The sequence below is a fragment of the Malaclemys terrapin genome, chromosome 4 (assembly GCF_027887155.1).
Source record: "Malaclemys terrapin pileata isolate rMalTer1 chromosome 4, rMalTer1.hap1, whole genome shotgun sequence".
Classification (NCBI taxonomy): Eukaryota; Metazoa; Chordata; order Testudines; family Emydidae; genus Malaclemys; species Malaclemys terrapin.
The window spans coordinates 65,756,239-65,900,417 of record NC_071508.1 but is presented as its reverse complement, the minus strand read 5'-3'; the positions used below and the strand labels follow the sequence as shown (position 1 = coordinate 65,900,417).

General features: G+C 43.3%; 2 protein-coding genes and 1 long non-coding RNA gene across 4 annotated transcripts; all 3 read left to right on the top strand.

Moving 5' to 3' along the window:
• Positions 1–19,521: 19,521 nt before the first annotated feature.
• FIBIN (fin bud initiation factor homolog) lies at positions 19,522–22,716 on the top strand. Its single transcript, XM_054026668.1, has one exon. The coding sequence runs from the start codon at positions 20,167–20,169 to the stop codon at positions 20,803–20,805; it is 639 nt and encodes a 212-aa protein (XP_053882643.1). The 5' UTR covers positions 19,522–20,166; the 3' UTR covers positions 20,806–22,716.
• A 7,760-nt stretch (positions 22,717–30,476) lies between these two features.
• LOC128835964 (uncharacterized) lies at positions 30,477–34,131 on the top strand. The gene is made up of 3 exons (XR_008444719.1): positions 30,477–30,749; positions 33,549–33,662; positions 33,899–34,131. It is a non-coding gene; the product is annotated as an uncharacterized LOC128835964 (long non-coding RNA).
• Positions 34,132–37,952: 3,821 nt separating this feature from the next.
• Positions 37,953–122,899, top strand: BBOX1 (gamma-butyrobetaine hydroxylase 1). 2 transcript variants are annotated; one of them, XM_054025919.1, is made up of 8 exons: positions 37,953–38,059; positions 45,840–46,286; positions 48,434–48,548; positions 85,769–85,967; positions 106,506–106,611; positions 110,432–110,628; positions 111,725–111,891; positions 116,823–122,899. In XM_054025919.1, exons 2-8 carry the CDS (start codon positions 45,906–45,908, stop codon positions 116,981–116,983), a joined length of 1,326 nt encoding a protein of 441 aa, XP_053881894.1. In that variant the 5' UTR covers positions 37,953–38,059; positions 45,840–45,905; the 3' UTR covers positions 116,984–122,899. The 2 variants fall into 2 exon arrangements, with proteins under 2 accessions (XP_053881894.1, XP_053881893.1); XM_054025918.1 differs by lacking the exon at positions 37,953–38,059 and adding an exon at positions 38,642–38,664.
• Positions 122,900–144,179: the final 21,280 nt, after the last annotated feature.

The window sequence follows — 144,179 nt, the reverse complement described above, 5'->3', positions numbered from 1 at the left end:
GGAATGGAAAGTGCAGTATGGGGCCTGTTTCCTACACACAACTATCATCTACCAAGCCCACTTTTGTTGGTTACAGAGCTAAGAGCACTTCTTTCAGTGTAGCTGGTGCTGCTCTCACATAGCAAATGTGAGGGTGAGATTGGCACATCTGAAAAAGTGCCTGGGCATGACCCCCATCAGAGATGCACAGACCCTTTTGCTGTTAATCTCTCTACCTCACATGATCCAGTGCATTGTCTCTTGCCATAGAACAGTAGATTCCATTGTGAACTATTTCATGTTATGTCTATGAGTTAATGGAATGAAAGGATGCATATCAAGTAGTGTCGGAACATTTGCTTAACCCCAGATGTGTTAGCCAGATAAAAGGATTGCATTCAAACACAAACAGAAAGCGCTGTTAAAGTGGAGGAAACATGAGTGGCTTCCTTGTTTGGTGATGTCATGCCAGTGAGGGAGTCCTTTTCTTCTTCTTTTAAACTTAACAAAGAAATGGAAATAGCTACAGCCAGAAAGAATGCAGTTACAGCAAGGCTCCTGAACTGTACACACGTCACACACAGCATCAACATTCCTAACATAATACATTGCATTTATAAAAACCAAATGCAGCCCTGGCAAAACAGTCACAGATTGAAATCAATGGGAATTATGCCCACTTACACCAGGGCCAAATTTGGCCCATTAAATTCAAAGTGCATTTAAAAAAAACCCTAATTAATCCTCAATAGCTAATAAGTACATAATAATTATTAAATTATCCTCATCCTACAAACGGGACTGAGGGGATTTGTCCAAAAGTCACACTGAACCCATATTGCCCAAGAATCTATGCATTTCTGTTTGCAGTGCTGTGCTCAGACTGGCACTCGCCTGATAACACTGGGGTTCTTAGAGGGGTTCACTCAGACTAACTCAAGAGCAAATAGTTTTATAGTGGTAAATGCACTGGTTATAGAGCAGTAACCAGGTTAGATACTGACCATAAAATGAATAATGATTCTGGTGTATAAAATGTTTTCAGACTTGCACTTGGCCTGATCAAATAAGCTAATTTAAAAACTGGATTTTTTTAAAATGACCATGAAGTATCCAGGTACGTTTCACACCTGCACTCTCTGAATGGCTTGCCAACCTTCTCCATCCTTCTCTTAAGTGCACTGAATGGAGGCCGTTTGTTACTAAATATACTGCCTGTAGCTAAGTGTGAGCACCACCACAATATCAGTCAAGGGGAGCATTTTTATGTCATATTTCGTGCATTTGACAGTGTACATTTGTACAGACCTTAAAGCATTTTATTGCTGGCCCAAGTAAAGTACAGCAAATCCACTGACAAGTTACACAAGGCCCTGGTATTTCTGAACTATCCCAGTGCTGGAGCATCCAAGTGTGCCTTGGGATCCAATAAAACTTTCAGGAGAGGATTAGAGACGTTTTCTGTAACAGCACAGAAGGTATAACTGACAGCAATTTTTCAAAATTGGTAATTCCCAAAGGGGAATGTGGAATAATTCTTTGCCAGTAAATTAATACAATGAGATTTCTCCACCAAATGTATTGCACTTGATCTGTGCTAATTTGCAGGTGCCACTAGCTTACCTGTCTTCTCCCATTCAGACTTACGGGGCTATATTTTATATTTTTCTTCTTTGAGCAAGTTGGGAGCAGGTGCTTTGTCTGGCTGACACATAGGGTTATATTTAGCCTGGATTCTGCCAGCTTCTTCAGGTATAACCCAGGGCCATGAGCTTTTGGCATAGATAGAGGTGATGCAGTGCTAGCACAAGGTTCCCACAGTCCCCTTTATATTGTGAGACCTGGAGTTCATCCAGGCAGCCCCATCAGTGTGCAGTGCTAGCTGGAGAGAGGGGGAAGGACTAAGATGACTGGAGGAGACACTGGTTCAACACAGGCAGCCTCTGGTGGTGAGGTTCTGTGGATCCCCAGCTGTATTTTAAACTTGCTGTCTCACCTGGTGAAGCCCCTGGTGAGGGATGATGGTGTAAATGACACCTGCCCTCTCGTAGGACCTAATCCTGCTTCATTTCACTTTATACATGTGACTAGCTACACAGTTCAATGGGACTACTCATGTGGCTAAAGTTAAGCAGGTATATAAATCTTTACAGGAATAGGGCCTTCAGCCTTAACTCCCCTAATGTACAGATGAGGAATGGGAACAAAATGAAGATTCCCTTGGACTTGCACTGTTTCCTGCATCCCACCAGATGAAATTAGTGATAAACCGTTTTTGATACTAAGGTATTTGTTATGATAGTTAAAATAGGATCCTCCAATAATACAAAATGTTAAGCAGTTTCTGGTGTCTATCCACTAGTGACTAGCCAGGGGCCATCAATTTCATTTTACTTTTGACATGGCTAGTTTGAGTTCTAACTCCAGTAGTGAAAGACTTTTTGCATTAACCACATATTCCCTTTCCACCTGGAGTCTACTGCTTTTGTTTTGCATGATATTTGTTGGCTTGGGAAACTATGACTTAGTTTTCAAAGCACATTCAATGACAGCTGATCCTGGTTTTCTGTTTTAACTTTTCATGCTCAATCTCTTTGATTTTTTTTTAATTGTCATGCCAGATTTTTGTGTCCTGAGAAAAAATAAAACTATTCCTTTTATGCACTTATAAACATAAAAACACTTTACTGGGATTTCCGTTTGTTCCCAGCTGAGAAGGTGAACATTTGTATCTAGATTTCTAAAATGTTCTTAGAAAAACAAGGAGATGGTCAGGTGTAAAAATGTAGCTAGTACAGACAGACTGCAAAATTGGACTGGGAAGTCCAAAGCACATTGTTTTGGGGAAATTAATGTGGTTTTGAAATAACTTTAATTTTGCTATTCCACAAAACAGGTTTTACTTTAAAAAAAAATACTCTGTAAGCATTTTTAACAGAGCTGTTTCATGTGGAAATGAGTAAGAGTGATTACACCACAGACAGGCAGCAGGAATACAGCCAATCCAATGGCAGACTGGCAGAGACATCCCTGTATTGGGAAACATGCTCAGCTCCTGCGGCAGATTCCTAGCAGAATCTGAACCCCCATGAAAAATGAAAACGCCTCTCAGGTAAATACTAACCTTTCTCTTAGCACTTGGAATGTCTACTGACTGAATTTGAAATTGGAAACACAGGTACATGCTGTTGAATGCAAACAGCAAAAGTACTTGGATAGGAGCTATTGGCTACATACATGGGGAAAAATACAGGCAACATGATCTAGTGACTAGATGTGTTAATATAATACTCAGTAGCTTACAACAGTAAATATAAGAGAGAAGCCTGAAACAAAACTCTTCATTCAAACACTTCTGAATGATGCGTTTCAAATCCAGATCCAAATATTGCAGCCAGAGCTGGCCTTCAGTAAAAATGCACATAAGGCAAAGTCCCTGCCATGAATTGCTTAGAATTTTTAAAAGGACCTTGTAGAATCTCGTTATAGCTGGGAACTCTGAGTCAGGACTACTGTGTTTCATTCCAGGCCTTGCTACTGGTTTGTTGTGTGGTCCTGGGCAAGTTACTATATGTCTCTGGTTAGAAATCTGTATAATGGGTATGAAACTACCTAGTTACATCACAGAGGTGTGGAGAGGTATACTTTTCACGTTTATAAACTGCTTTAACATATGTATATCAAAGGTGCGGTATACATTCAGAATGACATTAGTACATTTTGTATACTATAAAGTACATATATTTTTTTTCTATCCTAACAACTGACGTCTGACTCTCTCCTTCATCCTAGCCTCTTTGTACTGCTCTGGCAGCTCCAAAGGGACCAGAAATATCCATCATATTTCTCCACATGAAGCTTTTCCCAATGTGTGGGAATCCCCAGCTGGCGCACTTTAGAGCAGTTCCTAAAGAGTCTTCCACAAGCGACAGTCTTATGCTACAAACCCACTTGTCTCCAACAAACACGGCACTTATCTTCAAAGAGGAAAGTACTTCACCCAATTGGAACAGAATTCCAAGTTGTGGAAGGAGATGCCCAGGCAGTCTGCTGCTTTTATTCACTAATACATTACATTCCCAACTTATTTACGGCTGTGACATCAGGCCACAAAAAAGGTGTTGTTTGATAACTAGTAAAACAAGCTGATAAAATTATGTATCCAGCTGTAGGGTTTCACCTGCAATAAGTTATAGATCCAGATGTTTTACATTTGAAGAAGGATAAAGATTAAATTTTGAGTCAGTAGGAAAACATCAGGACACAAGCATAAAGGGAGACTTATATCCAGTAGTTTAGTTCCCAAATTAGATTTCATTTAACATTATTATCATTAGAGTGGGTTAAATAACACAAAAAGTGATTCATGCATATTTCCCAAGTAAATGTGCTGCATTCACTGTTTTTAATGGGATTGTATTGCTAATTGTTTGAGAGTGTTTGGATGATTGAACATGTTCATGAATCCCAGGGCTTTGCAGCAGAACTAATTATTCATCAGAAAATGTTTAGCAAAAGTACTATTTATTTCTATGATCCTTTCATCCAACAGCCTGTAACCCAGCTGACCAATCATACATCATTAATCATGAGTGCTGAATAGCAAATAGTCAGAGAGAACAGTTTGTGAGCATCACATAGACTGGCATTTGTTCACATGAACTCTTTGGCTAACATTCATGAATAACAAATACATTTCCAGAAATTGGTATTGATTCCCAGCTTATTCACAGGGTTAGTTCCAAGATGAGTCACAAAACATGACAGCATTCATCAAATGTATTTGCAATGAATTATTAGACCAGCTCTAGTTAGAATCCAGTGGAAAATGTTCTCTGGATTCTAAGGACTTTCAAAAGTGCTCAGAATTGACCTAACTTTGCTCCTGTTGAAGTCAGTGTCCATTGAGTAAACTGCCACTGATTTCAATGGGATCAGAGTTAGGCCAACATGGAGTGCTTTGGAAAATGCAGCCCCTAAAATCTATTTATTTTAATCCACTAGTTTTTCACTAAGAAACTTATTAGTCTCTGTTTATGTAGAACCTTTGCAAAGGGAGTGTTTTGAGCTTGTGTTCACTTCTCTAGAACTGCAGCAGCAAACACACAAACACTGTTCCCAGATGTGTGCTCACATTCTTGCCATTTCAAAAAACAAGAAAGTAAAGAAAAAGGCTGATTCCATTTAGAATACAGTGAAGGAAAAACATAGTGTTTGCCAAATGGAAACAGAGACAAATAGGGAGATTTTTCAAAGGCACAAATAACATTGAGATACTTGATTACCAAAGAGAAACTGCTGAGCTCCAGTTCATTTGCAAATTTGACACCATCAGATCAGGATTAAACAAAGACTGTGAATGGCTATCCAGCTACAAGTTTCAGAGTAACAGCCGTGTTAGTCTGTATCCGCAAAAAGAAGAACAGGAGTACTTGTGGCACCTTAGAGACTAACAAATTTATTAGAGCATAAGCTTTCGTGGACTACAGCCCACTTCTTCGGATGCATATAGAATGGAACATATAATGAGGAGCCTCATTATATGTTCCATTCTATATGCATCCGAAGAAGTGGGCTGTAGTCCACGAAAGCTTATGCTCTAATAAATTTGTTAGTCTCTAAGGTGCCACAAGTACTCCTGTTCTTCTTTTTATCCAGCTACAGAAGCAGTTTCTCCTCCCTTGGTGTTCACACCTCAACTGCTAGCAGAGCACCTCACCCTCCCTGATTGAACTAACCTTGTTATCTCCATACTGATTTATACCTGCCTCTGGAGATTTCCATTACTTGCATCTGAAGAAGTGAGGTTCTTACCCACGAAAACTTATACTCCCAATACTTCTGTTAGTCTTAAAGGTGCCACAGGACCCTCTGTTAGATTCAGACTAACACAGCTACCCCTCTGATACTTGATTACCACTGAGTCAATGAGCATTAGACACTTAACTGCTGTTTATGCATCTAGAAATCTCCCCCAAAGCCACTAGGGACAATAAATGGGACTTGTGCTCCAAAGTCAGTAATGGTATGTCAACACTGCAGTGTAAGCCCAGGCTCAGGCTCAAGCCCAACCCCCCTCCCCCTTTCCATCTACACACAGAGCTATCTGATTCAGGCCAGCAAACCCTCGGGACCCAGACCCTAGGACCTGGCAAGTGGGGGTGGGTCTAAGCCCAAGTTCCACTGGGACTTGGGTCCACAGTGCACTCCCATTTTGCAGTGTGGACACAGTTTGGGCCCAGGTCCCTCTGACTCAAGTGCTGATGCTCCACCAACACTATCCTCAGTCCAATGGGCCAATGTTCCTATCATTTCTATCCCAACACTAGCCAATCAATTCACAGGAAATGGAAACAACCTCTTGGTTCTCGTACAGCTATGTGATGTTTAACCTTCCATTCTATTCTGACTGCTGAGCTGCAAACAGAGTGAACCATCTCCTGCGTTAGCTATGGCCATCAATGGGAAGAAGTCCTTTGCCAAACATGTTGCTACCTGGTCATGGCACCATAGTCAGATTCTGGTAAATCTCTGGTGGGAGGTGAGCAAGATGTTTGACTTCAGTAAAAGTACCAGAAATGAACATGTGTACTAAGAAATAACAGATATGCTGACAGTGTTGGGGATTCACAGGCTGGTGAGCAGTGCAAGGAGCAGATGAAGTGGCTCAAGAGCAACCACTGGAAAGCCAGGGATGAGAACTGCATTTCTGGGAAACCCCACCCCCACCCATCATCTTGCCTCTTTTACAAGAACTTTGATTGGGTGGTGGGTACTGTGCCAAGCACTGAGCCCCCAACTGTTCACAATAGCCTGGTCAGCCGGGATGGTCACCTTCTGACAGCCAAATCTAGTGTAGGACTAGAGGGGAACCAACACGCACCAGATCAGGCTAGCAAAGTCCTCAAGGAGGATTTGCTGCTGGACCAGCTGCAGCACATTGTGGGTCCATAGTCAGAGGAATTGTGTGATGACCCCCCAGAGGAGCAGCCAGCCATAGAGCTTGCAGAAGAGGCAGAAGTAGCCCCAGTGCCTGGTAAGTGCTTGGCTCCATGTTTTTTGTTGTTGTTAATATATGGGAAGGATTTCTGGTTTATGATCCGATACAATTTTTTTATAAGGCATGGGTAGCAGGATGTATCTGCTAATGGCAGAATGCATGCCAACACCTTGGCATCACCCCACCACCACCATTACCAAAATAGATAACAGGAAGCACAAACAATGGTTAAGCAAGCATTTAATATTAAACTTTTACTAGACACTTGCACATTCATCCAAAGATGTGATGGGGGTGTTGAAAGTAAGAACTGTATATTGCCTTCCCTTTTAGTTCACCACATTGCACAAATTGGCTATGTCACAGCATAAAGAGCTGCTTGTAAACAGTAAACTGTAGAGGGAAGGGGAAATGTAGTGCATGGGTGACTAAATCAATGTCTGAAATGAGACAGGGGGATTGTATGCAGTCCAGACATATGCCGGAGAAGGGGGTCTTAATGTGCAGTTCTTTGAGAGTCTATTTATTGTGTGTGTGTGTGTTTTCATACAGTCCATAAGTAGATGTAGTCAGAGCAGGCTGTACTGTAAGCCATAGGGAGTCAGTAATCTATGTGGATGCTAATGCAGCATCCTGCTGATTTCCCTCATGAATTTTGACCCAGTCACAGGTGCTGATACCTGCAAACATTTGCTGAAGTAGGAACACCAGACAGGTAGTCACATTTCACGGACGGGACACCAGCCTACTCCACTTGTTGCTCCGACGCCATAAGCGTGAATACCTCTGTGATATGCATGGCTTTAGCTTGGAATAGAATGTCCCTTTGCCATTCAGGAACCTCATAGATTATGTCCTCCACAATGTGGAATGCCTGAAAGGACTGAGAAACCTTAGGTAGTAAACCATGGCAACCTTCCATTCCAACGGTCTCCAACTTTTAAACATTTGTAAATTTCATCTTATCATTGTGGGTGCACTTTTTCACTCTTCTCAACCCAGTTGTGTCTTCTAGGAACTGAAGTGTTCCTAAGACTACTGAAGTGGAGTTTTACAAAGTATCATTTTTGGTCTTGAGATTCCACAGGCTCTTTTCTATGAGGATATACCAAACCTTTGTTGAAGCAGAGACAATAATGTACTGTTTGTCTGTTTTCAGGCCCTTTCACCTCTGCAGCCCAGTTACACTGCAGCAGAAGTTTGATTTCAAACTGTCATGGAGTGGTCAAAGAGGAAGTGTTTCCCTGATGAACTTACGGTGGACATCCTGGACAGGGCCAACAAGCAGGTACAATACCAAAGTGAAAAGGATTCACAGCAAGTGGAAATAACCTAATCCTAAATTTTCCTATAAACCTTGTTCATTCCCATTGCTTTTCATAACATCCAATCACCTTTCTTTCAATTTCATTTCTAGTTTGTGTGTATCGATTGGAGCAGGGACCTTGTCTTCATCTGTACCTTTAAAACACCTAGCACACGGTTGGTGCTATACAAATAATAACCAGTAACTGTGAGCTTAGCCTGCAGGCTGTGTACAGTTGAATGTTTTTGAGGGTGCAAAGGGTTCATATGCAGTTTTACCAATCTGCCCATTGCACCCAATTTGGAAAAGTCCACAAAGACTTAAGCAAATCATGTTAAATACCAGTACCTAAGTCATGCTGTTATAGGTAAAAGCAGTAAATTGTAGCAGAGGGCATGAATTCCCAATCAATATTCTACACAAACCTCTGGGGTAGCAGAATAACTTAGTGTTAGGACCGTTGAATGAAAGCACTGTATGTGCAGTCATTAAACTGTGAAATGGTCAAACATGTGCATGAAAATAAATATAGAACTGGCTGTAAATACTATTTCTTCACCTGCTTCTAAACCACGCATCGTATAGAATTTTATGAGAATGTTTGTTAAAGCGAGAGATTTATTTACAAGGAAATATTGGTATATTTCAGTTGTAACCATATGTTTGGTTTTATACTATTCAGTTACATAATGTATCTAGTTTTAAACGTAATTCACTCTAAAAACACCAAGAAATAAAATCCCAGAATGAATGTCCTTGGCTACAAAATGGACAGTTTCTAATCTTTTAAAGACAGAACTGGAAATTTAAGTAAATTTTACTCTGGAAGCTTTTTAATTTTCTTTATTTGCTGTATTGGGGAGTGGTCTGGAAGACAGGAGGTTCAAATAGCAAAGTCAATAAGGTCCTAGGATATTTGTCACTGTCTATCTTCTCACCGTTATAATGCAATTGATTTCATTTGCCACGGCATTGTGGCATTATGGAGTCTATAAATCCATTCAGATGATGGGAACACATCCTAGGCTGACCTGGGGAAGTACATATGAAAAGGAAAATACTGTGGACACTGTCAGGTTATAGCAAACATGACAAAGAAAATTCAATGTACCTGATTAGAGTAAATGCTTAGGTACTCATTCTAGGTTCAAAACCAGGGACACTTAAGTGATTAGTGAAAAAACTGTAGGGTGACTGGCTAATCAATTAAAATTGTGTTATAACCTAATTTTTCCAGATATTTTCAGCTCAGGGCCCTTCCACCTACCACATCCACATAGGGGAGCAGGTGGCTTACTCAACAGGAAAGGCAACAACAAATTTGAGGATTATATTGAATGAAAGCTGTCAGGGCTGCAGAGGGACAAATGGACCTAAAAAAAATGCTCATGTGGGCTGCAGGCTTCAGAGAGTTGGCATTTATGTGGTGGTGTCAAGACATTTCAGTTACATCAAATCAAGGCACTTGGCAATTTATAAGGAGTAAAAGTGTACCAAAGAATTTTTTTATTTCTTCAGTATTCTTCAGTACCTCCTGCATGAAATGAAAAAAAGGCAGAGATGTTAAAAGCAGTTTCTTTTTAAATTCTCTTAGCATCAGTTTCTTAAATATGCTGGGCCAAATTTGTGTAATCACTGAAGTCAGTGGTATTACTCTGATTTCTCTCAGTGTAAATAAGAGCACAATTTGGCCATCAGACTTCTTAGATCTTTCACAGTGTTTCTGTTCAAATTTCTTTCCAGCCTCTTCTCGGGCAGAACATGTCAAATTTTAAAATGTGTTGTTTCCTCCCAACCCCGGCCAAAAAAAAAACCCTCTTGTTTTGCTCCTGTAAGGGGACTGTTGCCCCCTTACTAACATTCAGTGGGGGTGTTTTGGTTGCTAGCTCCCAGCACTAAAAGGGGAAGGGTCGATGGGAAATCAGGACCCTGAGACTGACAGTCCGCAGGAACAATGGCGAGAGGCCAATGCTCCAGGTAAGCCTGATTGACAGGGCGGGCAGGCTAATCAGCATGACAGGAGGCCAGGGTGGGTCCCGTCCTCCGTGTGAGTTGGAATTGCCTGGGTCAGACAGAGTGGGGCCGAGCTAAGGAGAGAGCAGGGGCCCAAGCTGAGCTGGAGAGCAGAACCGGGCCAGAGCCAGAGACGCAGCCCAGGGGGAGCAGATCCTGTGCTGGGAGCAGAGCTGCAGCCACAGAGCCAGAGACGCAGCCCAGGGGGAGCAGATCCTGTGCTGGGAGCAGAGCTGCAGCCACAGAGCCAGAGACGCAGCCCAGGGGGAGCAGATCCTGTGCTGGGAGCAGAGCTGCAGCCACAGAGCCAGAGACGCAGCCCAGGGGGAGCAGATCCTGTGCTGGGAGCAGAGCTGCAGCCACAGAGCCAGGTGTGGTGAGCAAGTGGGGCCAGCCAAGGGGGGGCCTGGGCAAAGGGCCCAGCACAGAAAGACACCCCCAGACAAGGGCCCTTGCAGGCCAGACCGGGAGGGGGACCTTAACCCTACGGAGGGCTGACGCAGGGAAGAAGGGTCCCACCACTCAAAGCCCGGAGGTGTGTGGCCACCACCATTGCAAGTGTCCAACCCGCAGCGTCTCTGCAGCACGGCCAGGGCCTGAGAAGGAGCCTGGGACCTACAAGGAGCAGACTGTGACCTGCCCTGACGTTCCAGAGACACTGTTTGTGATGTTCCCTGCCACAGAGCGGGGTGATGTGTTTTCCTTTAACCTTTCACATTTTTCCTTGTTCTTTTCTTTAGATTAATTGTTAATTAAATAACTTGTGTTTGCTTTAAATTGTACGGAATAATCAGTGGGTTAGGGAGGTGCCCAGTGCAGAGAGAGTACCCCGGAGTGGGGACACCCTAGCCCCTGCCCTAGGTGACCACAGCAGGGTTGGGGGTCGAGCCCCCCCAGGAATCCTGGGCCCAGCCTTGTTGGGGTTACGAGGACTCAGACAGACGGGAGAGTGGAAGGGCAGGGAGGCCTCTGGGTAAAGGAAGTGGGAGCGGGGACTCAGATCCTTTCGCTAGCCCACCTCACCGGGGTAGTGCAGAAGTCAGGAAAGTTCCCCACAATAGCGGGACCATACCCCCGCTTACACTCCTATCAGTTTCCAGGCAAGGAGACAATGATATTACATGCAGCCAGTGAAATGTATTTCTGCAGCACTTGCAAACTTGGTGCACAGTTTGCTAGTGGGGGAAAAAAAACCAAGATGAGCATTATAACTTCAATTTGTTTCCTTGGGGAGGTAAATAGGACTAATTGCAAGAATCATGTGCCCCCAGTATATATTATTATCCCTTAAGAAGGAACATTCTATAGACAGTTCACTGACAAACTGTGGGTAATCATTGGCATACTGGTTTTGACTGGAAAACACTTATTTTACATAAATTAAATATGGATATAAAATAATATGAAATCTATTCAAAACTATGGCACATATAAAAAATCATCCATTTATGGGCTAGCTCCATTGGGGCGTCATAGGCTATGCTGGCAAAGTTTCTGCTGCAGTATCACATAGGAGTAGGAATCAGTGAATATGGACATGGCCAGACCTAGTGAAATATTATGTATAATGTGCTAAGTACTGCTCTACCCTTCGCTATTCGGGACAGTCAAGCATGTAACCCTATAATTAGATTAATTTCTACATAATACTTGCAGGTTATCTTTAACTTGTCAGATGTTTCCAATCCATGGTATGAATCCCAGAGCAGAATTTGCAGCCTAATGGCTTCATAAAATCCTGAGGCCAAATTCCACTAGACTCAGTGGAGTTACACCAGGGTTAATTTGGCAGATAGTAGAGAATTTGCCTATCAGAAATGTTTGGTATTCAAAAATTCAAAAAACAACTTCAGGTAATAAAATGACCCCCCTACAAAAGTCACCTTTGTACAGCAGAATGACTTCTGCAAAGAATGTTTCCAAAATGTTTCAACATTCTAATGAAAAGGTGCAAGAAAATGTCTATCTCATTAAGATTAAGGATGGGATTTTCAAAAGTGCCTAAGTGAGATGGATACCTAAATCCCACTGAAAGTCAAAGGACATTGGGTGCCTAACTCACCTAGTGCTTTTAAAAATCTCACCTGAGTGTTTACATTCTCTGCAAAGCTGCGGATGGCATATCACTACTGGTGGTGTACATGAATGTGCCTGTGCAAATACTGCTAAATTGATCTTGCTGACCATTAAATAATTAAAGTTCAGAATGAAACTGTCTCTAGCTCTAGTAACTGAATTGTACATTGCAGCCCATAATATTATTATTGTGTATTACTTTGGTATGCAATATGTGCTAAGGGCTGTGCAGACAAATAGGAGGACACGGTCTCTGCCTCAAAGAATTTAGTCTGAAACTAAAAACAGTACTTAACTGGCTGGGAGTTCATTAGATCTGGCAATACTTTCTCCATCCTATTTTATAAGGTAGCTGATAACAATCTCCTATGTGGAGCAAAGCAAATAGTGGATTTTACAGTTTGGGGGTCAAAGGAGAAATCAGTTCAATTTGAACTGAAACTATTTTTTGTTGTTGTTGGTTTTTCTCACCAAAATAAAAAACAACTAAAATAATTTCAAGTCAAACAAAATGTTTTGTTCAATCCGAAACACTTTTTTCTTGTTTTGTTTTGTTTGTTTCATTTTAGGTTGTTTTTCAGGTGTTTTCACCCTTTTTTAATTAGCTAAATTTCAAAATGAAACACTGTTTCAAAATGAAAAGTTAAAATGTTTGCTTTCAGAAATGTCTAAATGAAAGGTTTTCATGTTTGCAGAAAAAAAAAATCAGGTTGATGGGTTTGGTGGGTTTGTTTTTTTGCCGAAACTATTAGCTAAATTCAGTTTGAATCCGCAAATAATTTTGGTGCCCCCAAATATGCATTTACTATTTGCCAAAAAAAAAAAAATCCTGCTCTAATCCTATAGCCATTTATGAGACACCAGCCAGTCATGTGTAATTGTCAGTAACAGGATCCTTTAGTTCTTATTTGCTCTGGCACCCTCTGCATGCAGAAAGCAGTTCTGAGTATTTTAAGTATAGTAGGGATACAACTCTGTTCACATTGGAAAAGAAGTATTATCATGTAGTATAGTATCATGTAACAGTGGCAGACTGCTGGCACAGGTTATAAATAGCTTGTCAAAATAATGCTAGACCTGTACTGTTAATGTGACAGTGAAATATTTAGGTAAGGAGATTCAGAATGATTTAGATGTAGCTTGTGAATTGCTCTAATTTATATTGACTTTGACACAATATTGTGCTTGTATAAAATGATCTTTAGAAATATGATCTTCTCCTTACTCGTGTTAGTATTTTGTCAATAGGTCTGATGCATGTACCATTTTGTAAAATATTGACAACGCTCTTATTTAATGTAATCCAGTGCTCTTTATGACAGATAAGTTTTAGCTTCATGGAAGAGAAGGTAAAATAATAGCACTTTCTTCCAGGTTCTTTGCTGTTAGCACCGGAAAGACTTAATATTAAAGAGAGAAGATAAATGCAGAAACTCAGGCCAGAAATTGTTGGAAACCAAAACTGGTGGGGAATAAAAACTAATGTTGCGAATGCCCCTCTAACCTGCTGCTATTTGGGGCATTCAGCATGGAACCCTACAATAAGAAAACATACACACCTACTCGCTGGTTCCTTTAAAACAAGTTGTCTTTATATATAGCTGTATAACAGTTCATGGCAGAATAGCAGCCAGTAGTCAGAAAAAAAACGTCAAGCTTTCCCCATTTTTCTCTTATTTAAAATTCCTAAGTTCACTAAAGGTTTTAGGTCCCTAAAGCCTGTAGGGCCTTTAGGACCTTACAGCATGCATCTGTTCTCAAAAGACTGATTGTTTACACCCAAGACCTTTTGATGCTGCAAGGGCGTCTCTGTCAGGTTGCCATGACCTTGGGAGAACTCAGCCATTGCAAATAGCAACATTCTTTTTTCTCATTGGAGCCAAATACTGAAATGAATCTCTGCTTTAAATAAAAGTAACAGGAGCCCAATTCCATCCTCAGACAAGTATAACTCCCATCAACTTCAGTGGCAGTTGTACCACTGTCTTAATGCAAAACTGGGCATCGATTTCGATGGTATTACAGTAAACTCCTCACTTAAGGTTGTAGTTATGTTCCTGAAAAATGCAACTTTAAGTGAAACAATGTTAAACGAATCCAATTTTCCCATAAGATTTAATGTAAATGCGGGGGGTTAGGTTCCAAGGAAATTTTTTTGGGGCAGACAAAAGGCATTATATACTGTACAGTACTGTACTGTGGTGGGGAGGTGCCCCTGGCTTACCCCTGGGGCTCAGGGCTGGGGGTGCAGGGTCTGGGAGGGAGTTAGGGTGCGGGAGGAGGCTCAGGGCTGGGGCAGGCAGGAGGTGCAGAGCACTTACCTGGGGTAGCTCCTATTTGGTGCAGGGGGTGTGCAGGTGGCTCTGCGCGGCATGGCACCGTCCCCATGGCCATGATTCTGGGAGCTGCCCCCCCCCCCCGACCCCCGGTAGGCAGGACCACCCGGAACGCAGGGGTCTTAGGGGCTGCAGGGCCCAGGGCTAAGGGGGCCCCGGGGTCCTGGCCTGCAGCTCTAAAGCCCCTTTCAGAATGCGGCCCTGCGAGCACGGGCCAGAGGACTCAGGAGGAGCAGGGGCAGCTGCGCAGCCAGCGGCTGGAGGGAAGCGGCTCTTTCCCCTTCAAAGTGCCACTTCTCTCCGGCTGGCTTTGAAGGGGAAAGCGCTGCTTCTTTCCGGCCACTGGCTGCGCAGCTGCCCCTGAGTCCTCCGGCCCGTGCTCGCAGGGTCGCATTCTGAAAGGGGCTTTAGAGCTGCAGGCCAGGGCCCCAAGGCCCCCTTAGCCCAGGGCCCTGCAGCTCCTAAGGCCCCTGCGTTCCAGGTGGCCCTGCTTGCCGGGGGGGGGGGGGGGAGCTTCCCCGCTCGCTCGCTCCCTTCCTCCCTCCGTCCCAGAAAGTCCTAAGGGGGAAGTGCTGGGAGGCAGGGAGGGGAAGGAGGCGGAGAAGAGGAACTTGTGCAATGCTCCCTTGTGTTATAAGGGAGCATTGCACAACTTTAAATGAGTATGTTCCCTAATGGAGCAGTGATGTAACTTCAAAACAATATTAAGCGGGAGGACGTTAAGTGAGGAATTACTGTACATGGGGAGTCAGGGCAGAATTTGCCCAGTAGATCAGATTCTGCTCTCATTTACGCAGTTGTAAACCCAGTGTGACAGGACAGTGGACAATGAGTGTTCCCATTGACTTCAATGTAGCCAGGATTTCACCCACAATCTTCATGGGAGCATACCACAGCGAAGACCTGCTCCTTGGATGCACTCAGAAATTGCACAGAGCCCTGATCTCACAGAGCTCACACACACTGACTTTTGTGAGGTCCCTGGAGGGAAGGAAACATATGCAAAGACACTGCTCCCACATTTGGTGCTTTTGAGGTATTATTATTTCGCTTTACTGCCCTCTGAGCCCCACAGCAGAGGAGAGTATCTGGGCCTTTGCCTTTAGGATTTTGGTTTGTGCCCTAGAATTTCATGTCCATGTTCTGTCCGTGCTTTGGTGTTGCTGCTACCCTGAACTGTGACAGGAAAACACGGAAACTGGAACTCAGGTCTTGGTAGATAAGTAAAGCAGGGGCAGGATATTATTTTCAACTATCTTGTTTTAAAATCTTATTTGTCATTTTTAATGTTTTCAGTTTAAACATGTATAGTGCTGGTGGTTTGGGATTTTTATGTCGTTTTAAAATGTATGTATTTTAGAAAAACTCTTCAGTTCATCTTTAAGGCATTTGCCTTCTTTACCGTGGAACGCTGGAAGTGACAATATCCATCCCTGCAAAGTATTATTCTTCCCGACGGCATGGGCATAGGTATTTTATAGTTTGATAACTACTTTAATTGCATTCTCGATCAAAAGTTAGGCTACTGGGGTGTCCCAGTTCAGAAACATGTAGATGTTGCCTCTAATAAGGTAGCTGCCTGTCTGATTACAGCAAGCTTTAGCTTTTATTCAGGCTTCAGATATTGAGTCATCGAAGTAATAAAGCCTGTATCATCATCTTCCTACAGAAGCAGGCATTCCAAAAGTATACCATAGGGAGCAGAGTTGTATTTTGATTCAGTATTTAATTAAGAGTTTGGACAATACATATAAGATTGAAAACAGCCAGGGACTGAGGAACCAGCAATTGCAACACTGGCAACAGAACTGAAAAGGAAGCACTTAATCTTCTATAAACAAAGAAGGCAAAAATGCTGCTAAAATTCCGGGATATTTTCAAGGTCTTAATATTTACAGAGAGTGGAGCAACAACAATACTAAGAGTGAGTCTTTTGCCTGCTTCTGTAATAGTGAAACCAACTGCATGCTGTCCAAGCTATAGCTAAGTGATTTACAGCACTGTGTTTCCAGAAAGCTAGAAAGCAGGGACCACCTCAACCCAAATATCAGCCAAAGCCATAGACTGGCAATGACACTTGCCTGGAAGGAGACCTATGCAGATAAAGTACTATGTGTGGCAGAAAGAATTGGGAACCAATGAGAATTTGAGGTGAAACAAGAGCATCCCAGGAAGGAGGCTCTTTGAGGCAGCTCCTGCTAGCAAGCACCAACCAAAGGAAGGCTGCCAAGAAAGCTTAGATGAATAAGCTTTAAAACTTTTACAAACACCCAAAGCACAAAAGCTTAGACAAGCCCACCCTGTGTTATATGACAGTTTTCTAAACTTAACCACAAATTTAAGCATTAAAATGTTTCCAAGTGTGTAGGTATTTTGGTTGGTTGGTTGTTTTGGATAGGGCTTTTAGCAATGCAAAATACATGGATTAAAATTAAGGGCCTGATTCTGAACCCCTTACTCATTTTGAAGTACATATGCAAGTTGTCCTAATTGAGTGTACTGGGATGGCTGGTGTGAGTAAGTACTACTCAAGGTGCATCGGGGGTTGCAAATATTATCCGAGTCATATTGGTTGTCTGGTTTTGTTTGTTTGTTTGCCTTGGGTCCAGCTCTACAAATCACTTAAAAGCATGTGCTTAAATCCCATTAAAGTCAATGAGATTTAAGTAATAAGGGTGAGATTCCCTGAAGAGACTTAGGCATTGCAATGATGAGCATCATAATGACTGTTCCACTATGGTTAAATATTGAAATAGTGAATGGGCCAGAGAGGAAATGGGAGAATGGGTGAGAATGACTCTGTAGTGAGTGTGCTAGCCCCTGAGCTAAAAGTTATAGCGTGGAGATCACCACCTCCTGGATACAGAGAGAGACCCAATCTGATAGGCAGCCTCTGACACACCTACCAGATCAGGCCCTGCATGTGAGTTAGGGGGCTGAATGCCTGTCTTCCCCTGGTTTGTGAGTTGCTCTGAGGTTTAGGCACAAGATAGGTATCCAGGAGCCCAGAGGGAGGCACCAGTGCACGTGCCTAGAGGCAGAAACACAGGTGCCTAGGGAACTTTTATGGCAAAAAATTATACCGAGTGAGTTTGGGCACCTACAGGTTTCAGTGGAAGTTTTGCGGATCACAGTGGAGCCTAAACTGGGATGTAGGTCCCTAAGCTCGAGACTTAGGTGACTAAGTATCATTGTGGATCTGGGCCTAAATGACCAAAATAGTTATGAGAAATGCAGAGGGCCCAATACAACTCCCAGTTCAGCCAATGGGAGCTGGATCAGGTCCCATGTGCCTGAGAACCTTATAACATGCAAAAAGATTCAACACTGGTCTATAGCTGAAATATTTATGTCAAAGGGACCACCTTAACAGAGGTGGGGCAATTCCAGAGCGTATATATGCTGAATTTCTTCTTACCTTATTCTTAGCTTGAGACTTCCACTGACAATTAAAAACTGGTTACATACTAGCCACCATCCCCAGTAACCTAACTGCTGAAACCAGCCAGAATAGTGATTGATTAAAAAAATTCAAAATGTGTATTTTTGCCCCAGAAGAGAAATATAACTATTTTTCAAAACTTTTCCCAAAAATGCACCCAGCTTTTCATACAAAAACAGGTTATCTTGAATACTGTGTGCAGATGTTGTTGCCCCATCTCAAAAAAGATATATTGGAATTGGAAAAGATTCAGAAAAGGGCAACAAAAATGATAAGGAACAGCTTCCATATGACGAGAGATTAATAAGACTGGGACTTTTCAGCTTGAAAAAGAGAAGATTAAGGGGGGATATGTTAGAAGTCTATAAAATCATGACTAGGGTGGAGAGAGTAAATAAGCAAGTATTATTTACCCCTTCTCATAACACAAGAACTAGGGGTCATTTGATGAAATTAATAGGCATCAGGTTTAAAACAAAGAAAGGGAAGTATTTCTTTACACAATGCACAGTCAACTTATGGAACTCTTTGCCAGAGAATGTTGTGAAGGCCAAAACTATAACAGGATTCGAAAAAGAACTAGATACATTCATGGAAAATTAGATAGGTCCGTCAGTGGCTACTAGCCAGGATGGGCAGGGATGGTGTTCCTCACCTCTGTTTGCCAGATGCCAGGAATGGGAGACGAGGAATGGTTCACTTGATAATTACCTGTTCTGTTCATTCCCTCTGAAGCACCTGGCATTGGCCACTGTCAGTAGACAGGATACTGAGCTAGATGGACCTTTGGTCTGACTCAGTATGGCCATCCTTATAGTCTTATGTTACCTGATAAGATGAAATTTCATTTTTCAGCTTTAACCTAGAAAGTTTCATCATATTAAAGCTTTATTCTATATTCTTTATTTTCTCTTTCCTGTTATCAGTGATTAACTGTGTGCTTTGAAAGAATAGATATCTTCTTTTAATCTCTCCAGACCTCTCATCCTGTATTTATTTTTCCACACTTTGAAGCCTATATGGAACTATAGTGAAACACTTTAAAAAAATACTATGATTGCTCAATTTTTAAAGGGTGGAGAGGGTATAGCCTGTTTTCTACCTTCAATAATCAAGCCTTTTAACTTCTTACTTAAAAGGAAGCACATAAAACACTGCTGTTTCTGCAAATGATTGTGTTCAAGAAATGTTAATTACAGGGATTGTAAGGGAGAAGATGCTAGTTAAGTAGGGAATCTTTTTGGTATTTCTGGCTAATCTTTTCAAACTAATATATTCACTGTTGCCAAAACTTTGACTTGTTTAATGACTAGTGACACTTTCCCCTTTGAACACCGTATTTACTTTTTCAACATGAATTGGTAGTAGTGGCAGATCTTTATGGACCCACACGTATGCATGGTACTGTGGCTTTAATAAGGGAGTCCTACTGTAAGGACTCTTTCCAAACTCGCTTCTTGGCTTTTTAAGTGACGGAACCCTGGTGTAATTTGAGAGCAGAGAGATCCTAGGGATAGCATTAGCCAAAAGCAAAGCTCCACATTACCAGTCCAGATGTGAAAGAAATAGTAGCAAAGAGCTCAGTCTGGGGCTCCGGAGACATCTGATCTCAGCCTTCCTCTGCACCCCCTCGGCTTTGCTACATTTCATCGGCAAGAGAGAGGAGGGGGAAGGGGAAAAAAAGAAGAAAGTCACAAAGTTTTGCTTGAGCCCTGGAAAAGGGGCGGGGGGGGGATCCCCGACGTAAATCAGGGCAGTAGGGGATCTTCCAGGGGATCTCCTCTGGCTAGGGAGCCTTGGATACAATTTGGAGCCAAGTCAGTGCCTTTAATGAAGCATGCTGAGTCTGTGAGGAGTGGCTGGAGGAAGCGGACTGCCTTCGCTGCTGCGGCTCCCTAAGCTGCCCTGATCAGGGGGGTAGCCGGGCAGGGTCGTGTGCGCGTGTTTGCTCTCTCGGACCAGCCGATCTCTCTGCGCCCCTTCCGAGCCCCTCTGGCTCACTCCCGCTCCCGGGATGCTGGGGCTGCGCTTGCTGTGGGTCAGCTGCCTGGGCAGCCTGTGCCGAGGCTATTTCGATGGTCCCCTGCACCCGGAGATGTCCAACGGGACTCTGCACCACTACTTCGTGCCGGACGGCGACTACGAGGAGAACGATGACCCAGAGAAGTGCCAGCTGCTCTTCAGGGTAAGCGAGCACCGGCGCTGCAGCCTGGGCGGGGAGCAGGGGCCAGTGGGCGGCGGGCCCAGCCTCTCCCTGCGGGAGGAGTTCACCATCCTGGGCCGGCAGGTGGAGGATGCGGGCCGGGTGCTGGAGGGCATCAGCAGGAGCATCTCGTACGACCTGGACGGGGAGGAGAGCTATGGCAAGTACCTGCGCAGGGAGTCCCACCAGATCGGCGACGCCTACTCCAACTCCGACAAGTCCCTGGCCGAGCTGGAGAGCAAGTTCCGGCAGGGCCAGGAGCATGAGAGCAAGGAGGAGAGCCGCCTCAATGATGACTTCCAGGCCATGCTCGTCCACACCCGGGCCCTGCTCACGGAGACCCTGGACATCTCCGCAGGGCTCCGGGATAAGTATGAGCTGCTCTCCTTAACTGTCAGGAGCCACGATGCCAGGCTAAACAGGCTCAGGAACGAGTATCTCAAAGGGTGACGCCCGTGGGGCAGCAGAGACCTGGCCATTGGGTTGGGAAAAAGTTTCTTATGGTGGCTACTAGCAGTAAGCACAGGCGTCCCAGCTGGGGGCTTCTCCTTGGAGGGGAAGTGGCATTGACAAAACCAAGCCAAACTTACAAGCCTGGAGTCACCTCAGTACCCATCATGGCGAGGGGGACTCTGCTTTTCACCATGCTCTTTGCATTCACCCTTGGGCCTCTCCCTGCCACAAATTATAGGACCCAGGTACAAGACAGTGGAGAATCAGGCAGGTTGGTGAGCATTTGCTGGGAGGACTTGTCCCAGTGAAGTCCTGCAGGTAACTGCTTAACACCAACAAGAAGGTTGCAGTCTGGCCCTGCATGGTGCCGAACATTCCGATCAGCACAAAATGAGGGACTCCCCCCATAAAATCTTGTTTAGATTAAATATAGAAAAAAAATTAAAAGCAAATATCAGTTAATGGGGAGATTTAGCACATTGCTGTGACAGTGTTATTAAAGGGTAAATATCATGGGCTTGCTACTCTACTTGCCTTGCACTTCTGTCCTCACTCTACACCTATGCAAAGTAAGTATAAAATACTGCCACAGAGTCTGCCACCTTTACTGATGGTGAGTAGCAGCACCTTGTTCCAGAAGACACTCTGTTGATTTCAAAATAATAAGCTTACTTACAGAGTAAGGTGCTACTCAGTAGAAGTAAAGGTGCTGTAACCTGCCCTTTGCTAGCATTTTACAAGGACTTTGCATAGGTATAAAACGGCTGCACAAGATACCAAACAGCAGAGGATCAGGCCTTCTTTTTTTCAAAGTAGGTCCTAATTGCAGTTTAATAACACGTGGAGTGGGTTCTGAAGTTCTGTAGATTTTATTATGTACCTCCCACTAACACACAACTTTCTTTCTGGGACTGTATTTATAAGATTTGATTTCTGGTTTATTTTTTTTTAAAGTTATGGGTTGTAAATTGTAAACAAATAGCACATGTATAGGAAGCTGAAGTTTAGAGGTATGTTTAAATTAAGTGTCCCAATATTTAAAAAAAATACCCTGTATTATATTGTGCATCTCTGATTACAATAAAGTAACCTTATCATTTTAGATTTTCTACCATTAGTTAATGTCATCTTTTTCAGCTAGATTCTTGATTCAACTACCATAAATATGGACAAAACAAGGTACTTTTTTGTGTCCATATTCAAATGCATATGTACTGGACTATGGATCTCTTGAATCACTTTTGTTTTCTTGTTTTGATATTTTTTTTACTCATTCAAATATAGGCCCTCTGGCCTGCTAATAAATCCTTAGCTTTCTTGGTTTGTTAAGAGCACATATATTCTGCTTATGTAAAATATTGTTCTGCTAAATAATTTAAAGCTGTGATTTTCATTTGTGTTTTGATAGAAGAAAACCATTCTGGCAGACCTTGTACTCTTTAAGGCTTGCTAATATGTGACTCTAAGTTACCAAACCCCAAGAGCCAGCTGAAAAGGCATTTGAGATTCAGACCCTACAAAAACTTACACACGTGAGTAACTTTAAATAAGAAATGGAAAGCAGAAATAAGCACTACTCCCAGTAGTGTTTGTAGTATCAGACCCTAGACTTTTAGAGTCTTATTTTTCTAAACCCGATAAAAGGTTTTGTCTGTTCCAAGACAGTGATTTTTATTTGTGGTTACCTCTGTACTTTTGCTAGCTAATCTATTATTAAAAATTATTTGTGTTCCTAGACAATAGCAAAAGTGCATAGCAGGTCTTTGCATTATGGTTTAATCTTTACTACCATCAGTGTTTAATCAACTGGGTGGAATATTAGCTACTGCATTATTGGTACTGCCGGCAGGATCACTGTTTGGGTGAAAATAATAATTGTTCATGTGTTGTTTTAATAAATATTTTAACACAAAATTGAAGCACACATTTTCTTTTATGGTTCTATATGAGTCTATATCTGATTTTAATCACAAGGTTGTCAAACATATCTTTTCAGGAAAACTGCTGGAATATGAAGTGCCTACCTAGTGAGAATTTGCTTTTTACTAAAAAATATAAAATTCTTCAGCACACAACTGCTCAATGCAAGTAATGCTAAAAAGAAAGTGGCTACGGCAGATTCTTTGGCGCTCACACCCGATAAAAAATCAACATATAGAATTTGCAACTTTATGGAGTTGCAACAAAAGTTGTTTTGTAAACATGTAGGGCCCAATTCTGCCAACCATACTCATATTTAGCAGTACCTTACTCTACAACTAGTGTCATTTGGTAAATTTTTCAAAAGTGCTCAGTCAGGGACAGATTTTCAAAGGTATTTGACATCTAAAAATGCAGATAGGTGCCTAATGGGATTTTCAAAAGCACATAGGCACCTAATTCTCATTAGATCAATGAGAGGTAGGCATCTAGGCACTTTTAAAAATCCTACTAAGTGCCTATCTGTATCTTCAGGTGCCTAAATACCTTTGGAAATCCGGCATTAAGGCCTCTTTGAAAATGCTGCTCATTCATTTCAATAGGACTGTTCACAGAGTAAGATATTACTTAATGTGAGAAAAGGTGGTAGAAGCTGTCCCTAAAGGCAATATACTTACTACTTGTGGTGTTTTGCTTTTGAGTCCACACTACTCTTTCTCACCAACATTTTTGAGCTAGGCTAGTAACCATACCTCAAAGAACTGCGGGGATTAATTCATACTTCACTGTCTTTCCTATCTTTCTTTATCTCATCCGCTTAGAATTTTGTGCCAAATACATCTGTACTATAACTCCATTTGTGCTAAGATTATTTAAGAATAACTTTGTAGCTCCGCTGAGCCAATAGTCACCCCAGAGATGAATTTAGCCTTTTGCTTTTAAATTTAATGTAAAGGCTCACTCCATGGCCTCCCCCCTCTCAGCTTTTTGGAAAACAGTATTAAAGCTTGAGTTTTAGAGTCTCAGTTTAATAAGTCACTGGCCACAATATCATCTATAAACCTTATTAAGGGAAGTGAGGTGCCAAACATGGCTTGAATCCACACTACGGGTTATTAAAACCATTTTATACCTCTATTCAGACCCTACAAGAAAGATCGTCTCAGACACAGTTCTCTTGAACATAGCTTACGTTAAATTGGTTTAGCTGTACTATGAGAGGATTTGTTGTAGCACAATGTTATTTGGGCCTTCCAAGCAATCAAGCAACGCACAGCACAATGTCAAGAAGGTAAAGGCTTGCAGAGTAGCTACTTCCAAAGCAGGAATTATCCAGGGATGTTTGGTATAACTGCATATTCAGATCAATGTCCCTGTGTATGTATATACACCTAAACTTATTTGAAATTCATGCTAGTGTGATCAAGTTTCTGTGACAAATCTCTCCACTGGATATTTATATCTCAGCAAAAATGTTTTTAAATATACTCCAGATTGGAATGGCAAATCAGGCCTTAGCACAATGTTAAGTCATTAACACAATGTTGCTTATCTAAAGTTTGAAAAAATTCTACTCTGCCATTTTTAAGATGAGTACCAAATAAAATGGGGGGTTGATTCTGCCAACACTTAGGTCTGGATTATAAAAAGTTCACCTGTTTATCTAAAGGTGTGATTTTGAACCAATTTAGTTAACCCAATGCAAAACCGTGGATGAACACTTAAATGTATTTAAACTGGGTGTGTATCTGTTCAGTTTGTGTCAATAAATGTGTAGGCACAAACTAGGCTGATACAACCATTTTAAAACCATTATAAATGCATCAGTACAGGGGTTTGGACTGGTTAAAAAGCCTTAGCAATGGGTATAGAATTTACTACAGCAAGTAATTCCACTGAAGTCAGTGGTAAACTGTACTGGTAAAAAGTGTTTGCAGGACTGGATCATCAGTGATTTTGTCTGGCTTTTTAAGGCCCTTAAAATTACAATTAAGGCCTTTTAAAAATGACAGAGGATTGCAGTTCACTTTGTAGCCTACTTGCTTTTCTTTTTTTTTGATCTAGGGCCAGTTCTTCAGCTGGTGTACCAAGTTACAGCAACTGTGTGTCTTGTCCTTTGTTTTTAAACTCCTGGGTATGTATGTTGAAGGGGTTAACATACACTTTCAAGCTTCTCGTTGAACATTTCTTGAGGATTTTAAATAAGGGACCTTACTGAATGATTGCAGCAATTACTTCTACTTAGTAACTCATATCGTTATGTCAAAATATTGCAGCCCATATGGCGCTCAATCATTTAAAAAAAAAAGTAATAGGCTGAATTAAGAGCAAGCTGCCTTTTTCTGTTATGACTCTATCCCATCCACTACAGCTCATTTCAAAGCTGGTGTTTTATCAGTTTGTTGACGAGCAGATGGAATCAGGTGATGGAGTTATTTTTTTAAGCAAATCATTTATCTGGAACTATCATAAAGAAGCTTGTTACTGTAGTTTTGAAGGAGGCTTTAACTTACTCAGCCCCAAAACTTTACAGATGATGCTCTAAGTCAGTAAATAGACTGTTTTTATCCCCCTCGCGTAGCTTACATCTGGAGTCAGTTCTATGTCCTAAACATTCTTGTACCTTAGGTATTTTCTTCTCAGAGATACAACATTCAGAGGGGAGGAGAACTATTTTAAAGATATGGGGTGGCTCTGAAAGACTTGGTGTGTGGAAATTGCTTAAACTGGGCTCATATCCATAGCAGTGCACAGCAATTCATCAAGATTTGCACCTGAAAAGAGAAAAAGACACTCTACGATCATTGCACTGTGTACAGTAAGGTAGTAGTCAACAGGGTGAGCTAAGGACAGAGCATAATCTGATTCTTAGCCTTAGCTCAGAAAATCCTTGTTTTTGTGGGTTGCATATGGCACCCTCAGTGAAAGAAATTTGACAGCTATGAATAATGAAATAAACACTATGCTTAGAATTTGTCTAACTGCAAAAACATAGTTTGCCTAAAGATTGTTAAGGAAATTTGTTTCCTGAATCTTTGCCCAACTATTAGCCATAAAACAAGCAAAGTATGGGTCTATGTTCAGTTCCTGAAATGTATGCCTCACTGACACAAATAGAGAACCTGCCACATAAACCATCCACACACTTTTTCCATGTTTTACCAGTGTAGTTATTAGAAAAGAAAATAACATTGGGATTTTTTTCATTTTCTTCATAGTCTTCTTGCTTACAACATCAGTTAACAACTGGAGAATTCCAAGTTTAAGGAACAAAGCTGTAAAGGAGAGAACATCTATCTTCCATAACTATTATAGCCAGTGGTGAGCTGGAGCCGGTTCTCACCAGTTCGCAGGAACCGGTTGTTAAATTTAGAAGCCCTTTTAGAACCACCGTTTCTAAAAGGGCTTCTAAATTTAACAACCGGTAAAGCTCCAGCAGCTCGCCTCGCCGCCCCCGGCCCCAGCTCACCTCTGCTCCACCTCCTCCCCTGAATGCTCCGCCCCACTTCTCCTCCCCCCCGCTTCCCGCGAATCAGCTGTTCGTGTGGGAAGCGTGGGAGGGCTAAGAAGCAAGCATGGCCTGGCTTCAGGCGCTGCACGGCCCGGGTCCAGCTGCCCGGCCCGGCTCCGGCCCCAGCCACGCAGCCCATCCGGGCTCAGGCTCCGGCCATGCAGCCCAGCCCCGGCTCCAGCTGCACGGTTCAGCCCTGGCCCCAGCTCCAGCCGCCCGGCCTGGCCCGACGCAGCACGGCTGTAGCACCGCCAGCCACCTCCAGGGAGCTCGGTAAAGGGGCAGGGAGCAGGAAGGGGTGTTGGATAGAGGGCAGGGGAATTCGGGGGGGTGGATAGGGGTTGGGGCGGTCAGAGGGTAGGGAACAGGGGGATTGAATGGGGGCAAGAGTCCCGGGGGGGGCAGTCAGGAAGGAGCAGGAGTTGGATGGGGCAGTCAGGGGTCCCGGGGGGGAAGCAGTGGGAGGCAGTCAGGGGCAGGGGTTCCAGGGGAAGTCAGGAGACAGAGAGAAGGGGTGGTTGGATGGGGCAGCGGTCCCGGGGGGGGCCATCAGGAATGAGAGGAGGGGTTGGATTGGGCGGCGGGGGGCAGTCAGGGGACAGGGAAGGGGGGTGGATGGGGCAGAGGTCCCGGGGGGGGGGCGTCAAGGAATGTGGGGGGGTGGATGGGGCAAGTGTCCCAGGGGGCTGGCCACGACCCCCTCGTGGGGTGAGGAGGGAACCGGTTGTTAAGTTTTTGGCAGCTCATCACTGATTATAGCTCCTAACAATGTGTCTTGGAAATTCTTGTACATTGCAGTTGTACTTGAGTTCTGCTGAACCTTGAAGAGGTACCATGGTTGTTTGCAACATGTCATTAGCATTCTCTCATTAGAAAATGCAATGCCAAGTGCACCTTTTCTTCTTAAAAGGCAACTGTGTTCAGTACGTACATCCCTTTTCATTACTTCATTACTTTCATTAGTTAAGTCTAAAGCAGACTGAACAATTAAAAGGGATCTCACAAAACTGGAAGACTGGACAACAAAATGGCAGATGAAATTCAATGTTAATAAATGAAAAGTAAAGCACATTGAAAAACATAATCCCAACAATGCATATAAAATGATGGGGTCTACATAGCTATTACCACTCAAGAAAGAGACCTTGGAGTCATTGTGGATAGTTCTCTGAAAATATCTGTTGAATGTGCAGTGGTAATCAAAAAAGCTAACAATGTTAGGAACCCTTAGGAAAGGGACAGATAAGAAGACAGTAAATATCATAATGCCACTATATAAATCCATGGTGCGCCCACATCTTGAATACTTCATGCAGTTCTGGTTGCCCCATCTCAAAAAAGATATATTAGAATTGGAAAAGATACAAAAGGGCAACAAATTGATTCCATATGAGAAGAGATTTAAAAGACTGGGACTGTTCAGCTTGGAAAAGAGATGACTGAGGGAGGGGGATATGATAGAGGTCTATAAAGTCATGAACGATTTGAAGAAAGTGAATAAGGAAGTGTTATTTACTCTTTTACATAACACAAAAACTAGGGGTCATTCGATGAAATTAATAGGAAGCAGTTTTAAAACAAACAAAAAGAAGTACTTCACACAACACAGTCAACCTATGGAACTCATTGCGGGGGAGGTTGTAAGGACCAGAACTATAACTGGGCTAAAAAAAGAATTAGATAAGTTCATGGAGGATGGGTCCACCAAAGGCTATTAAGCACGATGGTCAGAGATGCAACCTAATGCTTTGGGTGTCGCTAAACCTCTGACTGTCAGAAACTGGGACTGAATGATGGGATGGATCATTCGTTAATTGCCCTGTTCTGGTCATTCCCTTTGAAGTACCTGGCATTGGCCACTGTCAGAAGGCAGGATCGTGGGCTAGATGGACCATTGGTCTGACCCAGTATGGCCATTCTTATGTTCTTACTTAGAAACACATGCCAAACCTTTTTTCCATGTGAGAGCAGTTGGTCATGTTTGAACTTATTTTGGAGAGAAAACAATCTGTAGGGAAGGTTGGCTTAGAGAGAAAGTCATAATTCGGAGTTAAGATTGGCAAGTGTAGGATGACAGAAGAATTCCCATACTTAAATCATATTTTCCATACACTTTCCATATTTCATATTACACATTCCACATTTTACTGCAGCAGCAGTTGCCACCATAAATTTTGTTTCACTGGTAACACATTTTACAATAAACAGACTGTCAATGTTTCAAGAGGTTTTTCAGTCTCCTTAATAAATCATCTCTTCCTACAAATATATGACCACCATAATTTACACAATTTAGTCCACTGAAGTCAATAGAAAAACCTCAAAGGGCTGTGGATCAGGCCCTTAGTTTTTAATCATCCCTTATTTTCCTTATAATGGTTATTTGGGAGCTTAATAGCCACATATCTGGACAGTGACAAAAAAGATCCTTCATGTAAATTGTTTTGATATTACTGGATAGTTCTTTGATAACATCTAGGCTTAGAAGGACATGATAAACTTCTTGAGACACCAGAACCTGACCTTCCTTAAGAATTAGAATCTGTCCTAGTTTAATATAAATTTAGTTTATGATATGTGATGCATTAACATTTAAACTCAGTTTAATTTCTTCCCAGTTATTTTCATATTTTGATATTTTCACACTGAAATACGATCCTTATGCCCATTGTAATCCAACATACTTTGCACTAAACATATATATGCAAATAAATGCATCACTGAAGCTACATAAAATAAAATGATTAATATAAGATTCTTTTTGTAATATTTACTCACTCATATTGCACATAATGTGTATATTCAGTTCAGATTAACTGTGTTAGGCTCTAATCCTACAAACATATAATTGCATTAGTAGACACCAATCTGACCAGCAGTCCTATGGTCTTCAATGAGACTACTCATGTAAGTCAGGACTACTTGTGGGAGTAAAAATGTGTAGACTCTTCTTTTGTATAGGGCAAATACTTGTCTGAATTGAAGTCCAGGTTAAAAGACTTGATACAGCCTTAAACCTCATTCCTGCAAACACATACATACACACTTTTATGCATAATCTCAATACATACCCACAACCCATATATGAAACTCCCACAAAACTCAATAGGGTTTGTGCATGACCATTATAACCCTTTGACTGTGGAAGAGGACCCATTCCAAAGGAGGTTGAGGTTGCTCATCATCTGGTAAGAACAAAGCTCTATGGATGTCTTGAGGGATGTGCTAGTAGGAGAAGGAAGTAACTGAAGTATGGGCAGCAGAATTTATCTTTACTTTGAGTGTGTAGTACCCATTTGGGAGGGACTGCTAAGGAAAAACTAAGCCCTAAGCATGAACATTATGCACATTTTTTTCTTCTGCTTAAATTTTGATTTTGTTCTTAACAGATGTAGTATGCACAAATGTTTCCGTCTATCTGTCTGTTCAGACTGCTTTTAATATCAGTACCTAATGGCCCATTTCTAGCCTCTTCAAAGTTTACATCGTCACTTCTGCTACCACTAATTTTGAATGTCAGTTATTTAATCAGAATATACAAATCTATTATTAATACACTCTATACCATGTTATACATTTTTCATTTGATTTTTTTTAGACTAACCTTAAAACAAGCTATAGTAGGAAACTGATGTTAAAAACCAGGAACACTGAGTCTTTAGGAAAAGAATTAAATCCAGGAAACCATTGTACTATCAACAGATCTTGTAACAATACAGTCATTTATCTGGAGAATTTATCCACTGTTCAGTCAACTATGAATTTCATATCCTGGATTCACTAACATCAGCTAGAAAGATGTCACTAACTACTTACATATCACATTAATGTGTACACTTTGTCTGGCAAGCCATCTATAACACCATAACATCCATAAAGGTTCTGCAGTAGCTCTTAACGTGTTGTTGTATCCTAAAATTGCTCGTTGTGCTTTTGGGTGACATATCATAATAAGGTGACTTATTTCTAAATGCTATGTGATGTCAAGCCTCAGTTTAATCTTGGATTGTGTATTAAATAATACATAGCACGGTAGAGTAATAAATTCTAAGGCCATCTTGAATCCTCAAAAGGACAATAAGGCGTCTATTTTTGTTGACCTTCTTGTCCCTCCCCTTGGTCTAGTTTGGTGCCTATTTCTGTTTAGGAAGGAAAGACAGCGGCTGTCAATCATTTAATCTGCCTAGTAACCTAGTGTCTATATAAGGCAGTGCACAGATCAGATCGGGGCCGACCGTCTGAGTGGTAGAGTACAGAACTGGCAATTAAGGGTAGGCCATTCACCCCACACAGGTTACTTGAGGAGGGGACTGACTTACTACACACATCTGATCCATCTACCATAGGATTCGCTCACTGCACACACGATGACACAGATATAAGAAACGGGAGGGATTTAACAGCTTACCTGAAAGAACAATCATCTGATCCTGCTGCAAGATCCTGCTTCCTGTTGTGCGGTACCACCCTGAGGAGAAAAGAACATCAGTGAATCAAGCTGCAAGAGATGGTATTGTAATCATCCCTTATCTGTGGGCAAAGTCTCCTTATTGTACAGCCTGCCTTGTTTTTATTATCTATTGGTTATTAACTGGTTATCGCTTTGGGAGTCCTTGCTTCCTTTTAAATAAACCTTCACTGCATCTTTATTTGTTAAGTTTTATGTAAATTACAAACCCCCGGTGATAGATACGGGTAGGAGATGAACTTGAGACCAAGACATTCCCCTGTTTCGGTCAACAGCACCAGCTGCCATTTGTTAGTCTATTGAATCACATAAATGATTAATATTTTAAGAAGACTTTTATCTTTAAGAACATGCAAGTGATCTAGCAAATCTGATAACCAGATTTCTACTTCTTCAGAGCAGCAGTAGACTGCTTGGCTTGGGTATTCGGAATTCTGGGTAAACCTAACAAAAATTTTCCTAGGCCAGCAAAAAGGAGTTGGCTCTTTTACTCATCTACTGTAAAACTCATCTACTTCCCAGGGGAAGGCCTCATTCTAATCAGTTCTATATATTGAAACAAATACAAATGTTTGATACAAGATCATTGCCATATTCAGCTTGAAACAGACCTAAAAAGACCGGCCTTATGCCAGTGTAAAACTGCAGTAACACTGAAGTGACTCAGGCCCAGTTTTAGTGCACAAGGCTACCTTTTGCTCTAAATTAAAAATAGAATTGAGTCACTTTTCCTTACAAATATACTGCTGATCCTGCAAATCCAAACACTCATGTATTGAAGTCAATGGGCTATTTGCATGAATGAGGATTCTTAGGATCACAGCAGGGCAGCTCCATCCTTATACCCTTGAAGGTGTTAGGTACCTCATAGTGGGTAGAGTCATGCTAGAGTGGGAACAGAGCACACAGGTGAGCAGGTTGCACTGCAGAAAGGAGCATAGGTGCTGACTCCATGGGTGCTCTGGAGCTGGAGCACCCATGGGGAAAAAGTGGTATGTACTGAGCATCCACCAGCAATCTCCTTATCGGCTCCCCTCTTTCCCCCCAGTGTTGCCCGCCCGCCAACGGGCCCTGCCGACCAGCACTTCCCCCTTTCTCCCAGGGCCTCCCGCCTGCCGCAATCAGCTGTTTTGCGGTGTGCAGGAGGCTCTGGGGAAGAAGGTGGGAGGAGCGAGGGCACGGCCTGCTCGGAGGAGGGGGTGGAACGGGGCAGGAAGAGGCAAGGTTGGGGATGGGGCGGGGCCTTGGGGGAAGGGTTGGGACAGGGCCTGGGGTCGAGCAACCCCAGCACATTGGAAAGTCAGTGCCTGTGGAAAGGAGAGTAGTAGCAGGCACACTCCTTCTCAGAAAGCCTGTCACCTAGGGTAATATGGCTCGGCACTGCCTCTTGTGCTGGGCTGTCCCTGACAGGCGTGTTCTGACCCTTTACCTCTAGAATTTTTGTCTATCGTTATTCAATCTGATCTAATCTAATATCAAAGACTTTTGTGTAGGTGATTTGGAGACTGAGGTCCCAAGTCTGGTCTGAAGCTGGCCAAGGCTGCTTTCACCCTGTGCCCATGGCCCAAAGGATCCATTCCACTGTTGGGAATAATTGGAGTGCAACTGCATTCCTTTCTCCCCAACAACCATCTATAAGGAGGGCAGTAAGTGGGGCTGGTATGGAACTGCTTATCCCAGGGGAATCCTCAGGTAGCCAGCTACACCAGCTTTATAGCCCTTTCGTGCTGTTCTGTTGCTCTAGCTCAGAGAATTAGTCCCATTATTGTTTTTATATTTATATTTATATTGCATTAGCAATTAGAGACCTCAGCCAGGATCTCATTGTGCTAGGCACTGTACATACATATAGCAATGACAGTCCCTGCACCAAAGGGCTTTCCATTGGGTCTCATTTTGCAATCCTTACACAGGTTGAGTAGTATGTATTTACTTAAATATTCTCATTGACTTCAATAGGAATACTTGCATAAGTGCTACTAAATGTGAGTGAGAGTTGCAAGATCAGGCCCAAAGCAAATGCAATGGGCTAAATTCTGCCTGGGTCTTAAGTGGGTGCATAATGTAAGGATCCCTCCTTGTACCTCTTGCATGGCCGGTGTAGCTGCAAGATAGAATTGCCTCTCTGCATGTGAGGGAGCACTGGGAGGCATTCTGCAAAGTTGGAACAGAGCACTATGGGCTGTGTCTAAATGGCATGATCAAGCCCATACGCTTTTTCTAACAAGGTAACTGGATAAAAATTAGACGTTGCTACCTAGTAAGTTCTGTTTCCCTTTTGGTTTTGCATGCTATCCCCTGACTTAAGAGTTCACAATGTAGTTTGCCTACTAATTACAAAGGATCTGAGTTTGCCACCATTGCTCATACTGAGTAGTCACTTACACCACAAGTAGCCCAGATGAAATCAAAGGGACAACCCATACAGTATGGTACTTCTCCATGTGAATAAGGGTGGCAGAATCAGGTCTAGGGGAAATAAATAAATAAATAAACTAATCCTACAGTACAGGATTCTGTAAAATGATATTGTGAAAGTAACAAAGACATGTGAATGTACTGTAAAATAAATGAGTTCCAGATTTCCATTACACAGTACTTCTGACATTTCTATTTTAAAATTCCTTGTTTTATAGACGTTCAAAAAATAGAAGGGTAACAGTAATGAGTCATATTTTTGCTGAATGATTATGTAATCTAAAAGGGTGTGTGCCTTTTTCCCATTTGGATATGATACTTTTCCACTTGGCTATTATATCACAAATTATGTTATAAATTTAAAGGGCTCAATCCTGGAAATATTGAGTGTAGTACTTACTACTTGGAGTAATCTCATTGCAGAATTGGACCTACAGCTGCAAAATCATTTCAGTTCTGTCTGCTGTCCATGCTCATTATTTGCCAAAACATCCACCTTTCGGGTTGAAATTGTCCAAGCTTGATTTCTGTACAAAGGTAATTATTTTTCTTAATGTTTGATCAAAATCTCTTCAGTTGTTTTTGAGTTTGTTGAGGTTGTGTCTATGTGTGTGGAATAAAATATACATTTCTCATTTACAAAAATTCTGAACAAACATTTTTAGACAGGGCTTACTTTGAACCTCTTCTGCCCCATTTGTTAATTAGTAAAAATGATCATTTAAAAGCTGCATACTGAGCATGTGCAATAGAAAATGTTCTTAAATCTACAGGTGTACATTTAACAATGGATGCATTGCACATAGAAGAAAAGAAAAGAACTCAAAACTCCAGTGTTAATGTAACATTAAGACTACAAGGTCAAGAGCTCTGGAAATTAAAAATGTTTTTTTCCAGCAACATCAGCATAGCCACACTACACGATGTTCTTATCACCCTTTCCCTCGATAAAATGTAAAAAATTAACATATTGGTTATTAATGTATATAATAACCTATAAATATTTTTTCAATATATCTGTGAAATATCTACAGTTATGTGATTTGGGGACTTTTCTGTAAGTAAATTGCATGAAAGTTCTGGAATAATATATATAATTAAACCAGCAATACTTTCATCCAAATTAAGGCATTATTTGTAACTTGTTGTATATGTAAAAAGAGCCAAATTATCTGTCTGTAATAAACTTCCAACCTATCTAATTACATTCACCCTGTCACAATTTGTTTATACTTTGCAAACTCCTGCCTTCAGCAGAATCATTTCAATAGGAAAAAAGGCTCGTTGGGAAATTACAAACAAAAACAGAAATGGAAGACAGCTTGAGCATGTTTAAGCCTTAAAGAAAGAGAGGGAAAGCAAGGAGTGAACATGAGAAGAAATACGGAGAAAGGATTTGGGTCATAATTTGAAAGCAATGATGTCTTGCTACTCTTGCTGTACAAAATAAAATTAGGAATGCATTACAACACTCTTTTGGCACATGAAGATTACTATTTAATAATACTACCAACAAAAACATTTAATTTCCTATATGTCAAAAAATTCAATCTGAGTCCATTCTAATTGCTAAAACACTTACAAGAACTCATTCTCCAATCAGCCGTTTAACTCTTTCACTGCTTTTGCTCATGCTTGCTTCCAGCAAACTATCCAATTTTTAATCTCTGTGAATGTTTGGTGTTTGTCAAACATGCTGGCTTGAGTGTGCTTACAACTGAGTTGTCTGTTTGCTATTTACATAGAAACACCACCAGTTTGTCAGGTGCTTTATAGACAACAGCATGGACCTTATTTACCAACAGAACAGATACATCTCAAGCAACTGGTAGTGCAAGCTTCCCTGTTCCCTTCAGGAGTGTTTGATAAAAGAATTTTCTTGGCTTCTTCCAGGGAAGCCCAGTTGCAATGCCAATGAATCAATGCATGCTTTGGTGTTTTATTACAAGTTGGACACCTTTTCAGCATCCACTGAAAACTGCAATGAGTACCAAATTCATTTCACACAGGCCACTGAGCAGCCAATGGTAAGAGCTTTACACCATCACTACCTTCAGCTGGATTTAAGCCAGTGACCTAGAGGTAAAAGGTTTTCTCTCTCCTGTTAGAAATCTCAACTAGCAAATCCCCACAACAAACATTCCATTGAAATAAATGGAGCATTAACATATTTGTCAGCACCAGAGGTACTTAGCACAGCAGATAAATGAAGGCATTTAAACAATGCATTTAGATTTTTGTATTGAAAGCTCAGCTTTCTGAGGGTTGGTGCTCACAGCAGAGTTGTTTGACAGTAATATCATCTGCAACATTAAGTCCCAGAATAAGGGACAGATCATTCAGTGCAGTGCAGCCACTTTGTACCACACCACAGGCAGAATCTAGCAGTAGAACCAGCATATTTGCCCCAGGATTATCCTAATTCCAGGGGATCCTCTAGTGGCATAGAGATGTCATAAATGTTCCTATACTATTGCCCTCCTTGCTGCTGTAATGAGTGTAACTAGAGGAAATTGCATGCCTGAAGAGGAATGGCCAGGGTGTCCATATGTTGTGCAGTTTCGGCCTGTCGTGCAGAGTAACCCACTACAAAGTATCTCCACATCATCTCAGTCTGCTGATCAAATTGGGTGCTTTTGAAAAGATAAGACCCTACCATAAAAGGAATAAAAGGTCTTCATCAAGGAAAATGGTGGATTCACCATGTCTTGATAGCTTCAAATGAAGAATGGTTGCCATTCTGGAAGATATGCTTTAGTCAAACACAAGTCATTGGGCTCCATATATATGTATCTGGGTGAAATTCTATTACTTGCATTATATGGAAGGTCAGAATGAATCGGTGAACTAGTATTTTATGGTATCTTGTCTAACGCATGGTCTAATGACCTGAACATAGGCTTGCCATCCAGGAACTCATGAGTTCTAACCCCAGCTTTGCTACTGATTCTCTGTGACTTTGACCAAGTCCCTTTAGTTCTCTGTGCCTCAGTTTCCTTATCTGAATTGAGAGTAATACAACTTATCTGTCTTACACTTTGTGAAAATTAATTAGTTGTTGTTTCTAAGATGCCATGTAGTATCATGATGATTCAGGTCTCTCACCTATAAACATGTTCGGTCAAATTCTCTGTTGATAGAAATCCATTGGAGTCAATGGAGTTATGCCAGTCAAAATTCACATTGATTTTAATGGGGCCAGGATTTTCACCCATATGTTATAAAATGTGGTTTGTCTGAAACATGTTAAGATTCTGTGTCTGAAGTATCGGAATATAAAAAGTGGAATATATCTGTTTGAGGAGATTCTACTATGAAACTATAACAAAGGAGGTGCGGAACTCAGCTCTTATTTACATAGACATACATCTTTTCTAACTCTATGGAGAACTTAGGCTTTATATTAATCAATGGAGAGAATTTGGCCCATTTAATAGCTAAGTAATCATTTATTTTACTTACTAAGCTTTATATATTTCCAACAGTATTGGTACATAACATAAGAATGGCCATACTGGGTGAGACCAAAGATCCATCCAGCCCAGTATCCTGTCTGCTGGCAGTGGCCAATGCCAGGTGCCCCAGAGGGCGTGAACCTAACAGGTAATGATCAAGTGATTTCTCTCCTGCCATCCATCTCCACCCTTTGACAAACAGAGGCTAGGGACACCATTCCTTACCCATCCTGGCTAATAGCCCTTAATGGACTTAACCTCCATGAATAACCTCCCTGTTATAGTCTTAGCCTTCACAACCTCCTCAGGCAAGGAGTTCCATAGGTTGACTGTGCAGTGTGTGAAGAAGAACTTCCTTTTATTTGTTTTAAACCTGCTGCCCATTAATTTCATTTGGTGGCCCCAAGTTCTTATATTATGGGAACAAGTAAATAACTTTTCCTTATTCACTTTCTCCCACCACTCATGATTTTATATGCGTCTATCATACCCCCCCCCTTAGTTTCCTCTTTTCCAGGTATCTGCCTTTACTAACATGTCTCCCTAATAACTGTGGTTCTTGTCTTTTTAAGACAAAGCAGAATGTTAAACTACCACTCCTCCAATGAACTACCTAATTATAACTGCACATTTCTTTTCATTATTCTTATTTAAAACATCTTTATTTCACTTTTTAAAACAGGTTTATTTTTGTTTTGCTCTGAGATTTTGGCACCTTTTTCACAAATCTGTAAATTATGTTTTCAACCAGCTCCACCTAAGCACATCTGCTTTATGTCCAGCCACAGCTGCACAAAGATACCACAAATGGAGCCACAGGCTCCCATTAGTTTCTAAGCCAAAGCACCAGTTGTAATTGACGAAAATTCTTCCTCATCGGTTGTTAGAATTGGATTTGCCTGCAGGGCAAAAGAACTTCTAGTTTCAATATTTATGCCGACAAGGCCATGTATAGAGCTCAGGTTTAAGGATTTTAGCTTAAAAAAGAACATTAGGAATTGAATTTCAGGTGGGTGACAGTCGCATATGCAGTGCTCTAGGGAGATACATGCTGGGGGGAGGCAGTATTGGCATAGTTTGGGAGAAGCAGGGGTGCTGAGAGCCATTGAACTAAACTGTAAACGCTTGGCTGAATATAATGGAAACCACTAAACGCCAGGGGGGTGCGGTAGCACCCCTAGTTCCAGCACCTACGGTCAGAAGCGCTACGCCCCCACAGCTCCCATGGGGTTGGGGTGCTGAGCCCGCCAGGGTACGGATTATCAACTGATTCGCGGACTGAAGCTGCCCCCGGCCCACACACCGCAGCTGGCCCTCCCCGCGCTGGCAGGTGGCGCCTCCCCTCCGGCGGCGGCCGTGGCGGCCTTTTCCCCACTTGGCCCGGCTCCCCGGTCCGCAGGTCCTGTCCTCCCCGCCATCTGTTGCAGGGCGCGGCGACGCGGAAGGAACAGGCCCCTTTGCCGGCACAGGGGGGTGCAGGTAAGCGCCGCCCGCTCCCCGCGCTCCGATCGCAGCCCCGGCGCCTCGGGAGCAGCTGGCTCTGGCCGCCGGGCGTGGGACGCGCTGGGGGCGAAGGGGGAGGAACAACTTCGCAGCGTCTCCTGCCCCCCCCCCCGGCCCTGCCAGGGGAGCGAGCGCAGGGGGCGGGGCACCAGAACACTGGGGCTTACAGGGCGTCAGGGGGGCACCCCAGCCTGGGGGCCGCTGCAGGGGAAGGGGGGGGTCAGCTGTGAGAACAAAACGTGGGGGGTGCTTCAGAGTGGGACACCCTGTGTTTAGGGCAGGGGTTGCAGATGGGGGCAGGACTAGGGTTACCATCCGTCTGTATTTCCCCGGACAGGTCCGGCTTTTGCGTCTCTAAATAGCCGTCCGGGAGGAATTGGTAACAAGGTTAAAATGTCCGGGGTTTTTTTCTCCCTCGCCTCCCTCCCTCCCTTCCATGCAGAGCGTGGCTGCTGATTGGGCGGCTAGGCCGATTGACCCACTCCTACTGGCCTCCAGCAGCCAGAGCCCTCCCCTGCTCCCCCCTCCCTCTCTCTGTAGTCCTGTGTAACACACAAACCGACCCACGTGGAGCCAGAATGGTAAGGGGAGTGGGGGTGGGCAGTTAGGGAGCAGGGGAGTGTTGGATGGGTCCCCAGCCTCCACCTGCCACCCCCCCTCCGTGCATCCCCCCCTTCGTGGGTCCCCCCGTCCCTGTCTGCCTCTCCCTTGTCTGCATGTGCTGGCTCTGAGAGTACACGCAGACAACTGCTGTCTGCTGCCCCCGGGTCCTAGTGCCCCCATCCACTAATGGGAAGACAGGCTGCCCTTACCCTGCCCTTCCACCCTAGCCCTGAGCCTCTCCAACACCCCAAACCCCCCAGCCTTCATCCCCACACACCCTAATCCTCTGCTCCATCCCTGAGCCCCCTCCTGCATCATGAACCCCTCATCCCCAGACCCACAGCCCTCACCCCTGCATCCCCTCCTATCCCCAAACTCCCTCCCAATCCCCCTCCCCCCTTCCCACACACCCCCTCCTGCCCTCAAACTTCCTCCTAAAGCCTGCACCCCCTCCCTTTGCACCGCCTCTCACCCCCAAACTCCATCCCAGAGCCTGCACCCCTCACCCCCTAGTGCACACCCACCCCCTGCCCCAGCCCAGAGCCTGCACCCAGCACCCAAACTCTATCCCAGAACCTGCACCCCTCCTGCACCCTAATCCCCAGCCCAGGACCTGCACCCCAGACCTCCTCCCCCCACCCAACCCCCCTCCCAGAGCCTTAGGCAGGTGGGGTGGGGGGTTCTGGGCACCACCAAAATTTCTACAACCCTGCCACCCATGCGAGTGGATAAAGGTCAGGGCAGTCAGGGGACAGGTAGGGTCCTGGGGGGGGGGCAGTTAGGGTAGGGGGTTCTCAGCAGGGGACAGTCAGGGGACAAGAAGCAGGGGGGGTTGGGGTTCTGAGGGGAGCAGTCAGGGGGTGGGAAGTGGGAGGGAGTGGATGGGGCGGGGCGGGGCTAGGGCGGGGATTCCCCCCCCCCCCCCAGTGTCCTCTTTTTTGTTTGTGGAAATATGGTAACCCTAGGCAGGACACGACAGAGGGGGCAGAAAGGGGACACTGGCTTTGGAGAAGGATTGGGGGGAGGTTGTCATAGTTTTGGATGGTGCTTCTTTAGCACAGGTCATGGATGTGCTCATCAGCTCCCCTGTTAGGACTTTGAGGGGTGTTTTCTTAGGCGGGGGTAGTTACAAATACCCCCCTGGTCTGTGGCCCTTAAAGCAGATAACAACCACCAAGAAATGCAGCTACCTCTGGGGTGGAGAGCAGCAGCTCCCTAGCATCCAGTGGTGATGGGAGAGCAGGGATATGGTTCTGGCCAAGGGCACCAGGGCAATGTGCTATCCGTAGGAAGTGTGCCATGCGCTCCTTAATGGTCAAGTAAACACTCAGGAGCTGCTTGATTTTTCAGGTCTCACCTTCTCCGTGGTATATTTAGGATTAAGTACTAAATAAACTGTGGACATCCAGTGAGTCTCCATGTTTCAAATCTGAGGTTCAGACTACTAAATCATTCCTCCAGATTGTTAATTTATGACATGTTTAAATTAGCTCTCGGGTTTTAGAGATGGATTTCTTGTGGACTTTGGGTTTTATTTGGGGTCAAGAGGATGCATGGTCTCTACAAACTGGCCCTGGAAAAAAGTACACTTCTCATATTATTAAAAACATAATATTTGCCTTACACTTCAACTAGCAGTTTATTAAATCTGGTAGCTTGCCTTTGGCAGTGAGCAATGGCTGATGCCTCAAAGAATATGGAGAGAAGAATACTTAATGCATCTGGCCAATTGTACACTGCTCTATACTTGGGACATTTTTCTTTCCTGACCCCGGGAGTAATCAGTTTATGCTGTGAAATGTGAAATTCAATGAGCCCATTTTTACATGTGTAACTAAAAATATTGCTCATAAAATCATCCAGCCCCTTTAAAAAAAATCCAGTTACAGTAATTGACTTTCTGCCCTCCTGTGGGAGGGAGTTCTACAGTGTCTTAGTCCAGGGCATGTTAGGGCTGATGTTTGTAGTGTTTCTACATATGCCAGTTATAGGTGGTCCTGTTGGCCCCTGTGGTCTCAGTGTGGTTTTACGCAGAGCTGGAGTATGAAATATACCTTGCCAAGTATCACTTTGTAAAGGACCTCAATCCTAAAACAATTTGTAACTAGTGCAAAAAGGAATATTTGCAGCATGTTTCAATAAGATACAAAATCTTACCTCATCTATTTGTAACTCTCACTTTCTGAAATGGTCAAACCTTTGCAGCCTAGCAGTGGATGCATGAAAAATCTGAGCACTTAGCAGCCCTCATTTGCTTCACTTATGCATGTAACAGTAGTGATTTTTAATTCTTATTTTACTTTTCAGTTAAGTGACTTATGGTAGATTTGCTAGCATACTGTTTTACTTCCAGGCTGTAAATTACATGTATAGATTAGGAAAGGTAATTGTTTATTGTTTACTGTATTGATTATATTGATTTGGAAGGTTATGCAAAGTTGGAATAGAACAGAATCCAGACACTGGACTGGCAATTAACCCTGTAGTGAACACATGTTTATATGGTGTTGCATATATATGTACTCAAATAAAATAACATAAACACTACAGACTTTAGATAATACAGTGAAATATAATCATACCTAAAATATCTTTCCTTGCCTCCTTTATTGTAAATGCTTTTCCTCTGCCTTTTGTCATAGTTTTGGAGGTACATTCACCTATATTATACAAATGTTGCTTTGCAGGGTCTTTCTGCTATTATGATATGCTTTGAAAATAGGTGGAATTCCCACTCTGCACCAAAGAGAGTGCACACCCTTTGGGGTAGATCCTCAATGAGATGCTCTAACCACGTGGATATAGAGTCATTCTCTGTCTCACGCTCACCCAATGACTATAATCATTTCCATAGTCAGTTGCTCTCATGTCAGGAATAAGGAACAGGAACACAGACTCTTAAGAAACAAAGACCCTTGGCCCGATTCTGCTCTTATACCAATGTAAATCAACAGTAACTCCATTGAAATCATTGGACTTATGCTGGTGTAGACCCAGTATATAAGTGAGAGCAGAATCAGGCAGGCTCCTTCCTGCTTTTATGAAAATATCTTTTTAGTTATAAAATAGGGGCCGGGTCTGTTTGGGGACTCAGGAAGATTAAGGCAGATCAACTAAAGGTGTGAAATCAACGTGCAGAAACCCCCATGTGGATTTCTTCATTCAGGAATAAAGTGGCCTTAGTTTGCTGTGACTAAAAGCTCATTTTAATTTAAATGTTCAATACATTGTTGTAACATAAAATGACAACTTTGTTGTTGATCATTTTCTTTACAGATAATGAGCCAAATCCTCGGTGTAAATTGCTGTAGCTCCATTTAAATCCAGTAAAATGTTGCCAATTCAGCTAAGGATTTGGCCCAGAGCTTCTGATTTTCCTCCCCCATATACTGTTGAAAATTGAAAAATTCTGCTGAGGTCAGTGGTGTTACACTGGTGTAAATAAGAGGAGAATCCTAGAGGTTTTTGTAAATGTATCTAGGGAAGAATAATATCAAAGGGACTTACTTTGCCAGTTGTTTCTAAGCTGAACTCCTCATTGGCTTCAATTGGGACTTGTTTTAAAAATGGACAACATGATACGACTTGAAAACAATAAACAGCCTTTTTATTCATTACACAATAGCTCTAGCCCACGCAATCGCTCCACATTGAATCGATAAGCAGAGGGATTTGGCAACAGGAACTTTTGTACATTTAAAGAAGGAAGTGGGTAACTTCACCACAAAGGAAATATCTTTGCCACTCTCAGCTGTTCCAGAGATTCTTCACAAATTGTTAGCAAATTGAATCATACTAGAATTGAAGGCAGTTGTTTTAAGCTGGTGTAACTCCATTGACTTCAGTAGTTACTCCAGATATAAACCAGTGAGGGATCAGAATCAGGCCCAAATATTGGGAAAATTAGCAATGACACACAGTGTTTGTACATCTTTAAAAAAGCATGCTGGAATATTTTCATCACTGAAGAAAATTAGTATGATAGTTTCAACAGAATTGTTTTTCACCCAAAACATGCTCCAAGGCAGAAGTGCAATATGTTGATGTTTGATTTTGCTGCAATTTATGAGACCGTCCTTCCATTTTGAGAGAGTACTAAGCCTGTTTTAATTGCACCCACAGTAAGAAACTAAAGTGAATGTAGAAGTCTCAGTATTAGCTGGTTTCAAAATTGAATAGGCTTTTGCTGCCTCCTTCAAAGGACACTGGACTGCTCTCAGACTTCCTGATTAGGGAAAGACCTGTGTATCACTTTCTGAAAGTGTCTAGATTATGGATATGAAGACTAAACATATTTTTAAATTAATATTTAGTGTTTGAGAAAGGGTCAGATTGATGGTACTAGAAACCAAAGTCCTCTGTGCATAGAACAAATGCAAAACCTCCAGTAGTGCAATCTTTCCCACTTGTAATGGAGCTCATAGCTACTTCCCCTTCAAGATTTTCCAAGCAATAGGTTATGTAGGGAAGAGTGTAGTACTATGGATCTGATATAGCAACATTTCTGTGTGAACAAAAGTATCAGCTATTTTTAAACAACAAATTCCCTTAGCATGAAAGAAAAAAAAAAAAAAAACAACCACTACTACAGCTGTCTATCTGAACTCGCACCCAAGAGAGTGCTTCTCAAATCCAATGAAAATTATATTTTTAAATTTGTGTTTGAGTTGCAGATGTCCTCTTTCCAACATAAATTACGCCAATGGATAGTTTCCAGAGTCTTTATTATCCCTTTTTCCAGAGCCCATTCATGACATGGTTGGTGGCTTCTCTTATTTTGCATGTTGGCCTTGCTTTCCAAACCACTTGAGAGGTTTACGGCCATCTATTTTAGAACAGATTTTGCTTGCCATGCATTTTGAATGACTCCGTTATCCATCACTGCAAACAGACACCAGTTAAGCAATACACATCAAAGGAGAACATGAAGCTGGTCATAGGCTCTTGCTGGACAAATTCCTGCTGTAATTTTCCCTGTGGTCAATTAGTCAGTTGTGAAACTCACATCGTTTCAGCATACACACTTGTGTTTCCATACAGTGGAGCATAATATGCAAAGCAGAAGTCTTGACTCGAGTCTGATAAGCCTCAAATAAATATTTTTAATATATCTATAAACCTTAAAGATGAAAATACAGGACAATTGTTTCCTTATTAATGTACCACATTTATAGTCCTCTTTTCTAAAAGGACAGTGTTTATTTCTATACATTATTCACACAATTATAACTTCTGCACCTAATAACTAAAGTGTAAGGGCAAGAAGCTTGCTCATGAGTGGAACAGAGACTGAAGGCTTTTTGAGAGCCAAATTCTGATCATGCTGCTCTCTGAAGCACTAGAGCCGGAGTCAGCAACCGTTCAGACGTGGTGTGCCGAGTTTTCATTTATTCACTCTAATTTAAGGTTTCGCATGCCAGTAATACATTTTAACATTTTTAGAAGGTCTCTTTCTACAAGTCTGTAATATATAACTAAACTATTATTGTATGTAAAGTAAATAAGGTTTTTAAAATGTTTAAGAAGCTTCATTTAAATTTAAATTAAAATGCAGAGCCCCCCAAACCGGTGGCCAGGACCCGGGCAGTGTGAGTGCCACTAAAAATCAGCTTGCATGTCGCCTTTGGCACGCATGCCATAAGTTGCCTACCCCTGCACTAGAGGCAAATGTGGAGCTGAATTGCCTGCAAGATATTCTGCCTACAGAAGCTATGGGGAGATTAAGCTGGGAAAGGCAGGAACAAGACCAGCTGGCAGAAAGTAAAGGGATTTAGGCTGTTTGCCCTGAAAGGAAGTTGGATTCAAGTCTCTCTTAGGTTGTCTGAATGGGGAAGCAGCTAACCCCATCTGCTTCTCCTGGTGCTCACAGTTGTGTTTGGAGGAAGGATGTTGTGAGGCCAGCTAAAAAGTCCTACTCATCTTCCAAAACACTTTAAAACTTTGGTGATGAAAGTGATTTGGTGGGTGAGTAGGTTAAAAATTAAATACGTGGATGGTGTTTAGGGTGCCCAGACAGCAAATGTGAAAAATCGGGACGGGGGTTGGGGGTAATAGGAGCCTATATAAGAAAAAGACCCAAAAATCGGAACTGTCCCTATAAAATCGGGACATCTGGTCACCTGTGTGTGTAGCTTAACAACTCATAGCTGTAATTGTGCATTGCTTGTATGTACTGTTACTAGAAATGGAGCAAGGTTGATAGACAATAAATGCATCATTGGGATCCTTGGATTAATATGCCCAGAGGAGGAAAAAAGTAGAAATATTTTACTTTTATTTTTTCATTCAGTTAAACTAAATAAAAACCAGAAGAAGCGTGAGGATCCCATACCACACAATTCTCACTCATAACCAGTGGGGAAACGTGTAAAACTCAGGCAGAACACCTATTGAACCCATGGGAACGTCTCCTGCGTAAAGACTGAGGGTGAAGCCTTAGCCCCATTGAAATCAATGCCAGTTTGCCATTAACTTTAATGGGGCCAGGATTCTGAGTGAGGATATCAAGATTTGCCCGCTGGCATAAAAAAAACACACAAAAAAAACCTGGACAAACCAGAAACAAACACAAAAGCTTTGAAGTGGTGCGAAGTTCTATTAAAAAAGACCTGGGATTCATTTATTAATCCAGGGAGAGGAGCAACCATTTTTATGAATAAGGTAAATATTCAGTCACAAGTTCTGTTCTTAGTTTAATATCTGATGCATCCTGTGTCCACAGACTATATCCTTCCCTTGCAGGGGGATAGTTCAATCTTCTAACTGATACCATCATTAACTATATGAGTTGAGATAGGATACCGTACATTAAAGCCTACATTTTCTCAAGCAACTAGTGATTTTTGAGTATCTCAAGTTTTGGGTGCCCAACTTGAGAGCCTGATTTTCAGAAAGTTTTCAGCTCACTGAAAATCAGGCCCCTATAAGGTATATCAAGTTGAGAAGTTGAGGCACCACCCAAATTCACTAGTCACAGTAGAAAATTTAGGTTTAAATATACATTTGTCTTTGGGCAAAACTTCTAAACTACGGATAACATGTATTACCAGGAGTTCAGGGGAAAGGAAGAAAGAGAAGGGGAAATTAGCATTTTTTTTGTACATTATCTTTTTATCTCTATTCTTTCTATAATTAATTTTGTTCTTATTTATAGTACTCGGAGGAACTTGCACTGGTAAAAAGCTATTCTTGCTCTGAAGATTTTGTAACAGTCGTCAAAATGTGGAATGCTGTGGCTAAAATCCTATTAAGGACTAAAGTCCACCAAGACTATTCACGCACTCTACTGCTAGTGCAAAAGGGCAGGAGTATTCTTACAAGACCGCCTTCCTCTAGGAATTGTTGGCAGCATATAGCTGGAGCAGTTCAGCCTTTCAACGTGAGTACAAGTATCCAGAAAGTGGAAGCTTTGGATGTGAATAATTTTGTCCGTATTCACTGGGAAGATGGGAGTAAGAGCCTTTACCCTGCTGTATGGCTAAGAGACAACTGCCAGTGCCCTGACTGCTTCCTGCATTCTGCTAAAGCACGCAAACTGCTTTTGGAAGACCTGGATGTTAACATTGGAGTGAAGGAGGTCATTTTGACAGATAGACAAAAGGTATTTTTTAAAAGAAATTTTGCTTTCATGTGACATTTGTGTAGTTCTTGCTAATCTGTTCATTAGCAACACGAATAGAGAGAATAGTACTGCAGCTTGAATATCAGGATATGCTGTAATCATGGATCATATTGTGTATATGCAGGATTTCTAGTCATAACTGTCAGTTGAGAAATCCAAATCCTTTCATTTTATGTCATTCTTACGGTAAAATTAAGTATAGGAACCCCCAAAATGTTCTTTTTTTTCTTAATTAACTTTAGATAGATAAAACATTTTTACCGTAGCCTTCACTTCTTAATCTCTAGGAGCTGGTGTGAAGATAAAATTGCAGACTCTTAATACCTCAGTCTTTCACTCCCTCAAACTTCTCTCCCCCTGTGTGTCTATCTCCATACCCTAGAGCCCCCCTTTTCCACCGTGGCTACTTTATGGAGGAAGGATAGTGTGATTTCCCCACAAAGAAAGTGTCTGTCTCGTAGCTGGTACACTGTCTTTCTTCCTGCAGGAGACTTCTGCTTGTGTTGTCACAGTAAAGCATGGAGTCCTTAAAGGCCAGGGCAGGGAAAGGCCAGGTGGAGGAATCTCCTTCCTTAAAGATTTTTAAGGTCAGGCTTAACGAAGCCTTGGCTGGGATGATTTAGTTAGGGATTGGTCCTGCTTTGAGCAGGGGGTTGGACTAGATGACCTCCTGAGGTCCCTTCCAACCCTGATATTCTATGATTCTATGAAATTATTTACTTGATCTAATAAATAGTTTCTAATTCATTTTTTAAAAGAGTATTTTAAAAATTTATTTGACCTAACATTTACAAATGTATAAAGCAGGGGTCGGCAACCTTTCAGAAGTGGTGTGCCGAGTCTTCATTTATTCCCTCTAATTTAAGGTTTCGCATGCCAGTAATACATTTAAACGTTTTTAGAAGGTCTCTTTCTATAAGTCTATAATATATAACTAACTAATGTTGTATGTAAAGTAAATACGGTTTTTAAAATGTTTAAGTAGCTTCATTTAAAATTAAATTCAAATGCAGAGCCGACCCGGGCAGTGTGAGTGCCACTGAAACCTGCATGCTGCAGGTTGCCTACCCCTGGTATAATGTAAAATTTGGGGAGAGAACCCTCCTTTGGATCCGATCTGCCCTCAGTCTCCACTGTGGAATCCCAGTGAAATCAACGAGGTTGCATGGGTGTAACTAAGGGCAGGACTTGACCCTTTATCCTCTTGCCTGGCAAATTGTAAAGGTTATAAAACAGATATGCAAACTCCATTCCCTTTATTTAGTTTATCATTAATAATACTCCTTAGCACTGGTATCTTCAACATGCTTTACAAACGTTGGAGGGAAATAAGGATTGTTATCCCCATTTTGCAGTTGATGGGAAGCTCCGATGCAGAGTTGATGTGATTTGCTCAAGACCACACAGTGAGTGGGTGGCAGAGCCAGGATTAATACTCAGGAGTTCCTGGCTTCCAGTCCCATACTCTGTCCATTAGCATACATTGTCTCTCTGAATTGTCTGAATACAAGATAAACGCCTAATTGTAAACTCTTTAGAGAAGAGCTTGTGTCTACCTATGTACAGCACCTAGCACAGGGGGACACTAATTCATAACTAACAGAAATAGATTTTAAAGCTTTTCCTTTCCCCTCTTTTCTTGTCTTTCTCCTTCAGTCCTTCCAAGTTGTCATCCCCTTCACTCCCAAACTATTGTCACTTCCTCCACCCTTTTCCTCCTTGTCACTCCCTGCAATGAAGTGCTGCCCTCCATGATCTATTCATGTCCTGCTTTCCCTTACTGGGACCCATACAGAACATACCACTAACTGCAGCAGGGATAAAGAATGAAAGCATCCAGCACCAGTCAGCAAGTCCTCTCACTTCTTCATTGTGAAACTGACCTCTTGTAAAAGGAGGGAATGTAGGTAATGCTTAAATGGACTTTTGAAAGTGTTTGCAGTTATATTAAGAAGGCGAGGTTGCTCACAAGAGACATTTAATTGCAAAGTAGCAAGTAATATATTTCAATTACATTTCTAGTAAGGAGATTGAATTTTGCTGGTCCCTTGGGTAGTTGTTTCAGGCGGGCAGATTTCATTGAATCTCTCATCGTTAATTATCTTTTTTTTATTTTATGATATAAGGTGTATATTACATGGCCAGACAAACACACCAGTGAATTTGAGGCTGAATGGCTGAAGAAAAGGTGCTTTTCTGAACAAGCCAGAGCAGAAATGCAAGAAGAATTATTTTTACCAGGTAGGGACTAAAACCTAATGTGTTTATACATTTCTTAAAACTATATAGACTATCAAATGTCTAAAGGTCCATAGGACAGCATATATATAAAGCCCTTGTTTTATTTTATGAAGTTTTGGACAGAATTTTAAAGGCATTGTAGCTGAAATGAAAAGGGCTCTTTTATTTTTCTTGTCTCTATGTTAATAAGTAGCTGAGTGACGCACCAAAGATCCTGTGCTAAAGTTTAAGTTTCCTTTGACAATAAAAAACTCTAGATATCATGATGTATTCTCCAATAATGCGGTGGTTATGTTCTCTAGAAAATGAATTAACTTGTACATGATGCTACATAGTGCTATTCACATTTCTGTTGACAAAACATGATATTGGTGCACAAACAGGGAGCACTGTTAAAAATCTGGCTTTTACTGTCTTGAGTGACCCACCATCACCAACCTCAGACCACTAGGTTTGCTGCAGTGCGTGGATGGATACAGCTTTAGCCTCTCTCTCCTTGCTTGCTCTAATATTGTGAGCAGGTAAAGTACTGAAGCTGACAAGATTTCTGCTCTCATCCTTGATGGGGTCTCTTTACGTCAGTTCTGCTCTGCAAGAAAAGTGATTCATTCTGGATTAAGGGTTAAGATTTTATCTGTTAAAACAGGAATTTAATTTTTATGAAAAGTGACTAGAGATGGGCTGCAAAAATCCCATCTGAAATATGAATTTTCCAAAAGTTCAGAAGTCTGCAGGTCTGGAGTTTGGGTCAGGCTCATTTTTAAGCACAACAAAAGGACAGATGCTGGAAGTTGGTAAATAATCATGGGGGAGGCACAGTAGGAGGTAGTTACTTTTGTTATATTTTTAACTTTATTTTAGGGAGCTACAGGTGAAAAAAGAAAACTCCAAGACATATGGGGCTTGAAGCTCTCCTGTGTCTGTGCTATGCGCAGTACAGAAGGGGGATGAGTATTAGAGAACCAGTTACAGCTTCCTGATTCGTAGCTGGCATGAGTTAGAGCATCCTAACGGAGTTCTGCTCCCTCTCTTCAACCTTCCCTGTCCCTGCCATGGCTCCTATAATGGGATCAGTTGGAACATCTGATGCAGGAGCCAGCTCTGCCAGCTGTACACCAGCTGACTCCCCCTTTACTCCCCCTCCCCAACAATGGGACTCTCTGCTGGCCAGGTATGGCCAGAATCCAGCTCATTGCACCTCCTGAATGGCACAACAAGGCATCTGGTTTAGAATTGAGATCCTAGCACCTGGTACAAAGTTACACAGAAACAACCAGTCAACACAGGTAAGGTATTGTTTGCAATCATGTAACAACAAAAATTGTTGCAAGCAGGTGGCAGAGTCTGGGAAGACAGAATACTTCATTTGGTTCAGTGGTTCTCAACCCACAGCCCATGGGCCACTTGTGGCCCAATCAGCACACAGCTGCAGCCCATGTGACATCCTTAAGCCATACAGTAGTATATAGTGTGGCTGCAACCCACATAACACAATGTGAGCTGCATATGCTGCCCACAATGATAAATAGATTGAGAACCACTGATTTGATTAGTAAGTTTTGTCAAGTGGCAGGATATTCTGTGGTTGTTTGCCTGTTTGTCTGCCCAATAGTATGGGTTTTATTCATAATAAAATTATGTAAAAACATACATTCTGGGCCAGATTCACCCCCAGTAGCTCCAGGGGAGTTTGCAAATGATAATTTCTTGCTCCAAATCTCAGGCATACTGTAATATTGCATCTTGGCCTGGTCTGAGTTTTTGTTGGCTTTATTTTTAATTATCAGTTCAAAGGTATACTGCTGATCTTGGAGCATTTTGTGAAGTATTCAAATGATATCGGCCCCAAACTCTCACAATGCAGTGTTTAAATCAATTTATACCCGTACGTTAACTACTCAGGAGAAATTGAATATAATTTATGCTCATGCTTAGCAGTTTCTTATCTCTTTCTCAATACCCCTTGTTCTTTTTTCAGTATCTGACACTAGCTCAAATACCCTTGAAACATTTGTTCCCTTAAGAGATCGAGTCTTCCCTGGGTTCCCCTCTTACTGCCTGATCCAAAGCCTATTGAAGTTAATGGGACTCTTTCCATTCACTTAAGGGAACTTTGGATCAGGCCATTGAAACTTTCAAAATGAGAACATTTATTGTCTAGAGGCAGAAAGTTAGGGTATGTCTTCACTACCCACCGTATCGGCGGGTAGCAATCTATTTATCCGGGATCGATATATCACGTCTCGTTAAGACGCGATATATCGATCCCCGAACGCGCTCACCGTCCACCAGAGCAAGCGGCAGTAGCGCAGTCGACGGGGGAGCCACAGCCATCGATCCTGCGCCGTCTGGACCCTAGGTAATTCAATCCAAGATACTTCAACTTCAACTACGCTATTCGTGTATCTTGGATCGATTTCCCCCCCCCCCTTTTTCCCCCCCCAATGTAGACCAGCCCCAAGTCTCCTGTCTTTCCATAGAAAACAACTTTAGTTTCTCTTCTCTTTTTTCTGAGGGGTCGAGGGGAGATGGCTTGAGTGTCTCCTTGGGATCCACATGTAGAAAGGACCCATATTTGTTGGGTGTACCCATCCGATGAGGAAGTGTTGGCAGCCATCTCTGTGGCACTTTTTCCCCTGCAAAGGGAAGGTGCTGAGCTGGTTGGGTTGTGGGTAAGGACTGGGCAATCAGACTTTAATAACTAAGGAAGGGGATACTTTGTTATTTGGTCAATAATTTTCAGAAACTTGGTTTTCCATGATACAGATGAGGCAATACGTTTATATATGTTATACTAAATAATATAAATTGCCTGTTGTAATACAGCAATGAGATTGATAATTGATAAGTATCAGGGGGTAGCCGTGTTAGTCTGGATCTACAAAAACAACAAAGAGTCTGGTGGCACCTTAAAGACTAACAGATTTATTTGGGCATAAGCTTTCGTGAGTATAAACCTCACTTCTTTGGATGCATCTTTGTTGTTTTTATTGATAATTGATGTGGCTTTATGTTCTTGTGAGTCTTTCTGCTCTTCACCATGTTCCAGGAAAATAAATGGTTGGATACAGTGAACAGCTTCTTTTAATTTTCCTCAGATTTCATTTGCAAATGGAAGCTTTCATTATGTAAATTGAGTGTTTTTCTAGACTCACATGGCCTGATTCTCCTCTTACACTGGTATAAATCAGGAGTAACTCTCTTGAAGTCATTTACTCTGGTGCAAAACACATGTAAATTAAGATGAGAATCAGATTCCAGTTACCAGCTTCTCATACCAAGCCAATAATCTTTCAGAACAATTGTAATAGCTAATCTAATCCCTAACCATCATGCCTTAGGTTAGAGGTTAACCTCTACTGTTGATATTGTCACAGTTGTGGCATTTCTTTTACAAGTAGTTATTTGCTTTTGGTATTGGGTAATTTCTCTTTTTTATAATAGCTGTTGGTAAAGAACAACATTTCTGGTTTCAAAAGCTAGGTGTCAAAAGTATGTCAAAATCATAGAGAGGAGGAACAAACATATCTGATTTATTGAATGCCTCCTGTGCTGTCCCCATGTGTGCGCCAGTATCTGAGGGTCCTGGCCCCATGTGAGCCAGGTACTGGAGGGATCCTGCCTTTCTGGGAGTTCCTGAGCACCACTTCTGGGGAAGCCTTGCCCCTTTGGGTGGGAAGCTTGGAACAGACATGGTGAAAACAGGCACAGAGAACACTCTGCTGAGACTGGGTGAGAAGCTGAGAACAGGTAGGATTGACATGTAAGAAACTCTTCAACACTGGGGATGGGGAGAGAACACCCACTGGCATGAATGGAGCAGTTCACAGGTCTTGGAGCTATTGTTTCAGGATGTATTCATCTCCATGGGGTGTTCTCTTTCAGCTGAGAACATTTCATTGGAATGAATGGGCCACTTAACACCTCTCTGAGCTTGCAACTTTGAAGTCTGAAATCCACCCTGGGCAAAAATCTAAAAATGAACTGTAAACATGTGGGAAAAATCTGGTTCTGTCCAGGGGTGTGTGTGGGGTGTGTTTGTGAAATGTAATCCGAGTACAGCAGAATATTCACAAAGTGCTGAAACTGTTTTTGAAAAGTATCAGAGGGGTAGCTGTGTAAGTTTGTAGCCTAAAAACAACGAGGAGTTCAGTGCGGTTTTTTATCCACGAAAGCTTATGCCCGAATAAATGTGTTAGTCTTTTAAGGTGCCACCGGACTCCTCATTGTTTTTGAAAAGGAAATAAATTACACTAGGAAAGGAGAGGTATTAGGGATGCAAGAGTAGGTGGTATTGGGGAAGAGGACTTTGGGTCTGCAGCAATAGAAAGGAGTATTATGGGGAGGGGGATAAATGGGAATGGTTGGTAGGGGATGGAAGAGGAGTTTGGGAGGCTCAGGCAGGGGGAAGAGGGTAGGGCTTAGAAGAAGTGGAGGGAAGAGGATAGGCAGGGTTGGAATATGAGGGATAGCAGAGGAATTTGAGGGTTAAGGGGTGGTGGGGCCTGTTAGCCCTGAATTCACCCCTTGTGTGTGAGAGCTGGGATCTGGGGGGAGAACCCTACCCCTTTGCAGGGATCTGAGCCACTCTCCCTGCCCACTGTGTGTTCTGGGATCTGAAGTGGGGGGACTGAAGTAACACAAATTTAAGCAGCTGAAATCCAGAGAATAAATAGTTAAGATACACAATGCCCCTCTGTGGGGTGGCCAGAGTGTATGGGGGAGAGGCCCAGTTTGAGGAGGGGTGGATTGGATTGGATAGCAGGGTTGCCAACTTTCTGATTGCAGAAAACTGAACACCCTTGCCCTGCCCCCTTCCCCACCCCTTTCCGGAGGCCCCGGCCCTGATCTGCCCCTTCTCTGAGGCCTCGCCCCCCACTCACTCCATCCCCCCTCCCTCTGGGATGAGAGGTTTGGGATGTGGGAGGGGACTCCGGCCTGGGGCAGAGGATTGAGGTGCGGGGGGGAGCGAGTGCTCCAGCTGGGGTGGTGGGCTCTGGGATGGGGCTGGGAATGAGGGCTGTGGGGGTGCAGGAGGGGGCTCTGGCTGGGGCCAAGGGGTTCAGAGTGCAGGAGAGGCTCAGGGCTGGGGTTGGGATGTAGGAGGGGGTATGGGCTCTGGGCTGGGGGTGCGGGCTTTGGGGTGGGGCCAGAAATGAGGGGTTCAGGGTGTGGAAGGGGGCTCCAGGCTGGGGCAGGAGGGTTCACAGTGTGGGAGAGGGCTCAGGGCTGGGGCAGGGTTTTGGGGTGCGGGAGGGAGTGTGGGGTGCAAGCTCCGGGAGGGAGTTCGGGTGAGAGAGGGGGCTCACAGCTGGGGTAAAGGGTCAGGGTGCGGGCTCTGGGTGGCACTTACCTCAAGCGGCTCCTAGGCAGCCAGCAGTTCCCTATGGCTCCCAGGCATCTCTGTGTGCTGCCCTCGCCAACAGGCACTGACCCTGCAGTGGCGGGTCCCAGCCAATTGGAGCTGCAGAGCCTAGGAGCCAGAGGGACATGCCACCGCTTCCGGGAACTGAGGAGAGCCAGGGCAGGGAGCCTGCCTTAGCCCTTGGCTCCCACTGCTCCGTGCCGCCAACCGGACTTTCGACTGGGCGTTCTGGTCGAAAACCTGATGCCTGGCAACCCCATTGGGTAGGCCTGAGGCAAAGCTGGAAAAGCCTGGCTCAAGCAGGGACAGGAGTCCCAGCTTGGGCATGGGTAGTGAAAGTGAGGGCCCTGCTTAATGTGCAGCTCAAACTATATAATCAAGGTTGCATGCAGCCCTATAGTAAATTGCTGCCTGTGAAATGTGTACACAGCAGCAAGGTGCAACTTCTTAAATGTTAATGGCTTCTACAGTGGCTTAATGGGCTGGGAAGGGGAAGGAGAGCTGGAAATGTTGAGGCCGAGGAGGCTACATAGTGCGGTGAACAGTGGGACATGGTGGAGAAGGAGAGAGATATACCAGTCTTCTCTCACCCCTTAAAGTTATTGTAACAACCATTTAGTAAAACTGTCAGTTTTGGAACATAGACCATGGATGAAATTTCTCTCACCAGCCCTGTTATTCACAACAAACATTTCAAAGCATGGCCATTATCAGAAAATGTGGAAATGGCAGAGGTGCTTAATGACTTCTTTGTTTCGGTTTTCACCAAGAAGGTTGGTGGCGATTGGACGTCTAACATTGTGAATGCCAGTGAAAATGAGGTAGGATCAGAGTCTAAAATAGGGAAAGAACAAGTCAAAAATTACTTAGACAAGTTAGATGTCCTCAAATCACCAGGGCCTGATGAAATGCATCCTAGAATACTCAAGGAGCTGACTGAGGAGATATCTGAGCCATTAGCAATTATCCTCGAAAAGTCATGGAAGACGGGAGACATTCCAAAAGACTGGAAAAGGGCAAATATAGTGCCCATCTATAAAGGGAAATAAGGACAACCCTGGGAATTACACACCAGTCAGCTTAACTTCTGTACCCAGAAAGATAATGGAGCAAATAATTAAGTAATCAATTTGCAAACACATAGAAGATAATAAGGTGATAAATAACAGTCAGCATGGATTTGTCAAGAATAAATCATGTCAAACCAACCTGATAGCTTTCTTTGATAGGGTAACAAGCCTTGTGGATTGGGGGGGAAGCAGTAGATGTGGTATATCTTGATTTTAGTAAGGCTTTTGATACTATCTCGCATGACCTTCTCATAAACAAACTAGGGAAATGCAACCTAGATGGAGCTACTAAAGGTGGGTGCATAAACTGGTTGGAAAATTGTTCCCAGAGAGTACTTATCAGTGGTTCACAGTCATGCTGGAAGGGTATAACGAGTGGGGTCCCTCAGGAATCAGTTCTGGGTCTGGTTCTGTTCAATATCTTCATCAGTTATTTAGATAATGGCATAGAGAGTACACTTATAAAGTTTGTGGACGATACCAAGCTGGAAGGGGTTGCAAGTGCTTTGGAGAATAGGATTAAAATTCAAAATGATCTGGACAAACTGGAGAAATGGTCTGAAGTAAATAGGATGAAATTTAATAAGGACAAATGCAAAGTACTCCACTTAGGAAGGAACAATCAATTGCACACATACAAAATAGGAAATGACTGTCTAGGAAAGGGATCTGGGGGTCATAGTGGATCACAAGCTAAATATGAGTCAACAGTGTAACGCTGTTGCAAAAAAAGAAAACATCATTCCTGGGATGTATTAGCAGGAGTATTGTAAGCAAGACACGAGAAGTAATTCTTCTGCTCTATTCCACGCTGATTAGGCCTCAACTGGAGTATTCTGTTCAGTTCTGGGTGCCACATTTCAGGAAAAATGTGGACAAACTGGAGAAAGTCCAGAGAAGAGCAACAAAAATGATTAAAGGTCTAGAAAACATGACCTATGAGGGAAGATTAAACAAACCCAATTTTTTCAATCTGGAGAAGAGAAGACCGAGAGGGGACATAACAGTTTTCAAGTACGTAAAAGGTTGTTACAAGGAGGAGGGAGAAAAATTGTTGTTCTTAACCTCTGAGGATAGGACAAGAAGCAATGGATTTAAATTGCAGTAAGGGCGGTTTAGGCTGGACATTAGGAAAAACTTCCTAATGGTCAGAGTGGTTAAGCACTGGAATAAATTGCCTAGGGAGGTTGTGGAACCTCTATCATTGGGGATTTTTAAGAGCAGATTGAACAAACACCTGTCAGGGATGGTTTAGATGATACTTAGTCCTGCCTTGAGTGCAGGGGACTGGACTAGATGACCTCTCGAGGTCTCTTCCAGTTCTATGAGTCTATGATCTCCATTCACTATAGCAAAGTGTACAAGAGGGAGAGGAAAACCTGAGGCATTACATAGTGACTGTGGTCTAGAGGTAAGACAACTGCACTGGGACTATTCCTAGCTCTGCCACCAGCCTGGTCGGTTACCTTGGGCAAGTCACTTCTTTCTGTGTCCCATTATCCCCCTTATACAGATGGAAAAGTTTGAGTTTTGTTGAACTTGACATGCTGGAAGGGCACAAGCGGCAACCTTAACTCTCCATTAACTATGTTTTTTGTCGTTTAAAATGTCAGTATGTCCGAGTCTCTCTCAAATCAAGGTTAAAAAGTTATTGTCTATTGGGGAAGAATTTTGTGTCCACTTCACATAATGTCCTGGTTTTCTGTCTTTACCATGTTTTCACAAGGATTTCTCCTTTTGAAATTGCTATGTCACACTTGTCAGACTCACTATCCCCTCTTTTTTATTTATTATTTAGTAGCAATTACTGCATGTGACTAAAACAGAAAGAAAGCCTGACTGACTACCATCCAGTTGTTCAAACCTAAAAGGCCCTAATTTTCCCATCTGTGCCTTGTGGGGGATGGGGAGGTAAAAAAGGTGTCTGTAAGTTTTTTATTTTTTTCGCACAGTAAGTTCATTTAATTTTTATTCCAAAAACAAGCCACGTGAAGCAGGGGAGAGCACAGTCTCCCTTGCCTTGAAAAGATGGGTCTCTTTAAGGTTGCCAGTTAGAGCTCTCTGTAAAGCACCATGTACAGCTCTAGTGCTACATTACATTCAAATGTTAAATAATATTAAATGATATTTGTGATGGTGGACACCTGTTCACGGAAACAGGCCTGAGACCACCTGTACGTTTCCCGCCAAACTGCCATCAGCTGGTAACTTCCTGTTACTACTGCTGTACACTGAATTTGGGTCTCTTGTACCTGCAGCTGAAACAGCTGGTTCCTGTCAGAGACAGGATAATGGACTAGAAGACAACTGATCAGTTCAGTTTGGCAATTCCTATATTCCAGTGAACTGACAACCTAGCAAAGGCTGGCTCTCTAGTTCCTTAATAAGCCCATAGCCCATGCAGTACTCCAGGTTTTTTTAAGCACATAAGTCTGTTTTGTATCAGCCATACCATGATTGGGTTTGAAAGTCATGAATGAGCTCCATTGGACTTGCATTTCATTCCTTGTGAAATGCTCAGCTATTAAGTTTTCATGTAAAGGTTTTGAAAAATAAACAGTTTTCAATGGAGCGATTTCAGCCATGAAAGTGAGGATGAAGACTGTCAAAGTGCTGATGGTTCATCTTTATTTCTTAACTGCTCAGCTTTTTATAACTTGTATCCTTGAATCCTATCCTATGGTAGCAAAATGGAAATTATATTGACTATACTTAAATAGTGGAAAGAATGTGCAATGCTGACATGATAGAATAATGAATAATGTGAGTGGGACTGGGTACCACCAGGAAACATTGGCAAAGAACACAATCCCTGTTTAGAACAGCTTTTTAATAGATTCTCAAGCTGTAGATTTTCTTGGATAAAAGAAGAATAATGGTCCCTCTTGTTCCGCATATGGGAAAATAATGTTTTGTGTGACGTAGAATTTTACAATACGTTTTATTATGCAGTCATTAAAAAAATTAGATGGAAGAATTTAAGTATTTTAAAATCACCCCTTCTTTTCGATTTTATAACTTGGAAAATGTACTTAAATCTAGATACCCCCACAATCCCTTCCAAAATGATAAGAGTTTGTAGAGTAACTAATTGGACTAAGTGTGAAGATATGGGCCTGTATTGTCCCCAGATGTGGGAGCTGAGGCGGAAATCTCTGCAAAGATACCCTTGCATTTCTTCCTCTGTTTTTTGTCTCCCCCCGCCTCTGCCCCCCTTAGAACCACTCTACTTGCAATTCCTCTGGCTGTACTGGTTCCTGGGACTTCAGAAGTAGCTGCAAGGGGCAGGAAAAGGGAGTTCTGCTGAAAAACCAGGTTGTACTTTCAGCTCCATGGGGCAAAAGAGGTGGAATGATGTGTGTGTGTGTGCGCGTGTGTTCATCCCAGTTCACTCACTACTCCCCTCAGCCCGCCTATTCTCTGTCCCTCGCTCTGCATTGACTCAGACCATGGTCAAGGCTCAGGGTTGGGGGGATCAATGCCTTCCAAGAGTGAGTGGGAAGAATCATATGCTGAAGGTCCACTCTGCTCAGGCATTAGGGTACACAGTCTAAGCCATAGCAGTGAATCAGTAGAGAAACCTTTCACTTCTGTTAATGCAAATGTACTTAAACTAAAAGTGATGCACACTCATATCAGAAATATATACTGGAAACTATGGGTCTGATCCAAAGCACGTTGGAGTCAATGGAAAGACTCTTTTGATACCAGCAGAGTTGGATCAAGTCCTAAAAGATCTTTGTTAGAAAACAAAAACTAGCAAATCAAGCATAACAGTTTTAAAAGCTGTAGGATATTCTATGTTAATATTGTGAACGACTATCAGTCCAATTTAATCTATGGTATTTGTAACGTGTTTATCATTACTTCTGTTATAACTAGTAGTCCAACTATAGAAAACGTATAGGATTGTCAGCCAGTTTCTTCTTTTTTAATGGTAAAAACAGCCTTCAACCAGTACTTAACTACACTGAGTTACTCCCAATTTTTGGATGTTTATTACTGCGGATATTGTTTGCACTGTTGTTGTTGCCACCAAGTTGGTCCCAGGATATTAGAGACAAGGTAGGTGAGGTTAATATCTTTTATTGGACCTACTTCTGTTGGTGAAAGACAAGCTTTCAAGCATTGTAAGATTGTCACATTCTGGGGTGCAATTCAGACCAGTGAGAGGTTGTGTCACTGGTTGTCTGGTAACACTGAGTGACTTAAAAATGCTCTGCTGCTGTAGCTCCTTGTGGGTATGTCTACACAGCAAAGAAAAACCTGTGACTGGCCCATGCCGGCCGACTTGGGCTCGGGCTGTGAGGCTGTTGAATTGCTGTTCAGGCTTCCGGGCTTGGGCTAGCATCTGAGCTTTAGAACCCTGATGGGTGGGAAGTTCCCAGAGCTTGGGCTCCAGCCCAAGTCCAGAAGTTTACACAGCAATGAAACAGCTCCACAGCCCAAGCCTTGCGAGCCCGAGCCAGCAGGCATGGACCAGGTGTGGGTTTTTCTTTGCTTTGTAGACATACATATACACTGTGTGGATGCTCCTAGCCAGCATACAAGCATGCACTTGTGTCTGTATGTTGAGCAGCCCTGGTTCAGCAACTCTGACTTTAGAAGCCTGCTTCTTTCACCACGATCACACTCTGGTCTACACCAGCCTTGGTTACTACCAGCCAAGTGACCGCAACACACCCCCAGTCCCAAATTTCCCCCAAACTGCCTGCCCTGAAATGTCCAACTCTCTCCTGGAACATTCAGAGGAGCAATAAGGTCTGTTGTTCCTTTAAAGAGACAAAAGCACAGCAGCTTGTTGCTTTAACTGGAGTTAATAATCACTTCAAGTCAAACACAGCCCTGGGTTAATTTAAAATAAAAGTAAACAAGTTTATTTAATCAAAAAAAGATTTTAAGTCAGTTCAAGTAAGGGATAAAGACAGAAATGGTTACAGCAAATAAAAGTGAAAAATGCTTTCTTAACAAAACTACACCCTTGGTTCAAGGTAAGATTATTCCCACACTTCTTTCCAGCAAGATGGTCAGGATATCCCACAAAGTGCTCAGTTCCTTTGTCTTCTTAGGTTAAAAACCTGAAGAACTCTGTGTAAGCTCAAAAGCTTGTCTCTTTCACCAACAGAAGTTGGAACAATAAAAGATATTACTTCACTCACCTTGTCTAACTGCAGATGTCATTTTATGGTGGTAGTTGTTTTAAAGAACATTTTCCCCTTCTTTCTGTCCATGGAGATGATGCCTTTTTGATATTCAGAAAGCTTTATGCGGTATTATACAGACCATGATCTTCTCTTTAGAATCAATATGAGAGTTTGTGACTCTTTTTTGATTTTCATAGCTTTACTTTGTCAGCATAGGTGTTGGAACTAGTTGGGAGGGGTGCTACCACACCCCCTGACTTGAAGTGGTTTCCATTATATGCAGGCTTAACAGTTTGGTTCAATGGCTCTCAGCACCCCCACTATAAAAATTGTTCCAGCACTTCTGTTTGGCAGATTTAAATATTAAATGCAAACAGCTATATTAATACAATGCTAAAGTTTCAAATTTAGGGCCTTACCCCTCAATGTCCCTCTCATTGATTAGCAGGATCCGGCTCCTAAATGTAAAGATCCCAATTCAGCAGAACATTTAAACACTTAAATGCATGCATTAAGGATGTGACTAGTTCCAAAGTTAAGCATATGCACAAGTACTTTGCTAAATACAGATGAGATTTGTCATGTTTTTAAAACTAAGCACACATTTAGGTGCTTTGCTGAGTTGGGACCAAAGTCAGCACAGAAATCCTTTCCAGTGTTGCACACTCTCATTATTTTATCATAAGTTCCATGATATATGCTGTGGTTTTTTTTTCTTAAAGCCTAGCTCCTTGTTCAAGTGATTATGTGAGAATTCCAATTTTAATTTTAAAAAAATGTTTTTGCCCTTGTGGTTGTGCAAAAGAGTTTGCAAACATGACCCTAGTGTATTCTAAAGACTCAGAAACCAGACAGCAAAAAAAGAAAACACCACATTTATTAATAAGCCATAAATTTTTGAGAGCTGATGGTTTTTGAATGCTTTGGGTTGACAATACAAGCATATATGAGATGCACAGCCACTCCTGTGCGTCTTAACTTCCATGGTTTCCTCTCACCTCTTCCCGAAGCACCTATTTGGGGGTTAGGTGGCATAGACCCCCACACTAGGGGAGAGTTTTACCGATGGGAACAAAAATGTGAGCCTGGTTATTGTGGACCCACAATTACAGGGTAAAAACAAAGGCTCTCTCAAAATCAGGCCATTTAACGTTCAGCTTGGATTATCAGTTTGGATTATTTCTGCACAAAAATCTGATTAATTTTCGAATGCAAATATATATACATATGTATGATATGCACACACACAGAGAGAAATTATAGGTTTTCCTAAAATTGTTTGAAAAGTTAAATCTTTGATCTTAGACAAAGCATACAAGTGTTTCTACTGAAGACGAGAGAATATTTGAAAAAGTCATAAACAAGTGATGCTAGGTGTATATCAGCAGTGAGTTTGCAGTCTACACATGACTAGACTTTAAGGCCAGAAGGAACCATCATGATTATCTAGTCAGACCTCCTGCACAATGTAGGCCACATAACCTAATTGACCCGCTCCTGCAATAATCTAACAACCTCTGGCTGAGTTACTGAAGTCCTCAAATCTTGAATTAAAGACTTCAGGTTACATAAAATCCACCATTTACTCTAGTTCAAACCAGCAAGTGACTCGCACACCACGCTTCAGAGGAAGGCAAAAACAGAAAACAAAAAAACAAGGTCTCTGCCAAATATGGCAATCAGTTAGACCCCTGAGTATGAGGGCAAAACCCACCAGCAAGACACCAGGGAAAGAATTATCCGTAGTAACTCGGAGCACTCCCCATCTAATGACCCATCTCCAGCCATTGGAGATATTTGCTAATAGCGGTCACAAATTGGCCGTATGCCATTGTAGGCAATCTCATCAGACTATCCCCTTATCAATCTCTGTCATTAACTTATCAAGCTCTTCCTTAAAACAAGTTAGGTTGTTTGCCCCAACTACTCCCTTTGAAAGGTTGCTTCAGAACTTCACTCCTCTGATGGTTAGAAATCTTTGTCTAATCTTTCAAGCCTAAACTTTTTGACGGCCAGTTCATATCCATTTATTCTTGGGCCAGCATTGACTTGTAACTTAAATAACTCCTCTCCTTCCCTGCTGTTCATCCCTCTGATGTATTCATAGAGAGCAATCGTATCTTCCCTCATCCTTTGTTTTGTTAGGCTAAACAAGCCAAGCTCATTAAGTCTCCTCTCGTAAGGTAGGTAGGTTCTCCATTCCTCTGATCATCCTTATAACGCTTTCCTATTTCTGCTGGAAATATCTTGCCTGATGCTTACGAGGATTGCATTAACCTTTTTCATGGCTGCATCACATTGGCAGCAATCGACCAATACACCCAGGTCTTTCTCCTCCTCTGTCACTTTCAAGGGCTTCTAGCAAAAATTCTTATTAGTCCCTAAGTGCATGACCTTGTACTTTGCACTGTTACATTTCGTCCCATTTCTGTTACTCCAATTTTCAAGGTCATCCAAATCTTGTACGATTCTCCTCTGTATTGGTAATACCTCCCAACTTAGTATCATCCACAGATTTTATTAGCCCACTCCCACTTTTTGTGCAAGCTCATTAATGAAAATGTTAAATAAGATTGGTCCCAAGACCAGTCTTTTGAGGAATTCCACTAGTAACCTCATTCCAAAATCTGGCAGTTCACCTCTCAGCATGACCGGTTATAATCTCCCCTTTAACCAGTTCCTTATCCACCTTTCAATTCTTGGGCCTGGTCCCCACTAAGTCCCTACTTCGGACTAAGGTACGCAAATTCAGCTATGTTAATAACGTAGCTGAATTCGAAGTACCTTAGTCCAAAATTACCGCGGTCCAGACGCGGCAGGAAGGCTCCCCCCGTCGATGCCGTGTACTCCTCTCGGCGAGCTGGAGTACCGGCGCCGACTGCGAGCACTTCCGGGATCGATCCGGGATCGATTTATTGCGTCTTAACCAGACGCGATAAATCGATCCCAGAACATCGATTGCGTGCCGCCGGACCCTCTGGTAAGTGAAGACAAGGCCTTGGAGTAATCCTCCTCATCTCCAATTTAATAATTTCACATGTGAAATTATTAATCAGACACTTTACTGAAATCCAGGTAGATTAGATCTCCTGCATTTCTTTGTCTAGAAAATCAATTATCTTCTCAAAGAAGGAGATCAGGTTTGTCTGGCAAGATCTACTTTTTGTAAAAGTATTGTTATATTTTATCCCATTTACCTCCAAGTTCTTAACTACTCTCTCTTTCAAAATTTGTTCTAAAATCTTGCATGCAGTTGAAGTCAAATAATGGACCTGTAGTTTCTCAGATCAATTTTTTCCCTTTTCTTATATATAGTTACTATATTTGTAATTCTCCAGTCATTGGGTAAGACTCCGAATTTACAGATTCATGGAAAATCCTTGCTATTGGGCTTGCAATTTCATGTCCCAGTTCTTTTAATATTTTTGGAGATTATCCTGAGCCCCCGATTTGGTCCAATTAAGCTGTTTGAATTTGGCTTTCACCTTGGATGTGGTAATTTCAACTTCCATATCCTTGTTTTCATTAGGCCCCAAACTCCTCATTGCCTCAGTTTTTTAATAAGAGTGAAGTATTCATTTAGGTGTTGGGCCATACCTATATTATCTTTAATCTCCACTCCAGCCTTAGCGCTTTGCGGTCCCACGTCTTTCCTTATTTTCTTTTTATTTGTATGGCTAACAAACCCTTTACAGTTGGTTTTAATTTCTTTTACAAGATTCAACTCTGTTTGGCTTTGGGCAGTTCTCACTTTTTTCCCCTAAAGTTTCTGATCTCCAAGAGGTAGCTTTTCTTGCTGATCCATCCCTTTTTTTTTCCATTCTGTGTAGGCTTTTTGCTTTCTCTTAATAACCTGTTTGAGATGCTTGTTCATCCAGTTTTGTCTGCAACACTTCCCTTTGAATTTCTTTCCCTTGCTTGGAATGCAGGCTTCAGATAGTTTCTGCAACTCTGACTTAAAGTGATTCTCAGCCTCCTCCACATTCAGATCCTTGAGTTCTTCAGTCCAGTCCACTTCCCTAACTAATTTGCTTAATTTTTTAAAGTTTGCCTTTTTGAAATCAGGGACCCTAATTGTACACCTGTTTGTTTATCCTTCCATTTATTTTAAACTGAATTAACTCATGATCATTCGAACCAAGGTTTTCCTCTACAACCAGTTCTTTTACGAAGTCCTCACTACTTTCTCCCCCCAGATTCCCACCACGGCTACTGTCCATTCAGCTCCACTGGTGGAAGCAATGATGGGAACTCCACTGTAGACAAAGGGCTCTTAACCACCAATATATTTACCATGGTGTCATCTACACCTGCTCTGAGCAAAGTCAGACAACATGATGGTAAAATACCAGTGGCCAAAGGAACCACCATTGGAGATGAGTCAGTTGTAGGAACACTGGGAAATTTTAAGGTAGAAAAGATAGCATAAAAGCAGCATAAGGGCTAAACCCTTGTCTGCATGGATGTGTTAGTGAGGGAATTGGGAATTAGAGACCTCTTTCCCCCTGCATCGGCAGGGCAGGATTCATAACATGCACTCGATAAGCTCTACTAAGTCAGCAGCATCTTTCAGAATAATAGCAATGGAATCGTGTCCTGGATGACAGGATCAGCGAATATGCTGGACAGTATTCCTGCCCCTCCCCCCCCCCCCCCACTAGCATTGGCCAGGGCAGGAATTACTGTGTTTGACACTGTCAGTAAAAGTCTTTTTTTTACACATATAGTAAATAAGCACTGAAAAATCAAAGTGTACTATTTTTCAAGGATCAACAAGTGGTGCTTGGTTGAGAATAAGAGTGCTTTCCAGCTCTAGTAAAGGGTTTACAGTATCAGAGAGCATTCCAGTTTTCTTGGAGTTATGCACTTTTCACAGATTTCACCTAACTCCTGGAGGTATTGTGAAGATCAATTCATTAAGGTCTGTTCAGTCCTTGGAAGATGTTGAGCCCTACATAAGTGCTAAGAAACAGAGGTTGTATAGTGCTGGAAAGGGTAGATTTCCAGCTTCCCAGTAGGATACACAGCACTTGATATTTTTTTGCATACAGAAGAACTCTTTCAGTTTATTTGTAAAAGTGCTTTAAATGTATTTGGTTTTTCTGTCCCTTTGAGCTCTGTGCATTTGGACTCATGAGATCAGAATGCCCCCCTCCAGCAGTAGATCCCATGGAAGGGTCTACTGAGGAGAACAAATTTGCAAGGTTCCACTCCTGGAGTTTCCCCCACAGTTGTGGGGTGGAATTCAGCAGAGTGAACTTGGGGAGCCACAGAGGCCAGGCCTATGCACTCAGGGGCTCTGTGCATCTGCAACAGCTTAGGAACCCATCATATTTGCTAGCAGGATCTCTCCCCGATCATTTTTGTACCCTGAGACCTTCCTTAAAAGAGAGTTGCCCATCATGTTGGAGGCTGCAAGGTAAGGGAATACATTTTCAGGCTGCCTCAAAGGGAAAGGGGAGCCAGGACTCGCTTGGAGCTAGGGTTAAAGTCCAGACGTTTTCCAGACTTCCCAATATTTTCTGATATTGGGAAGGATTGATGACCTATCAAATAGTCCTTGGAATGCTAATGTTCCTCAATATTTTATTTGGTATAAGATAGGTTCAGGAAGTTTTTATTAATGAGACCATAAAAAAGATTAAGAAGGAAAAGCATCTTACTTAAATATTCCATCATTTTTCACATAATTATATATTGCACCGATGTATAAAACTTAAATTTGTCTTTTACAGGGCACTTTTGACAGGTCATTCAGTGCAGACCAAAGATATTTTAATTTTGAGGCCAAGGCAACTTTTTTTCTGGAGAAAAGGAAAACATTTGCATTTTAATTACTTTTTTTTTTAATTTTTCAAACTGGTGAAGGAACGTGTATTGAATTAAACACACTAGAGCAGTGAGTAGAAGGCACTGGAATGGCCTCACGAAGGAATTTAATGACGTGAGATTATATTTCTCCTCAAGGATTGCACTGTTTTTCATTTTGTGAATATTTTGAGATATTCAGCAAGTTGTCAGTGAAACTCATGGTTGCTTTGAAAAGAAAGGGTAGAATATAAAAGATGGTCTGTGTGGATGGCTTATATTAGGATGTGTGTGTTGTATTTCTTGGACTCTGTCTCTAATGTAGTCTAAGCCAGAGGAATCAGAAATGCTACTTGTGGTTGGAAATTTGCAAACCCTGCAAATGTTGAAAATTGTTGTAACTACACTCTGTAGTCCGGCAGCTCAGTACAGCTTTTACTGACTGCATGGCAGTTTATATCTGCCACCAATATATACATATGACCAACATTTTCAAACTTGGGTGCCTGACTTCAGCATGTTGGTTCTCTTTGCCAGCATTTTCTAGAGAACTAAAGGGAAACCTGTCTTTTTAAATCCACTTCCGCTCCACATTGCCCCATTCAGCACAGGACAGGATTCCACCCACAGGTCTGATTCTGCAAGCTGCTCAGTGTCAGTACAGGAGCATGCGCTTGTATAGCTCATCGCAAGCTTAGGGCCAGGGTTTGCAAAGGGCTTTTGGATCTGTGAGAAGGAGGATGCTAAATATATTTGTTGTTATAGTCATCCTTTGAAGGGAATAGGGAATAAAAAGTTGGGTTTTGCACATGATGTAACTTGCGTTTTCAGCCACTGTGAGGTCTATTTTTTATAGTTCAGGGGTGGCCAACCTGTGGCTCCGGAGCCATATGCAGCTCCTTGTATAGGCACTGACTCCAGGGCTGGAGCTACAGGCGCCAACTTTCCAATGTGTTGGGGGTACTCACTGCTCAACCCCTGGCTCTGCCATAGGCCCTGCCCCCACTCCTCCTCCACCTCCTCCCCCCACCCCGCCTCCTGCATGCCACGAAACAGCTGATTCGGAGGTGTAGGGAGGGCTGCTGGTGGTGGCAGGCGCTGGGAGTGGGGCTGGGGGAGCTAATGGGGTGGGGGGAGCTGATGTATTACTGTGGCTCTTTGGCAATGTACATTGGTAAATTCTGGCTCCTTCTCAGGCTCAGATTGGCCACCCCATTATAGTTTATCATTAGTTTCAGACAGATTAGCCCCAGGTTAGATAAATTGTTGAGTTAAAATATGCATGAGTTAAACACAACTATTAGCCTATGAAACATTTTTAAACTTTTTGTACTTTTTGTTTATCAAAGTATATATATAATAATCAGGTTCTGACTTAAATACATGAAAAAAAGGGAATCAGTTATTGCTGGAATTTCATGCTTAATTCTTACAAGGGCTCCAATTCAGCAAAGCAATTAAAGCACACATTTAACATTAAAAGTGTGTAGTTGCCATGGATGTTTAGATACTGGTACACTAAGGTTATGTGTACACTAGCATTTTTGTCGGTATAACTTATGTCGGCCAGGGGTGTGGAAAAAAAACTCCTGAGTGACATCAGTTACACCGACAGAAGTGCCGGTGTGGATAGTACTATGATGGTGGAAGATGCTCTCCCTCCAACGTAACTACCACCTCTCATTGGAAGTGGTTTAATTATGTCAACAGGAGAGCTCTCTCCCGTCACCATAGAGTGGCTACACGAGAGCTCTTACAGCAACACAGCTGCATCAGAACAGCAGTGCCTCTATAAGGTCTTCAGTATTTGAAAATTCAACATTCACCACCCCAAGTACCTGTAGTAACCATGCTATTTTCCTATTATTAGAGGATACCGTAGTACCACAGTTACTGCATAATGACAAATGCTATTTTTTTATGATGCCTACAAGGAGCTAATAGAGGAGGTATTTCTGAGCCTCTAGCTATTATCTTTGGAAAATCATGGGAGATGGGAGAGATTCCAGAAGATTGGGAAAGGGCAAATATAGTGCCCATCTATAAAAAGGGAAATAAAAACAACCCAGGAAACTACAGACCAGTTAGTTTAACTTCTGTGCCAGGGAAGATAATGGAGTAAGTAATTAAGGAAATCATCTGCAAACACTTGGAAGGTGGTAAGGTGATAGGGAATAGCCAGCATGGATTTGTAAAGAACAAATATGTCAAACCAATCTGATAGCTTTCTTTGATAGGATAACGAGCCTTGTGGATAAGGGAGAAATGGTGGATGTGGTATACCTAGACTTTAGTAAGGCATTTGATATGGTCTCGCATGATATTCTTATCGATAAACTAGGCAAATACAATTTAGATGGGGCTACAATAAGGTGGGTGCATAACTGGCTGGATAGCCGTACTCAGAGAGTAGTTATTAATGGTTCCCAATCCTGCTGGAAAGGTATAACAAGTGGGGTTCTGCAGAGGTCTGTTTTGGGACCGGCTTTGTTCAATATCTTCATCAACGACTTAGATATTGGCATAGAAAGTACGCTTATTAAGTTTGCAGATGATACCAAACTGGGAGGGATTGCAACTGCTTTGGAGGATAGGGTCATAATTCAAAATGATCTGGACAAATTAGAGAAATGGTCTGAGGTAAACAGGATGAAGTTTAACAAAGACGCATACAAAGTGCTCCACTTAGGAAGGAAAAATCATTCACACGTACAGAATGGGAAGAGACTGTCTAGGAAGGCAGAAAGGGATCTAGGGGTTATAGTAGACCACAAGCTAAATATGAGTCAACAGTGTGATGCTGTTGCAAAAAGAGCAAACATGATTCTGGGATGCATTAACAGGTGTGTCGTGAGCAAGACACGAGAAGTCATTCTTCCCGCTCTACTCTGCGCTGGTTAGGCCTCAACTGGAGTATTGTGTCCAGTTCTGGGCACCGCATTTCAAGAAAGATGTGGAGAAATTGGAGAGGGCCAAGAGAAGAGCAACAAGAATATTAAAGGTCTTGAGAACATGACCTATGAAGGAAGGCTGAAAGAATTGGGTTTGTTTAGTTTGGAAAAGAGAAGACTGAGAGGGGACATGATAGCAGTTTTCAGGTATCTAAAAGGGTGTCATAAGGAGGAAGGAGAAAACTTGTTCACCTTCGCCTCTAAGGATAGAACAAGAAGCAATGGGCTTAAACTGCAGCAAGGGAGGTTTAGGTTGGAGATTAGGAAAAAGTTCCTAACTGTCAGGGTGGTTAAACACTGGAATAAATTGCCTAGGGAGGTTGTGGAATCTCCATCTCTGGAGATATTTAAGAATAGGTTAGATAAAATGTCTGTCAGGAATGGTCTAGACAGTATTTGGTCCTGCCATGAGGGCGGGAGACTGAACTCAATGACCTCTCAAGGTCCCTTCCAGTCCTAGAATCTATGAATCTACAACATAACATGTATGTTAAAATTATCCACTGGTTTGAAGACACTCTGGGCTGGTCTACACTAAACAGTTAGGATGTCTTAACCCTATTTTTCAGGGCTGTGAAAAATTTTATGCTGTGTGTGATGAAATTAAGCCATTTATACCCCAGTGTAGGCAATACGAGAGACGGAAGAATTCTTCCGTCAATTTAGCTACTGCCTTTCAGAGATGTGGATTTACTACCATGATAGAAGAACCCCTTCTGTATTAAGCATCTATATACTACAGTGCAACAGCTGCAGCTGTGTTGCTGTAGCATTTCTAATGTAGATATACCTTTCATGATTAGGCTGACCAGATCGCAAGAATAAAATATCGGAACACATGTTGGGGACAACCACAGGCTCACAGCCCCAACTGGAACCATGAGGGTGGGAGGCACACAGTCAGTATCGGGACAAATGGCGTCCTCATCGTACATCAGCCTGGACGCAGGACAAAGAGTTAAATATCGGAACATCTGGTGACCCTATTAATGATACTAAGGCATGGGAGTTAAGGTTAGAGATGTAACCTTAGCTATGAATTTCCTAGTTTTTCTTTGTTAATGCTCTGCATTAGAAATAGAATTGTTTCCCATATGGAAAGGGGAGTGACCATCCCCCCATCCATTCCCCCATTGAGAAGAGTGATGAAAGGAGCCCCATGGTTTAAGTATTTAAGATATCAAATTTCTCCACTGTTTTCTCATTTTAATTTAATTATTCTTTAGTTAAAAACAGAACATTGAAGAAAGGAAGCAACAGCAAAATGCTGATGATCAAGATGGCATGGGCATCATCTTAGATTTGGCAGGGGTGTGTGCAAATCATCAGTCTAAAAGCAAACTGACAAGGCATTACAAATAAAACTCCTGTGAAAAGAATGAGGAGGAATATAGACTTGTATTTGGGGAGTGCATCTTACATCTGAAGAATGTCTGTCTTGTACAAGTGAAAAGAAGTTTCCCCTAAAGTCCATTTATGTACAGTATGGTCTTTCTGCAGATGTCCCCTGAAATAGAAAACATATGCTCAGTTGTCAGTATCAGTCTCAGTCATTGCTTAAAAAACCAAGGATTCAGATTAGAACATATGTCCTGGTTATTATGAAAATTAATGTGGAAAATATTTAGTACTAAAAAAATATGTGAACCTTCTAAGAACCAGGGGCCAGCTCCTTAGCTTGTATAAATTGTCATAGTGTCATCACCTTTGAAATCAATGGCACTATAACAAATTACGCCAGCTGAAGATCTGCCCCTAGGTTTGGTGATTAGGCATTGAAATATGCTAGGGGACGAAATCCTGACTGCCATTCTCTTGCAAATAGTCCCATTTACTTCAGTGAGACTACTTGTGTGAGTAAAATGAACAGAATATTGTCAAGCATATTTTTAAAAATATCTAATGTTCATTGGCTCTTTAATTATATAAATAATGACATTTTACTATTGTATTATATATAGGAAATAAATATTATTCCCAGTACCATTTTTAACCATTTAGAATAATACAGAATCAATTACAGCATTCATGATGTAAGAACTGCCATACTCAGCCAGGTCAATGGTCCATCTAGTGGTCAATAAGAGATACATCAGAGGAAGTTGCAAGGAAATCCCGTATTTGACAATTATATGATTCCAGATGATTCATGTGTTTAATAGGTTCTTCACCAGTCACTTGCAAGTTAGGTAGCTCATAAAACAAATTCTTCTTTTTATGAGATTCTCTGTTTCTACCTAGTACAGCATCTGTATTAACCACTGAGCATATGTAGAGTATGGAGATTTTCCTGCTCATATTGTAATGTATTTTATTGCAAAAAGTAGACTGTGCACCAATAGTTTCTCTTCATTCTCTTTCCACAAACCATAGTTTAAGCTTGAGGTGTTCATTTCTGTATGGAGTGCATTACTAGGGCCTCAATTATGCAATCTGATGAACCGTAACACTTGTATGGAGCCCCACCAACTTTATTGCGGCTTGACGTAGCTATCTGTGACAGATCCAGTCACGAGAGAAGATCTTTAACAGCAGTGTATAGTGATAGGAGACTGCCAAAGTTACTGCTCCTCATCAGATCTGTCTTCCCACCACAACACCTTTTTCTGGCCCCTCTATTCCTACTCCCAGTTTCCTTCCCCAGCCGGTCACAGTGTCCCCTGCTAGCTCTTTGTCCGATTTCAGTGTCGTCATCCCTCAACTCTTAGTCCCCTCCAACCAACCATTTCTTCAGTTCACTCCAACTCCAAGTACTAGTTTCTGCATGGAAAGTTTCAACCCAAATGACTTACTGGCAACCTTAATAACAATCTTCCCCAAAAAACAGAACAAAACTATATAGATAGATATAGATATATGACAGAATAAGTAAAAGAGAGGAAGAAAAAACTATTTGCCGCTTTCTAGAAAGGCAGATAGCTGCTGTGCACGTCAAATCTTGACCCCTCAGTTTATTTACACTAGTAAAACAATAATTATCTCAATGAATGGAGATAGTTACAAAAATTATTTATTACAATAAAAGCACTGTATTAAACTTATGTAGCAGCATTCTGTAAGGCACTTGCACCAGATTTTAAACATAAAATTTAAAAAACAAACCAAAATGGGTCCAGGATTCTAAACAGTGTGTACAATATTTTAAAACATGGGTTTTTTTTGTAATTGTGCCTACTTTACAATTACTGGTTATAGTATAAAATGAAGTCTGACCCATAATTCTAAATTTAAGCTTGCATATACTGGTAGCACAGGCATACTCCTAAATTAAAGTAACATTTAACATCAACAGTTTCCAGACTCCTGAAAGTGGCCTGTTGAGAAACTGTGTTTTCAGTTCCATGATTAATTTCCTGTCTTTTCACTTTCTCTTTGCATTACCATTCCCTTGAGTTCTTGGCTGAGTGCACTGTAGCCTTCTATCTGGAGCCATTAAAACCTAGGTGATATCCATTTCAGTTTTGTCTAGTAGAACTGGCCCTTGTGGGATCAGCTTAAAAATAAACAACTCTTGATTATTTTAACAAAGTAATCTTGGCAAAGGGATAACGATGTTATAATACAGATAAAATCCCAGCATTTGTTGCTTACAAGGTGTTTGTGCATGTGGTAATGAACAGCTACAACAGTGCTTTTTATCCAAGAAAATTAATGGGATGATGAAAATGGCTCTACAAATCTTAAGAAGTAGAGCAATTTTGAACAGATGGGTCCCAAAGAGATTCTTCCTCTTGCTTTGCCATGTGACAGAGCACAGTACAGTAACTATGTAGAAAGTGACAACAGTAATGGTTATAGCAGCTTGCTGGTATGAGTCATTTCAGTTTGTTACGAAATTAAATATGGACCAACAGGTATAAATATTGAGCTGATCCTCAGTTGGAATAAATCAGCTTAGCTCCATTAAAGGCATTAGAGAAGTGCACATTTATATCAGCTGAAGATAAGGTCCAATAGTTATTATATTTTCTTATTTATGAACTGTTACTTAGAAGTTTGATACATTCCAGACTCCCAGCCAAATAAATGTTTAAGAAGATATATCTATATCAGTGCATACACTCATTTCAGTATATGCGGACCTGATTCTCCTTTGACTTCACTAATTTTACACTATTGTAATTTCATTGACTTCACAGGATATTCCAAATGACTGTTTGGAAGATCTCCGTCCCATGGTTTAAACTTTCCCTGTTCAAAGTTCAGCAGCCTAGAGATGAAAGGATCTGGCCAGAGGTTTCACTTTTATAGCTAAAACCGGCTGTTAAATGTTTTGAGCACAGCATGTGACTGAGGATTCTTCTTTGTTGAGCACACACTGTCCCATCACTCTTAAGTTAACATTCTATTTACTATGCATACACAGGGTAATCCAGTTACACTGATTAACATAAGGCAATTAGTTGGTCCTCCATTATAACAGAGATAGTTAAGCTGAAGACAATGTCAATAGTATTATTAATTTCCTGTGGTACCTCACATCTTTAGTTAACTTTAAGATCAAACACAAACGCATACCTAATATCAGACAATTAAGACATGAAAGGGAATTAGCATCTACAACAGAGATCGGCAACCTTTCAGAAGCGGTGTGCCGAGTCTTCATTTATTCACTTTAAATGAAGGTTCCACGTGCTGGTAAAACATTTTAATGTTCTTGAGAAGGTCTCGCTTTATAAGTCTATATATTAGATAACTAAACTATTGTTGTATTGTAAAATAAACAAGGTTTTCAAAATGTTTAAGAAGCTTAATTTAAAATTAAATTAAAATGTTGATCTTACGCCACTGGCGCGCTCAGCCCGCTGCTGGTCTGGGGTTCTGTTCACCTAGGCTGGTAGCGGGCTGAGCGGGGCCTGCAGCTGGGACCCCAGCTGGCAAGGGTCCAGCAGCCAGAACCCCAGACCGGCAGCAGGCTGTGCGGGGCTGGCGGCCGGGACCCCAGACCAGCAGTGGGCTGAGCGACTCAGCCCGCTGCCGCTCAGGGGTTCCATCCACCTGCCAGCCAGGATCCCAGCTGCGGGACCCACTCAGCCCGCTGCCGGTCTGGGGTCCTGGCCCTGCCCACATACAGTAGGTACCTTCTTCCTGGTTCTGGCCCATTCTCTTCCTCTCTCTCTGCACTGAGCTGAGGGTGGGAGTGCACTGAGCATAGAGCTTGAGGTGAAGGAGCAGTCTGGGGGTTGGGGTGTCTGGCCAGGAGCTAGAATGAGGGAGGGGGTTCAAGGTGGGGCAGGAGGTTTGGGTGTGGAGCACTTACCTGGGCAGCTCCCATTTGGTGCACGGGGTGCAGGTGAGAATATAGGGTGCAGGAGCTCCTGTTTGGTGCTCAGGGTGGGGGTGGGGATGGGGGGGGTGCAAGAGTCAGGATGTGGGGGGTGCATGGGGTGTGGGGAGGCTGGGTATGTGGGGGGGTGCCAGAGTAAGGGCTAGGTCGTGGGGGACAGTGAAGGAGTCAAGCAGAGGGCTGGGTGTGTGAGGTGGGTACAGGGCTCAGGGCAGGGGCCTAGGTGTGTGCGGGGCACAGGGCTCAGGCCTGTGGGATGTGCGAAGCTGTAGGACTCAGGGCAGAGGGCTGGGTGTCTGTGAGGAGGGGTCAGGGCAGAGGGCTGGGGGGTATGGGCTGGGGTCGTGGGGTGCTCACGGCAGGGGGCTGGAGGGGATATGCCCCTATTCCACACACACACACCCCCAAGGCCCTGCCTCCACTTCTTCTCTGCCTCCGCCAGGAGCAGCGAACATGCTGACTCCACTCCTCCCCCATCTCCACCCTCGCAAGGGCCATCAGCTGATAGGGAGGGAGGGAGGGACAGAGAGGAGGGGCAGGAACCCAACACACTGCGGGAAGAGGCAGGGGAGCTGGCAGGACCAAGGTTCTTCCCCCTGCCCCCGCGGTAGGGGGCGGGGGTGTGGAGGGCGGAAAAGAGCGGGCGGGGCCGGGCTGGGCTGGGCTGGGCTGGACAGGATTTTTAATGGCACACTGCTGCCTGCCAGGACGCGTGCCATAGATTGCCAACCCCTGATCTACAAGCTAATTTGGTTATATTGTTAAACTTCTAACAGACTATAGGTAAACACAGACAAATACACTTAGCATCTACCCTTGATTCCTATTACTACAAATGAATGGGTTAATGATTGCTGGTCTAGTACATCTCTTTGAAATTCACATACAAGTGAATGTCCTGGTACAATTGTAATGTCTCTTATTAAGTTGTTATGGGTCGTACACAGTTGTTATGGGTCTGCCAGTGTCACAGCCTTCTGTTCTGGTCTAAATGTCACAATTTGACTCTTAGGCTAGGTCTATACTACCCGCCTGAATCGGCGGGTAGAAATCGACCTCTCGGGGATCGATTTATCGCGTCCCGTCGGGACGCGACAATCGATCCCCGAATCGGCGCTCTTACTCCACCAGCGGAGGTGGTAGTAAGCGCCGCCGACAGAAAGCCGCAGAAGTCGATTTTGCCGCCGTCCTCACAACAGGGTAAGTCGGCTGCGATACGTCGAATTCAGCTACGCTATTCACGTAGCTGAATTTGCGTATCTTAAATCGACTCCCCCCTGTAGTGTAGATGTACCCTCAGATTGAAAGCTCTTTGCTGAAAGGAATCCATCTTTGTTTGAATTAGGAAACACCATGCACATTCATGGTGCTATGAAAGTATGAAACAATAAATAAATGAATAAGAATAATTCCTTGTGGGGTTCAGGAAAATTAAATACAGGAGAAGACTTTACAATAGCAAAGTCTGATTGATTTTAAATATTTTACAAGATTTATCTCTTGTTTCTTTCAAAATCTGGGTTAAAGGAAGGAAGAGTGAATGAGACACAATCACAACATAACCAGTTTCTCAAAGGAAAATGAATAGCAAAGGCATTCACAGACGTTACCAAATTTCTAAACAACTATTAAAGTGCCACTGTTGACTTAGAAATCATACTTCTATCTGGAAATTTTCCATTTTGTGTAGTTACAAGGAACATCTAAGATTAGTGTAACTTTAGATAGAAATAAGTTAAAATGATATTATCTATTTTCAGTTTTTGTATATTTGACAGCACTTTGTACATAGTCTCTTTCACTATTTCCACTGTATAGTCAGAAAGTCCGCTTTTCCTCAGCTTTTGTGGGTCTTTCACTCAGAAGCAGGGGAAAGCAAACCCCTCCTCCCCTGTTCCCCCTCCAAACCACAGATATATGCAAGTGCATTCAGGGTCAGGAGTAGTACGCTATTTTTAACCCTAGATTTTAAGTTGATGGTCTCCTTTTAAATCCTATGAACCTGGAACCTCACCTTGCTGACAGTAATGGAGTGTGTCCAAAACTCTCTCTAGTTATATTAACAACAAAGTGACAAACCTAAATTTAGGCTTGGAAATCTTGAAACCATTACTAGTACTTCCTCTACATTTATGAATATATTTCATTGATTGTAACTGTTGGAACAAGTAAATTGGTGATTTGTTATGTACATAATTGCCTAGAGTTTTTGCCCAGAGTATTTTCTTTCTAGCTCAAATGACTATTCCACATCAGATTAATTTATATGATTGCTGTCAGACAATCATATATAATTATTGACCTTTTAAAAAATAAATCTGAGATGTAGTATGAACTATTGATATAGTTTAAGATTGGGAACACTGCCTCAATGATCAACCATTATACAAGATTGCTTCCACATCCCAATAAAACTGGAATAAGCTTTCAGAGGGACTGAATCAGATGTGGGGCTCATGAGAGGAAAATCTTGGCAAGATCTATGGAATATGTAGAGAGATATATAATAAAGTACTGCTCACTCACAGCCCACAATCTACTGCCAATGCTGTCCAATCTGCACTGCTGAATTTAGATAAGGCCTTGCAGACTGTTGTTGGGAAATTGTTATTGCGGGGCCAAAAAACCACTTTTCAGCTAATGCAAAAACTGCTTGAGGCTCAGATCTGAAGATGTTTTTCCTCTATATTCTCTTGGTGAGCTTTCTGTATTAAGTGGGTCCTTCATCTCCTTTCGGAGTCCTCCTCGTCGTGGCTTTCCACCTTGTGGCTAGTTTAGGTCAGAGTTATTGTGCACCGCTGTATGGCGTATAGTTTACTGAGGCTGTAGACAGCTCCCAGTGGCTGCTCTCCACTTCCTAAGATTGAATAATATCTTCTTGGTCAGAAACATAGTGTAACCTGGGAATTCCCTTGAGAGAGAGATTGCAAAAGTGTTCCCAGCTATTTCCCGCAAAGAGAGTCTTGTTGATTTTAGGATGGACCACATAAGTCTGATATTGAGGTGGACATTGAGGCACAGAGAGATTAAATGATTTGTTTAAGATTTAACTACTGTGTGAGTAGTAGATTTCTGAGCAGAACCCAGTTTTGCTGAACCTATCTATTAGAAGACCGTAAACATTTTTAATTGAAGAAAATTTACATTTCAAGTAACTCATAAAAAAATCCGCTATTCGCGTAGCTGAATTTGCGTATCTGAAATCGACCTCTCCCTCCCCATAGTGTAGACGTAGCCCAAGTGTCACAGTTCCCCATTGCTTTCCTCTTGGTCCAGGGAAGTAAATTACTGCAGCCCTTTAAAGGGTATACCTTACTCCCCGCTCATTCTAGGGCAGCAAATGGAGGGAAGTGAGCCAATGCTCAGTCCATACCCCAGCTACTTGCTTGCAGGAGGTTGTATCCACAGAGCAGAACCTGGGATTCATGTAGGTCAGAAAGGTTGAGGGGAGAGAGAGGAGCCTGACTCCTTTTTATTCCCCCTGCTCAGTTGAATAAAATGAGGACTCAGATTAGGAAAGCATCACCTGTATCATTCCTTTCTGTACTCTGTGGTGGATATTATGTAACCAAAGATGTGGATGTCTATTTTAGATTCAGTTTATTACAACAGGCAGTGTTATAAACTCACTCATCACAGAACAAAATTCTTGGGAAGTTTCCTAAGCGTTACTTTAGAAATTAACTTTCTTCATACATAAATAATTGGAAAGGTTTTCCCTCAGCACATGTAATAATCTCCTTTCATGGGTCACAAGAAACAGAGAGCAGCTGCATTCTTTTACTCAGCGCTGTCTGACGGAGAGTACTTCTACAGCCACACAAGGCAACTGTCTGCTCTAGCTCAGTTGTTCTGCTTTACACATTCATTTGTGAATCAGTGTGTGTCTAGGATAGGCAGGGGCAAGAGAGGAGTGCACGTAGTCTCCTCCTTTGCATGCCTTGTGTAACGCCTTGTCACAGAAATAGTTCCTGCACTCAGGGAACATAGAGACTGCTCCTCTGGAGGGCCCTGGGAGTCACATCACCCCAAAAGGGGCTGGTAGGAGGTATGGCCATGACAGATCCACATCTGCACAGCAGTCTACAAATTGAGATGGCTACAATGTGTGGGAGTTGGAAAAGGCTGTAGCATGCTCAAGGATTGTGCACCGTGCACAATTCCCTGCATGCTGAGCTGTTTGCAGGCACAATATCTCAAGGGAGCCAGAAGCCACAGTCTGCCCATGTGTTCCCCAGGGGCCCATACAATGCCACATTGTTCCTTACTCAGGTTGGCAGCTAAATGACACCATTCTGTCCTAATCTTTACAGGTATTGCTACAGTGCTCATCACCGTTGTACCTGGTACATGTTTCGAGAAATAGAATTTTGTACCTGGACCCTTTATGGTATTTCATACCATCAGAACTACCAAAAAGAAACTATGAAGTGTGAGAGAAGCTCACTAAATTTCTTGCTTCACTGTGTCCAAGTGCTATAGGCAGAGGGAGATGAGTATTGACGAAAATGAGAGGACTGGGCTTGATGGTGAAGGGAATGGCATGAGCAGAGCTTCCGCACTGAGTTGGGAAGGGACAATAAATCAGGAAGAGGAAGGAGGTGGAAGGCCAGCTATAGGCACGTGTCAAGCCTGTGGTTGCACAGAGGTCTGCATTTTATGGGAACTCCCTCAGCCTCCTCTCAGGCCTGGGCTATATGCTGACTCATAGTTCCCCTCAATACTGGAGCACAGGGAAATGGTTGGCTAGAACAAAAAGACCCTGTATAAGATAAAAATCCATCGCTGGGCACAAGTGAGAAGCCCCATGTTCAGGATTCTGGGAGAAGGAGAAAGCCCATACAGTATTTGGGACCCATACTAGGCATATTTCTTTTGAAAAAGTGTCAAGCTGTCTGAAGTCGCTCACGAACATGAGTGTCAACCTCGGGCAGGAAGAAGAAGCAGGGCACAAACCCTAAATTGGTTGTGAGTTCTATACTTAGATTTCACTAACCAAGTAACAAGCACTACAGCAGCCTAACCATGACGTCACAGTCAGTCTCCTTGGGTGCCCCAGTCTATCTTGCCACCGAGGCTGTCTCACATTTCCACATTTTTGTCCTAAATAATGGTCCAGATTCTGGCTACACTTGCATGGGCTCATACGAGAGGAGAGAGGGTGCAGGGACAGCCAGAATTTAGATTCTCTCGCTGCCTGACTCCCAGGCACAGGAGAGGCATAGTCACCTGTGAAGCAAGACACCCCAAAAGCTAGTCTGTGGGGGCCATTGCCATGTCCTCGTCTGTCTTCTGCACTGGCTGGCTGTCCAAGGTCAATGGCGGAGGGATTCTATGTTGCATTATTTTGGGGTCTGATTTTGCATGCACTGAAGTCAGTAGTACAACTTGCACTGACATTAATGGGTGCAAGACCATTGCTTTAAGTGCTGTATTAATCTCCATTTCTGAATGTTCTCCTAAAGCCCTCCTGGAGGCTTGCTGTCTGTCTTTGTCCCCTGTAAGCAGAATGACTCCAGGAACTGCTGCTCAGAGTATTCCCCTCCCATCCCACCACCATCACTTAGCTCTGTCTTTGAACGCCACAGTCTAGCCCAAAATTTGCAGTATGTCTTACAACGATCTTGAATTGAAAATAACTGTAGTCAAACTTTATAAAGTTTCCCATGATGAAAAGCTGACCTAGATATTATATCTCATGCAAAGCCTTGTCTCTTGTGAATTATGTATTTCTTCGTCACTTGTGAAAAATCTCCCCTAATACAACGGTACTATATAATTTGTACTTTCTTTTCCAACTATAAATTTCTGTCTGGCTTTTTGTAAGTCTTTTTTTTTCTGAACTGGCATCAGAACATATTGTCTGAATGCAGAAAACATTCCTCCTCAGGGAAACCCAAAGAAAAGAAAGAACTCAATGAAGAGCCCAGGAGTGTTTTCTTCTAGTTACAGTCCATTAATTTACTTTTAATTCATTTTGAACGCAGCATTCCCCTGGGACCCATATATCTCTCTGTATTAGGAAGCTTATCTGTTCCTGAACTCTCCAACTCAAATAAAATGTGGTTGCTTTAAGACTCAGTAAGGGGTAAAGAAAACAATATTGTTAAACATGGAAATCAGCAACCATTACCAAGTTGCTGGCTCAGACTATAGGCTTAAGGCATCCTTAGAATATCCATGCTAGATTTAGGAGCATTTGGGCAGCTGAAACTATATGAAAGCATATTAGCAAATAACCCTTAATTTTCAGGGGTACATGGCATTTGGCCATATTTGTCCCATTGGATGAGTAAAACCTATGTATCGCTTTGAAAAATTGGGAAGTTATGGGTTTACTTTCCTCTGAAATATGGAATAGCATAACACATAGATATGATTGTCCTGCTTTCCCTTGCTTAAGCAAAAACTTCCCCTTAGACTTCAGAGCTGTTGTGTGTGGCCCCACTACTGGGGTAATATCGATGACAGGTACATCCAAGTTCCTTGGGAGGAGCAAAACCGAATCCCTCGCTCATATTTTATAGCATGTACGTCATGTATAAATATGCAAGGACTGTTTGTGTCTTTAAGACACAGCTCTGGGATGGACATGATGCAGAGTCTGACCAACCCAGTGGAGTTCCAGGCAAGCAAAGTACCCAGGCACAGTGGCCCTGAGAGCACAGGGAGAGAATGGCTGCTAAGCCAACATTTTTCAACATGTGCTGTGCACCCTCCCACACCCTCCAATGTTGTTGATGCAAAGGGGGCAGCATGGCAATGGCTCATCCCTTCCTGAGCCCACTTTGAAGAGGCCAGTGCAGTAGCTGCCCTCCCTCAACACAAGGATTGCATTGTGCTTGGCCTTGCACCAGGATAGAAGTGGAGATGTGTCTGTTTTCTATGTTTGTACTGTGGTAGGTGATTTTCAGATTATAAAAAGTTTATTTATCTGAATCAAATAGAAATGCATGGGAAACAAGCAGGGGTGGGGTTTTTTGGAGGGGGGGGAAGGCTTTGATTTGTTGTAATGGGCCCTCTGTTTTTCTTTGGGGGGGGGGGAGGGTTAGGTTGGATCAGGGCTGCATTTAGTCTTAATCCTTCAGTGATGGAGTTGTAGTTCCAGAGTGATAATGACTGGAGATGTTCTGCAGAATGTTTATGGGAGCACCCTCAGAAGTGGCACGTACTCTGCCTTTGAAAAAGCATTGCCCAGGCCCCCTCCAGCCAGCTCACCTGATCGTGTTACTTTTGGAATGCACAGTGCTGCAGTCAACAGTAGTCTCCCACTCAGGAGCACGTACTTCAGCATTCCGGCTGCCTTCTGCTTGGAGACAGAGGGGAAACAACTCCCTGTGTTCTCTGCCCCCACTAATACACCCAAGGGGGGACAGGCACAATTTGGTTCTTTAATAAAAGCTCTTTGAGTCTTTCTCTGTGTTTGTAAAATGCAGGGTACATTTATGGTGCTATATTAAAAATATATTTGTACATTTATTAGTACAAATATAATATACGTACATTTTCTACAGTCTTGTGGCTAGAGAGGAATCCACAGTCTCGCCTTGGTGTATGCCCATTACCCTCACTTATACTCCTCCACATAACTGGAAAGTGATTGAATGCACCAGGGTGGGTGAAGCGTAGGGCTCGGAGAAATCTCATCTACAGCAATTTGGTGACAAATCAGAGGCTGGTTTAGTTTCTCCATTTAAAATCCAGGAACTATTTAAAAAAAAAAAGAGGGGGCAACAAAGAGAAAGGGAGAGTGTTGTATGTAAATGGGGATCCTGGTCCAAGCGGGTAACTTGGAAAACTACAGATGCTGTTGCTCTGCAGGGACAGTGATCACTATTAAAAGGTCAGTCTTACTACAGTGAGTTATCTAGATACAGCAATTAGTACCTGAACCAAAGCTCACTGAAGTCAATAGGAGTCCTTTTTTCCCTCAGACTTTGAAGGAGGGATAACTACAGTGCCTCAGATATTGTGGCATGGTAACGTGTTCATAAATAGTAGCCACTGTTTGTAGCTCTAAATGAGAGGTGATGGTTAAAAATCCAAACATTTCTAGCGGCCGATATCACCCCATTTTTATTTAATTTCATGTCATTTAGCTACAGCTTTTTACCTACAGGATTTTTTTCCAAGTAAAAGTACTAGAAAATGAAGTTAGGATAGGTAAAATTCCCTTGCTAAAAAACATTGAAAACTTTTAAAAAGCAGGAATGCACAATATTAAATTAACGTTTAAAGGTGTTATCAGTACTTAATTACATTTCATAATTTTGTTTGTTCTCTATTGTTTGCAATATCGTCTCAGATGCTAGAAAATAACAATCCTTTTTAGGCAACAGTATTTTATATATATATATATATATTAGTTTATTTATTTTATTTATTATAGGCCCAATGTGAACTAGCGTCTTTTAGAAATCATTTTTGATGACAGTGGCAAGAATGTAAATTCCTTTTCTTCACTGAATCATTGTTAAGTATTGGGTGTTCTCCGTATTCTAATTATGTTAAGGTTTCTTAACATCTTAGGCCTAAATTAGCAAAATAATATCTGTGTGAAATAATGTTAAATGTCCACAACAAATACACATAGGAAAAGACACTGAAAGCAAGATAGTGTTTATCCTGTAACTACACACTACAGAGCATTCTGCATTGTCGATATTAACTCTAACTGGGAATTGTAACTTTTATGAGTTGAGTGAATTTTCTTTTCTCTTCTTTTTTGTTGATGTGTTTTAGACCAGCGCTTCTCAAAGCCAGTCTGCTGCTTGTTCAGGGAAAGCCCCTGGCGATCCGAGCCGCGGTTCGCCATCACAGGCCAATGGGGGCTGCGGGAAGCGGCGCGGGCCAAAGGATGTGCTGGCCGCCCTTCTCGCAGCCCCCATTGGCCTGGGACGGCGAACCGTGGCCAGTGGGAGCCGCAGTCGGCCGAACCTGAGGACATGTCAGGTAAATAAACTGGCCCGGACTGCCAGGGGCTTTCCCTGAACAAGTGGCGGCCTGACTTTGAGAAGCACTGTTTTAGACCACCATTTTAATTATTCTGTTTTTAAAATAATACATTAACACATTCATCTGGCCTGTCTTGGTACACCTCTACCCTGATATAACGCAACTCGATTTAACACGAATTCGGATATAACGCGGTAAAGCAGCGCTCCGGGGTGGGCGGGGTTGCGCGCGCTGGCGGATCAAAGCAAGTTCAATATAATGCGGTTTCACCTATAACGCGGTAAGATTTTTTGGCTCCCGAGGACAGCGTTATATCGGGATACAGGTGTATGTAGATTGTTAGCTCTTCAAGGAAGGGATTCTCTTGTACTCTGTGTCCATACAGTACCAATCACAATGGGACATCAATCCTGACTGGGGTCTCTAGGTGCTACTCTAATACAAACAATGAATAAAAATAACAGCGTAGCATGAAAGAAAACATTAAAGAAACTGGTTTCTGAGTGGTAGCTGTGTTAGTCTGTATCAGCAAAAACAATGAGGAGTACTTGTGGCACCTTAGAGACTAACAAATTTATTTGGGCATAAGCTTTCGTGGGCTAAAACCCACTTCATCAGATGAATGGAGTGCAAAATACAGTAGCAAGATATATATACATAGTACATGAAAAGATAGGGGTTGCCTTACCATTTCTAACCAAAACAATTCAATTAAAGTGGGCTATTATCAACAGGAGGAAAAATCACTTTTGCAGTGGTAATCAGGGTGGCCCATTTCAAACAGTTGACAAGAAGGTGTGAGTAACAGTAGGGGAAAATTAGCATGGGGAAATTTGTTTTAAGTTTTTGCAATGACCCATCCACTCCCAGTCTTTATTCAGGCCTAATTTGACAGTGTCCAGTTTGCAAATTAATTCCAGTTCTGCAGTTTCTTGTTGGAGTCTGTTTTTGAAGTTTTTTTTGTTGAAGATTGCCACTTTTAAGTCTGTTATTGAGTGTCTAGGGAAATTGAAGTGTTCTCTGACTAGCTTTGGAATGTTATAATTCTTGTTGTCTGATTTGTGTCCATTTATTCTTTTGCGTAGAGACTGTCCAGTTTGACCAATGTACATGGCAGAGGGGCATTGCTGGCACATGATGGCATATATCACATTGGTAGATGTGTAGGTGAACGAGCCCCTGATGGTGTGGCTGATGTGGTTAGGTCCTATGATGGTGTCCCTTGAATAGATATGTGGACGGAGTTGGCAACGGGGTTTGTTGCAGGGGTAGGTTCCTGGGTTAGTGTTTTTGTTGTGTAGTGTTTAGTTGCTGGTGAGTATTTGCTTCAGGTTGGGCTGCTGTCTGTAAGCGAGGACTGGCCTGTCACCCAAGGTCTGTGAGTGTGAGGAATCGTCCTTCAGGATAGGTTGTAGATCCTTGATGATGCGCTCGAGAGGTTTTAGTTGGGGGCTGAAGGTGACGGCTAGTGGTGTTCTGTTACTTTCTTTGTTGGGCCTATTCTGTAGTAGGCGACTTCTGGGTACCCTTCTGGCTCTGTCAATCTGTTTCTTCACTTCAGCAGGTGGGTATTGTAATTTTAAGAATGCTTGATAGAGATCCTGTAGGTGTTTGTCTATGTCTGAGGGATTGGAGCAAATGCAGTTGTATCTTAGAGCTTGGTTGTAGACAATGGATTGTGTGATGTGGTCTGGATGAAAGCTGGAGGCATGTAGGTAATTATAGCGTTCAGTACGTTTCCGGTATAGGGTGGTGTTTATGTGACCATCGCTTATTTGCACTGTAGTGTCGAGGAAGTGGATCTCTTGTGTAGACTGGTCCAGGCTGAGGTTGATGGTGGGATGGAAATTGTTGAAATCCTGGTGGAATTCCTCAAGGGCTTCTTTCCCATGGGTCCAGATGATGAAGATGTCATCAATGTAGCGCAAGTGGAGTAAGGGCATTAGGGGATGAGAGCTGAGGAAGCCATAAAAATGTTGGCATCCTGTGGAGTCATACAGGTACCCATAGCAGTGCCACTGACTTGAAGGTATACATTGTCCCCAAATATGAAATAGTTTTGGGTGAGGATAAATTTGTTAGAATTGGTAAGGCCACCCCCATCTTTTCATGTACTATGTATATATATATCTTGCTACTGTATTTTCCATTCCATGCATCTGATGAAGTGTGTTTTAGCCCACAAAACCTTATGCCCAAATAAATTTGTTAGTCTCTAAGGTGCCACAAGTACTCCTCATTGTTTTTATTAAAGAAACTGAGTATTGACAGTTTTCACTCTTCTAGTCCATATATTCAGAGAGAGAGAGAGGCACTTCTGCTTTATGTTTTGCAGTGTAATATTCCTTTCAGATTATACATGGTTAAAATGTCATTTGTTATTTGTTTGATGTATTTTACTTCTAGAAAACTGTTTATTTGTGATATGTACGTACCAAAGGCTCCACGTGGGTCCTGTCATGCTAATCTAATTTCAAGACTGGGACCATATTCAGAAACACACAAGTAAAGCATTACTTTAAAATAGTTTAATATTGTGAATATGTCCTAACCTTGAACATTGAAATAACTACAGTGATACAAATAAGAAATAATAAAGATAATAACTAAAAGTTTGCTTCAATATTTTTTGTCTTACAGAATGTAAATATTGGGGCTCAGATCTGCAGCTCCCAAATATGTCTTTTGAAGAAGTCTTACACCGTGATGAAAGTGCCTACAAGTGGCTTTCCACCCTTAAAAAAGTAGGAATTGTGCTGTTAACAGGAGCTGTCACTAGACAGGGAGAGTTGGTTAAACTTGGCAAAAGGATTGGTTTCCTGCGTCTCACATTTTATGGGTAAGCTAGTTTTTCAAATGTCCTAGTTCTGCCAGCAATGTAATCACCTTTGATATGTTACACTTCAAGATGTAGGACCCTTCTTGGGGATTAATTTATTGTAGCTGGATCAGAATTATTCTTGGCTTCACATTAGAAAATGTAATCACCCATAACACTCTCTGTATGTGGATTGCTTTGCTATGCCAGACGGGATATATGACAAATAGCATGGTACCCAGGAGCAAACTATGATGACAACGGTGATTGTAATAAAAAAAAGAGAAAAGAGAATAACAGAATTGAAAACAAATCAATCAACAAGATAGCAAGCCATGGACAGAGAGGTGCCTAATCAAATATCCTGGATCCAAACACCTTAACTTTGGATCAGCATTTGCATTCAAACTTCGTGTGTCAAACCCGTTTCTAGTCATGTACACAGAGGAGGTTCAAGTGAGATGATTGTCTTTCATATCAGTTTTATGTACCCACCTCACCACCTTTAAATGAAAGCTGGGCTCAGAAGTGTCAGTCAGCTCAGAATGTGCTGAAATGAGGAGTACACTGTAGATATTTAAAATACATTTTTCAAAGCTGACGAGGCCACGGTGCTTCTAAACCCTTTCCATACCAGGGTACACACCAGTTCTCCCCTCCCGTCTAGCCAGGATCTCTCTCCCATTTAGCAATATGGGAAGAGTAGTATGACACCTGTTTGCAACCACAGAGTTGAGAACTCATGAACTAGACGCTAGAGGATATAGACATCAGATAGACACCAGTCGTCACATCCCTGGTCTGTCCCCAACCACTTTTCCACAGTGGGCCATGCAGGACCAGTGCAGAGCCCAGTTCCACCATGCGCATAGGATGCAGATCACCTTGTATGCCCATTTCAGAGCCATCCTCTCTCAACAAAGGAGAAACCCCTGCACTGATGGCTTTCCACGGCTTTTTCCAAGTGTTTCACTTGCAGACTTTCTTCTTCTAAAGGTTAGGGTTCATTTCAAAGTATCACAAACAGTAAGACACATAAGTATGTGCCAACCTTTAAGAAGTCCCATTGACTTCATGAATTAGGGCCCTAAATCTCCAACTCCCTAATTATCTGCTAGAAGGATGAACAATCTTAGAATCGTAGGACTGGAGGGAGCCTTGAGAGGTTTCTAGTGCAGTCCCTGCTCTCAAGACTCAACTAAGTATTATCTAGACCATCCCTGACAGGTGTTTGTCTAACCTGCTCTTTAAAATCTCTGCAACCTCCCTAGGCAATTTATTCCAGTGCTTAACCACTCTGACAGGAAGTTTTTCCTAATTTCCAACCTAAACTGCCCTTGTTGCTATTTAAGCCCATTGTTTCTGGTCCTATCCTCAGAGGTTAAAGAAAAAATTTTTCTGTCTTCCTTGTAACAAGCCTTTTATGTACAGTAACTCCTCGCTTAACGTTGTAGTTATGTTCCTGAAAAATGCGACTTTAAGCGAAACGATGTTAAGCTAAGAGATATATATATCTCGCTTTTTTGTCTGGTGAAAAAAATTTCCCTGGAACCTAACCCCCCCATTTACATTAATTCTTATGGGGAAATTGGATTAGCTTAACATAGTTTCGCTTAAAGTCACATTTTTCAGGAACATTACTACTACTACTACTCCCACTGGGAGCCGCGATCGGCCGAACCTGCGGACGCGGCAGGTAAACAAACCGACCCGACCCACCAGGGGCTTTCCCTGCACAAGCGGCGGAACAAGTTGGGGAACAACCAATCTAAATCATTGATGAAGATATTGAACAGAACCAGACCCAGAACTGATCCCTGCTAGACTCTACTTGAATGCTGTTAGCTAATGTCTTGCTGAGCTCAACAGTCTTGCTCTGTCACCCATCCATCTTGGAGAATAATTTTCAGAATTCTGATTTGCACATATTCTTCAATGACTTATGAAAAAAATAACAAACCCATAGCATTTAAATGTTACCATCTGTATTTCTGTCCTGTTTTGCCAATTGTATCTTATACGTTGGGGTCTGCATAGCCACTAAAACCAGGATATCCAGGGGCTCCTAGCCAGGCTTTTTTCCCTGATTCAGATGATACAAATACCAGCTAAACATGTATTTTCATTTTAAGCACCTCAGTTCAAAAGTTAACAATATGGGTGCAACAGTGAATGTCTCCTTCTTTGTCTGAAAAGATTTAAAATAAATAGAAGAAGACAAAATCCAAACCTTGGCTGGAAAGCCCACATTCCTTCCACATTAGAACAGAGAAGCAAAGATTTACTTCCCTCCTATAACGTTTTTGTATGAGGCCACATTCAAGTCATGTTGGCATATGCAGGGCTGGCAAGATTGATAAGCACAGCGCAGTGATAATGGGGAAAATATGTTTATCTGAAATGTTAATTTGGGAGGGAGGGAAGAGAAGAAAAGATCTTTTTTTCTCATTATTTTGCTTATTGTTAATGAAGAGATGCAGTGAAAGTCTCAGCCAAGTAAAGAAATGCTTAAATAAGGCCAATGAAGTCTTCATTTTATTAGGCTAAAATAGCTCAATCATTGACTGTCATAGAAAAATAAATTATTTGGGATGCTACCATCCTTCAAGTTTACTGAAAAAGTTCGGAAAGCCAGAAAAATAGCCTTCATGATCTCGTAGCTTATTTCTGGCACTGGACAAGTTCCTTCTGATTTAATTTCCATTCTGTCATTTTTTTTTTTTTTATGTCCACTCAGCTACTGAGCTCCATTTCTGGGGCAAGTTCTGCTTTCAGTCCCATGGATTTCAGAGTAGCAGCCGTGTTAGTCTGTATCCGCAAAAAGAAGAACAGGAGTACTTGTGGCACCTTAGAGAGTCCCATGGATGCAACAGCTTTGAAATCAGCAGGGTGCATGAATGCAACAGGAAAGAATTTGACTCCCTATATAAAGCACCAGTAACTGGGATAAATATACGAAATGTAGTTTTATTTGCCTTTTTAAATTTTTAAACCAACCTAAAGTGATTAACATTGCAGTCTTTCTGAAACAGGAACTAGATTTAAAATCTATGGCCTATCCAAATTTCACTGTATTTCAAAAAGATGCCTGTGAGCCAAACTAGGCATCATTCTATTATGGATAGTCTGGCTGAGAAAACACTCTTATTACTTGGCCTTTGGCCCAATAAGAGCATATAAATTACTCCAGCCATCGGCACTTACTAGCGGTCAACCAGAAAAGAGTATTTTCTCTGAAACAGCTACTGGTCTGCTCTTATTGGATTTGCCAAAGGAAAATGTGCTAACAGGGAAAAAACGGAAGCAAAATAACCAGATCTATACGCTTACCTAAGGTTTTTATCCAATATGTTGGTCTCCTTCAAAAACTTGCCAATTTTCTTAGATAACTAAATAATGTGACTACAGTAGGCAACCACTGTAGGCATGTAAAAAGATGTTATTTCCTCTGTCAAATATAATATTTACAGTGGCCGAACTTAAAAAGTTTCTTTTATTTTGAAAGACTCCACTAGTTTGAGAGAGATTCCTTGCATTTAAAATGGGGAATACTGCTGGAACGAGAAATCTCTGTCAAGCCAACAGAAACTTCTTAAGTGAACCCGCTGTGTGTGGAATGCTGAACATCGGACTAGCTGAAAGTCAGACATAACATCTTTTTAAAGTGTTTTACTTATTGTTTCAATAAAAACAAAAAACGAATATTTTTGGTGCAATACACTGAGACTGGTATCCTGTGATAGGATAGTAGCTACATTGAAGTTTTTAAAAAAAAACTTTACTGGGTGATTTTTGGATTTAAGGTAATATGTTTTCAGCAGGAATTGTTATTTTTCTTTTTGCTCACCAGCCCAGTAGGAACAGTGGTTGAGATTTTCAAAGCTGACTAGGAAAGTGAACCTTTATTTAATGGGAGTTGTGTAGCTGAATCCTCTACTCAGCTTTGAAAACCTCACTCAGTGCTTGTAAATATTTTCTGCCTGTAAAAGCTTTTGTACTGGCAAGTGTTTCTATTCTTGGCCATTCACAAGATATCAGACTTTAAAACAGGGGTGGGCAAACTACGGCGGACCAGCCGTTTTAATCCGGCTCTCGAGCTTCCCCTGGGGAGCGGGGACTGGAGCTTGCCCCGCTCTGGCGCTCCAGCCGGGGAGCAGGGTCGGGGGTCTCTCCACGTGGCTCCCGGAAGCAGCGGCATGGCCCCCCTCCGGCTCCTAGGTATAGGGTCAGCCAGAGGGCTCTAATCTGCACGCTGCCTCCGCTCCAAGCACCACCCCCGCATATCCTATTGGCCTGGAACCATGGCCAATGGGAGCTGCTGGGGCGGTGCCTGCGGATGGTGCAGCCTCCACATAGGAGCCAGAGAAGGGACATGCTGCTGCTTCTGGGAGCCACTGGGAAGTAAGCAACGCCTAGAACCTGCACCCCATCAACCCCCCATGCCCCAAACCCTGCAGCCCTGATCTCCCTCCCCACTCTGAACCCCTCAATCCCAGCCTGGAGCACCCTCCTTCACCCCAAAACCCTCATCCCCAGCTCCACACCAGAGCCCGCACCCCTAGCCAGAGTCTGCACTCCTTCTTGTACCCTACCCCCCAGCCCTGATCCCCCTCCCACCCTCCAAACCCCTCAGTCCCAGCCCGGAGCACCCTTCTACACCCCAAACTTTTCATCCCAGTAGCCCGCATCCCAAACCGGAGTCCTCATCCTCCCACCCTCAGTCCGGAGCCCCCTCCCACATCCTGAACTCCTCATTTCTGGCCACACCCTGAATCCCTCACCCCCTCCCACACCCCAACCCCAATTTTGTGAGTATTCAAGGCCCGCCATACAATTTCTATTCCCAGATGTGGCCCTCGGGCCAAAAAATTTGCCCACCCCTGCTTCAAAATCACATCATTCCAATTACTGTATTGCTTTCCACTCCATTTCTGTTCTGACATGAGTTTAGCAGCAGATACTTTAGGAACTACAAGAGTTAGAGATTTAGGGATAAATTGTGCTATTAAGCCATAACCCTACTTTAGAGTCAGAGTGGAGCTGCCACCCTCCCAACAGGATGCTTTAAAAAGGGTGACAGACTTACTCTGCTCCATACCCAGACAGCTCTACCAGAGCTTTCTTGGCACTTAGCAATGAATAAACCAAGCCCCAGATGTTGGTTCAAAAGCATACTTTTAATACTCAAGGAAAAATTGTCTAAGAAAGTCTATTATGGATTTTCAGGTCAGCTTCAGTAAAGTAACAGGTTAGTGCTTTCAGGAGCTAATCTTATCAACTATACTGGGCTAAGAACTAGATTTGGAAACAGTTAATGGATTCATAGATTTTTAAGGCCAGAAGGGACAATTAGGTATTTTTGTGTAGTGTCCTGTATATCATACCAGTTACCCCTGTACTGAGCTGAAAAGCTTGTGTTTGACTAAATCATACCTTCCAGAAAGGCATCCATTCTTGGGGCTGGTCTACACTGGGAGCTTACATCATCATAGCTACGTCACTCAAGAGTGTGAAAAATCCACACCCCTGAGCAACGTAGTTATGCTGACCTAACCCCCGGTGTGTAGACAGCACTTGGTCAACAGAAAAATTCTTCCATTAACCTAGTTACCGCTTCTCAGGGAAGTGGATTGCCTACGCCGATGGAGAACCCCTCCCATTAGCATAGGTAGTGTTTACACTGAAGCACTACAGTTGCATCAGTGCAGCTCTATCACTCTAGTGTTTTCAAGTGTAGACAAGCCCTTGATCTGAAGACAAGAGATGGAAAATCCACTTCTTCCCTTGGTGGTTTGTTCCAATGGTTAATCACACTTACTGTCCAAAACTTGTGCCTTGTTTTTAATTTGAATTTGTCTGGCTTCAGTTTCCTGCCATTGCTTCATGTTATACATTTTTCTGCTAGATTAAAGAGCCTTTTAATATCTGGTATTTTCTCCCTGTGAAGGTACTTGTACAATATAATCAAGTCCCCTCTCAATCTTCTTTTTGACAAGATAAACAGATTAACGTCTTGAAGTTCAGAACATTAAAAACGGCCATACTGCATGAGTGGTCAGTGCCAGATTCTACACAGGGAGTGAACAGAACAGGGCCATTTATCGCATGATCCATTCCCTACCATCCAGTCCCAGCTTCTAGCAGTCAGAGGTTTAGGGACACCCAGAGCATGTGATTGCATTCCTAACTCTCTTGGCTAATAGCCATTGGTGGACCTATCCTCCAGGAACTTATCTAATTCTTTTTTAACCCTGTTATATTTTTGGCCTTCACAACATCCCCTGGTAATGAGTTCCCCAGGTTGATTATGAGTTGTGTGAAGAAGTACTTTCATATGTTTGTTTTAAACCTGCTATCTATTAATTTCATTGGGTGACCTCTGGTTCTTGTGGTATGTGAAAGGGTAAATAACACGTTCTTATTCACTTTCTCCTCGCCATTCATGATTTTATAGATCTCTATCGTATCCCCTTCAATCTCTTTTCCAATCAGAACAGTCCCAGTCTTTTTATTCTCTCCTCATATGGAAGCTGTTCCATTCCCCTAATCATTTTTGTTGCTCTTCTCTCTACTTTTTCCAATTCTAATATTTCTTTTTTTTAGATGGAGCAACCAGAACTGTACACAGTATTCCAGATATGTGCATATCATGGATTTCCATAGTGGCATTATATTTCCTATCTTCTTATATATCCCTTTCCTAATGATTCCTAACTTTCTCTTTTCAGAGTAGCAGCCGTGTTAGTCTGTATCCGCAAAAAGAAGAACAGGAGTACTTGTGTCACCTTAGAGACTAACCAATTTATTAGAGCATAAGCTTTCGTGGACTACAGCCCACTTCTTCGGATGCATCCAAAGAAGTGGGCTGTAGTCCACGAAAGCTTATGCTCTAATAAATTGGTTAGTCTCTAAGGTGACACAAGTACTCCTGTTCTTCTTTTAACTTTCTCTTAGCTTTTTTGACTGCTGCTGCACATTAAGCAAATATTTTCAGAGACCTATCCAAGATGACTCCAAAATTCCTTTCTTGAGCAATAACAGCTAATATAGATCCCATCATTTTGTATGGATAGTTGGAATTATGTTTTCCAATGTGAATTATTTTGCATTTATCAACACTGAATTTCATCTGCAATTTTGTTTCCCAGTCACCCAATGTTTGAGATTCCCTTTGTAACTCTTGTTAGTCAGCTTTGGACTTAACTATCTTGAATCATTTTGTATTGTCAGCAAACTTTGCCACCTTATTTTTTACCCCTTTTTCCAGATCATTTATGATTATGTTGAACAGCACTGGTCCTGGTACAGGTCTTTAGGGGACCCTGCTATTTATCGCCTTCTATTGTGAAAACTCGCCATTTATTCCTACCCTTTGTTTCCTACCTTTTAACCACTTCCTGATCCATGAGAGGACCTTTCCTCTTATCCCATGAATCCTTACTTTGTCTGAAGAGCCTTTGGTGAGGGACCTTCCAAAGGCTTTATGAAAGTCTAAGTACTCTATATCCACTGGATCACCCTTGTCCATGTGTTTATTGACATCCTCAAAGAATTCTAATAAATCGGTGAGGCATGATTTCCCTTTACAAACGCTGTGATGACTCTTCCCCAACATACTGTGTTCATCTATGTGTCTGATAATTCAGTTCTTTACTATAGTTTCAACCATTTTGCCTCCTACTGAAATGAGGCTTACCGGCTTGTAATTACCAAGATCGCTTCTGGAGTCTTTTTTAAAAATTGGCATCACGTTAGCTATCCTCCAGTCAGCTGGTACAGATGCTGATTTAAGTGATAGGTTACATACAACAGTGAGTAGTTATGCAGTTTCATATCTGAGCTCCTTCTAAACTCCTGGGTGAATACCATCTGGTCTGGTCCTGGTGACTTATTACTGTTTGTTTAATCATTTTTTTCCCAAAGCTCCTCTATTGACGCCTCAATCTGGGACAGTTCCTCAGATTTATCACCTAAAAGGAATGGCTCAGGTATGGGAATCTCACTCATATCCCCTGCAGTGAACACCGAGGCAAAGTATTCATTTAGCTTCTCTGCAATGGCTTTCTCCTTCTTGAGTGCTCCTTTAACATTTTGATCGTCCAGTAGCCCCAGTGATTGTTTGGCAATCTTCCTGCTTCTGATGTACTTAGAAAAAATTTTGTTCTTAGTTTCTGTCTTGTGCTAGTTGCCCTTCAAATTCTTTGACCTACATAATTATATTTTTACATGTGACTTGCCAGAAAATATGTTCCTTTCTATTTTCCTCGCTAGGATTTGACTTCCAATTTTTAAAGGATGCCTTTGTGTCTCTAAACACCTCTTTTACTCCATTGTTTAGCCATGCTGGCATTGTTGGCAAGGAGGGGGACACCCTGACATTAGCCCCCTTTCTTTCCCCCATGCCCTTCACAGCAAGCAGGAGACTCCCGGGAGCAGCTCCAAGGCCGAGGGCAGGAGCAGCACATGGCAGTGGGGGGAGGGACAGCTGAACTGCCGGCAATTGATAACCTGCTGGGCGGCTGCCACACAGGGAACTTTGGGGAGCAGGGAGCTGATGGGGGGGCTGCCGGTCCACCCTGGTTCCAAGCCTCCAATGGGCTGCTCTTTCTGCAAGAAGTGGACAAAGTAGGCGGCTGCCAAACAACATTATAAGGGAGCATTGCACAACTTTAAACAAGCATGTTCTCTAATTGATCAGCAACGTAACAATGAAACAACGTTAACCGGGATGACATTAAGTGGGGAGTTACTGTAATTAACATTTCAAGGAAAGCTCTTGGCTATGATGTCATATTATGAATGAAAGGGAAAAGGTTTGTAAGTTGCCTCACTTCTCCAAAACTCATTGTGTTAGCCAGGATATAGAAAGACGATTTCAACTGTGCCACATTTCCAACTTGACTAGTAGCTCAACGTTTAAAAGAAAATACAGGAATTTTTTTATTGTTTAAAATCTTAGTCAAAGTATTTGAAAATTGGCATGTTCACTATAGGATATTTGCTACATAAATGAAAATGTAAAGTTGGTGTAGAACTTAGCATCTCAGAGTGAAATCTCATGAGTGTTCTAGGTGTGAAAGGCAAATTTTAAAACAGGAGACTAGCTTTTCAGAGTATTTGGCCTTTGGGTTCGAATAAAAACAAATCAGTAACATGATGGAATCAACAGCCTGTGCACAGAATGGCACTGAGAAATATCACTTTACTGTCTAGTGCCAAAGAAGAGCAGCTTATTATAAAAGGGAAGATATGCATAGAAGGGTATATACACTAATACAGCTTTGAGCACTTGTGGAAAAAAATCTGTTGAGCAGACATTCTTTTTTTTTAAACAGATTGCCAAACTTGCAAGCATAGAAACTAATAATATACACTACAGACAGCTTGTTAAGAAAAATAGACTGAGCTTCTTTAGACTACCACTATAAGCCAAGTTTCCCAATCCATTAATCATTCTCATGGCTCTTCTCTGAACCCTCTTTCTGAACATGGCCTAATTGCCTTAGTATAGAGTTCAGAGCCAGAACCCTTTGGGCTGAGCCTTGGGCAAGTGTACTCATCTGTTTTCCCATCTCTAAATCAGAGATAATAATAGAGTAGTTAACTATCTCACAGAGATGTGAGAACTCATTTGTTAATATTGTCCAGTGCTTTGAAAATGTAAACCGTTAATATGTACTAAATGTTACTATTATGAAAATAAGGAATAAATTTCCAAAGCTTTACAGTTTAATTGCACCTGCAAAGAATGTGCACACAAAGGGGTAATTACCTGCATACATGAAGTCTGATGCAAACCACACTGACATCATTAGAAAGACCGGTTGATTTCACTTGGCTTTGGGTCAGGTAATGGTTACCATTTTCTGTATACATATTCATAGTTTGCAGACATAGTAGAGCCACTGTGTTTTGAACATTTAGCCCTATATGAATACATTCTTTTGTCTTGTTTAGGAGAGACTTTAGCCTCCGAGACTGAAAACAGAAATTTGGGCAGATGTTGGCTAAACCTCACTTCCTCTCTCAACTGATACTCTTCATTTCCAATGCTCGAGTAGCTGCACTCTCTCGCTCTCCCCCACACACACATATTATATTCAAGGTGATACCATCTTCTTGAGTGTCATTCAGCTGCCCTCAAGTTGTAGTTAGCTATTAGTGGTTTCATCCCTAACTGAATATCCAGTAATTTTGAGGGTGTAACTAGCCAGATCTTTACAAAAGAGGTTTTGCTAATGGATTTTGTCATAAATCATGGGTGAAATCCACCCTGCACAGAGAAGGGCCAGCACAAAGCTTATGCACCACTTAAGTCCCACTAAAACCCTAAACTTAAGAGGCGCATAAGCTTTGTATTTGGCACTGGTGTAACTGCTGCTGGACTACTGTCCAATTCTGGTATCCACAGTTCAAAAAGGTTGATAAATGAGAGGGTTCAGAGAAGAGCCACCAGAATGATGAAAGGATTAGAAAACATGCCTTGTAGTGATAGACCAAAGAAGCTCAATCTGTTTAGCTTAACAAAGAGAAGGTTAAGGGATGACTTGATCACAGTCTATAACAGTGGTGGGCAACCTGCCTGCGGGCCACATGTGGTCCGTCAGGGTAATCCGCTGACAGGCCGCGAGACAATTTGTTTACATTGATTGTCCGCAGGCACGACCACTTCCTTCAGCTCCCATTGGCCGGGAACGGCAAACCGTGGCCACTGGGAACTGTGGGTGGCTGTGCCTGCGGACGGTCAATGTAAACAAACTGTCTCTCGGCCTGCCAGCAGATTACCCTGACGGGCCACGTTCGCCCCACATGCCTCAGGTTGCCCACCACTGGTCTATAAGTACCTACATGGGAACAAATATTTGTTAATGGGCTCTACAATCTAGCAGAGAAAGGTATAACATCATCCAATATATGGAGGTTGAAGCTAGACAAATTCAGACTGGAAATAAGATGTAATTCTTTTAACAGTGAGCATAATTAACCATTGGAACAATTTACCCAGGGTCCTGGTGGATTGTCCATCACTGGCAATTTTTAAATCAAGATTGTATGGTTTTCTAAAAGATCTTCTGTAGTTCATAAGGAGTTATTTTACGGAAGTTTTATGGCCTGTGTTATACAGAAGGTCAGACTAGATAATCATAGATTCCAAGGCCAGTAGGGATCATTGTGAATATATGCATAGGTCTTGCTCTGGCCCTCTGCACAGAGGCGAAATTCACCCTAAATTACTTTAGGGTTTTAAGAAATTATCATAGTCATTTGTAACGTCTGAAAAATAGCTTTAAGAGTTATAATACGGGTTTGTATGAAGTAAATGCCTAGTAAATATTTAAGGAAATAGGTTAATGCATATGAATACAGTTCTTCGAGTGATTGCTCATGTGTATTCCACAATAGGTGTGCGTGCCACCGGTGCCGGAAGTTTTTCCCCAGCATTGCCCATAGGGGAGCACACCAGCGACTCCTGGAGTGGCACCTTCATGGTGCAGTATAAGGGGTGCTGCGTGCTTCCCCCACTCTCAGTTCCTTCTTGCCGCCAGTGAAGGTGCTTCTGAATTGCTCTGCTCCAGCTTTGCTGTATCTCGTCCCCAAAACTGCTTGTTCGTTCAGTGTATGGTACCTGTAGGTAGGTAGGTAGTTAGAGCGCCCAAGCTGAGGCATGCCCCGCGCCCCGGGGTTTAAGTTCTGTGACACTTGTAGGCGATCTATGCCACTGAGTGAGCTGCACGCGGACTGTCTGCGCTGTTTGGGGGAAATCCATCTCAACGATCGCTGCAAGATTTGCAAGTCGTTTAAGCCTCGGACCAAAAGAGAAAGGGACGTTAGGCTCCAGGCTATTCTGATGGAGTCGGTGCTGACCCCGGCTCTGGCGCACCACTCCAAGTCAGCACCGCAGTGTCAGTGCGCGGCGACCCTTCGGCACTATCAGCCAGTTGGCACCGCTCTCTGTCCATGGGGCACGCCAAGAAGGCTAGAAAGAGGCCTTCTTCATTGTGACACTGGAGTTAACCCAGGACAGAGGCTAGACCCATGTCAGGCAGTCCTTGATCCCCACCAGCCTCTAGGCCTCCGACTCAAGTCAAGCGGAGTAGCCTGGCCCATTCGGAGCAGGCCTCCCCAGATGTCCGGATGCCCTCCATGCCGGAGGTCCTGCAGGCAGCTTGGGATGTTATGTCCAGGCCGGTACCAGGAGCACTGCCGGTGTCTGCCCCGCACTCCAGAAGCAAGCCACCGCTGGGATCTATGCAGTCACCCGCGGCTCGGTACCGGTCTCGGTCGAGGGAACGTTCCTGACGCCATTCACCACCCAGCGACCATTCAGGGAAAAGTCCACATGGATCACCCTCGACGCCCACCAGAGTGTCTGGTTGGGTTCTGTCCGACCGAGACTCTGGGCACCGCTCTGCCTCGAGGATTGAACACCGATGGGACCAAGGCAGATGTCGCCAAAGGTCCTTGTCTCGGAGGGGTTATCACAGCCGGTCACGGCACAGACGTCGACATCATTCCCGTTCGGCATCCCCACCAGGACCCCGCCATGGCACCACCTCTGCAGCCCTGGGCATCGATCGCCGGCGTCTCACCGTCACAGGTCCACCCATCGGAGCCGATCACGGAGCAGCTGTTACCGACAGTACCAGTTCTCCACGTCGAGATCACGGTCCAGTGGTCGGCATCGCTCCCGGCATCACTGCTTCTCCCAGTCCGGGGACAGCGGCAGGTCATATGTCAGCCCGGCCTCCCTTCGTAGTCATCCATCAATGTGCCAGGCCAGTCAGGCCGAACAACCGGCTCTGCCTGTGCCACAGCAGGTGCAGTGGCACCAGGCCCCGTGGCCAGCCCAATGGTACCAGTGTACACCGTGGCTCCCGACGCAGCCCCTGATGTGGGCTCGCTCAGTGGCCGGAGCCTCAGAAGGACCATCGGCCTCCCTCTTCAGACCTCCGAGGAAGGAGTCGGTGGGACGGACCTCCGAGGAAGGAGTCGGTGGGACGTACATCCTTGGCACCGTGCCTGGAGACCGACCAGTTGGTGGACCCTCCAGTACCGGTGGACACGCGCCGGCCTCCTCGCCCTTCCTGGATGAGGCGATTACGGCCCCGCCTCCCTTGGAAAAATAAAGATTCACGGAGGCTGGAATTCTTTTGGAAGGAAAATTTATTTGTCCTCAAGCTTCCAGTTACGGGTGGCGAACCACCAGGCTCTCCTGGGCTGGTATGAGTTCAATCTGTGGGGCTCCCTGCCCAAGTTCGAGGACTCCCTCCAGGAGCGTGACTGGAAGGAGTTCAAAGCGCTGGTGGAGGAGGGTACAGTGACTGCCAGGAAACCCTGCAGGCAGCTTTGGATGTGGTGGACATGGCCGTGCGCCCATGGCCTCCGTAGTGTCCATCAGAATAGCGTCATGGCTCCTACTCTCTGGGCTGTCCAGCGAGGCGCAGACCTCCCTGCAGGACCTCCCGTTTGATGGCAAAGCTCTGTTTGTGGAACAAACGGATACAAAGCTGCATGGCCTGCAAGACTCCCACACGACTCTCCAGACTCTGGGTCTTATGTTCTGGCTCCAGCTAAACCTAAGTTCAAGCCGCAGCAGACTTCCGCTCAGACCACCCACCCAAAATATGAGGCTGCTTGTAAGAAGTCACGGGACTATAAGAGGTGCCCACAGAGGCAGTCTCGGCCTGCCCCCCAACCTGGGTCCTCCAAGGGCAGGCAGGCGGGGAAAATGCAGGTTTGATGGGACTCCAGGGGGCGCCCTGCCAATTCTAGTCAGGGATCCACCTTCAATAAAACTTCCCTTCTCCAATCGGTTGTGTGCTTTCCTCCCAGAGTGGTCGTGGCTGACTTTGGACCGATGCGTCCTCAACACCATCTCCCGGGGCTACACCCTCCAGTTTACTTCCTCCCCGCCCAACCATCCCCTCACCCCCGTCCCTCCTGGGGGACCCCTCGCACAAGGCTCTGCTCGAGCAGGAGGTGGGGCGGCTCCTGGGCCTAGGACCGGTGGAAGCGGTACCCGGGAAGTTCAAAGGCAAAGGGTATTACTCCTGCTATTGCCTAATCCCAAAGGCCAAAGTGGGGCTCAGGCCCATCTTGGACCTGCAAGGCTGAACCAGTACATAGTGAAGCTCAAGTTCTGCATGGTCTCCCTGGCCTCCATCCTCCCCTCCCTGGATCCCGGGGACTGGCACGCCGCCATTGATCTGCAGGACGCGTACTTCCACATTCATATATTCGAGGGGCACAGATGCTTCTTCCATTTTGTCGTGAGGCAGCAACACTACCAATTTACGGTCATCCCGTTTGGCCTGTCCACTGGCCCCAGGGAATTCACGAAATGTAGGTCAGTGGTAGCGGCCTACCTCAGGCGCCGGGGGGTCCAGATCTTCCCCTGTCTGGACGACTGGTTAGTCAAGGGTAGCTCCCGGTCGCAGGTGCAGGATCCCATGGCGCTCCTTCTGTCCATGTGCACCACTTTGGGCCTGTGGGTAAACAACACCAAGTCGATGTTAGTCCCAGTTCAATGCATAGAGTTTATCGGGGCGGCCCTGGACGCCTCGTCGGCCAGAGCCTCCCTCCCACCGGATAGGTTCATTGACCCAGTCACAAGGTTTCCGGTGACAACAGCCAGAGCGTGCCTCCAGCTCTTGGGTTATATGTCGGCGTGCACGTATCTGGTCCATTACGCCAGACTCAGGATGAGGCCCCTCCAGCTCTGGTTAGTCTCAGAGTTCTCTAAGGCCAGGGACAGGATGGACAAAGTCCTCACGGTACCTGAACCGGTGATCACTTCCCTTCGGTGGTGGTCCTCCCCGAGAAAAATGCTCCAAGGGGTCCCAATCAGTGGCAGGGCCCCGTCGCTGGAACTGGTGTCCGATGCATTGGACCTGGGTTGGGGGGACCATGTGGGGAACGTTCAGACCCACGGTCTGTGGTTGGCTTAGGCTCTGACCCTCCACATAAACGTCAAGGAGCTCAGGGTGGTACGGCTAGCATGCATGGCCTTCCGCTCACACCTGGAGGGCCGGGTGGTCAGGATCCTCACAGACAACACGACCTTGATGTTTTACATCAACAGGCAAGGTGGGACCTGATCATCTGCCGTGAAGCCCTCAGGCTGTGGGATTTTTGTATAGCCCACATCTGCCTACAGGCCTTCCATCTGCCGGGCGCCCAGAATGCACGGGCGGATCACTTGAGCAGGGACTTCTCCTCTCAGCACAAGTGGTCTCTCCACCCAGAGGTGATGCACAGGCTTTTCCGAGTGTGGGGAACTCCCCAGGTGGACCTGTTCACGACTCGGCAGAACCGTCGCTGTCCTCAGTTCTGCTTGGGGGGCGGCGGGGGGAGAGGGACTGGGATGGGGCACTATCTCCGATGCCTTCCTCCTATCCTGGTCAGGCCAGTTTCTCTATGCCTTTCCCCCGTTCCCGCTGACCGGCAAGGTCCTGGAAAAGATAAAGCTGGACAAGGCCTGGGTCCTTCTGATTGCCCCGGCATGGCCCAGGCAACATTGGTACGGGACCCTCATGGGCCTGGCAGTTGCCCCGCCATGGCTGTTGCGGTCCTGCCCGGACCTGCTCTCCCAGGACCAGGGCTGCCTCCTCCACTCCAACCTAGTGGCACTCCACCTCACGGCGTGGCTGCTCAATGGTTAGGTAGGGACGAAAGGACGTGCTCAGAAGGGCTTTAATATGTCCTCCTAAAAAGCAGGCAACCCTCCATGCACCGAGCCTACTTGGCAAAGTGGTCTCGATTTTCCAGGTGAGCGGACGAGCGGGGCGTTTCCCCAGTGGCCGCTCTGATCCATCTTATTCTGGACTATCTCCTCCACCTTAGAGCCCAGGACCTGGCGCCCTCGTCAGTCAAGGTGCACCTGGTGGCGATATCGGCCTTCCATCCGCCAGTGCAGGGCCACACGGTATTCTCCCATGCTATAACTAGCCGATTCCTTAAGGGATTGGATTGTCTCTTCCCGTATTTTAGGCCCCCAGTCCTGCAGTGGGACTTAAACCTGGTGTTGGCCCGTCTCACGGGGCCCCCGTTTGAGCTGCTAGCCATGTGCTCCTGGTCCCACCTCTCATGGAAGGTGGCCTTCCTGGTTGCAATCACGTTGGCCAGGTGGGTCTCGGAGCTCAGGGCCCTGACCTCCAAGCCCCCATACATGGTGTTTCATAAGGATAAGGTCCAGCTCCGCCCACACCCTTTGTTCCTCCCGAAGGTGGTCTCCGCCTATCACATGGGTCAGGACATTTTTCTATCGGTCCTCTGCACCAAGCCCCACGCGTCCAGTGAGGAGCGCCATCTCCACATGCTGGATGTGAGATGGGCTCTGGCTTTCTACCTGGAGAAGCGCATGAAAGGTCGGCCGATCTTCACTCAGCGGCTCTCCAACTGGATCACTTCATGCATCCGTACTTGTTGTGACCTGGCGGGAATCGCTCTGCCACCAATTGTGAAGGCGCACTCGACTCAGGCGCAAGCCTCGTCGGCTGCCTTTTTGGCCCGCGTCCAGGACATTTGTAGGGCTGTCAGGTGGTTTTCAGTTCACATGTTCACCTCGCACTATGCGATCGTCTCCCAAACCAGGGAAGACACCGGGTTCGGCAGGACTGTACTCCGTCCCAAGAATTTGTGAACTCCTACCCACCTCCAATGGACATAGCTTGGAATCACCTATTGTGGAATACACATGAGCAATCACTCTAAGAAGAAGAAAAGACAGTTTCCTTTTCTGTAACTGGTGTTCTTCGAGATGTGTTGCTCATGTCTATTCCACATCCCACCCTCCTTCCCCTCTGTTGGAGTTGTCTGGTAGGAAGGAACTGAGGGTGGGGGGAGCGAGCAGTGCCCCTTATACCACGTCATGGAGGCGCCACTCCAGGGGTCACTGTGGCGCTCCCCTATGGGTACTGCTAGGAGAAAAACTTCCAGCACCGGTGCACGTGGCAAGCATGCACACCTATTGTAGAATAGACATGAGCAACACATCTTGAAGAACACCAGTTACGGAAAAGGTAACTGTCTTTTATATATATATTATGTTTGTTAGGCTATATAATGTAGCACATTTAGTCTTTTTCAAGATTTTTATATGTCATTTGTAGTTGGAATTCATTTAAAAGATCATAGAATAGAGGGGGACTTAATATTCAGTTACTTACTCATTTCTCTCCTGACGATATTTTTGGCTACATTTAGCATCTTTCCCCCCAGTTTTAATGCGTTTCACTTTGAGACATGAATTATTAGGAAATTTCAGCATCTGGCGTTGGCATTTCCATATGCAGCCCAACTGCACATTTTTTAGTAAGAACCTATTGAACATGCAGTTCTTAGAAAAAGACTTAGTGAAAGACTTTACAATCAATTTCTTAGACCCTAACAAAGAAGTTCAATTAGTGCTTATGTGTAATGTTGAGGGTTTTTCAAAAAAAAACTATAATAAAATAATAATTCCTAATAATTCCTTGTTATTTTAATGGCACTCAAATCCGAAGGTCTAACAAATGTTAGAAACAAAATTATAAATTTCAGATTGGCAGCCTTGCTAAATAAATATCCCAACCAGTTTGTAGATTCTCCCAATAACAGAACAACAGTGAATGCAGCTCCCACAATGAAGAAAGAAGCACAAGTCTTTAATCTTGCCCAGATGTCCTTTCAGAGCACAGAAACCAAGTACATTTATTTTTATTTATCGTCACTCATTTTTAAAGGTGTCCTTACCAAAGTATGTAGGTTACTGTATGTTTTATGTACTGCGTGCTGGGTAATAACTTGAGAGGACTCCCTGTTTCTAAAACTAAACTGACTATTAGGATATCTATTTACAGACATGCCGCAGTCTGCATGCCAGCCACGGGTGCACAGACTGACTTCCTGGTGCATCTTCCAAACTTCTTTTTTCTTCAACCTGTGCTGCTCCCTCCAAGTTCTATATATGTCGCTATACTATACAGGGTTTCCATTCAGTCACTGATATTCTGGATGAGTGGATCAGACAAATTGCACTCCCCAGATACTGCAGCTGTAACGCAGAAGATGATTGGCTAAGAATCGGGGTTTCCTGCTTCAGTCAGTTGAGAAAGCTTGGACAAATAGATACATAAGAGATTCCTGGTGTAGCTGAAACAGAACTACACCAATGCGAAGTAGGTAGTGTGCCAACATAGGGAATTACAGCACAACCCATTAGAGCACTTCACAAATTATGCCTCTTTGTGTGGTTTGCCACCATTTAGACAAGCCCGTAGTCTCTCTAGTACCTCTTATAAAGTCAGAAACTCACTGTTATTTTCCTCTAAGTCAAAATATTTTTAAATATATATTTTATTATGTTTTTCAATGGCCAGAGAACCCCTGCCTCATGCTGAGTTTTCCTATTTCAGATACAAAAATGTGGTATATTTTTGCTAAACTGGTCTTGGGTTCCAGAACCTTTTGTGGCCTGAGTTTCAGTATGGTTGCAGATTTCAGTGCCAATGATTCCCAGTCACAGCTAACAGGCTAGCTTCTCATCTCAGGTGGGCTGTATGTATTGCTATGAAACGCACATGATTGTTGTACCTGCACAGTGCTTGATTTTCTGCCATGCAGGCTGTGCAACTGAAGTTGGAATCTGACCTTTGTTACTGATCCATAGACCATTCCCAGCCCATTTTGTTCTCTGTTGAGGGATCAGAGTCCTCTGGGATTACCCATATTTTCCTCCTTTACCTCTTGCACCAGCACTCTCATCAGACAGCAACTCTCCCTGTGACAGGGTTCTACCTCTTTAGCAATGTTAAGGTCTGAATTTGCTAACTTCTGTGCATTACATTTTCAAGCTGGACAGTGCATTAATGTAGCTTTTTGCATTTAATCAATATTTGGCTATAAGTTAGTAACTTGATCTTTGATAGACTCTCCTTACATGGAAGGAATGTTCCAGTGGATGAACTCCCATAGCATACCTTGTTTAACAGAAAGAACGTGCCTTTTTGTAAAATGTCACAGTAATTCTATAATGTATTTTTATTTCACCAGAGGTATATATTTTCTCAGAAGCAAGAGCATTACAGTAGATTAAAATGCTTTGGAGCCATTAAATTGCTCTGGAGCCTACCACGACAAAGCTACCCTCAACACTAATGACAAGGATGACATAACACTTTTTTTTTTTTTTTTTTTTTTTTGGCCTTAAAATTAGTAACTGTGCAAATGTGGTTGAGGTCTTCATATTTTAGAACTGAAGTCACATGTGATGAATACTTACTATACCATATAATTAAATGAATTTCCCCTGACAGTTGAACACATTTGTTAATATTCTGGGTTTTTTTCCCAGCAATTTTATAAACCTGCCTTTAGCAGTTTTTGGCATACCTATACTTAAAAATTCTTGTCCCAAAGCAAAAGTTTTTGTATACAATATATAAATCATTTTGAACTGTGTTTTCAAGTTTAACCTGGGCATTTTATAAAAAATAAGCATTATCTCTATATTTCAAATGGCTTGTGTTTTGTATATTTAGTCTGCAGTAATTCACCAGGGGAAATGAGTTTTCATATTTTTCTTTTTAAATCATGTCTTCTTCAGTGATTGCATGGCCTGCATATGTTGACTTACACTTCCCAGACAAATGTCTGGATCTATATTACACGTTTGCCATGAACTATATTCAATTGTATGAACTTTGTGCAAACCAGAACATGTGGTTTTTGGCCTTAGACTTTGCTGCATGGTGTGTCATTTGAAACATATTTTGACTGCATTGCAAATCTGATGACTGTATGTCTTTGTACTCAACCACCTTACAATATATAATTTGTTGCTGTTGTCAGCAAGACTCATGCTGATTTTAGTTCATCCATCTTGAAATTTAATAAAAATGTAGAGGAAAAATAATGGTACTAGCTCTCAGAAAGTACGAAGGGAACGGCAAGAAATTATATCTTGACGTCTTTCATCCAGAGATTTTTCTTTTAAGGGAATATGGGAAAGGCCATGTTGTAAAGGGTACTCTGTATTTGACATTTTCCCTGTCATTTAAAGGCTTAAAAATCTTTGAAAAAGAAATGCAACTTACAGTGCTTCCACTTTTTCTTTGGGGAAATGGAAATGACCAAATTGAAAAATGCTGTCCTCCCTTACACCTGTGCAACTCCAGTAGGTGCTACGCTGATTTACACCAGCTGAGGTTCTGTCCTGTCCTTCTGCTGAATGCTGGCACAATACAGTCCTCAGAGCTTTTACTAGAAAAGCAAAGGCAATACCCTCAGAGATATAGCACTGGGGGCAACTTGTCTGGCCTACTCCACACACACTAGCATCATTTTTGAAGTGATTGCTTCTGTTGCACAGTTGCTGAAATGGCCAGTTCAGTGCTGTGAAGGGCACTGGTGACTCATTGTTTGTCCCTTCTCATTATAACAATAATTCTATATCCAGCAATTTTTAATAGTTCTTTTGTATTGAGATTTCATAGTTTCATTGTACTTTGCTGGCTTAAATGGCAGATGGCTTTAACATGTTTCCTCTTTTTTTTTTTTTTTCTTTCTTTCATTGTAAAGCCCTACTTGGCAAGTGGAAGACAAAAGGGATGCTAATAATGTGGCTTACACATCTGGGAAGCTAAGTTTTCACACTGATTACCCTGTTCTGCAGCATCCTCCTGGGGTAAGGAGAACCTACTGACTTTTCCACAAAGCAAGGGGGAAAATCTCATTGTTCCTATAGTTTGAAAAAGCGACAGGTAATGTGTCTGCTGAACAAAACTTAGATATATGTAAAATTTCCGGTTTTTTAAAGTTCATCAATCCATAGGAAGAATTATGATTATCTAGTCTGAATTCCCATATAACAGGCCATAGAATTACACTAGGAATTCCTACAATGGAGCAAATTATTCTTTCCTGCTATATGAGTGAACACTATCAAACCCAATAACTTGTAGCTGAACTAGAGGATATCTTTTTAGAAAGACATCTGGTCTTGATTTAAATACTCCAAATGATGGGGAATTCACCACTTCCTTTAGTTAGCTGCTCAGGCGCTTAATCACCCTTCCTGAAATTAAAAATTGCATCTTATATCCAATTTGAATTTAATTGCTGCTTCCAGCCATTGGCTTTATTTATGCAGTTGTCTGCTAAATGAAAAGGTTCCCTCGTACCAGATACATTCTCTGTGGTATTTATGAACTGAGATCAAGTCACCGCATCACTTTCTCTAGAAGTTGAAAACAATTTAAAATAATATTTAAGGAAAACTTGTTCCTAAATTGTACTGAATGAGATGGCACAGGGAGGATCAAGTAAAATCAATAGCAGTGATGTTTACTTCCATGCATTTGTAAGTCATTAATTTTCTTACAGCATCAAATGTTTATAATGGGGAAAATTGCTGCTCCAGTCTGCTGGAATTCTTTGAGTCAACAAACTAGTAGATGAAGGAGAACTGGTAGATATAATTTATTTGGACTTTCATAAAACTTTGACAAAGTCCCTTACAAGAAGCTATTAAGGAAATTAACTAGTCATGGAGTGAAGGTAAAGTTCTGTGTCATGGATTAGAAGTTGGCTGAGACAGAAAAGAGCAGGGATAAATAGTCAGTTTTCCATGTGGCAAAAGGTGAGCCATTGAGCTATAATAGTGCTAATGTTGTGTAAAATATTCATTAATGATCTAGAAAAGACAGTGAACAGTAAGAAGATACAACATGATTTAAGTTAATCAAGATTAGGGAAGAATGTGAGGTACTCCAAAGTGGCCTAACAAAACCAGCTGACTGGGCAGCAGGGATGGCAAATGCAATTCACTTTTGACAAATGGAAGGTAGTGCACATTGGAAGGAGACATTTGAAATACTCATACTACCGGAGACTGAATTAACTGTAATTACTTAGTAAAAAGATCAGGGAGCCACCGTAGACAGCTAAGTGAAAACCTCTGTGTAATGTGCAAGTCAAAAAGAGCAAACTGCATATTAGGATGCGGTATGTTGCACAAAAATGATATTGAATATATTACAGTGCCATTATCCAATTCAATAGGGTTCCTCACTTTGAATACTGTGTCCATTTCCGACTACCTTATCGGAAAAATAATATAACAAAAACAGAAGTTCAGAGAAAACTATTAGAGGCCTGAGGATACTTCCACATGAGGAGAGATTGAAAAGATTAAAACTAATGGGAACTGGGCATACCTTAGGCAGCTTTGAAAAATTTATTCTAGGTATGTTTAATTCAGAGAGGAGACAAATAGGAGAGATGATCAAGATACAAAACTTATGAGTGAGAGAAGGTAAATCAACACTTCTGTTTACTTAAGCATAATACAAGAACAAGGGGACATCCCGTGAAACTGGATGGCAACAACTTTAAACTAATAACAGGAAAAACATTTTTACCCAGTTAACCTGTGGAACTCTGAGTCACCATGACAGCACAACATGATTCACATAATTCACAACAGACCTGAAAGAGAGTACCACAAAGAATGTATAACTAACTAAAGATACTACAGCAAACATTTGTACCTTCAAATTTCATACTTGCAATCCCCCCTTCCTCCTCCCCAAGGCTTGAAGTAATCATTTTGTGATGAAATGAACAGGCCAGCATGATCTATTTCTGAAGAGGTGCCAAATCTTTCACATTAATGTGCTACCTGCTGAACATTCATTTAGATGCTGTTGGTTAATGTGGAATAGGAATAGAGTGGTAGTTCATTATTAGGAAACAGATGTGCCTTAGCTCACTATCTTATCTGTGCCAAAACCACAAAATCACGTACTGCCATAAAACGTAAAAAAAAAACAAAACACAACCTGTTCAAACCCTAGTTTAAAATAAAAATTGTTTTTAAGCACATTAGAAACATATTTGCCATCTAGGCTCACAATGCATGATTGTGCTAATTTCCTAATTACTATACAGTATCTAGGTACTATCTAAAACAGAAAGTATGGCCCTAAATGGATGATGATTAATTTTTAGAGGTCACCTATAAAAATATCTGAGGATTTTTCCAAAGTTTTGATCTCATTCACATGATATCCTGTTAAAGATGAGTACTAGTTTTGGTTGGAGTTTCCATCTCTCTAGACTGGAAAGCTAATGTCTCATTTTGCATCCCTTGGAGTTTTGTCATAGGGCCATTATCACTTATGGGTTAGAGTGTCACAGTCCTTCCCTGACCATGTATGCCCCTGCTTGCTCGTGCACAGATTGCAATTCTTGCCATGGTGGTGAGAGAAGAAGCTGCTTTTCTAGTACTCCCTGCTGTTAGCAAATGGGTATCCTGTCTCCTGCGCACCTCTACCAGCAATTCTGGACCTCTCTACCAGCTATTCTGGACCTTTCTGTCCAGAATAGCTGGTCTGGGTTATGGAGTGGGAGCAAGCTCTTCTGTGAAAAGAATGAAGTAATGTACTCCCTCTCCAGTGCATGGAAGGAACAGGGAACGAATTGTGAGTCCCTGAACCACATTTCTGCCTGGGCCAGTGCAGCCATACACCATCCCTTATCTAGGGCAGGTTTTATTTGGAATCTAAACTTCATTTCATTTGCAGTTATGTTGATTGATTCTTCTTCTGCCTCAACAGTTACACCTGTTTCTCCCTATAATCACTGCCATATTACATCACCCCATACTACAGGGGCAGCTAACAATACCTGAATCCATTCCTTCCCCTCACTTCTCTGTTTTACTTCCCATTTTCTTTAGATCTAACTCAGTTTCATTACTTGGGTGCAGTCCTCAATGACTTCAGTGAAAGTTGCATTCATGTAAATGATGGTCCAATTCTGTGTTTAGTTACACTGATGTAAACTGCAGTAAGTGGACCTGATGCTGCTCTCCTTGATGTCACTGGAAGTTTGCCATTAACATCAGTAGGAGCAACACTGGGCCCAATAGAGTTATCCCAGATTTACATTCGGGCAACTGTGAGCAGAATTTGGCCCTTCAGCTCCATCTTGTCCAATTTTTTGAGAACTCTGAACACAACATAAACAGAAGTGTATGTTTCCTGAGGGTCCATTATTGCTGTAGATATCTGAGACCTGCTGTCTTCAATGAGCCAGTGACACATACTGACATCCTTGATGAGCACATTTTTCACACCTAATTATGTCATTTCTGCAAGTGGAAAATAATTTCCTATATTTAGAGAGGCAGTAATGACCACAGTGGATGTTTAAATTATATGGCAATAATCACCAGTTGTACCAACCTGACTCAGGCCAGAAGAAATTTATGGAACCAGAGCTTTGTGATTTAGGCCTAATTCACTACCTTGTTACTTAAGTTTTACCCCCATTGTGACAATAGACTCAGACTGGTGTGAAACTGGGGTAATACAATGGGGATACAGGTCCTTTAGTCTTTTAGGATATTTTTTAAATGACAGGACAGATGAATGAACTGATGACAATGAACTATTAAATATCCAGGCTATTTCTTCCTGTAATGAGGTGTTAATTTGTTACAGATTCAGTTTCTTCATTGTATAAAACAAGCAGCTACTGGAGGTGAAAGTGAAGTTGTAGATGGATTTCATGTATCCAACAAGCTGAAGGAGCAAAATCCTCAAGCCTTTCAGATCCTCTCCTCCACCCTTGTAGACTTCACGGATGTTGGGGTCGACTACTGTGATTTCACTATGCAGTCTAAACAGAGGATTATAGAGTGAGTAACAGTCAAGGGTGTGATTATATCTAATAGAATCCCAGTAGTAGCTCATACCATATTGCTGGTTCACCAGGAATTACAGGGTTGCACACAGTGCCTGGGCTTGCCAGGGCTGAGCCCCAGTACCTCTAGGCTTGGCAGTTCATAGCCCTGACACCTCTGGGCTTGCTGCATTAGTTATGAATGTAAAAAAATTGTTTGAACCCCAGCAACTCTTTCATTGCAAATTAAGTACTAGTTGCACAGCAACAATTTGCTTGAATGAAAAAGTTTTATTTGCATCTTTCATTGTTTCTCTTGGAGAAAGATGTTAGAGGGTCTATGCCTGCCACCTTGTGGGAAAACAGTGTTTCAATTTTGTCTTTAATTATTATGTCTTATCAACTGAATTATGTTGTACTATAATGTGTCAGTTATTCTTTATTATTTTTATTATTGAATTTATCATTGTCTCAACTTTCCCTATTCATTCTTTCCACCCTCCAGGAACTCAAAGCAACCATACTAACCTTCTCTTGATATCCTTCAGTTGGTCTTCTATCTAAATTCTATATGAAATGTGTACCAATGCTGGGATGCTGCCATGTTATGAAGCTCCTAGATAGAAAAAACTCTTATGTTACATAGAGGCTGTCTTGCTGTTTTATCCTCTTCTTTTAATCTTGTTACATGACAAGGAGGTCAGGTTAGATGTCATAATGGTCCCTTCTGGCTGTAAAAATCTATTAATCAAAACTCACACATTTTGTGTGTGTGTGTGTGTGTGTGTGTGTGTGTGTGTGTGTGTGTGTGTGTTGATTTTTTATATAGACAGAATAAGGGTGGGATTTTCAAAAATGCCAAAATATTTAGGAGCTCAAGTCCCTTTGATTATTAATCTTCCTAAACCCTGGTCCATTGATAAACTTGAAAGCAGGAGTCTGATATGCAATAATGTACAATACTTTGTCATAGCACGGCACTTCATTGTTGAACTGTGCTGTAACAGCCAGCAACTGAAAGGGGAAAGTGAACCCGTCCTTACCAAAACAAAAATATGCTAAAAGGTTGAGTGACATGATAATACATTTCTCTCTCTCTCTCTTTCTTTCAGTGTAGATTACAGAGGCCAGGTGGTTCGTATCAATTATAATAATGCAACAAGAGACACTGTTTTTGACATACCTGCTGAAAAAGTGCAGCCGTTTTATGCAGCTTTGAAGGAATTTGTTGATCTATTGAACAGCCCGGAACATAAGTTTACCTACAAGATGAAACCAGGTCAGTGAATAAGTTGCTTCTGCTTATAGTAATTGGAAGATTTTTTTTTTTTTTTCATGCTTTTGCCTAAGATCAAAATCCTAAACATTTGAACATGTTAGTACAATTCTGGTACAAAAAGGGAATCTCGGTCCTCTCTGAGTGCCCCACATGAAATACTTGGGGCCAGATTTGGAGAAGTCCAGAGCACTCATGACCGCAACTGAAATCAATTGGAGCTGTGTTTTGAATTTGTAAAGTGCTATAAAATTGCTAAGTTTTCTGGAAAATTAGGTCTGAGGTGTATCAAGTTGGGCATCCAAAATCAGTGGACACTTTAGACAGTTTTACCCTTAATTTCTCTGTGCCTCAGTTCCCCATTTGTAGAATGGGGATAATAGCACTGAACTACCTTACAGGGGTGTTGTGAAGACACATTCACTACTAGCTATGAAGCATTCAGATACTATCGTGAGAGCATCATAGAAACCATAGAAGGAAATTAATGACTCTGTATTTGGAGCCGGGTTTAAATAGTGTGCAGTAAATAATTCATGGGGCCCAGGCTGAATGATGAGGATAACACAAACCATTGAATAGCTGCCCATTAAGTGAGCATGTTCCTTCTGTGCAGTATGAGGAAGGGGTCTTGTGGTAAAAAGTAGTCTGTGATCACTTAGAGGACTGTGGCTGTGTCTACACTTGGAGCTGAGAGTGTGAATCCCAATTTTCATACACTTGCACTAGCTCTCACCAAGCCAGCATACTAAAAATAGTAGTGTAGCTGCGGTAGAATGGGCAGCAGCAAGCAGTGGCACAGACTAGCCACCCTAAGTATGTACCCAGGGGGTTCCAGTCAGGTTTGTACTCAAGGTGACTAATCTGTTCCTGCCGCTTGCTTCAGTCTTTGCTACCATGATTACTCGACTATTTTTAGCACGCTAGTGCAATGAGAGCTAGTATGAGTATGGCTACGTGAGCCGAGAATCACATCCCTAGTTCCAAGTATAGACGTAACCTGTATCGTAATCCATACACACAAGAGGACTGAATTAAGGCTGTAACGGTTAGCTACGTTCTGGCATTTCTTAACTTTTAAACACTTGACTTTGTAACTTTAATGTTCTTTTAATGTAGTTAGGTATATTACACACACAAAATACAAGCTGTTTTGAGCATGTTGGCTGAAAATTACCATGGTGCACAGTGCTGTGCAAAGATGTGCCATGCTAATGTGCTGCAGTAGGTTTGTGCAGCAGGGCTATACATGAAGGCATCTGCTGTCCTATGTGCTGCAGAGGGCAGCGATGTAGATGGACCAGGGGATCCATTATTACGTGTCTCCAGTGGCACTGTTGCCCCACACAAGCAGGGTGGAGGTGCTGGAGCACACACTCTTCCAGCCCATAGGCTGTAGTAATAGCTGCCGGGTGGGGGGGGGGGGGAGGGGCGCGGTGCACCGCAAACCCGCACCTTGCCTCTGGGATGTGGGTGGATTTTACTTGCTAGCCCCCATGCTCATCACCTGCACAGAGCCTCTGGCTTTGTGTATGTGAAGTGAGTTCACCCACTAAAACCAGATCATCATATGTGGACCCATGACTGAGAGGGGAGCCATGAGTGCTCTCTATTTCAGCCACTTTCCCAAGGTAGCTCCCAAGGCTGGAGACAGCCTCAGACACATGGGAAATTTATTATCCCCTCCCCTGTGCTAGATGTAACAGGGAATAAGGCTCTGCCCTAGCCCACTGCACCCGAGGGAATAAAGATTCACACATCTCCTGAGAGGTTGCTGTGGGCGACTCTCATCTGTGCAGCCATCTCTTTCCTCAACCTAGTTGTTCTTTACTCATCACCCATTGTTAAAGGCACCTGCATTTGTTCTCTTACCAACAGTTCTTCATCCTTGGATGGTCCTTCATGCTGCTTCCTCCTCCTGCTTCTCTGAGCAAACCTTTGTGGTCCCTCTTCCTCCAGTGATACCTTGTTGGCCCCTGAGCATCATCCTCATGATCTTTTGTGGTCTTTTCTCTGCACAGTCCCTTGTTGTCCTTCCTCCCCCTCCTCCCCAGCATGGTCCTGTGTGGTCCCTCTTCCTACTCCGCATGATCCACACAGTCCTGGATCTTCCTCCCACTGCATGTGATACCTCGTCGTTCTTCCTCTTTTACCGCAAATCCCTCATGGCCCTTCCACTTCCTCTGCATGATCTCTTGTGGTCCCTCTTTCACATCCTCCATGCAGTCCTTCACAGTTCCTCCTCCTCTGCACAATCTCTCATGCACCCTCCCTCCTCTTGCATCGCTCTGCCTGGTTCCCCAGTGTCTAGGAAACTGGTTGCTGTCTCTTTCACTGCAGACCCAACCTTTCTTCCTCAGTCTGCTCTTTTTAACAGTTTCCTAATCCTTTGTCTAACATTTCCCAACTAGGTCCTTCTCCCCCACCACACCTATGGGATCAGCCAGACTCCTGACTCCACACCAGCGGTGTAAACTTCAAAGGAATTAACTGCTTTATCCATTTGAGAACAGGCAATTTTGTTTCTCTTCCTCCAGTTTCCTGCCTTATTCACTACATACCTTCCACCGTGCGGCAGGAGTCCTAGAGATAACACCCTCCTTCACTATATAAACCTGATTAATTCCCAAAGCACTGAATGAGGCAGGGATCCTTTGGAAAAAAAATAGTCTGTACACTGTATCAAAAGCCATATGCACAAGGGGGCTGGATTAAGGCTCTATGGGCAAACTTAATTCTGACATTCCCTAACTTTTGAGTGCTCAACTTTGCAACCTTAATAATGTTCTTTTAAAGTAGTGGTTTTGGATGTCGTTTCCTCATGTAAAAAAAAAAAAAAAAAAAAAATCTGAGAACACAGAATTTCCTTCATGTAGCATCATACTGACACCCGCCCGGGTCATCAAGCAGGTTTGGAAACTTTAGATCCTCTCAGACCTCTGCCACTTGAGCTGACAGAGTTATTGATAGGAGCAGCAGGCAGAGTACGTGGATTGGGCATAGAGGGAGATAAGACACACTTTGAAAGTAGGTTTCGTACATATTTGCTGACAGCAGAGGAATGTAGAGTCTCAGGACTCCTGGGTTCAGTTCCACATTCTGGAGGGGATTTTGCATGGAAGGTGCTCAGACGTTACAATGGTGGGCAGCAGTGTAAAAACCCGAAGATAGTATGCTCTAAGTGCTTATTGACCCTTTTCCCCTGTCCCGCACCACATCTGTCTCACCTTCTCCAGCCCCTTCCTCCAGCTCCTGCTCCCATTCCCTCTAACCCTATCCAGACCCAGACTCCTACCCCTCTTCCCCCTGAATCACACCTGTATACCACCCAGACACCTCCACCTCTCCTCCCTAACTCCCTCTGCTGCCCCTTCCCCCAGCTCCTGTCGGCTACTGCTTCCCTGTCTGCGTCTCCCCACCCTCTGGCTCTTTCATTCCCCTCTTTTCATGTCCCCCCACACCCAAGCACACGCACACCCCCACCATTGCTCACCTCTGCCTTCTAATCAGGCTGCTTCCTTCCTCCTCACTGTTGGGCCCCATCAGCAAGAGCATTGAGTCTACAGGACAGACAGTCCGTTGCTCTCAGTTCTGGTGCCTGGCACCACAGCAGCCCAGAGCCACAATTGCCGGGAAAGCCCTGCTTACCCCCAGCACCCAGAGATGGAGCATGCTGAGTTGTTTTGTGGGGATAGCACATGTGCACTGCAGTCACTCAAGAGCCTCACAGCTCCATGTGTATGTGTGTTCAGTGCCAGCAGAACCTCTGAAGAATTTATCTCCCAGACTATTAAGAAGCTGCTTCAGAGCATGTGCAAACCAGACATGCCAAACCCATGGAAAAAAACGCAGAAATTGGACTAATTGGTTTGTGAGTTGCTTTTTGGCTTGTAGCTTGTTGCTTGTTTGGCTTGTAGCTTGTTGCAGCTTGTTGCTTCTTTTTTTTTTGATCGGTTCCTGGCAAGCAGGGGCCAGAGGTGGAGAGAGTCAGGGGTGCACAGCGGGCCCACCGCTGTCCCTGACTGCATGTCGGGGGGATCTAGTCACATACAGTATTGGGGGTTTTAGGGATTAGGTTGTTTTGGCCTTGTTTTGATATGGGATTAGCTTGATTTTTGTCTTATTGTGAAAGTTGGGGTGCTTATTTACCACGTGAAAGTTGGTATCTGAGGTGCAAACTGCAGTTTTTCAAAGGCTGAGAACTTGGCCAAATGTGAGTGGTCCCTGACTGAGGAGTGAGAGCCTCCTAGCTCCATTCTGTGCTGTGGTTATCCCCTACAATGATGAATTGGATACCCTGTACATTCCTCCCCTCCCCTCCCCATTCAGGCAGCAGAGAGGAGTAGGGTGGGGGAGTAGAGGCTGTGCTGCATTGCCACCATTGGTGAGGTCATTTTATTTCATATCAGACCCCTTTCTCTGTGCTGGTTGGATCCATGCAAAGTGGTTATTCCAGCCATAGAGTTGTGGTACTCCTGCAGCCTCTATAACCCCAGTGATGTGGGAGGGCGTTGCAGTTTGCAGGAGATACAGTGGCTAGGGCTCCAGCCTGAGACTTGAGATACCTGAATTCAATTCCCAGCCATAGACTTCCTGGGTGACTGTGGGCAAGTCACTTAGTCCCTCTCTGTCTCAGTTCCCATCCGTAACATGGTGATAATAGCACTGCTCAATGCCACTGGGATGTTGTGAGCATCAGTATATTAATGATTATGAGGTGCTCAGTTACCCCAGGCACAGACAGATGTAAGTGATGGAATGTTGTGCTTTCTAGGAATGTTTACATTTCTCAGTTGTGGGGAACAAGTGTTTTGGGGCTGTGGGTTTTAAGAGACACTCAGACAAATGCATTTAAAGAACTTCAATGTGTTATATATTTGAAATGATGGAAAACATGACAAAGTTGTGAAGTACGTTGTTTAATCTCTTCGTAGGAGACATAGTAACATTTGACAACTGGCGTTTACTGCATGGTCGCCGGAGCTACCAATCAGGAACAGAAATATCCCGTCACCTCGAAGGTGCTTATGCAGACTGGGATGTGGTAATGTCAAGACTCCGACTCCTGAGGAAGATCGTCCAGAATGGCAATTAAGCTTTCTTCTGGTTTAATAATTAGCAATGCCTTGGATGGTTCATCTTTGTTTTAAAAAATACAAATATAGTTGATTTCCACATTTTAAACCTTCGCTAATATAACCTTTGAAAGACTGAATATATTTTTCAAAGGTATGCTTTGTTGAAAACAATATATCTCGCAGTATATCTTTATTCTGCTGTCATTGTAAGTGGTATTACACCCTGCTGTACTAGTCTGAAACTGGTTAGATACCAATACACCACAAATAGGCCTTCCCTTCTCAGAAATCAGTCTCTCCAGGTGAGGCATCAAGAAAAGCCTTTCACATATCACCCATTAAGGGTTTGTAATGGACAGCAGCTTTTTGAGAATTTTATATCTATTTTCAGAGATATAAAACTCGTTTTCTTTATGCCACCCAAAAAAACAACAACAACAACAAAAGCTTTAGAATCTGCAGTGATGTTAACAAGCAATTCTACTCTGGAAAGTGACTATTCAAAAATAGCATCTTCTTACTCAATAGATCTGCTCTTTGTGTATGTTCAGAGCCACTCCTGCTTAATTTCACACCCACGAGTAAGTTTTTGTAGTACTTTTTATTCCAGTTATGTCTAAAGAGTCCATACAGCTATAGGAGAAGAGATGGACTCATACCCTTCCTTATCAGCAGTAGTATTACAGTACTACCTAACGTCCAGAGATCAGACCCCTGTTGCAGAGGGTGCTTTGCACATACGTAGTAGAAGACTCTCCCTGTGCTGAAGAGCTTACAGTCTGTACAGCCAAAGGAAGTGTTTTTGGCCCCATTTTACAACTAGGAACTGAGGCACTGAGAGATTCAGTATGAGAGTCACATGGGGGACTAGGCTCAGCATTGCAAAGCCTAACTTTAAGGCACTTCGCCACCAAGTGGAATTCACAGCCCTGAGTTAGGCACCTGGGCTCCCTATACAACAAGGGGAGAATTAGTTGCCTAAAGATAGGATTCACAAAAGGCAGCAGATTGAGCTGGGAGCTGCCCAAGATAGCCAGTATGAAATGCCAAGGAGAGGGGTGTGTCCTAAACCCTGCTCTTCAGTAGATGGTAGGTGCCTAACTCCAGGCCTAATGGAGGCATCTCTCTCCACTTGGGATTCACAGCCATGAAGCCTTTCCTGGAATTCATTGCCTAAGCCAGGTCATCCCTTTCTCAAGAAAAACAGAGGAGAAGCCCCCTCCCACCAACACCAACATCAACCCAGAACATGGGAGACTCTGGTTCAGTTCTGCCTTCTGTCTCAGATATCCATACTGACCAACATTTCCAAAATAATTTCAGGGAGATTTGTGGTGGTATTTAATTTGCTAATAAAGCCTATCTGAATAGACACACTATAGAAGTTCCTTTATATTATTACTTTGCTAAATAATACTATAGATACATGTATTTACTTTATTAATTATCTTGTTGAAGTACTGTGAACATATCACTCTTGCTTTCTTCAGCCTCTCCTTGCTCGGATAGAGCTGGTAACAGTACTGTTTGCAAAACAAATTCATTTTGGTGGTAAGTACACCCCTTAGTGTCCTAGTTTTGATTTCATTTCTCTGATGGGTGCAAATTTTTGCACATATGCTGAAAATCCTTTCACATCCAGCATTGCTATGAGACAAAACTCAGATAGCTTTGGAAAGCAGTGGAAACTGTGGTGTCCCTGACACTGGACTTTTTAGTTCACTCATCTTGTTGCAAAAAAACGTCACTCGCATTGATTCTGTTTCAAATTAAAACTTCTTTGTTAACTGGGAGGTAACAAATTCATTGTTGAGGCTGTCCATTTCTTCTGTGGGAATTACTGGAAAGGTTGTCAGTGTCTTCACTAGAATAGAAAATTCATGTCTGCTTCTCTTCCTGAAATCTAACACAAAGACTATAAAATGTCATCCTTCTCTGAAGTTTTTCCAGAAGAGCTTCCATAGCTTCGCATTCATTCACTTCACATCAGAGTAAAAACTTTTACTGATAGTATCACAATGAGCACTGCATTAAATTTCTTCAGACTTCAGGAATGGTGAGGCACAAAATCCAACAAACAATTTGTTCTCCTCCACTTGGTTTTCTGGATTTAAGAAATCTACCTTTGACAATTCTTTTGTTTCTTTGAGACATGATGGCTTTATGTATCTTCCAAAGATCTTTTGGAACAGGTGCATAATAGTGTCATGCAAGCAGTGGGCGAGAGGGGCTTCACTTTGCAGCATCTCATACAAACTATCAAACACAGGCAAAACATTATGCAAAAACAGGTAATACAGTTCAATTTGTAGATTTTCAAAGATTAGTTTGAGATTTTACACCAGGATATGCCTTCAAAGCTAGATATTGCTGAAGTAGTCTGGTTAAACAATGCTGCAAACTTAGCCCTCGACTTAGCACATGGTCCAAAAAAATTCTGCTTTCTACACTGCAAAAATCATCAAATTCTTTCAGTATTTCTTTTCTTTTAGAGCTTCTTGAGAAGTGACCATATACTCTAGTTACTGTATTGTCAACATCTACTGCTAACATCTTTGTAGCTTTGTTAGCCACAATGTGAATCAGATGGTATGGACACCCAACATTATAAACCTTGGTTTGCTTTCCTTTTAGTTCTGTAAGAACAGAGTGATTAACTCCCTTCTTTATAGAGGCATTATCACTGGAGAATTCTATTAGATTCTCCCATGGAATGAAATGTTCTCGAAAGCATTCATTTATCTTCTCAAATATGGATACATTGATACCTATATTACATTTATTTAAATCTAGAAATCTCTCCACTACCATTCCTTCCTCTCCATTAAATACCATACTAGTAACACTAATTCTTTGCAAGCTTCATCATGGATTGCATCGATACATACCACGAAAGGCTTGGAACAGATTGCATCGCCAGATCCCTTTAAAGCATTCTCAGCAAAGGCTTGATCAATACTGTGTATTTGTCTTCGAGTGCTGATCCCTGTGTGTATTCCACTGTGGGTACATGTGTTCCAAGCACCTGGAGCAGAAGAATTTTGAAAGCAGAATTCGGCATACCTCTGACCAAGGTGGGCTGACTACGGCTTTCTCTTCCTCAAAAGATTCTGAACTACGCGATGAACCATTAATTCCTCCTCCAAAACATGCCTTCCCAGACAGGAGGCCTGAACCAGCTTAGAATCAACCTCCATCTCATCATCTGCCTCACAGCTGTTAGTACCCCATGCCATGAGGACCTCTGCCACCTTCATCTAATTCATTTTATTGGCCTTATTCAGAGCCATGTGACCCTTACCATCCCTCCATGCAGGGTCGGCTCCAGGCATCAGCTTGGCAAGCAGGTGCTTGGGGCGGCCACTCCAGAGAGGGGCGGCAGGTCCAGCTATTCGGCAGCAATTCGGCGGACGGACCCTCACTCCCGTCCTTGGAGCAAAGGACCTTCTGCCGAATTGCTGCCGCAGATCACGATCACGATCGCGGCTTTTTTTTTTTTTTTTGGCTGCTTGGGGCGGCCAAAACCCTGGAGCCGCCCCGCCTCCATGTCGGTCCATGTACTAGGGAGCCATCTCATCCACCTGTCTGAGAGGGCAACCAGAGCTGCCTCCTAATCCAGTTGAGGAGGAGGAAGAGGAACACATGCCGGACCCAGCTGTTCCATTGGAACCAACAAGATTGTCATCTTCATCCCCAGATGAGGTGGTGGCTCCGATGTCTCCATCCTTCTGATCGCTATAAGCAGTTCCAAGAACTTCTTTGTAGAATTGCAGAGGAGTTTCAGATTCCTCTTAAGGAAGTTCAGGATCCTCAGCATAAGTTCCAGGACATCCTGCTATTCTCTGGTTCCAGTCAAATAGCGCTCCCTGTTAATAAAGCCATACTGGAGTCAGCTAGAGTGGTCTGGCATTCCCCAGTTACTTGTGCCCCTACTCCTAAGAGGGCAGAGAAACATTACCATGTCCCAGCAAAGGGCTGGAATGTCTGTTCTCTCATGCTGCCGCAAACCCTTTAGTGGTCCATGGAGAAATCTAGGCAGCAACACTCATGATCTACTCTGACTGATAAGGAAGGCAAACATCTTGACTTATTGCAAAGGAAGGTCTTTTCTTTTTCTAGCCTTCAGTTCAGGACAGCCAACTACCAAGCACTGATGGCTAAGTACGATTTCCTGAACTATTCAGAATCTGTGGACTTTGCTGAGAAGTTGCCGCAGCAGGACAGAGCTCGTTTTCAGGCTTTTATAGAAGAAGGCAAGATTGTTGCCGGGACCAGTCTTCCATCAGTGGTAGATGCATCTGAGACATCTTCAGGGGTGATGGCTACAGCCATTGCAATGTGCAGGGAATCATGGGTTCATGCTTCAGGGTTTCCCAGGGAGGTTCAGAAACAGTGGAGGATCTGTCCTTCGATGACACTTCTATTTAATCATTAGACAGGTGAGTCTTTGCATATCCTGAAGGACTCCAGTGCCACCCTCCACTCCCTGGGTGTATATACTCCTGCCCCCAAAAGAAATTTCATAGACAGTCAGACAAGCCTGATGGCTCAACCGTTTTACCACCAGATGTGCCTAAATGTTGGACTAAATAAGGAGCCTTCCACCTCAGTGACTTGCCCAGCATCACACAGAAAGTCTGTGGCAGAGCTGGGAACTGAACCCAGATCTCCTGGAACCCAGCCCACAAGAAGATCTTTCCTCTCATGCACCCTTAAGAGACGGGGCTGATGGACATCCTTCTTGCATGATAAAATACCCTCCCCATTTGTATTGCAGACTCGCTGTAGAGTCCAGAAAAATATGGGACACACAATGGTATATATAACAGCAAAGTACTGTCAGGTTGCTTGGGTACTATCCTTCACAGAAATGAATTTCCTTTGTTCAGGTTTCAGTTTGGAAAAGGGAGGTTTAAAAAATATATTCTGCTAACCAGCAACATATTTTGTCTGTTAGTTTCCTCTCCTCCTCCCCCCACCCCTCAACAACTCAGGATTACAGAAACAGGTTATTTTCACACTCCTGATGTCAGAATGTGAGAAACTGAGCGAGTTGTTTAGAATTTGTACTGCAAATGCACCTCTGCCTCTTTCAAACATAGCAGAGTGATTATGGAATTAAATATCAGTGAATAGCATCTGTTCAATCTACCAATACTTAGCAGGGGCCTAAAGCAATACTCCAGGGCCCAAACACCCCAAGCTTCAGATCACATCCAGACTTCACAGCTGTCCCATCTCAGTGTTAGGTCAAACCAAAGCCCTGTCCCTGAAAGCGCAATAAGGAGTTGGATTTGGATGCAGAGACTGTGGCTCAGATCCATCTCAAACAAACACTAAAGAGTGAATTTTGACTTCTCAGAGTTTGGGCATCATATTATAGTCTGAAGTGACAGCAGAAGCTTGTGATATGTCACAAAACCTAGCTTTTAGTAGCTATCTGATTCCTCAATGTTTCCTTCATTTTCCTTCAAAAAATGTGCAGGCAGTCTGTTTGTACATCTCTATTAAAACTGAAACTGTGAAGCCTGTGAAGCCGGTAGCGCTCGGACAGCCCTTTCCCTGTGGCTGGGAGTGGGAGTGGGAGGGAGGAGGGGGCGGAGTTTGGGCAGGGAAGCGGCGGAGTTGGGGCGGGACTGGGGGTTGGGAAATGGGTGGGGCCAGGGCCCGTGGAGGGTCCTCTTTTTTTATTTGTTAGATATGGTAACCCTAGTGTGTGGCCTTTAGCATGTAAGACTGCTACCATAAAATCTGAGCTAGTGTCCAGAGAGGTAAATGACAAAACTCCCAGTGGTGCAGGATCAAGAGTACAGAAAGCATGAATTCAGCCCTTTTGCAGTTGTAAGCTGTGGATTTGGTTGTGTACATGTTTCGCATACATCTGTGACACCAAGTGGAAAGTAAATAAAAACAAACTACCTCTCTGGTTCTTATGTCCCTGCTTTGTGTACATTTCTATTCGTGTAATATTCATGTTACCCCAAAACATTAAATGTTGATTTTTAAAAATGAAAGCTGTGCTGCTTAGTTGGCACATTCCATTGATGAAAGGCGTGTCCTGTGTCCTAGAATGACTAGTTTTATATTCAGAGTCATCAAATGTGCTATACACGTGAAGCCTTTGAATGTCAGGTTCTTGATTTCCATGGTAAGAAAAGCTGATTTTACTGTTTTAACTCCCTGACCTTTTCTGCCTATTCCAAGGACACTTTTCACTGATGATGTGTGTGCCATGTTACAAACATAAGATTATTCATGAATCTGCAAACTCAGGGACAGTGATGGCTTCATTTTGCATAGGTATGTATGCTGCAGCTATAGTTAGTGCACTTCTTTATTAGCAAAGCATGTGGCAGAGTGTTTTGTTTCAAAAATAGCAGGGTAGGAATGTGAATTAGGCTATGGAGGATCATATCATTGCAGCAGCAGAAATCAATAGAAGTTAGGCACCTACCTATGGGGTCTGAACCCTGGTTCCCAGTGGGGTTGGGAAGTAGGCGGTACCATGGCCAGCCATACTGGGGGTTGTATGCTACACTCTGAGAATGAGTATAGGAGTGTACACACTTCTACTGCACCCAGGGGAGCTCCAGGAGACTTTCTGAATGCTTCATGGTATTCCCACTGGCTGCTTTACACGCTTTACAATGAGCTGCATGCAGTTGACACAGCCTAGCCATAAAGGTGTGTGGCCGCAGTGGTATACAGGAACTTAATTGAGAATGTTTTAAATAAGAGGTAAAATGATTGTGTAAAACAAAGCACATACTACTTACTACTGGAGCACAAACAACATCTAAGACACACCTCTGTGAGATGGGTTATAATATTATCACAGCTTTACAAATGGGGTAAGTGAGGTACAGGGATTAAATGACTCAGTCTGTTGTCAAACTGGGCCTACAACTCAAGGGTTGCTAACTGCTAGCCCTGGGCTCAACCCACAAGATCTTGCCACCCCCTGTCAAAAGTTTCAGCCTACAACAAACTTTTAAACGCCAATTTGGCCATTCTGGGAAGAGATGATTTGTTTGCTGTTAACGGAGAGTTGGATTACTTCAGTCACACATGGTTGGTTGGTTTCATGGCACAATTGAGTGGTGGTCATTCTCCAAAAGAACTCTTTACTAGAGCACAAGGCTACTCTAGCTGCCATAAGCAGGCAGCCAGTGCTCCCTCCAGCACTGAGGTGTCTTCAGATGAGGAGTTGGGGCAAGCCACCAACCAGAGACGTAGGGCCAGAGTTCACAGTGAGGTCTTCAGGAATCCTTGGCCAACTGATTGGTCCCTAGGACACTACTCTAAAAGATGGCATAGGCATAATTTGACTTCTGGATTTCCGGGCCGGGGGGGGGCTAAAGCCAGGCCAATGGAGCTGTGCACTGGGGAGGGGGGGGGGGGTTCTGGTCCTGTCCAATGCTTGCAGGGCTGGGCCCACTATGGGATCACCGCTGGCCCGTGGGGCTACATGCCTGCCCTCATGTTTGTTTGAGTCATGCACAGGGACGAATTTAACAAGGGACTTGGGTTAGCCAATGTGCAGGAGGCCATAGCCCAGGGTCGGGGGGGACCTTGGAAGCCACGTCTGGAAACCACCGAGCCCCCACCTCCCTGCGCAGCAGCTGGCCAGAGCTGAGCCAGTCAAGTGACCTTTGAGGCCAGGCGAGCACAGGGAGGGAGGGGCTCCTGCGTTCTGGGGGCAAGGGGTGATTCAAGCTGTTTGGAAGGTAGCCAAACCTTTACATTGTGTCCCCCTCAATGTATACAGTTAAATAGTGCCCCCTCTCACGATGCCACATGTCTGTCAGGGGCACCGCGGCATGGCCCCTTGCCTCAATAGGGACCAGGGCCAGCAAGATTGGTTGCCAAATTTCTAATAGCAGAAAACTGAACATCCTTGCTCTGCCCCATGACCCCCCTTTCCAAGGCCCCACCCTGCCCCGAGGCTTGGGGCCCACGCACGCCATTCCTCATCCCCACCTTCGCTCACTGGCTCATTGTGGGTTCTAGCTGGGGAGGTGAGTGATTTGGAATGTGGGAGGGGGCTCAGGGATGGGGTAGGGAATTGGGGTGCAGGATGGGGCTGGAGGGGGGGGCTCAGGGCTGAGGAAAGGGGTTGGGGTGCAGGAGGGGGCTGGGGGTGTGTGGGCTTGCAGTGGCAATGGGGAATGAGGGGTGCAGGGGGGGTGCGAGCGCCAGGGTGGGCCAACAATGAGGGGGCTCTGGGCTGGGCCTGAGGGGTTTGGCATGTTGGAGGGGGCTCAGAATTGGGGCAGAGGATTGGGGTGGGGGGGGCAGAGTGGGGTGTGAAGTGCAGGGCAGGGCTCTGGCTGGGGCTGAGGCATTCAGCATGTGGGAGGGGGCTCAGGGCTGGGGTGCAAGTTCCAGGGTGTGGCCAGCAAGGCCGGGGTTCAGGGTCCAGAAAGGGGCTCGGGTGTGCAAGCTCTGGGGTGGAGTCAGAAATCAGAGGTTCAGGGTGCAGGACTGGTGCCGTGGGGTTCAGACTGCGAGAGGGGACTCAGGATTGGGAGTTGGGGACTCCATCTGAAAGGGTGCAGGTGCTGGGCCAGAAATGAGGGGTTTGGAGTATGGGAGGGGGCTCAGGGCTGCAGCAGTGGAGTGGGGTGCAAGCGCTGACCTGAGTTTGGGGTGCAAAACTGGGCCGAGCAGTCTAGGGTGTGGGCGGGGGCACCAGGCTGGGGCTGAGGAGTGTGGGAAGGGGTGGGGGGGGCCATCAATGTGGGTTTCAGAGTGTGGGAGGGGGCTCCAGGCTGGGGGTGGGGGGTGCTGGCTCTGGCTGGGGTGGGGCCAGGGATGAAGGGTTTGGGGTGTGGGAGGAGACTGGGGCAAAGGGTTTGGGGGGAGGTGCAGGCGCCAAGCGTGAGTTTGGGTGTGGGAGGGGACTCCAGACTGGGACAGGTGGTTGCGGTACGGGAAGGGGTTCAGGATCCCAGCAAAGCTTACCGCAGCGCCCATTGGTCGTGGTTTCCAGCCAATGAGACCTGCTGACCCAGCCCTCGGGGAGGGGCAGTGCACAGAGCCTCCCTGGCTGCCCATGAATCTAGGGGCCGCAGGGACCTGGCAGCCACTTCCAGGAGCCATGCAGAGCCAGGGAGCCTGCTTTAGGCCTGGGCCCCCACTGCTCCACCGACCAGATCTTTAACAGCCTGGTCAGCAGTGGAGCCAACAGGGTCCCTTTTCGACAGGTAGTTCTGGTTGAAAACCGGACCGCTTGAAACCCTACGCCCTCTGCCCACCACCTAGTGGCACTGCTTCACCCTCTGCCGCCCACCAGGGGCACTGGACTCTGCCAGCCCTGGGCCAGGGCCATTGCTGGCTGCCACTCTTCCACTGTATACAGTTGGGGGCTGGGGACAACACCGCTCTCCCCCCCCTACCCCGCCCCCCCAAATGCCCATTCTAGATAGCACACCTTAGGGCAACTCTCAGCTTACTCTGAGTTACACAGGGTTGATTTTAGGGCCCAGTCATGCCTAGAATTGTAGGAATCCTAACAGTTGCTTAGGGCCACCTTTGTTTTCTTTTACCCCACAATCTGCATGGTAAGACGAAAGCTCTTGTGCACAGGAGGTCTGGCAGTAGTAGTAGTACATGCCCCTTACTTCCCTTGGGCTCCCACCCCTGCAAACACTACCACATATAATGCTTCCTGTGGTCTCCTTAACTTCTTTGGAACTAGTCACGGTAGTAAGTCGAACGCCCTGTAGTAAGTGTTTGCAGGACTGGGCCCTTAAGAAGCGGTGGACTGGGGATCTGAGAGAGCGGCCACACTTACTGTAGAATGTTTGGTTTTATTCCATGCAAGTAAAGCCCTGTTAGGCTTTGCTGCATATGATTTTTGTGTTTAGTTTTTCTTCTTTAAACTTCATGAGCAATGATAAATGTTTTGGTCCCATCCCAAATAGTCATTTTTAATGTACTGTAATCAGTTTCAATACCGGTTTCCAGCTGGCATGTTCATGCTTGCTGGAGGAAAGCAGGTGGATTGAGCATTTCAATACATGCCCTTCCTGAGGGGAGTCACTTGTGTACAGCTTCATGTATACCACTACTGTGCTACCTGCAGCATGTGCCAGTTACCTTAGGCTGGATTGTGAGTAAACTCATTAAAAGAGAAAAAAACCCTAACATTTATTTTGGGTACTAGGCTGGGCTGTTGGCCTCCAACAGCACTACCTGAAGGCTGTGTACCTACACTTGACAGGTTTGTACTGTAAGCTCAATGTGACTTGGAATAAAAAGGTGACTTGATAATAAAGCTAAATATTTATTTAAATGTATTGAGCCAGATACTTGATCCTGCTGTGCTACTCCAGCAGGGCAAAGGGACTATAACGAGCAACAAAGACTACCACAAGACCAAAGGCACAGCCCATGAAATTAAAGTGTGGAAAATTAAAAACTGATCAAAGGAAATAATTAAACTGTGGAACTTATTGTCACAGGAAATAATAGGCCAAGATGCACGAAGAGATTGGACATGTCTATGCATAGCAAGAATATCCAGAGTTATCGTTAAAAACAACAAATTTTGGAAGTGATGTTAAATCTCATACTTCAGGGTGCACAGATCAGCTGAGAACTCTGGGGGGAGCACTTTGTCCCATAGCAGCATATTGCACAATTATTACACCTTCCTATGAAGCAACTGGTGTAGGCCTTTGTCAGAGATTTGCTATTGGACTTGATTGAGCCAGTCTTGCTGGTCCTTACTTCCTCCTTGCTTGGCCCTCCCACTGTAGCAACTGTAGCTGGGGAAAAGGGAGAGGGCCCAAGGTAACCACTGTGCTTGAGCTTGCCCCAGCTCCTGAAAAGGAACCTTAGAACCATCAACAGCTGAGGCAATTTAGAGTAGCCCTAAGGCTATTGTAAATTGTTCCAAAGATCAACCCAGATCCTGACCAGCCAAAGGATTGGGAAGCTGCCTTTCAATTGTCTAGCTGGAGATGATCTGCTTTTAAAGTCAAATTTTTAAAAAAAATTTAAAGTATTTTAACAACTTTTTATTTTAAGGGGGGAAAAAAAACAAACATTCAAAAGCAGGCAGAGAATTTTCTTCGTTGATGTATCACAATATGTCTCTCTTGCCACTAGCCAAATCAAGACAAAACTTTCTAAACATGTCGATAACAGAGATGGGGGGTTCTCTAACCATCCTTTCTTCCCCAGCAGATATTTAAACCAATAACTTATAACCAATATTAACCACATTACCCCTATAGCCATTATTCAATCCACACAGCTCTTTCTGGTTATTTTTGTAAAGTATTCAAAGAAGTAAAGATCACTAGAGATGCATTGCAGTTGACACAGGGAAGAAGCAGCAATTTTATATAGGGCTCTCAAGCGATTTAAAAAAATTAATTATGATTAATCGCATGATTAAAGTGATTAATCATGCTGTTAAACAACAATAGAATACCATTTATTTTAAATATATTAATTTCAATTACAACACAGAATACCAAGTGTACAGTGCTCACTTTATATTATTTTTATTACAAATATTTGCACTGTAAAAATGATAAACAAAAGAAATAGTATTTTTCAATTCACCTAATACAAGTACTGTAGTGCAATCATTTAATCATGAAAGTTGAACTTTCAACTTGTACACAAAATAGTGCATTCAAAAATAAAACAATGTAAAACTTTAGAGCCCACAAATCCACTCAGTTCTACTTCTTGGTCAGCCAATCACTCAGACAAACAAGGTTGGTTACAATTTGCAGGCGATAATGCTGCCTGCTTCTTGTTTACAATGTCACCTGAAAGTGAGAACAGGCATTCGCATCGCACTGTTGTAGCTGGCATTGTAAGATATTTACATGCCAGATGTGCTGAAGATTCATATGTTCCTTCATGCTTCAGCCAGAGGACATGCATCCATCCTGATGATGTATTCTGCTTGATAACGATCCAAAGCAGTGTAAACTGACTAATGTTCATTTTCATCGTCCGAGGCAGATGCCACCAGCAGAAGGTTAATTTTCTTTTTTGGTGGTTTGGGGTCTGTAGTTTCCGCATTGGAGTGTTGCTCTTTTAAGACTTCTAAAAGCATGCTCCACACCTCTCCGATTTTCAATGGCACTTCAGATTCTTAAACCTTGGGTCGAGTGCTGTAGCTATTTTTAGAAATCTCACATTGGTACCTTCTTTGCGTTTTGTCAAATCTACTGTGAAAGTGTTCTTAAAACGAACATGTGCTGGGTCATCATCTGAGACTGCTATAACATAAAATATATCCAGAATGCAGGTAAAATAGAGCAGGAGACATACAATTCTCCCCTCCCCCAAGGAGTACAGTCACAAACTTAACCGACACATTATTTTTTTAACGAGCATCATCAGCATGGAAGCATGTCCTCTGAAATGGTGGCCGAAGCATGAAGGGGCATACAAATGTTTAGCATACCTGGCATGTAAATACCTTGCAACACCAGCTACAAAAATGCCATGCAAACACCTGTTCTCACTTTCAGGTGACATTGTAAATAAGAAGCAGGCAGCAGTACCTCCCGTCAATGTAAACAAACTTGTTTGTCTTATCAATTAGCAGACTAAGAAGTAGGACTGAGTGGACTTGTAGGCTCTAAAGTTTTACACTGTTTTGTTTTTGAGTGCAGTTATATAACCAAAATAAATCTGCATTTGTAAGTTGCACTTTCACGATAGAGTTTGTACTACCATACTTGTATGAGGGGAATTGAAAAATTTCTTTTGTTTATCATTTTTACAGTGCATATATTTGTAATCAAAATGATAATATAAAGTGAGCACTGTACACTTTGTATTCTGTGTTGTAATTGAAATCAATATTGAAAATGTAGAAAAACATCCCAAAATATTTAATAAATTTCCATTGGTATTCTATTGTTCTAAGTGTGATTAATCACAATTCATTTTTTTAATTGCGATAAATTTTTTTGAGTTAATTGTGTGCGTTAACTGCAATTAATTGACAGCCCTAATTTTATAGCATGCATCACACTCCATTTCTGGAGTCCTCTGCTTTTGTTTAAAGGAAAAAAAGACAAACAAAATTGTTGCTTACAAGGAGAAAAGTGTGCTGTAGCCCCTCTAACTATCTTTTCATGGAAATCAGTGCAAAAGCTGATATCTGCAAAAGAGTCCATTGAAAAGTGATGCACTGAGTTTAGCATTATGCTGTTGAAGTGCTGCTTAATACAGGGGGTTGACTAAAACACCGAAAGAACACTGGCCAAATCTACAAGCAGCCCATCTGGGTAACAACAGGATGTGGTCTCTACCAGATATCTACAGAAAATGGTGGGTTCAATTAAGTACATAGTTCACTGTCTCCAGCTCCTTGGTATACAAGCTATATGTGACATGAAAGTGACAATACTGCTCCCTCCACAACTGCACCTTTACCTTGCTCCATAGGGATCACTGGACCACTGTGGGTTGGAGGGAAGTCACAGAATCCATGCCCATTCCTGCTCTTGGCTTCTCTACTGAAACTGCAGAAGAAAGTGGTCTGAGCCACACAGGGACTTTCACATTGCAACACCTAAATTTTAGGCACCTAGGGGAAAAAAAATCACTGGAACAACAATGGCATCCACAGAACCTATGTTAGGCACCAAGGGGCCCTATACAATGAATGTGCATCTGAGAATGAGATCCACAAAAGCCACTGTGCTAGGCCAGGAGCTAGGCAGTGGAAGTTGCCAATGAGAGGGATGTGGCATGTTGCCTGAGATATGGATTTTGTATTAATTCTATTGATTACTTAAGAATTCCCTGTCATCACTCTGAGGTTTGACAGGTACCAAGATCAGGCCGAGTATTATTACAATGACTGTTCATGTGGGAACCCTAATGTGCACAATTACAACACTTACACTTTAGGAACCCTTCTGTATCTGTAATAGTTTTATTAATACATTTAGCAAAGTTACAAACACTCTAACCCAGAAAGGTAGATAGAGATAATACAGAACATACGTCTGAACATCCATGTACTCCCACCATCTCTTGCAGAACAACCTGAGATGTTAGCCATGATCTCCCTCATCACCATCACCTTCCTCACCATCACCAGTGGCCATCATCCACTCAAGGGCTACATCTCTCTCTCCTCCAGCACACAAGCTGGGATACAACTTTTATAATATGTTCTGCTGATGACATGATGCCTAATGCATATACAGGAGAGATTTTTCCTTATTTGTATTTCCTCACACTACTAATGTTGGGGTGCCCTTATCCTATAGGTTAATATATTAATGATCTCAACTTATTATCATCATGTCAGTTGGTTACCATGGCACTCTGGTGGTCAGATACCAGCAGATGTTCCTATCCTAAAATACCCAAAAGTTGGTGTTAGCTCATATTCCTGTGGTTGCCTGGTGTCATTGCATACAAACTTCCCCCTTAAACACTCTATCCCCAGTTCCCCAAAACTCAGGGATGACTGTTGGGCCATTGATCTATGCCAAAGTTCATAGGCCTCAAGCCTTGTGCTAACTGCTGAAGCCAATGCCTTACAGGATACAGGCCTGTAGGTTCCTTGCATTACTGCTGAATAAAATAAATGTTAAAGCTAGCTCTATGGGCTACCCAGGCCCTAGCCCTGCCCCTCCTCTAGGGTTTCAAGTACTTTTGTGGATCTGAGCCAACATGCCTAGTCCCATCAGTCATTATTTGCACTGGGTATTCTCTGACCACTCCTACTTTCCCAAACCATCATAGTGAAATTGCTGTGCAGTGAAATTGTTGCAGTAGTGCATCACTTATGTTTTCCTCTTTTGCTTGGCTTTGCCAGGTTCTTTTTCTACTCACTTGCATTGCTGTTCTTTGCACTGTGATGAGCAAGCTGCAGGAGCAGATGATCTTTACACTGTTGTTATTTGTACATAATGTGTTTGGTATGGAGCTCACGTATGTCCATTGTCAATCTCCTATCACTACTAATGGACAGAAAAAAACATGATTTAGTCTGTTTGCATGAATAGCTCTCAAGGCTAGACATATCATAAGGACGCAGAGGTCAGTAAAGAACTTGACTTCAACAACAGGTAAAGCTTTCCTCCGTTCTCTGCTTACTGGCAGTTAAACTACCTAACTAGTAACCTCAGAAAGCTGTGGACAAGAAAGAAGGTTTATTGTACATATGTAACATGCCAGCTCTGTTGACATTCTATATTCTTATGGAATTAGCAAGCACAAATCAGGTCAGATGTAGGTACGGGACACTTTATTATCCACATGTCTGGGAATTATCAGTACCAAGAATGTGACACAGTATTACTGCACCACTGATTAGCAAGCAGGTTGTACTTCAGCTAGAGATTAAAAGACCAATTGTATAATTTAAGTAATACAAATGAACATTAGTTTATAGACTGATCGGACAAATATTCTTTTGAAGAAGTTCACAATGAGATTCAATCCGAATTGCCAACACACCTGCTGTCTCACTTTAAACCTGATCGGAGTGCCAACTGTATTATCAATAGTGTTGGCTCTATGTCAAAACTATCCACTGGGGATTACATTGATTCCACCAAACTCATCTGATTAATAACCAGCTAAGTGGTCCTCTGTTTTATAAATCAAGCTGTATCGTGGGACAAGAATAAATTGGCATATGTTGCAGACATACAGGATATCATATTTTGAAACCATTCAGTCCCAAGGCAGGCTAAACGTTGTATTATAACAACCATATCCTGTATAGCTAAGTAAATCAATGCATTCTTTATATAAAAAAGTCAGAACCCTAAGTGAGGTCTGAGCATCTGGCCCTCGTTATTCACACTAAATTAGATCAAAGTCTGCAACCAGCTGACCTCACTGATGATTGCACAGGTGTAACTGAGGGCAGAAAATGCCCCAGTAGTGATCATACATTTAATTATCTTCACTGGCATAAGATCAGCCTTTGCCTCCCTCCTCCCCACAGCTGTGCTGAGCTCAGCTCTAACATAGTTGAGAATATTTAACCCATTCACATGGATGTTGATTCCATGTGACTAACAAGTGCCAGAGCTGACTCAGTTATTTAACAATTTCCTCAGAGCCTGCAGAAATTAGATGCAAAATTAAATTTGCCTTTAGTAGTAACCACTGTTTATTGCTTAGCAGTTTGCCGGCCAAATTCTGCTCTTAATTATACCAGCGTACATCTGTGATAATACCACTGATTTCAGAGTCTGGCTCCATATGTTCTGGTTTTAGCAACTTATGCTACAAGATGTCACTCTTACAGCCTGTGGAAGTTAATGAGACCTGCAGAGGTACAAGCAGAGCATGTTTCTGCTGTATTGTTTTGCAAGTGATCTTGTGCCTCAGTTTCACAGTTGTATGCAGTTTCAGCTACACAAATACAAGTTGAAGCAGTGGGCAAATTACTAGCAAACTGTACAAAGCCCTCTTTTTCATTTGGGAACTAGAAATGCACCTAGAAGGTGCTGAGACCCTGAGCTGCATCTGACTAAATTTTCCACTTTCTTTTTTATACATAAGTTTCATGTTGTTATTATTCTATTACTTAGTTTATTATTTAAATATATAGTTTTGGGCTGTAGTCCTGAATAGACAGGTATCGGTACTACTGAAATGCCTCTGCCCATGTGACTTCTCACAGACTGTGTATGCAAGGTCATGCTGAGCAGAGGACACCGTTTTAGGAACAAAATGGCATCCTCCATGCAGCAAAAGTGCCAGAATGCCATTCCGATGCATTTCAGCCCCATTGCAGTCCTCCTCAAAGGACAGATCCCTGCATAACCCACAGCAGACCCCCAGAAGTTCAGGAATCCCACTTTTAGAACCACTGGTCTAGGGTTAGGGCTTGAAACAAAATCAAGAATAGATATTGAGCTGTTCTTATAAAGAATTTATGGACAAAAGTAGTGGAAATGTAATGAGATTGACTGAGCTTGTGAATTTCCACTGAAATCTAGCAAGAATGGCAGCACTCGTGAGACTTTAGCCTTATCTAAAGGAGAGCTAGACAACAGGTCCTTTCCAGTCTTTGGATGCAACCCAGAACAAAAGCACTAAGGATCAAGTTAGGATCTGGCATTTGAAATTCAAGCCTCCTTGAATTCTAGGGAGTTTGAAGTCAGTGTTGGCCTATCTCTTGGAAATGCTATCAGCAACAGACCAGCAACCCAGTTTCAGCTGCTATCTGTCTATTCATCGTCTCCATGATGGTGTACAGAATGAAGTGTGCTCAACTGGAAAGCACGGGAGTCAAAGGGAAGCCAGTTTCCAGGGGAATTTCATCTGTGTCAGATGTGTAAGGTGAACCAATACAATACTAAAGATATTCAGGGTGCTTGCTGACAGCCTGACACCAAGCACAGCCACTCTGAAGAATTGTTCACCTTGAGCAATGTCTTATACAGTACAAGAACATAAAAGGTCAAGTAATAATATCAGGTACATAAAAGGTTGTTACAAAGAGGAGAGAGGTAAATTGTTCCTTTTAACCTCTGAGGCTAGGACAAGAATCAATGAGCTTAAACTTACTGCAGCAAGGGTGGTTGAGGTTGGACATTAGGAAAAACTTCCTGTCCGGGGATTAAGCACTGGAATAAATTGCCTAGGGAGGTTGTGGAATCTCCGTCACTGGAGATTTTTAAGAGAAGCTTAGACAAACACCTGTCAGGGATGGTCTAGATAATACTCAGTCCTGCCTTGAGTGCAGGGGACTGGACTAGATGACTTCTCAAGGTCCCTTCCAGTCCCACAATTCTATGATTCAGGGCCACACCTATTGGAAACGCATTTTATGAATGCTTTAATCACAAAACAGTTCCAAGGAGCTGAAAAGCCACCTGAAACTTGGGTTTTACTCTAAACTATCGGAGGTGACCCTCTCTGACAAAATCTTTGGGGTGGTAATTGCTTCAAACACCTTTCAGCTGTGGTCCAGTTATGCCCTTTTGGAAGAAACTTAAATTTAGACATTTTAAAAGAATTAAAGCAGAGTTAATGTTCTGCATTTGTGTATCAGCACATCGTCACCACCAATGGAGAAAGGGTGAGGATTTTTGTTTCAGCATAGAAACTGGTTAACACAGTGAGATGGCCAATGGCCAGGCATAGCATGGAGTCACATACTGAAACCTCATGTCTATATGTGTCTCTATTGCTCCTCCCAAGAACAAGCAGTAATGGTGATAAACCATCTACCCAGGAGCACTGGCATTAAAGCACCAGCTGGGGCAAAGGATTCCTACCCAGAGCCCTGCTGAGCTTTAACCCTTTTGCGTGTGACCAAAGCCCAGTTGCTCAGGCTTCTCTCACGTTGCAGGACTGGGCCCAAGAAGAATAACATAATTCCAGAACATGCCAGGCATCACTCTGGGGTAATTAATGACGACCAGGAAATTCAAGACAATTGGCAGAAATAGAAGCATGTTGCCTCTAGACTTCCTTATTGCATCAAAGGAGAGCGGATAATAAACAAAAATGGACTAATTTAATTGTAACGCTCCTGGGTATTAAGCATATTGACATACCTGGTTCTTCATAGAACCATTTTGGTACACAAACATGCCAATGGACTGGAATGCTGGGAAGAGTGACACTGACAGTAGCTACATTTTAGCGACTGGAACTGTCTCTTCCTGTCTACATGCAGCACTGAGCACAACGGAGACCCAGTCTCAGGTGGGGCCACTAGTATCTGCTGTAATAGAAGTAGTAGCCGTTCCTGAGCAACTCACAAGAAAAAGCAGACACAAACCAGACATGGCAAACCCGCGAGAAAAAATGCAAAAATTGGGCTTGTTTTGGGCTTAATTGGCTTGTGAGTTGCTTGTTGGCTAGTTTTTGGCTTGTAGCTTGTTGCTTCTTTTTTCTGATTGGCTCCCGGCAAGCAGGGAAAAGGGGGGGGGCAAGCAGGGGCAAAGGGGGGGGGAGAGTCAGGGGTGCACAGCGGGCCCACCACAGACCCAGACTTCACACCGGGGGGATCTAGTCACATAGAGTGTTGGGGTTCTTAGGGATTGGCTTGTTTTGGCCTTGTTTTGAAATGGGATTAGCTTGATTTTTGGCTTATTGCGAAAATCAGGATGCTTATTTATCGCGTGAAAGTTGGCAACTGTGACACAAACATTTTTAAAGGAGTCTAATTTTTATTTTCTATGCTGAAAACTATCCTCTAAATTATGCTTCATCTGCCACTAAAGGACTTCCTCTAGAATCGAAGGTGCTTTGCTTCACTAATAATTGAGGGATTTAATGGACATGCAGAGATTTGAAGTTGAAGCCAAGGATTATCTTGCAAATTAGATTAAAACAAAAACAAAAACAAAAAAACAGTGCCCACAGAGTTTCTCAATACAAGGCCTAATCCAAAACCCATTGTACCAATGAAGACTCCTATTAACATGAATGGGTTTTGGATGAGACCCGTAGTCCACAAAGAATGTTTCTTACCCAGTAAAATTCGCTTGGCTGGCTTCTGCATCCCTTGGTTATGAACTGTGCATGATGGGACAGGGCTTCCATCTAGTGGCTTATTGCAGGATATCTGTTTTTCAGGCAGCTCCATTGCCCTGCTTTATATAATATTAAATTCTGGTATTTTGAGAGCACTGTGGTTGTGGTGCTACTGATCACACAAACTAACCAAATCACAACACAATAAAAGGCACATTGAAAGAAAGAAATGGCTGCTAAACTGCTCATTTTGCTTTGATCGTACCAGTTGCATTAATGGCAAAGTTATCCATCTGAGTCTGGAAGCAATTTGGCTTCCTCACTGAGTTTAAGCTTAAAATACGCACCACCTTTGGTTTAAGCAAATCTAGTATCACTAAGCTGCAATTACTTATATGGTAACTTGCATAGATTTGCTCACCCTGGGACAGAAGTGGGTTTATATTACTTACGTTTAATAGCAACTTGGCATGTTTTTTGAATATTTATTGTTTGTATCTTTGCTATTTATATTCAAGGAAATCAAGGAAATAGGAACTGCCCCTCTAAAGTAGGGTAGGGGCATTTGAAGTGGGACCTTATGGGGACCTCTCAGCTGTTTCATGTTGAGAAATCTGCATCAGTTTGGGGACAGGGGGACTCAGCTTGCAGAAAATTCCCTTAAAAAAAGGGGCCACAACTTTAATAATGAAGATATCCTTTAAGAAACTAAAGCCTGCACATTGTACTGTAACAGACATTTCATACACATGGAAGTGGAGGGCCAAATACATCCTAGTGCTCAGTGTTCATGAGGCATCCTGGTGATATCATCCATGGCTCTGTGCTAGTGGAAAGATGGGTCACTGGTTAGGGTGCTTGCCTGGGTCTCAGAAAACCATCGTTCAATTCTCTGCTTTCCCACAAGTTTGGGTAAACCTTCCTATCCTTCATTTGTGAAATGGGGATAGTACTTTACCTGCTACCTCACAGGGGTGTTGTGGGGACAGAGATGGTGGGGTACTCAGACACTATGTAATGGGGGTCAAATAATATTGAAGTTAGATCACTGCCCAGAGCAGTGACACACAGCATTTCCCCTTGGCAAAACTCCTTGACAAACCACCTCCTAACCAAACAAAGATATAACTCCTGGCCCTTACGGGCTTGAGCTTTCCAAACCTCTTTCACTTCCCTTCAAGTTTGCTACCTTTTTTCAGAACAATGACTTGCATGGATGGCTCTCTCAAGTCTCACCTCCTGTCGGGGAAACAAGAAGCTAACCCTCCTTCCTGCAGCTTCTTCCTGGTTCCTGAAACCTCTCTCTCACCCAATAAAAACTTCAGACATACAGTCTCCCTCCTAACTGCCCTGAACTCCTTCCTTTAACTCCTGAGCCTGACACACTGTAGGTGAGAATAATAGAGCCCGCACTTGCCCATTAACTCATGAACCCCTTTCTCAGCTCAGAATTCCCTTCCATATCCCTTCTGGAGCAATCACACAGGGCAGTGGACCAAGTCATCCTATGACAGGAGAGTAATCTAACAAAGAGATTACAGCTCAGTGATTAGAACACAGGACAGGCAGGGATATTTGTAACTCTATCACTGACACCTTACATGACCTTGGGCATGTCACTTGACCTCTCTACAGCTCAATTTTCCCATCTGCTAAACAATGCTTTGAGGAGTCAAGTGTTTTTTTATTCTTGGACAAAAGGCATTATATACATGTAAAATATTATTAAGTGTTGTTACTGTCTTCTCTTACCTTTTAATTTTAGCACAGACAGTGGCTACATATGAAGATGGTCCATTTGGCATGATCAATAGCCCAGTTCTCCTTGGCAGATGAAATAACACACAAGACAAAACAGTTGCCAAATCCTGTTTAGGTAGCTGATCTTTTGTATTTGTCTAAAAAATACCATCTTAGCAAACATGCTGCCAGTTTTGCTTTCGTTACCAGGTCTGCTTTGCCAGGACATGATGAAGAGTCTATGATCCTCAAAAGCTGACCTATTGTCTTCATGCATTTTCATTTATCCATGAAAGATGCAGCCAATAAATCTATGGTGCTGTTTTGACCAACGCAATTGTTCCAGTCACCTTTGATGTGGTTGAGGAGCATGGTATTCTATGTTCTCCAGCAAGCAATTTTGGCACCACTGTCAGTCTCTTGTTTAGGACAGGGAAAGAATGACCTCAGAGTTCCTGCTGCCATGCATGAGCATCCTTGCTCATAAACACATTCTGCTCTGCTCTTCCTGGAGAGAAAAAATAGCGGTCTTGAAAATTATTGTTATACATGTAAGTGGTATGAGCTCATAGATTCTAAGACCAAAAGGGACCATTGTGATCATCTAGTCTGTCCTCCTGTATAGCACAGGACATAGAACTTCCCCCAAAATAATTCCTAGATGATATCTTTTAGAAAAACATCCTATCTTGATTTAAAAAGTGACAGTGATCCACCATGACCCTTGGTAAATTGTTCCAATGATTAACTACTTTCAGCATTAAAATTACACCTTATTTCCAGGCTGAATTTGTCTATCTCTAACTTCCAGCCACTGGATTGTGTTATGCCTTTCTATGCTAGACTGGAGAACCCATTATTAAATATTTGTTCCCCGGGTAAGTACTTATCGACTGTAATGAAGTCACCTTAACCTTTTCTTCATTGAGCTAAATAGATTGAGCTCCCTGACTCTATCACTACAAGGCATGTGTTCTAATCATTCTCTCAACCCTCTCCAGTTTAGCAACATCCTTCTTGAATTGTAGGCCCCAGAACTGGACATTGTATTCCATAGGGTTACCATATTTGAACATTGAAAAAAGAGGACACTCCATGGGGCCCCGGCCCCGCCCCAACTCCGCCCCTTCCCCTCCCCTGGTCCCACCCTTTTCCCCACCCCCGGCCCCGCCCAACTCCGCCCCTTCCCTGTCCCCATTCCAACCCCTTCCCCAAAGTCTCCGCCCCCTCCCCTGAGCACCCCACATTCCCCCTCCTCCCTCCCAGCCACACGAAACAGCTGCACCAATTCTAAAGTCAGGCACTCCACTAGTATAGACTCCCATGACTTTAATGAAGCTGCTCAGTGGAGGATCTGCCCCGGCCCTCAGTTTTTGGGAGCGGTCAGGACACGCAGCTCACACTGTTCTGTTTCCCAGCTCCCCAGATGCCTTGGAGCACCCAGTTCTCCTCCCTGCCCGGTAAAATCCCGGACATTTTGAGCTATTTAATTCTTTAATTCTAAAACGTAATTCTTTATATGTAGTGAACTTTGTATTTTCGTTTTGGCATTGTGTTTGCTCCTAGGATCAGGGGCAGCCAGGGTCTCCACGTGCTTGGCCCGCCACAAGCCAAGCTCAGAGGCTCCCATTGGCTGGGAAAAGCTCCAATGGGAGCTGTCGGAGCCAGCCCCTGCAAGCCCTGCCCCCGCAGCTCTGATTGGGCAGGTATTTCGCAGTGATCCACCACACTGCTGTGTCTCATCACAAATGGGGAGCTGAGTGCCATACAGCACACCCCAGCCCCAGGAGCTCTGATCCACTTGCAGGCAAGGCAGCCCGATGCCCATCGCAGCCAGAGCTCTGATCCCTCTGCACACTCCTGCCTTTCTCACACTGCCCTCCCCTCCTCCCCCACCACAGTCAGTGCTTTTTGGCAACTCCCCGGAGCAGCTCCCCCAGCGCTGCCCCCCACCTGTGCAATCAGCGGCGCATGGTACTCCCAGCTTTGCTGCTCCCTGACTCTTCGGCTCTGTTTAAGAGCCAAGCTGCCCTAGTGCTACCGGCTTCAGGCACTTCTCCTACCTGGGCTCCACCTGAGCTGCTCCTCCCAGCTCAGACTGTAAGAGCCGAGCTGCTGGCTTCTGGCAGCCCTCCCCTACCTCAGGACCCAGAGCTGGCTGGACACGTCCCTTCCCCCGGCTCCAACTGAGCTGCTCGGCTCCGCCCCCTCAGACTTACAGAGCAGAGCTGCAGGAGCCAGCGTTACCGGCTTCAGGCAGCACCCCCCCTGCCTCGGGACCTTGCACCGTGGGAGCAGCTCAGCTGGAGCCGGGTAGGAGAAGTGCCTGGCTGGGGGCTCGGGGTCCGGAGGCGGGGGGGGAGGTGCTGCCTGAAGCCAGTAGCGCTTGCTCGGGCAGCTTGGCTCTGTAAATCTGAGAGAGGAGGAGTGGAGCAGAGCCACAGGGGGAGAGGAAGTGCCGGCCATTTTCCCGGACATGTGTGGCTTTTCAGCAATTCCCCCCGGACGGGGGTTTGATTGCTGAAAAGCCGGACATGTCCGGGAAAAAGAGGACGTATGGTAACCCTAGTATTCCAGCAATGGTCTCACCAATGCCAAACACAGAGGTAAAATATCCTAACTACTCCTACTCGAGATTCCCCTGTTTATGTATCCCAAGATCGCATTAACTCTTGTAGCCTTTTATTTTATTTAAAGTTAAAATACATATTGTTTGCATGTGCCCAGTTTACAAAGCAATCTAGATCACTCTGAATCCATGACCTCTTCATTATTTACCACTTCCCCAATTTTTGTGTTACACTGCTCTACAGCCAAAATGTTTCTGAGATAAATGTAGTCAAACTTTACTAATTCTGGGTCACTGAGAACGAAAATGATGCTTAAAATTGTTTGGCTCTAGTTTCAAGATATGCTATTGGGTCAGTATATACGACCCTTGACTTGGGAATGGCAGAGGATAAGTGAGTTATAAAGGGAAGGGATCTCAATTTAAACCAGAAATGACTAAAATACATCTTGGACTGGATCTATGAATAAATCTATGACTGGGTTTGGACAGTACTTGCTTTTTAGACAAAACAATGAATGATGCAATCTGAAGCTGGTATTGCATCATACATTATATGAATTGCATCATGTTATTCCTAGAAGTCATGGATGATGCAATCATAACGAAGCTTACATCACTCTGCAGAACAAATTGCCCTATATCGGCTCTAAAAATCATACAGTGTCGTGCTCTCTTATTTGTCTGTGTTTGATTTTGCAAAGGGACACATTTCTGTTTAGCCAAAGTGAGCAGAGATGCCTCGTACTTGTGTGAACAGTGCAGATAACTTCTGCTATGTTTGTGGTGAAATGACTTTTGCATCACAAAAGCGCAGTATAACCACTATGGTTAAGAAAGCCTATCACCTTTATTTTGGCTGCAAAATTGGATATCAGGACAAGAGGTGGGCCCCACACATATGCTGCAACACTTGTGCAACAAATCTTCGCCAGTGGTTGAACAGGAAAAGGAAATCTATGCCTTTTGCAGTGCCAATGATTTGGAGAGAGCCAACAGATCATACCAGCAATTGTTACTTCTGCATGGTGCCTCCAGTTGGGAAAGATGTGTCAAAGAAGAAAAAGTGGACTGTGCATTATCCAAACATTCCATCAGCTATACGCCCAGTACCCCACGGAGAAGGACTACCGGTTCCTGATGCACCAGAATCATTCTCACTTGAGTCAGATGAGGAAGAGGAAGAGGAAGAGGATGAAACTTCTGGTCCTGAACCATCAATGTCACAGGACCCACATTTTCTCCCATCCTCCTCCTCTGAACCACACCTCATAACACAAGGTGAACTGAATGACCTAGTCAGGGATTTGGAACTACCCGAGAGTAAGGCAGAGCTGTTGGGCTCCAGACTACAGCAGTGGAATCTCCTGGCAGGTGATGTTAGGGTTTCCATGTTCCGTGACCGTCAGAAGGATCGTGTACCATTCTTCTTCATGGAAGGTGATCTTGTAGCCTGCAACAACATCGATGGTGTGATGGCAGCCCTCCACATCGTTCACGATCCAGATGAGTGGAGACTGTTCATTGATTCATCGAAGACGAGTCTTAAAGCTGTTTTACTGCATAATGGCAATGTTTTGCCATCAATTCCAGTTGATCATGCAGTCCATATGAAGGAAACCTATGACAACATGAAACAACTTTTGAGGTGCATAAACTGTGACCAACATCAGTGGCAGCTTTGTGGCGATTTGAAGGTTGTTGCTCTCTTGCTTGGTCTGCAGACTGGATACACAAAACTGCTGTTTTCTCTGTGAATGGGATAGTCGTGCAAGAGATTCCCACTACATCAAGAAAGATTGGCCACTCCGACAGTCATTGGAGCCTGGGAGGAAAAGTGTTCAGCATCCACCACTTGTTGAATCAAGGACGATTTTGTTACCACCCTTTTTGCACTCTCATCTAGATTTTTTTCCACCGAACTGCGGCGCAGTGAGCGACAAGCACGGCGAGCGATTTCACCAGGACATTGCAACAATGGAGAAAAGCTATCAGGACAGTTATACTGCGGCAGTCAATGGGATTTGGAGGTGTTTAGGCTCAAATTCTCAAAGGTATTTAGGCACCTACCTCCCATTGAAGTCTGGATCCAAGTAATTTGCACCAGATACACACAGAATGTCAGTGGCAGAATTTAAAATAGAACTCAAGTGTCTGGTGCCTAGTCACCTGCACTAACCCCTATATCACACTCCCGGCCTGTGGCACAACACTGAATAATGTGAGTCCAGAAAGCACTTTTGTATAGAAGCAATATGTCCAGAGGTGACATTGTAGTATCAGTTGCTGATGAGTGATCATGGGTGTAATGCCATTCCCACTGTAGAGCCATTCTATGGTACTCTAGAGAGTCCCCTTTAAAAAAATCAAGATTCTTCCTTAGAAAAATTCTTACCTCAGTATTTACAGTAGTGCCTATATACTTTAGATAGAAGACTTAGTAGGGAATTATGAGGCAGTGTCAGTTGCTTACCTAAGGGTACGCTTCACTACCCGCCAGATCGGCAGGTAGCAATCGATCTATCAGGGATCAATTTATCGCATCTCGTCTAGACGCGATAAATTGATCCCCGAGCGTGCTCCCCGTAGACTCCGGAACTCCACCAGAGCGAGAGGTGGAAGCGGAGTCGACGGGGGAGCCGCGGCCATCGATCCCACGCCGTGAGGACCCAAGGTAATTCGATCTAAGATACGTCGACTTCAGCTACGTTATTCTCGTAGCTGAAGTTGCGTATCTTAGATCGATTCCGCCCCCCCCCCCCCCCCCCCCCGCCCCCAGTGTAACCAAGCCGAAGGCAATTAGAAAGAGTTTAAGTGTGGCTACTGTATCTCCATGAGAGATAGAAAGTGTGCTGTGATGAAGTAATTAAGCTAGTGGGTAAGCGAGAAAGCTAGCTGGGCGTGCCAGAAAGCAGTTGGGTGGGTTAGGTACATTAATGTCAATGCTCACTGAGGTGAACATTCTTAGAATGTTTGCTGGTGCTGTGCATCCTGTGCTGGAAAAATGTGCTCTCGTGTTTTGTTTTTAGAGACTCTTGTACTAATGTGACTTCCAGATGTTTCAACTATGGCCCCTCTCAGTGCGAAAACATGCTGGGTAGGAATCAGTCCTTGGTCCTGATTTCCAGCTTCCAGGCAATCAGACTATATTGATGTTGGCTCATGCGCCAGATGATTTGCTGTCAAGTCAAATTAAGAATGCAAAAAAAAAAAAAAAAAGGCAGTGCATTGGCCTGTCAATTTGTTCAGTCACTGATCGCATTCAGATCCCATAAGCCAGAAAAGAACAGCTGTGTTTACATCCTCATAGTCCACCCTCCCCATTCTAATTAATTACGGCCTGTTGATCACCCTCTGAATACAGTACAGTTCCATTGAGAGGAGCATGGATCCATGTAATTATAATTCACATCCAGAATCCAGCACACAATGGACAATGAAGGAGTCCATGGGTC

Bases quoted from the DNA above. Each gene is read 5' to 3' on its own strand.
- FIBIN (XM_054026668.1), top strand. From the start codon at position 20,167: ATGCTGGGGCTGCGCTTGCTGTGGGTCAGCTGCCTGGGCAGCCTGTGC.
- BBOX1 (XM_054025918.1), top strand. The intron at 46,287-48,433 runs GTATTTTTTAAA...TTATGATATAAG, and splicing joins TTTTGACAGATAGACAAAAG to GTGTATATTACATGGCCAGA. The intron at 110,629-111,724 runs GTGAGTAACAGT...TCTTTCTTTCAG, and splicing joins TCTAAACAGAGGATTATAGA to TGTAGATTACAGAGGCCAGG.